The sequence below is a fragment of the Tinamus guttatus genome, unplaced genomic scaffold (genome assembly GCF_059628265.1).
Source record: "Tinamus guttatus ecotype Peru unplaced genomic scaffold, ASM5962826v1 Tinamus_guttatus_pri_ptg000287l, whole genome shotgun sequence".
NCBI classification, from domain to species: Eukaryota; Metazoa; Chordata; class Aves; order Tinamiformes; family Tinamidae; genus Tinamus; species Tinamus guttatus.
Window position 1 is genome coordinate 1,655,378 of NW_028288821.1, and position 144,179 is coordinate 1,799,556.

The window sequence follows — 144,179 nt, forward strand, 5'->3', positions numbered from 1 at the left end:
AGTGTTGTGTTTCCTCATGCTACCTCTTCTATCTCACCAGTTCTTCCATTTCATTCTATGACTGCACAGTCTTCAGGACAGGGGCCATCCTTTGTGCTGGAGTCTGATCCATAACAAGAGCCGGCAGTGCTAAGGAAATGCAGATAATAAACATAAGTATGGGACTGAGATGCCAAGAAAAACCTAGGTATTGCGAGGCTGATGGTAACGAAGTGCGGTTTGGGAGCATGGCCGTAGTTATCATAACACCAACTTGTGTTTCTACCATCCTAGAGAGCAGAGGGGCAAAGCTAATTGGAGATGGGGAACTTGCATGTTTAAATCAAGCCCATTGGTCAAGTTAAAGAGGATTTATATTCATCTATTAGCAACATTTTTCACTGATTGATAGTTGCTGATGTGAAAGATAAAAAAGACAATGAAGTGTTAAATGTTTCATATATATTTGTAAGTATGCCTATATGTATCTGTTCATGTGCATGTTTTATTTTCCTTTTACTTTGAAAAGATAAGGTACATCAGTGATTCTGTTGCTGTTGTCACACTGTGCCACTTAACTTACACACTTTGCTTCCTGTTATTGTGCTTTCTGTTTGCTAACTCGCTGTTTATTTTTGTCTGCTAAATAAAGACTGCCAGATTTAATTAAGCTGTACTTTAAGTCCTCTTTAACCTATTTCTATCTAGCTTTTCCCTTGATTAGCTTAATCATTTCTTTATGAAGTGGCATGTTACCAAATAAAAAGCACCTATAGCACCCTAAAAAACACCTTCCCCCGGATGCTTGATTCACAATAGCAATAAGGTGAGTTATATAAGAGGCTTGTTGTATTTCTGGATCCTGTGAATCCCAAGGGCTGGAAATAGTGATTGTATTTTGGGAACCATTTTCAGAAACACTGGCTGAATGTGTGTACTTGTTATTGTGAAATCAGGCAGAAGCTTGCTTTCAGAAACCAAGGTTTTGCATGCACAGTAATGTCACCAAAAGCTGGCAAATGACAACTGAAGCATATAAGCAGATATGTCTTGTGCATATATATATAAACACATACATGCACACACACATTCATATACATAAATATATCAGTGGCTAGTAGACAGACTTCAAAAATATCTCCCATTAGATGATGATTCTTTGTCTTCAAAGATAGAGAAAATTAGTATCAGGCTGATTTCACATTCAAGTTAAGAAATAAATATTCCTCCATGCAAATATTAGAAGCAGTTAGCATGTTTTATCTGAGAAGTAGCTGCATTTCAGAGGAAGGCAAACTCGTTCTTACATATATCATATCTAATTTGCATAGTAAGTAAAGCTTTTAAGAGCACTGGAATGAATTTGGATGAAAGGAACAAACAAATGGAAGTTGGTAATATCCACGGAATTACCAGAACTATTAGTGGAATTAATTTTAGCGCCATCAGAACAATGCCCTAAATTAAGAGAAATAGAAGGAAATCCTCTTAAATTAAATGGCACACAAAGGAATAAGCTTCCAATCAGCTGAAATGTAGTGACCTGTTAAATGTGTAAATATAGCTCATAAAACAGAAAAATTCTTTAGACTGATACCTGTTAAGTGCTTTGCTTTTGGTCTGGGCCCCAGTGAAGTTCTTTGAAGGGCTGATGCTTCCTTTAAATCACAACAGACTTCCAGTGACAGGGGCAGCTGAGGCTGCAGCAGTGAAATTGATAAAGTTAAATACTTGATATAGTTTAAAGTTAAAAGAAACAGACAACATTTTGCCTTCAAACAGTGCAAAAGACTTCTGTTAGATGGGAACTCTTCCCTCCTTCCCCCTTCTCTATTCCTAGCAAAGTCCACCCGTGTACAACTCAGAGCGCACTAGCCTCTGAATCACGTATAAAACTTGGCGGTGGGAGAGGTTTTGAGCGAGGTGCTCGGACCTGGTGAGCACGGCGGCGAGCGGCGAGCGCAGCAAAGCACTTCTACCCTCAAGCACAGAAATGACTGAAATCTTCCAAACTTTCAGCCTGGACAAGCGTCACCTTCACTCTGCAGGAACATTCAGTGTATCCCTGTCTGGCTGGAGCACTAAAGAGCAGAAAAGAAGGCCATATAATGAGCAGTGTCAGGGAATTCGATACTGTGAGTGACGTGGTGGGCCCCAAGTGCGATGCTGACGCTTTTAGATGGTGCTTTAAGGCCTTAGATAATCTGCTGTGACTGCTGCGAGGACAATGAGGCCTTTTTTGTCAGCTCCCATGGGACCAAGAAGCGTTCCCATGGCAGTGAAAGAGCCACGCCGCCGTCGATCAGTTAGGCAGGGTCGTCATGTTACTCCAGTGAGTTGGAGAAAATCATTTTATTATGAAGGAGAATTTCTTCAGTTCATCTAATGAGTGAAACAAAACCCCTCTGAGCTCTGCAAAATCACTGAGACAAGTGGGTTTTCAGAAGCCTGGAATATCACCTCAGATGCTGATATAGGTTTCTTCAGGCAATTAGCAAAGCTTCAAACAGCCACCTAAAAGAAATAATGGCTTTTATTGGAGTTAACACAGCCATTTCTTCCATGAAGCTTCTTCTGAATAATTCTTGCTGGAAAAATTGTACATGGTTTCTTTTCATTTATATTTTAATGCAATTTATTATACAACAGCGACCTCCATTCAGGGTTCAGAAGATCAGAGTACTTACAGTAATCTTCACAGCACTTTGTATCTCCAGCTACAGCTTACATTCACAGCATGAAAAGAATAAGAAGTTAATGTAGCAAATCAGAAAGTCTCTGTGTGGCACTGTTAATCTCAGTGTTGAGTTATTATTTATTAGTAGCATTATGGTACTGTCTGGAGACCAGGGCCTCATTGTGTTGGGCACTGCACAAAATACACAAAGAAGATGCTCACTCTCTAGCATAGTTTACAGTTTGAGGGTACGGACAAGAGATACTGCAGCTATCATTACTGCTACAGCCAGAAGCAAAACTCCCGTCATGCTTATTGTGAATGCTGACACCAGGAATAAAATTACCTACTGACAGAGAATTAAAATGAAAACATTATTCTGGGATCAGAGCTCAAGGTGCAAGAAGATGAAAAGAGCTTCCTTGTCTGATTTCATGCAAGGCCAAGCACGATTGCAGATGGTGTCTTGCTACACTCTTGGGTACATTAGCCATCCATAAGAGCCTCAAGAGGTGTCAGGCGCCCGAGCTCTAAAGCAGCCGATTCTGGGGATGTCTGCGGGCTACAACTGTGGGTAAAATGAAGAAGCGGTCACAAATCCCCAAGAGTTAGAGAGCGCCTGAGAAGAGCTCACCCAGGGATAACAGCTCCACACACCGCTTCGCGCTCTAGCTTTTGGCACCACAGCTGGAAACACAGACGTGTTCTGGTTTACACACCGCTAACCATTCCAGGATGCAATAACGTTTTGTGATACATCTTGTAAATAATGTGTGGTGCCTCTATACCAAATGCAGTATTTGTTATGCAAGTCGCTTTTATCCAGTTTTGTCTGAAAAACGAGCCTGATGCAGTCACTTTGCGATTGCTTCGGTGTGCCCTCTGAACCAGCCTGGGCTGCTGGTTAATTGCCCCAAATTCAAGAGACAGTAGGGGGCTGAAGCCAATTAAGTGTCATAGAGTAGACAGCCAGGGAGAGGGAGGAGCACTTTGCAAATACTCCTAAGTTTGTGTCTTACAGCCTGGGATTCCCGTCGCCCCAGCTTTACTGGCATGGCAGGCCATAGGTTTCCATCATGTCATGCAGGAAAGACTATGTGAAGAAAATAAAGGAAATGTATGTGGGAGGATAATAGAAAAGTAAGCAAACTTCATTTAAAACACACAGCTACAAGGTACAAATCTGTAAGTTAAAGTCAGTTCCACTGTTGAAGGAACAAAGGGTCAAGTGACACATTAAGGCAGAACTGAGAAGTGGGGAGGCAGATACCCCCTCAGAGCCTCACGTAGCTGAATGGGACAAATGCACCCTGTGAGTGGATGCAAATAATTACAAAATCAGCTTGCCCACATAAATTGTGAGACATCAACAAAACCCAGTTTTCCAGATAGGTTCAGAGTCTGCCTGGAAATGCACTGGTATAAAAACTAATTTCCCTTTTCAGCAGGGGATTGGGTTCTCAGTCACTCAAGCAGCAAAACTCAGCCTGTTGTAGTCAAGCATTTACAAGTATTTAGTTTAAATTTTTCTTTAGGTACTCAGTCACCCGCTGTAGAGCACAGGAACTGCTGCTTTTGGTCTGAACAGGCCAGCTGTAGGCGGATCTGCTTTGTACTGTGTGAGCCGCGAGTGCTGCAGGAGAGCGCCATGGTACCAGGACCTCCTAGGATTGGGCGAAGTCATGGCACTAATATTAATACTTGGCACTTTTACAGTCCTAGCTGCTCAAAGGACCTTTCAAGTATGAGGTATCCCTCAAAATATCTTTGTGGAAGCAGGGCTACCCCAATTTTATGGGTAGGTAAACTGAGGCAACGGACTTGGCTTAGAACCTGTTAGCCTTTGGGTTTGCAAAAGGTCTGTCCTGCATAGAGGGGTCCTAGAGGCTGTAAATGAAGTTCTAGCCCTAAAATCTGTCGCAAGGGCAGCCATGCTCTTTCTTTCCCTCCCTCCTTTCAGAGTCAGGCCCAGAACTGTCATATTCACATGATTCCTGCTCCAACAGTCTGACCAAAGCCAGCCTGGAATTAGCGTGAGGTAAAACTCCTTCCTGATACTCCGAGCAGCATCAAGCCCAAGCCCCAGTGCAGGAACTTGTGTGCCGAGCCTGTATCCAGGCCATTCCCTGCTGAGTAGGAATGCGCATTCCCTGCTGTGGACAGGCACTTCCTGCTTCCTCCAGAGATGGATCAGAACACGATCTTGCCCCTTTCTCCTGGTCTTTTCCCACTAGGTCCTGTTCGCTCTCCTAGCAGGCTAGATACTTGCTGCATTAGTGTGTTGGACCATGGGCTATTACTACATTATTCCAACCACAGATAGTCAGCCAAAAACCTTAGCAGAGCAAGGATCTGCAGGGGCAGAGCAAAAGCAGCGAGACTCCGCCTGCTTTGCAGGACAGCCCAGGTGACACTTTCATAGCGTTTGTTGACAGGAATATTGGCCAAGCAGAATGAAACTTCACATTTTCATTTTGAGCCCGCACCCTTCCGGAGGGCGAGGTGTGATGTGCCTCAGGAAGCGGGAAATAAGGCCCTGAATAACGCGAAACGCTCGCGCAGAGGTGGGTGAGCCGGCTGGCTCGTCCTGCTCCCTGCCTACCTGCCAGGCCGCACGATCTCCCCGGGCCGGGCTGAGCCGACCGGCTCCTGAGGTTGGAAAACTGAGACACAGAGGGGACTGACTCATGTTCACATTCTGTCCACAACAGCCCACACAGAAACAACCTGCTTATCCTCCTGATCCTCTAGAACAGAGCCCAAACTTGTGCAGGGCTTCCAAAGGAAACACAAACCACTGGCTGCAGGACGTGGCTACCCGCTCTGCTTGACTACACTTGAAAAAAATCCTACTGGTGCCTCCCTGCCCCATTAGGTGCTTAGATATCTTTAGGATTTTCATCTTTAGCCTTTTGTGCCTCGTAGACCCCCGCTGTTAAACGGACATCATAATCTTCCCAAAAGGGCACAAGAGAATAAACATATTTATTAAAGAATGTGGGACTGAAACAGTGGGTTAATGGGAGCCACTTAGATAAATAATGTAGTCAGCTAATAGGTGAAAGAGAATAATAATTTACAGGCTGAGAAGAGGAACGGAACACGGGTCCTGATCTCAGAGTTAATTCTGTTTCCGCACGGCCATATAAAGCAGGGAGAGCCCACGAGGAGCAGTGTGTAAACCTGAAACCAAGCTTGTTTCTGCAGCTGGATGGAGTCAAGCACAGCACTGCACTAGCACAGAGAAAAATAGATTTCACAGTTTCATAGCTCGGGGCTGATTTTCCCTCGGGGAGTGAAAATAGGGCATCTCACCACCTCCTGCCACTGCTCCGGTCCTGCGCACCCCAGCCACGCACCAAACGCGGCGAAATGCCAGGGCACGTAACCAAGCGGGGGCAAAACTCATACCCCATGGGGCCTCGAATGGGGATTAGCAACACCGGAACATTTAAAATGCAACATCCTTTTTGATACAAGCCCAACTTTGAGCTTAAAATGGCATTTTTTTCTCCACCAAATTGTTCAAATTGCAGCATCATAAAGCTCAATAAGGACTTCAGATAAGGGATGCACAAATCCCGGGAGCTTCTGCCTGGTTTCTGGCTCCAGCACATGTGAAAGGGCAGCCTAGAGCTCTGTGGCTCAGCAAAGGGCCCTTTGAGCTGGTGGGACAAGATGTTGCTGTAGCAGTGGGTTATCTTAACTGACACACAGCTGTGCTGCAGTACCCGCCACTGTCATGCCAGCCTCAAGAAGAAGGAAAAAAATATATCTGTGTCTACTTCCCGAGCAGAGGAAGGCCAAGAAACGGGGCTCCATGTGCCCACCATGCGCATGGGCTCAGCTCAGCACCAGGGCCAGGCCTTGCCAGGCGAACGGCTGCCGTGGGCAGCACAGGGACAAGAGCCAAGTCCCAGACCTGCCGCCTAACGGGAGATGGATTGAGAGGTGTTTAAAACAGTGTATTTGTTCCTAGCTGTGCCACAAAAACCATCAAGTGAGCGGGAAGGGAGCAAAGAAAATGGCTTTGATTAAATGGAGCTCTTTGGATTGAGCTGGGCTTCTTTAATGAGATGCCTTTCCCCAGTTTTATTGAGGATTGGACTCATGAGGCCTCTTGACCAGAAGGAGTCTTAAGCTTTCAGTAACTCCTGCAGCTACCAACAAGTACTTGTGTTTTAGTTTGCCCAGGAGAGACACTTACTGGTATTTAAAACACACCGCTCTCCTCCAGAAGTCTCTTTTTACATTTTCTTATCTGTATATCAAGGAACAGAAGTTGAAACAGGCATCAAATTGATATTGAGCACCAAAACCTGAGCTTGGCCTGGGCAGATGTGCCAGGCGTCCCGTGGGAGAGCAAACCAGCCACCACAGGGCCACGCGCGGCAGGAGGTGACGCGGGGCTGGCCTGTCGTCCCCAGGCCTTCCCTCGTCCTCGTCGCCATCAGCCCCCGGGCACATCTTGGCGCCCACATCCCCGCACGGAGCTGCCCGTGCCCGAGGCGCAGGTGCCAGCTCTGCCGGCGGGCGCTCGCGCCGGCTCTCGGGCAGGTGTAAATCAGGGCTTATTCTGCCGCAGTCAGTGGAATAGCGCCTGATTTACAACATCCTACATAAGAGGAGAACTTGACCTTACTCTTCAACATCGGCGCAGCTTCCTTTGTTGAAAGCTTCTTAAGCAAGACATGTAATCAATCCCAGAGAGCCGCAGAGCGGCAGCGCGCGGGCTTGGGGCTGCCTAAGTCGAGGCTCAGCTTCCTGGGGAAATTGCCTGATGCAGCCTCCCCTGACATCTATTCCTAGGAGCTCACTGGATTTTCTTTCTTTTTACAGGAATGAGTGCTTCTCTGTTTTCGCTTCATGCAATATGGACAGATTAATAGCATACACAAAAAGGATTTTTTTCCGGAGTGACTGCAGAGGTCTGAAGTCTTTCTTACCTATGGCACTAACCTTTCAGACAGACAAGCTCTTAGTGAGCTCAGGTCTTTGGAAAGTCTGGCCTTTATGGGCATTTGGTGTTATTTTAGAACCAGAGAGGAAAAACCTTACTGGCTTGCCTCTGTTTTCATGGCCGTAATTACAAGGGCAGCCTGGTGATGTAACCTGTTTGGGAAATAAATGATAGCTTTCAACTGCAAGTGCTCACAGATACTTCATCCCTTGTAGCTATTTTAGAAATCTTAATACGTTTTCCTCCACAGCACCAACTGCTGCTCTTATTTACGCTGTGTAAACCCTGTGCTGCACAACTGCCTGCAGCAGAGGGGCCCCGTGTTTGCGCTGGCCAGCGCGGCACCAACGCTGCCTCATGGCGTGGGGCTCCGTACGCCTTGTGGCCTGACCTGCTGGTCCAGTAAATGCAAGGGGTGACCTGTGCTGACATATTTAGCCCTAATTCTCGCCCTAGCTGGAACTATTTACCTTGGTGAGGAGGGGACCACAAAAGCAAGAGTAGCATCAGCCCTCTGGCATCTTCACGCTTTAAATAGAAGAACACGGAAAAACATGGTAGGTACAGAACAAGGTGCTTTTTGCAGAATAAAACGATTTGTTGTGATCAGTGTATTAGCTGACCCGAACGCAGTGCTGGTACTGGAGGAGCTGCACTGCTGTGTGGCGACGTTGCACCTCTGTCCCTACATGTCTCCCTGCACCGGTTGTGGGCACAACCCTCCTGTGCGCTGACGTGAGGGGGAAGAGCTCAGCCCTGGGGCTGGACCCTGAGCAGGGCCTTTGCCATCGGTCTTGCGTGGAAACCCCCGCAGGGAAGTGCTTCAGAGCCAGGAGTCGTAAGCACGGCCAGAGACACCACGGTGACAATGATCCTTAGCCCTTTTCCCCTTCCAAGGGCTCTACAGGCTCTGCATGACACCCCTCTGAGGTGAAATCATATTATTGCTTCCACTTAAGGCAGAAGAGGAGGAGGTATGGAGAGGTGGAAAGATCTACCAGCTCAACAGCCAGACAAAAGAAGTAAAAACAGGTGCCCACACCATCTATGGGTGAGATGACCCCTTTTTCATGAATTCTGTGGGAAAGTGCTGGCTATTGAAGACATTCCCCCACAGTGTTTGGAGCTGAAACCCCACAGAACCAAAAGGTTGAGAGTTTCTTTGACAAAAAGAGAAAGAAAACACAGAATGAAAACAGAATGGTCATATTATGTTTATGAATGAGTGAAACGCATGCGTGTCGCAGCCTTCACAGCTTCCACGGCCAGCTGAGCTCAGCGCGATCCTCGGTGCAGCCTTCGTGCCCCTCGCCGCCAGCCGGGGAGAGCAGCCCGACTCCGGCTGGGACAGAGGTGACGTCTCCTGTCCGCTCGGGCACCCACAGCACCCGCTGGGCTAGATCCTGGCTACCCCTGTCCCCTCACAGGGTGTTTTCTGCTATCTAGCTCGGGGGAAAAAGGCTCTAGAGAGAAAGAACTTATTCCATGATGGAGGCAAACTCACCACATCTCTCCCTGTCCAGCAGGGAGCCATCTGGGCACTGTTGTCCCAGGGGCATTTTCTCCAGTTTGCCATGGCCACAGTGCTCCTTGCAAAGATGCCCACATTGAAGGACAACACCAGACACCTGCACGAGTCTCCTAGAAAAGGAAGGATTCTTTCCAGCTCTGCTTAAATTCTTGCCAGCCCTCCCTCTACCTCCTGATGCAGAGCAGGTGCCAGCTCTCCCATCACACCATTCCCAGGTTGAATGAGTTAAGCAGCTGCTTCCACAGTCCTCACAATTGCTAAATGAGTGGATGTGGCACCGCAAAATGACCTGAACAGCCCCTCTTCTCTTCCTCACACAGGGCAACGCTTTACTTTCTATTGTGTCATATCCATCTATATAGATATTTACATTTGGAAATAGGAAGTTGTCAAAAAGTAACTTGGAAACGTTGATTGTTGCATTTCTGAACAATTGTCACCTATATGCAGAAGCAGAGATGAATTTGCTTATGTTCATCTATAATTATGCTAGCAAAAAGGACCTAAAAAACTCTGTCCTAAATTTTTCCTCTAGCCCTTTTCTTCCAGAAATAGCATACACATTTGTACATGTTATTAGATTGACGCTGTAGCATCCTGGACAAATCAAATTATTTCAAATAGGTGCAGGTACAAAATGTCATAGCTCTGAAATGAACACATAAAATATATTCAATTTTCCCCTGGCAGTTTATTATGGTATGAAGAAAAAAACATTCTGTGCTTGAAGCCGACATTATATTACAAATGTATTGCGAAGTATGACGTGACTATTAAAATATGATTACACAAAGTATGAACATTTTAAGAAGTTTACAGTACAGTGAATCTTTTATAAACAGACTCTTAAATATACATAGGACAATAGTAGCTGACAGAAAAACATCAAAAATTAACTATTAATGTTTATAGACTTTTCCCCTGAAAAAAAGTCTCACATTAAAACAGAAATTATGAAAAGCCTTAAAACCAGGAACAAATCACCTGTACACTACAAATTTACATGGCAGAGGTGTGCACACCAGGACTACCCTTCCGCTGGGGGATGCAGTCGCCGGGAGGCCTCGGCAGTGCCCGAGCGGTGTTTCCTCCTTGGGGTACCCCGTTTCCCGCAGTGCACGGCCCTGGCGGTGCAATGCACACACACACACACGCGTACGTGGCACGAGCTGTAACATCAGGAGCAAATCCCGCTGCAGGACGGTCCGCCCGACGTTCTGGAGTGCGTCGGGACCAGAACTTGCCTGCGGTCCTGCAAACGGGGCTCTGCGCAGACCCCCGAGTGCGACGGCCCTGGCGGGACCCACCAACCACAAGCAGTTTGCAAGACTGAGGCTGTGAGGCAAAAAAACAGCGTTTTCTTATTGAACATATTTTTAATGCAACTCCTCAGTTTTTCCTCTTGATATCGGAGAACAGAAGGACACATCTGATTTCTGCTTAGTCTGGCTGCAATGACACCTCTAGCTCATGTGTTAAGTTATGTCAAAAACATAAGTATTTTATGCTGTAATACACAGTATTACTGAAACTAACAATATTATTTGCATATTTATAACAAGGTTTAATGAAATCCCTATAATAAAACCAAAAGTTATGCTATAGATTTATTTACAAACAGTCCAGCAAAGAAGTATAAATACTTCCATATTTAAGTCTTAGGAAAACATAATTTACAAAATATTCAAATATATACAGTCATCTGAAAAACTGCCAATATTAAACTTTGATGCAGGCAAAGAATTGGCTGAGTCCATTCATTCTGTATTGAAAGAAGTGGCCGATTTCATGGTTGTCTCTTACTTCTAAAAGTCAAACTTGTGTTATTTACGACGAGACCCCTTCTCTCCGCTAAACATGCCCGGAGCTCTGAGCGTGCTGTCCCAAAATGTCGTCTATCATCGTCAAATTGTTCAACCACTCCTCATCGTTGCTGCTGCCGCTCTTCATGAGGGAGTCGAGGAAGTCGGCGTCGCTGCAGCTGCCGGGCACGACGGAGGCGCCGTGCTGGGGCGCGAAGTCGTAGGGCGGCAGCTCGGCGGCGGCGGCGCCCATGCGGCCGAACGGCTCGGGCGGCTGCCCCGCCGCAGGGTAGCTCGGCGGGCCGAGCCCCGGCGCGGGATTGAGCTGGTTGAAACCGGACACCCCTTGCGGCACGGGTTTCATAACGTTCATCGCTGGCAACGGTCCTCTGGTTAAATTGTGTCTCAAGTTCTGATTACTCATTGAGCTCAAGGCCTGGCCGGACTGCGCCATGCTCAGTTTTTGCATCTGTCTGACCTGCACGCTGGGAGCAATCTGGTTAGGTGGCACTACGGCCTGTTGGGAAAACTGTTGACCTGATGCATTCGGTCTCACGTTCTGTTTAGAGAAGACAGTGCTACTGGAGAACTGCTGCATGTTGGCATCCATTTGGCTCTGACTTGGCATCCTTGGCACTGCGGTTGGTGTCCACATCTGGGCAGATGAATTGGGGTAGACGCTGGGGATTCTTGGCATACTCGGCTGTCTCAAGTGCTGCTGAGTGGCGGAGTGGTTTGCTAGGGAAGCCGAGTTAAAGCCTGCCATGGCCATTCCTGGCCGCGCAGCAGAGTGGCTGTGTGCTGTTTGGCATCCAGAGTTCATGCCCAGCGAGTTCTGGCTTGGCCGCAGCGGGATGTTGAAGTCAGAATTAGGCGGAAAAATGCCCTGCTGCTTGCCGGGGTTGTGCGGGATCATCACCATGGTCCCGCTGCTCTGGCTGGCCGCGGCGGGGGCGATGGCCGGGCCCAGGGTGCTCTGGAGCAGCGCCGGGCTGGGGGGCAGCATGCGGTGGTTGGCAGGAGGAGCGGGCATCGGCTGGCTGCACTCGCTGGGCAGGGGCTGCTGCACGGCTGCACAGAGACACGCGTTAGCCACGGCGCCAGCGCTCGCCCCGCAAACACGGCAGCTCCTTCACGGGCTGCGCTTCCTTACTGAGCCCCCTCGCTACACGGGCCTCTCCTCTGTGTGCTTTGTAGCACACAGAGTGCTAGGGAAACAGATGAATCCCACATTATGTGATAAAATGTGGGATACTTTATTTCAGGGAAGGGAATCATTAAGACCCCTGTATTTAATCAGACCCTAGACCCTGGCTCCATGAGGCTTTTAATAACACACCAGTTACCTTCTTACCTTGAAACTGGTTCATCTGCTGAGCCACAAACAAACTCCTCTGCTCAGATGTTACTCCCAGCATGTTTTGTCTCTGCTTTTCCTGGAAGACAAGAGGAGTAATAGTCAAGTTGCAGCCTCTCGACAAACAAGAATAGCAGCAGACACTTGAAGTGCAGCCACTGTCAGCACTAACAGCCTCTCCAGCGCTCGTACACATGTACACACCCCTCTGCAGAGCCTCTGCCCAGGCATGAACAGCATCTGTGGCAGCATTTCAAGGGCCCACAGGGGAGGAACAGGATGCTGGTGGTGGCTGCTACCCTGTCTGGAGGATGGCTCTGCTCCCATGGATCACCTTTAGTGCTGTGGGACCCTTAAAATCAAAGCATGGCATCGCTGGTGTTCTCCAAGCGACCTGGTTTTTATTTTCCACTACTTAATCCTAGAACCTGCCCATTGCTCTCTCCTCGTTGCTGTGGGCAGCAGCTGTGACCGGAGCAACTCTCCATGTACAGAGCAAGCTGAGGCCTGGCCAAACTGCCGCTGTGGCAGAGCGGTCCAAGCGGCTCCAGGTCGGCTGGTGACAAAGGGGCAGAGCTGCTTCTGGAAGGGAGTCTCATCGAAGGGCAGGACAGCGCTCGGCGAGGAGGTTTCCTGAGCTCCTGCTCATCTCCCCTCGCCTGTGGCTGGGCAGAGCAGCACTTGGCCACTGCAGCTGCCATCGGGTGTGAGAGACCGGCCTAACCACGGCCTGGGCTGACTCAGCCCAGCAACTCCCGGGTCCCTCCTTAGCGTTTGCTGACTGCTCGTTCCCCATTCCGGTCAGTCCCGTCCTTGCCTGCCGGGCAGGCAGCGCGGAGCCGCGGGGAGCTCGGCCCCCCATACCTGCATCAGCTGCCGCTTCATTATTTGCTGCTTCAGTAGATGGTTCCTCATCGTGTAGCCGTTCACCGTGGCTGGTGGCGGCACAGAGCCTCCGCCTGGGATGGAGCCCGGCTCCTGAAGCCTGGCAACGATTCCAGGATTTTGATCCTGCCAAGAAAGATGAAGAAAGAAAATTAATCTCATCAAGGAGATAACAACAGAAGCCTTTATCCTTTCCGCTGATGCTCTCTCTCCAGTCTTTGGCTGTCCCATGCCAAAACATCCTGTGGATTCGTCCTGGTCCCCGTGCCATGGGGAGGACAGCGAGGGGCACAGGACTGCTCGGAATTTGGAGGATCAGCACAAGAAGAAAAGAGAGATGTAAAAGGTTAATTCAGAATTCTCCGTGACCTGCCCAAGGCTACGGGACTGATTCACTGCGATTAATGGAGTCACATGGCTGCCTGGCTGGCAGAAGGATGTGAGTAAAGCGTCACGTTTCCCACCAGTTCCCCAACTGTTACACTGAAAGACATAAGGAAAGAAAAGTTGCAGCAGGGCAGGATTTGGCTACTGGGCATAAAGAAGAAGCCCACAGTAAAAGCAAACAGCCATGAGAGGCAGAAAAGGAGAAAAGGACGAGTCAGGCCAGAGACCTGGGCTGAAATGGGAAATTTGTGGGTTCCCTGATCTGACAAACGAGGAGAAAAGTGGCTGTGAAAGGAGAGGGGAGCAGTGAAAATGCAGGGCCAGATCATGGCCTGGCATAAATCAGTGACCAAATGGGCTTGATCCCTGGCTAGTGAAAACCAGCATCCCTCTAAGGGGCCAGTAAAAGATCAGTGTGGATTTTCTTTAGCTGAGGACTTGCCTCAGAAGACACAAAGTTGTGGGGAGGAGAGAGAGAGAAAACAAGCAAACAAACACACAAACACAAAATACCCAAAGAAGTGCCATGAAGACACAACCCAAATGAAAAAAAAAGAATTAAAAAAATACACTGAAGTCAAACACCTTAGGAACTGGCGAGCAATCAGGGAAATGCAAGAGAAAAACGAGAAAAGAAGTCAAGGCCTCAAAGAGAACAAGGAGGGAAGGGATCCTGTAAGTGCCATAGCCAGGCACAGCAGCACCAGAGTATTCCCCTCTCTCCATTTTCACATCCAGCCTCTCCATTATTTATGATGTTTTGTTACTATTGGCAGGGAGAAGTATGTATGTTATAGCCAGCATCCCTAGCTAGGCCGTGCTTCCTTTGTTTGCGCAATGGAAGCCACATCCTTTGTTTGCGAATCAATGTTATCAGGAGATAAGCAAAACGAAAATGGTTGTCGCCTTTTGACATCTGACAATTAGGACCATGCTCGGATGGAGCAAACAAGATACGAGCCACGTTTCGGAGTGGCCAGAAGAAAGCACTGGAAGGCATTTGTCAAAAGGCAGCCCTCGCGGGCCAGGGGCTCCTTTCCACAACAGCTTCATCATGAGGAATCACCCAACTCCTTCCAAGATATTCTTTATAAGAGCGATTACCAAGAAGGTCACTGAAATTACTCATTTTTATGGTGCCTCCCTTTGTTGCAGCACTTGGGTCTATTATGCAAAAGCACAATTGATGAAATGTAAATGCCTGCTGGATAATTTACTAAAAGACACAAACCTGCAGCTCATCACTGCTCTCATTATCATTCCTATTCATGGGCAGTCTCATAAGACCAGCCTTTATTGCCGGTGCTTTGCTTACAATTCTGCTGGACACCTCTCCTCCTCCCCCTTCCCTCCTCCCCGTTTTACGCCCTCTCTCCCACCAAAAAAAGGCAGAGGGGAGGAAAAGACAAATATGATTTACTACCGATGTAAATATGAAAGTTCACGTAACGCTGGCATCCTGCTTTCATGTCAGAGAGTATTCTGCAGCCATAGTTAAGCTTTGAATAATGCAGATTGCCTCTAGGGGAATACTTGAAAGTGCAGGGATTCGGTTTGTGTACTCTACACATGAAAGACACTGCAATGTTCATACCACCCAAATCCCTGCCATCTATCCAATTTCCTCCCAACTTGTCTTGTTGCGTGCAGAGGGGCTGTGCTTACTGAAGCAAATGAGTTTAGTGCAAGGACAATCATTCTGATGTCTAGCTCAGGGCTATTGCATTAACAAGTCATAACATTAAAGTCTCTTTTCCTAATCATGTCCACCTCATTCTCATTTCTCCTAAGCACTATCAAGAAAATAATGTTGATTTTTCCATATTATTAATGGTAAAAGCAGTGTAAATCACATTACTAATTGCAGTTTTTGTGCTGTGGCAATACAACAGCTTAATTATATGGGGTTTTCTGCAGGCACCCTATAGCAATAATGACAATCAGCAAAGTTCATTTGCAAATAGGCAGATTGGGTTGCTGAGTTTTTGAGAGCAAAGTTGTATAACACTTAATTAGCCAGTAAAGAAACAATCTATAGATATAATTTTTGCTTTTGGGGAAATTAGGACAAAAATAGCATAGACAGGAAGACAAGGAATGAATGCAATATCTTTCCTTTTACAGTTCATATTTAGGTTAAGCCAAAAAAAAAAGAAAAAAAAAAAAAGGGAAAAGGAAAAAGTTCTCTCTTTTCACCACTAGTGGGAACTACTGTATTCCCTTACAGTAACAAACAGGCATGTAAACATCACGACTAAGAATAGCTCGCATGTAGTCTAAAGGACACTGCTATCCGTACCAAAGGTTAATGAACTTTAAACATTTTTCCTTTTCATCACTTCTCCAGAAAAACCATTTTCCTTCCCATACTAAGGCCAAACCAAACAAGGTCGAGTCTCAACTTGTCCGTAGCTTGGACCAGCCCACATTATAATTCAGGAAGGCGGCAGCGTCCAAGCCAGGGAGCGCGGAGGGGCTCTGCACCCCAAAGGCTTGGGGACCTCCGCTCGCTGCAGGGCGCACGTCCCCAGGGGACTCCCATCCACCAGCTTTTAAAGATACTGGTTTGCACGCACGTATCTCTTATTTTTTGTTCTTTCTGTCTCTGTCACTCACAGCAGAGCACGCAGGGCTGGCTGGGGCCTGGCGTACGTGTGTTGCCAGGCCAAGTGCCGCCCGGCGCTCGGGCTCCGGCAGCATTCCCAGCGCTTTCCAGTTTGGCAGCGTCTCCGTGAAGTGGCTTTGGCGGCGGCGGCGGCGCTGGTTCGATCCTGCGGCCTCCTGGAGGAGGCGGGAGCAAAGGCCGAGCCCGGAGGCTCGTGGCGGTTCGTGTTTGTGCCCCTGCCCGGCCACTGCAGCGGGGCGGGAGCCGGCGCGCGAGCGGAGCCGGCCCTTCCCGAGAGCCGGGCGCGCGGCGCGCTGGGACTCTGCAAAGGCGGCTGCAAGTTACTGCGGCCGACTGCAGCAAGAGGGGTCCCATCCGGGCACACACTTGGCCCCAGGCGGGCGAACGGCGCTACCGGGACCCACCGCATGCAGCTGTGCACCCGCAGCCTCTAAAAATGCACTGGGGATCCACAAGCAACGCAGCCTCACGAGCCTTGTCCATGAGAGACACAAGTGCAGTAAATAAGCACGGAGATGAATGTCCCGCCGCAGCGCCGTTGATAAACTCCAGTCCAGTCCTTCGTTATATATCCAGTAATCGCTTTGTGGCTTCACTTAAGCGAGAATGAAGAAATTTATGGCCCCTAATTCCTCTGAATCCTCATTAACAAACAGTCCAAAAAGAATTTAAAAGCAAGACTTCACGAGGATCAGAGCTTTAATCACTCTTTGGCAAATATGTAAAGATCCCTCTAATCTTTAATAAAGAGCAGTCATTGTTTTTTAGGGCTATGTGAAAACACTAAACTCATTTATCATTATTAAACTTTCCCATCTGCTCTTACAGTGTAACTCTGAAGAATATCACATAAAGAAATGTACATGTTAAATTATATTGACTTAAGCCCAGAGCTATTGGCGATCTACAATTTATTTCAGCGAGGGCACGAAGGGGACTGCAGGCTGCTAGACAGAGTCATTTGTCCACTGTTGAAAAGACAGTTATCTGCACCAAAATGGCTCTTGGAAAGGCACATTTGCTTTATAAGAAATAAGCTGCCAGGTGAGACCATTCAGCATTATGTTACAGACCCAGACAATAAAACTAAGCCATGAATTTCAATAGTTAACAGATGGACTAATTAGAGACTGAATTCTTTGTGGTTCTACCAGATAACCAGGTCACAGCAAGGTTACTGGGAGAGAGCCACTCAGCTCTGCACATTTCAGCAGATATTTGCAGAGTAGGTGAAAAACTCTACTTCCTAAATGAAAGCATTAACAGCCGTGGAAGAACGGAAATGCATCTAATTAAAAATGCATACAGTAGCTGCATTTAAAAAGTTTCTTCCATTTCAAAAGGCATTACGGATTTGACAAATACTCCCTCTGCTTTAAATGGGGAATCCAGCTGAATCCAGTCATTATGTATCTTAAAACAGAAGGATTACAGAAATATACCACAGCACCACGGCAGAAAAGGAAAAGGCAAAAGGTGGCTCCATGTAGAAAATACGAGGAGGGAACAGACTGGTTTTGGCCACTGGATTTTTTGGAAGCAAAGACAGCAAACCCTGAAGCATTTGACAAGGCACCACAGAGCAAGATGGAAACGCTTGTGGTTCATGGCTGCCCGGCCGCGCGCCTTGCGACTCTTCACGGGGCTGCTGCGTTTGCAGCCCTTAGCTCTGAAGTCCGTGACCAAGGGTCCTAGGCACAACCATGCAGGAAACACTACGGGTTGAACAATGTAAACACTAGGGCTACTGCAGCGGGCACACGCAGGGAATCGCAGAGTTTGTAGGAGGTTTGGACCCATAAAGAAGCCACCTGTGGCCTTGCTGTGTCTAACACCTTGCGCGGCTCCGCAGCAGACCTGGATGCCACCTTTACAACAGGGATCACTGTCTCCGCTGTGGTAATCCATGTAGGCAATAAAATTCTGCATGTTTGGCCAAGGCAGGCAAACCAAGCCAACCAAACCCAGGTTCATGAATGATCACAGCACCCGACCCAAGAGCGGGATGTCTGCAGCATGGCACGATCGCTGCAGCTCAGCCGTTACGTATCTTCCTCGCCTTTAGCAAAACTCTTCATTTGTTCCTTTGGAAGATTTCTTCATTTTTCTCGTTTCTGCTCTGCTCTCACTTCAGAGATGCTCTTCAAGATAAAATTGATCCTTTTGGTTCAAAACTGCAGCAGAGCATTTTGTCGTTTGCTTGTTTGTTTTAACACAACATATGAACATTGATAAAACAAACTGTGCAGCTCAGTGGATCTTTTTCTTGCCCATCTTTCACCCATTTACTTGATATATAACCGTGTGAAATACTACCAGACTCAGGTTTCTAAGCTTATCTTGGGGGCTGTCAGTCAGAAAAGGGCTTTGTTTGAAGGCTGTAAGTGATCCATGGCTATACAGTTTTGTTTAAAAAAAAATAAAAAAAGTTCTTTTAAGTTTTGCTTTCTCTCTTCATACAGCATGGGCATAAATAGCTTCCCTCAAAGGCAGTTCCTTGGTAAAAGCAATGACAAGTTCACTGCGCCTTGACAGCAATCCTATCAGGAACTCCTCCAGTCCAGCAAAGCAGCTGAAATACTAATTTCCCTATAGCTGCTGTACTATATTTCCTATATACCGCACATTGTTCAAAACAAGACCCCGTCAAACTACACGAAGTGCTTTTAATGCACATGGGAAGCTCATTTTGGAGCGGTGAGGAACCCAAGGCAAAACCCTGCTGCAGGAGAGCTGGGGTGTCCCCAGCCGGGGGCTCGTGGGAGGCATGTTCAGGTCTCCAGCAGCACCAACCCTCTGCCTTCCCCTAGCTCACGGTTGGCCCTGCTGGGCCACCTGCAAGCACAGCCCTGGGGAACATCTCTACTCCAGCACCATGCATGGACAGGGACCCTCCAGCAGGACCTGGGACCCAGCCAGGCAGCCTGAAGAACATACAAGGCTCTGCCCAGTCCCTAACTGTGGCAAAACTCAAAGGCCGTGACTCAAAGCCATCCTGACTGTTCTTGGCAGGACCACTCGTTAAAATAAAATGTATCAGTTGTTCTTCTTACGTGTATAGATCTGCAGAAGCAGAGTTGGTATTGGGTGAAAGACTATATTCCATATAGTCAAGATCCAAATTGAATCCTCTACAAAGAACAAAATATTTATATTTGGTTTGTTCAGCTGTCATGATTCTCCAACCCTTGACACCGCCCCCTCGTTCTCATGGAGGGCAGCTTGCCTATAAATTTAATGAGATAATCTAAAACTGCATTTATCTCACCCAGTTTCAGCTCATAGTCCTTCTCCCTGTCTCTACAAGGTTGCACTAGCTGTGATGACAAACTACAACATCTCACATCTATAAAGTAGTTTGACTGAAGTAATCCTCGTGTTATATCAAGGCACGCTCTCTAAGAGAAGTGTCGATGAGATTCAGGAGGAGAAGGGTTAGCTCAGCACCCAAGAGAAGCTGCTGGGAAGAACTGCCCTGGCTGGATGCTGAATTTGTGGATCATAAAGAGAGAGAAGATTTGATCGGAAAATAGTGAAGATTTCCTTCTAACAAAGTGAAAGTCAGCAAATTTGCAGCTAATGAGATTTGCTGAACTGCAGCAAAGTGGGCTGGATCACAGGAGCCTGTGGATCAAGGGATTTTTTTAAAGTTAATGTTTCCCTGAATTTCTTTTTCCTCTTTATGCAAAGGTTCAATTTGCAGAGGCAGATGCCCAACCCTGGTTAACTTTCAACAGGAGTTAGCTGCCTAAGTGCTTCTGAGAGCCCCTCTGCATGAAAACCTGACCACATGCAAACCCTGCACGTATGTGCTCCCGATCTCACGTAAGGGCGCAAACAAAGCGCACGCCGGCACCAAGTATCACATCACTTTTTCAGTCTCACCCTTCTCACGGGTTTACTCTTTCCTGACAGATGCAACTACCCAAACACCTAAAATGGCTGTATCACATCATCTACCCACCCAGATGCCCCAAATCGCCACAAGTTAACAAAACAATATCTAGTGAGAAATAGTAAGCTAAAATAAGGGACAGAAAGTAAGCTGTGATCAGATAGTTCTCATGATTAGGTTTTTAAAACCAAGATACTGACATGTTAAAAAAAGAAAAATACATTAAGCTGACCTTGAGTATGGGAGACAAGGAGGAATTCTTTTTTTTTTAAAATGGAAATTATTATTAAAACATCCGAAGCTGAACTGCAGTAACCAAGTCAGTCCAATCTCCCCTTAAAAATTCCTTTTCTCCCCTTCCATTCAGATTGTATTTACAAACTGTAGATGTCTCATTTTTTTCTTGTGTCATTTCATTATTACAGAGTTGAGATCACTAGCCATCTGCAGCTTCATTTCATCAAGCTCTGATTTGTCCTTGGAGCAAGGTCATCCGGGACAAGAACATAAAATGCTGCTTTCCTCAACTGACAGTTCTTTATGCCTTCCTGTAAATATTCCTCACTAATTTTAAATCATTTTACCACTTCATACTCCCCCCTTGCACTCACCGAAAAGGCTGGTATACAAGCACATTAATAAGGATCTTGTCATTTAACTGCGGCATGACATATTAGAAGCAATTAATGGTGTTTATTTGCTGATAACGTAGGCATTTCAAACTCCAGCTCAAGAATCCCTGGTAGCTTCATGTGACTTTTGGACATTAGCTATGGGTCAGAAGTTGGGACCCCCCCATTCAGCATTAGCATACGCTTGGAGCGACTCGGTTTTCCATCGAGCAGAAAAAAAAACTGCAGTCACTGCACAAAAATTACCAGCTGCTATATACCCTATGGTGGGTGAGCGATAATAAAACATCACTAGGTGTATGCGGGTTCATTCGTTGAAATCAATAGCCCGATAAGGAGTGATTTGCAGATGCTCTGCACAAAGTTCCAGGCTAAAAATATATATAAGAAGATCACGGAATTTTTACTCAAATCAAATTTAACTTGCCATAAACTCTCAGAGACCTTCTCTGAAGGAGAGACTGAAGCTCTGGATTGCAGGGAAGAACAAAACAACACAAATAAAAACCATGATAAATTAATATGAGCCCTCGTTAGTGCAGCCACGTACGCTCCAGGTGCTGGTCTCTGACCCAAGGTGCGTGTCTTTCTGCACCTGGAGGGCTCCCTGCCGGCTTGTGCAGCGGGCTCTGCTGGACACAGCCACCCCGCACACAAATTCTGGTGCTACAGCTTTTACCAGGGTGCCTCTAGCAGACCCAGCAGCCCCACATCCAAAGGTGCGCGCGTCGCAGAGGTCTCGCGCAAGGGCAGCACTAGGTGCACAAGGCTCCCAGGATTTTCCTGGCAGGATCAAATGGACCGTTTGACACTCAGCGGTGGGCTAGATCAGGGGTCTGTGAGCATGTCATTTGTTGGAGGGTCAGAAAATGTGATCGTTAAAGGAGACCTCGCAAGCCACCCCTAAAGGAGATGATCTTGAAAGGTGGGTTAGTTTCATGACTACTGCTCTTAGTCACAGGCTAAAAGGGGCCTTATGGACCTCGAAGACCACGTTCAGCTCCAGTACCATCGAACATAGCTTCTTCGTGTCGCTGTGGACAAGTCACTCCATCTCTCATTTTCCTCTGAAAGAATTAAAGTTTCTCCCCGAGTAGGAGGACGAGGGTCACTTTTCCAGGGAGCCTTCTCAGAGTTTTTTTAAACATGCCTCCAGACTATGACCTCAAAGACCTGCAGTTGAAATGCACTTAGTGCCTCCAGCCACGGAGAGGTAGAAGGGGCTTTTTCCGGTTCACTCCACATGAGTCTTTGCCCTGTCCTCTCCACAGCTCGTCTCTGGCCCCGGGTCCGGCCGCAGCTGGTTGCTTCTCAGAACAGCTCCGACCTCCACCAAGTTGTAATGGTCCCCTGGGGCCTCTGCCCTGCTGCCCAGCTCAGTGGAGCGCAGCGCGTCCTGGCCAGGCCCCACGCTCCCGTGACTCACCCCGCGCGTGCCAGCAAATGAAGCAGCTGCAACAACTGCGGACAGGGCCCCACCTGGAGCGTCCCCAGTGCCTGTCCGGGAAGAGGGCTGCGTGCAGGACAAGTCAGCCCTGTTGCTTTGGCTTGTAAGGAAAAGGAGATGGGCTTGGCTTGAGAGAGGTAAAGGTCAGAAACCTACTATTTTCCTAAACGTCCTGCCCAATGTCTTATTGGGAGATCTTATATAGCTACAAGAACAGCCCTACTTCACTCCTCATCCTCTCCCACATCTCCAGCCTCTGCCTCCTTCCTTCACCAGTCCTTCTGGTGTCAAGGCAGGAGATACTTCTGATCCATAATTTATCCAAGAAAAAAAATAATCCAAGTGCCACCAAATACAGTCTTAAACCAACACTTCACTGAAGTTTTGTGGGATTTTGATGCCTGTATAACTTAAGAGAAGTCTAGGACACACATGCCTTTGAGCATTTGGCCCACTGCTCTTTTGCTGTGAGGAGAGAGGGAAGTAAGTAAGAGAAACAAGAGGGCTGGAGCCAGCCCACGCGGGTTCCCCATGGGCGTTCGCGCGCGCTCCTTCCGCGGAGACGCTGCGTGTCAATAGTTAACTTCCCTTTGTTCCCATCCAAATGATTAAGGTTAGAAGCTTGCCTGGTGACATCACCATAGTTTAAACATGCTGGATATGGTCCAGGGAGCCAAAGTTATTGCTGACCCCGTGGTTACTGATCCGCTCTGCAAGTAGCTGATGTCTGCTCTCACTTTATGAATTATTTAATGGGTTAAAGATTGGTTAGATCTTCTTTATGCAACGTACAGCTATACAGTGGACAGGAGGACATAAACATGCATTAACAAGGTTAAAGTCATATACTGTAACTACACTGTCTGTTTGCAGCTTGCAGCTTTATTGACTTAATCACGCCGGCGCTGCAGCCAACAAATCATTAAATCCATTCCATTCTTTTGCTGGTTACCAACCACAAGAAGGGAGGCAGGCAAACACGAAGGCAATCTCGAGAGGGGGTGGGGAGCAGCGGCGGGGTGCGGGGCCGCGAGAACAGCAGGAGCACTATGGAGCGCCCGCCTGGCCTGTCACCGCGAGCACAAAGACGCCAAATCTGCCTTCACGGACCAAGCGGTTTCATGGTTTAAAGTGACACACTCATTTGTTCCTGTTTTGCAATGATTATAGAAAAGGAGGAGGAGGGTGGGTGGGGGAAAGGAATTAGGAGGGACTGGCGCGCGGCTGCGTGCCGTGGCGCCGCGCGCTCTCCACACGCAGCCGTGAGGAGAGCGGCGCAGCCGTGTGGAGGCAGCGCGCGGCTCTCGTGGGCGCCAACGCGAGGGCGGCGGCGCTGAGAGCCGCGTGGCCGCTGCACCCGCGGGCTCGGCGGCCGCTCTGCGCTCCCCGCTCGTCTGCAGCCAAGCGCGGGCACAGTTAAGAGTTCAGCAGAAAAGAAAGCAGACGTGGAGCACTGAAACCAGCCCTGCGATTGCCTCCGTGAGCCGCTCCGACCATTGCAGGGAGGAGAAGTCCCTGCTTTCAGATTGAAGCAACAACTCCCATCCCTCTAACTTTCAGACACGCGCTTTAATTTTTGACGTGGTACTTACTGCAAAGCTTTCGTGCTCATGTTTAGTGCCCCAAACAGAAGTGCCCCGCTCGTCCACAATGCTGAAACGCAGGTGATGCTCTGAAGTCAGCAGATGGGCCAAAAGGCTCTTTCTAAGTGGCTAATCTGAGACACTCAGGTTTGAAAATGGAGCTGTCAACTGATTAATTTCCCATAAGATCCTTATTTGTCACTGCTGCCTTCCTTATTCTTTTCTTGATGGAAATTGTCTTCTCTGGTGCCATAAAATGCAAGCGTCTTGCTCTGAGCTGGGAGAACCTCATACCCCAACACTGCTCCTCTGCGCTCCAAGCAGGCTACAGAGAAAGAATTCAGCATGAATTCTCAGACATCTTCAGAGAGCTGAGTGCTTCGCTTTTTTTAGAGATGCTAGACACATCCTATTTGTGAACTTTCTTCCACTGAGATGATGTGAAGTAAATTCATTTTTCTGGGAACGACTCAGATGCATGAGAAGATGATCTTGGCCCTTTTCTATTTAACATAGGAAGAAGGAGTGGCCAAAGAGCTCCCTTCACCTTCTAGGCACAAGCTGGTTAGAGCTCCCTATAAGGATAACTCAGATTTTGGCATCCTACTAGTGCAGAAGTTTGGCAGATGTATTTGCACCTTGTCCTGAGACATAGCATTGCAGATGTTTCTGAGCACAGTCATTACTTGGCTTTACAGTTGTTTTCTTTAGACCCAAACAAGCCTTCTTACAGTCTGAGTTGCAACCTTGCCTGCTTTTGTTTACCAGTCTCCAGATCCCTATCAACCAGAGATGTCTACTGGCTCCACATATCACAAATAAACATCTCATTACTCCATCCAGGAGTCAACTGGCTGAATTTCCTCTTGGAAACAGCAGCCCAAGAGGAACCCATCGCCCACCCTGTTGCCCATGGTACTTAGGGTGGACATGGGCCACGGCAGTGAACAGCCATCAAAGATCCTTCTTTTCAGTCACAACACTTGAAAAATAGGATAGAAAGGAAATCATTTTCCAAGGCAAAAGAAGCCAACTATTCAGGTACATCCTGGCTGCATGGCCACAAACCAGTGGCTCTGAGCTGTCGTGCACTAGTGGGACAGGTACGTATGGTGCTCCCGGGGCAGGTGCCTCTTCCAAGCTCACGTGTGATCGCTGGTGCGAGCCTGGTGGGATGGACGTGTATCTTCTCACTGACCTGGGACACCAAGGGAAGGAGAACCCTGAGGTTCCGCCACCCCGGTCATTGCCCCACAAGCTGCTTCAAAGAGCAGCGACACTGTGTTAAATTGTAGGCACACCCGGCCAGGAGTAACACACCGAACAAGCTATTTATAATCCCCTATTCCAGGGTCTTAAAATAGCACTGCTTTTCTTTTTACATTTTTAGGTAGATTCATGCTTGTGTATTTAAGGCTTGGCAATGAGCGCATCCCTGCCAGGCTTGGAAACGAGAGAAAGTGCTCCCCCTCCTCCTGCTGAAAGGAGGGCTGAATTCCTCTCTCCCTTTCTCCTTGGCGGATGTGATGCGGACTCCCAAGCCTATTTCCACCTATTTTTTAACCTAGGACAGATTCTTCCAAATATACAAGCAAGAGATGTGCAGCACCCACGCGCAAACACTCGAATGAAGCAGAGTGGAAGAGGAGGGGAAGAGGAGGAGAGGTGGAAGGGAAGATCCCAGAACACCATATGTGGCCTCACATGCACCACTTTTACACACAGACACCGCAGTCTCTGAAGAAGATAATGTTCCCTACAAGAAAGAAATACCTGTTGTTTGCATTAAAAAAAAAAAAAAGGCCTTCATACAGACGTAATGAAGCAAACTACGGCTGTGCTCTTGACGCGAGGACTCCCTGGCCTCGGCCCAGGTTTGGCTGCTTGTTCCCCGCTCCCTGGTGCCAGGTGCCTCCACTGGCATTTCTCAACCACTGGAGCACCCATGTGCTCTTTGAAAAACAATTATAAAATATTCAGGGCAAGAGCAAAATTCTTTGCACAGCCAAAGCTCCAACAGGCAGCCTGAGTGTCAAATGGCAAATTGTTAAGTGTTTTGTTTAGCTGCAGAGTTATTTATAACCTGGAACTTGTTATTAACATAGGACAAAACAGAACCTACTGTTACCCATAATTAAAAGCACTATTATGGGTCTGCAAAAGCTCAGGAATGGCCCCAGCCAGACCACCCCTCCTCTTGCAGAGGAGCCTGGCATGGGAAGAGGCTCCATCCTAATGTCCTGCAGCCAAGAGCTCTAAAGGGATCCATCCCAACACGTGAAAGCAGGAGTGTCTTTACCACAATTTCTGCCCTTAGCCTGCCCCTCTCAGCACTGCCCCTCTTGCCCTGGCACAAAGTAGGGGTGTTTTGGGGTAAGGTCCTACAGGAGTGTGATCCCAGCTTTCCATATTAGCACCTCCTTTCTCACAAAGGGGCACGCAGAGAGGGCACATCCTGGATTTGGCCTGGAGTTGCATAACCCTCCTTGTTAAATTCAGGATTAACAGGTTATATTTTCATTTGTGAGATTCTTATCTGCCCTGAGAAAGGTTTCCGATTTCACCAGCACTAATCAGGCTGCCACAATGGATTTCCGGTCTCAGAAACGAGGCTCGAGAGCCTCTGTAGCTCGTGGAGCCGGTTTTAATTCAAATCTAACTGGCAGAGCTATTGTAGGCTGCGTGTTGAACAGATTAAAAAAATTGTCACTTATATGCTTCTCTGCCTCCCTTCTAAATCCACTCCATACAGCCACAAATCCCTCTGATCACCAAAGCCGCTGGGAGCTGCTCACCTCTCCAGGAACAGTATCCTCCATCTCCTCGGTGGCCACGAGCAATGAGCCCCGTTATGGGTTTGTGATTAAAAGAAACACACCAAAAACCTACAGCAGTGCCCACCTCAAGCTTTGATTTCTAATGTTATAGATATCATAAAAAATAAGCATCAAATATGTCTCATAGAAGCAGATTAGCAAACCATGACAGCCCGGGCTCCCCAACAGCATGGGACTGCACACGCCGCCGTCCCCTGTCGTTTCACCGGGGCATTTCACATTTTAATGCTCTCACCAAGACACGACACCCCAGCAGAGCAGATGCAGTTGGCCTAGGAGGATAGTCAAGAACAAAACTGCTGATGCCATAATTATAACTGGGAGGCCAAACAGACTCTGGAGAGAGAATATCGTTGTGGACAGAGAGGGGAAAGGCCCATTGACAACTGGCTTTACCAGATGAGTAAATTAGACCTGGGTTATAGCCTTGTTCTCCTGCTGCCTCCGCCCCCAAGGACTGTGTGAGTCAGTGGATCTGGAGGAAAAATATACACTAAATTCTACAAGTGCAGGAATTAAAGAGACATCCACAGAGCTTGCCTCTGGCCCTGGATACCAGCTGCAGAACTGGGTTAGCTTGACATTGCTGCTGGAGGTGAGCGGGCGCGGGAGGCCGGCGCTGGCCGAGCCTCCCCGGAGCAAGGCCGCGCTGCGGGAGGCAGGTGAGCCGAGAGCCGCGGCGGCCCCATCACTAGGGCGGCGAGGCAGAGCTTCAAATCCAGGAGTGGCAGCAATTAAAAAAAAACATAAAACTTGTTTTTTTTTTGCACCAACAAGCAGTTCAGACTGTTCTGGCTTATGAGATACACACGAGTCTGCCAGCGCTGTCTGTGCACTGGAGACCCCAGGGAGATCTCTAAGGTCCGGAAGAGCTTTTTTGTTAACGCTCAGGTCAAGAACATTTTGGTGCCAATGATCTTATATAGGCAGAAACAACATGGGATTAAACCAAATGAACATTGCCACTGCCGGGCTGGGAGACCTGTGTAGATGGGTTTCCAAGGAGGAAAACCCCGAATGTCCTGTAACGAGAGGGACTTTGCCTCCTACCCCCAGTGGCAGCCCTGCCACAGCCGTGTCCGGCTGGGAGGGACCCATCCCGGCAGCTCCTGGAGGGAGGGGACGGTGGCCCTCGGTGTCCCTTTTGTCCTGAGAAGAGCAGGCAGCAGCTTCTCAGCCCTCTGCTGCCTTCCCCAGTCAGGGGCCGGAGCGGAGCTGGAGTGGACGGCACCCGGCCGGCTGCCCCGCTCGGCACCGGGAATCAATTAGTGTCTGGTCATTATTGCGGTAACTGTATCTCTCCAAGCAAGATTTCACAGCGAGATAGAACAGGATGTTTGCTGCTCGTTGCCTTCCCCTTGTTCCCAGCACAAGCTACTGTTAGGAACATCCTGGCGCGCTGCAAGGCTGCACTATCGCAGGCCCGGTGCCCCCCTGCCCGCGGGGGCCGGCAGGGCCGTGTCGCATCCCGGGCGGCTCCCCAGGCCCCGCTAGCCCAGGCCCCTGTGGACGGTCAAAGCATTTCCACGCTCCAAAGGCAAGGGATTGCTTTAATCCTCTATTTTTGCCAAATGCACCACTTTACAATCCAGGGCAGAGGACTCCTCCTAGCATGTCTAAGGTGGCACTTGTTCTGATATTGCTTCAGAAGATGGCAAAGGACATCACAGAGAGTGCCCAGTTTTAGCCTGCATCATATTAAAACACTTCTTTGTAGAAGATGCAATGTGAATACACCTATGTAAACTATAGCAAGTAATTTCACATATTATATCGTGGCAACCTGGAATGGAGAAGCACACAACTCTCAAGTCCCTTTCGGGTCTCACTGCACACAGCAACTCTGATAAAGTCCACAGTTCATTCTAAAATTAAAATTATAGACATATGTATGCCACCTACACAGGAAAAAGCTCAGCCTCTGAACTGAGTGTGAAAAGGATTTCTCTGTTTCCCTCCTCCCTGCCAGTAGTTTTCCATAATAATAATAATAAATCTTATTAAATTGCCATATTTTATTTAAAAATAAAAAAAATCAATACCAATAATGTTGAGGACTTAGACAAAGTCCCTAACTAGGGAAAACACTGATATATCTGGTAAAACATTTCTCAGGAAAGATTTACTCACATTTCAGGGCATCACACAGTCTATGGTGATGTTATCAGTATTTCTCTGTTATTCTGACCTTAAGTACTCATAAGCCATTAAAACATAATATTTTCTGATAATAGAATGCCATTCACATTTCAGGAACAGTAATTCACTTTAATGAGATAAGAACCTATACATCAAATGAATCTATCTCTGTTTGAGAAATACTTAGCACACTTTTGGGAACTGTATAATCACAAATAATCACATCAAGGGTCCAACGCTCTCTTCCTGGAGAACTCAGAACTCCCAGTTACATCGACAGGAATTTGAGATGTGCAAGGATTGCACAAGCAGATGCTAATCTGCAGCCAGCTACATGGGTACGGACAGACTGCATTTTTGCTTTAAGCAAACAAGAACCAACAAGACCTTTAATGACAGAAAACAGCGCAAGTTTCTAACTGCACATATAAAAAGGCATTAAACCCCACTGTATTCCTTAACTGAGTCATTACGCCGTAAATAAGACCTTTACAAGAAACTCAACATTGTTTACAAATTTCCCCCGTATGTTTTTTCTTTAATTCCTTCCATCCCACTCTCAACACATGCACGAACCTAAGTGCCACACGAGATCGAAACCTGCTGCTTAAATTTGGAAAGGCTCAATCCTCTCGGCTCGCTTTGGGCCCCTCCGAGCAATTGATTTTGCACTTTTTCTGCAGTCGAATAACCCTTGAAGCCCAAATCTGAGCGCTCCCGCGCACCGGCCCCCGGCCTGGCCAAGGACGAGAAATGCAGCAGGAATAGCCTAATTCCAGCTCTAAATGAGCTCAGCAGGGAAGCTAAACAGCCAAGTCAATTGCCAGAATCTGCACTTTTCAACCTCGTTCTGCTCCTTTGATCAGGATGAATTTTGAGCTGCAGCGATTAATGGACTAATAGAGGAAGTCACAGGACATCTCTTGGGAGAAGAGGGGGAAAGAAAAAAGTATCTCAGCCTTGTTTTGCATTTATCCTGCTAAACAGTGCCTTTCCACACAGAAAACTAAAACACCACTGCAGAAAACATGCTGATTTAGCTGAAAAAGCAGAGATGTAGAAAATAAAAAAATAATGGATGTAAGCTCCTCCATTCATTCTTTAAGCACCCTCTTTGAAGAAATGGTAAAAGAAAACAGACTATCCAAATACAAGCGCCTCGTTAAACTACCCCGCACCCAGCAGAGTAGCAACATATACTTGGTAATGCCAGAAAGCAAAGGAAATATTAAACACATTTATTACGCACAGAGAAGCTTCCCCAAAACCTGCAGTCTTTAAGTACTCTTAGAAAGTGGTTTGTTCATGGCAGGGACACTTCTCTTGACCCAAGATGGTATGTCCTAATCTTTTGGGAAGGGGAAGAAGTGCATTAACATTAGCAAACTGCAGTTGTTAAAGAAAAAAAGTTTGCAGAAAAATAATTTGTTAAGATTTTTTTTGGCTCATTTGCTTTTGTCACTGCTGTGCCCGAGAGAGGAGGTGGCTGCTTTCCTGCTTGCAAGGGGCAGTTTTACCTCTGCCGTCCACTACTGTACAAGCCAAACCCCTAAGGACTGCAAATAATCAGGGGTGATTAAAATAAAACTCACTCAAAGTTTGGATTATTTACAAAATGCTGGTACAGACACCCAGGAAAAAAAACATCGAAGCCGAAAATCACTGAAATGTGAACTACAGCTACAACACAAACAGGGCACGAAAGCTTCCAGCTCTTCCTTTTATCTATTTTCTTTTTTAATTTAGTTTTATTATTATTTTTTTAGATCTAGTATGCCGTTGCCAGTGATTACTCTGCCCTTTGCTGCTTCGTTTTCCTCCACCTCTGGTCTTTCTTGAGCACACAAAGACATACATATGTGATTCACTTGGCTCTGCCAAACAATCCCTCAGCAGTCCTGGAATGACCTCCTGCTGTGTAAATTTAGGTGTGCGCCTTTGAATCTTTACAAGATCAAGCCTTTAATGAAATGCCTTAGAATATCTTCATACTATTTTACCCACATTGCAGGGCTTCCCCTCCTTATTTGGGTCTCTCTGCATTTCCATAACGGGGAAAAAAATAGCTCATCACAGCTTGTCCATATCCTGCGTTCAGATCTGCATCTGTCTGACACTGATTTAAGGTATCTCATTTTCATTACTGGCTCTTACTACTCTGAGAAATGTTAAACCATTATGCTGGTCATACAGCAAATATTATTTATACTGAAATAATACATATGTGAAATAATATCTTCTTCTTTCAAAAAGCCCACAAGCACAGGGTTAAATTGTAAAATAGGATGACTTTTTGTTAACAGTCAGTAGAGATTTTAAGAATTACATCCCGATATGATAATATTTCTCCTTAAATATGCTATGAAAAATTTAACCTAAAAATGTCCGTGTAATAGAGTGATTAGCCTTCAAAGGGCCAAGAGGAGCTGCTCCATTCTGGCTGTGAGTTTCTATCAATTATTAGTGTCATCTGCTTGAAATAGTCCAAAGTGCTTGGAACAGAAATATTGCAAAGCCAAACCCAGCAGACTGACAGGCTTCCTAAATGGACGGCGTTTCTGAAGACGGCTCATAATAGTGTTTGGCTTTGAAGCCTTAATGTTAACAGCTTTGATGGGACTGCTTCTAATTTGTATTTAAGACCCATTACCTCTTCCTCTAAGCAATCTTCGAGAAAAATCATTTGTTCTAGGGGGATATTTGCCACACAGAGCAGATCTGTAATGGCTGTTAATTCACACCATTTTGCGCTCCTGTATTAATCAGCAAACTGTGAATCATCCCAGTGTTTCCCGGCTCACAGATGTACGAGGGCAGCAGCGAGGCCAGTTTGGTTTCTCTCCCCATTCAGACACGGGGACAATATCAGTTCCTGTTTACAGCCACTTCTTTGTTTTCCCCCACCCACACGCTGAAATTTCTCCAAAATGCCCAGAGAAAAAGAGACTGAGTTCATTTTACCAGGAAAGTTATTTCTAGGTATTGCATCTGAGACAAAACATGTTTGTACTTTTATTTTGTGTGCTGCATTTGCTGCAGGGAGGAGCTGGAAGAGCTCCCCACTCCTCCGATCTGCTGCCCGGCGCCACTCACATGATTTAACAGCATCTCAGGCCCTGATTTATTTATTTTCTTGCTTTTTAGTCCATTCTTTAAATTAGTATTTGGTTCCACAGGCATTTCTGCCTTGCAAAATACACATGCAATTTGAGACCGCTACAAGACAATCCTGGGAGGAAGCCCTGAAATTCAAGGGGACAAATCACACTGCCGAAAATATCACGTCAAAAATATTAAAATTAATTATTAATTTGGGCATCACATTTAAGATAGCAAGAAGGGCACAGCTTTAAGGAGGTGAGCATGTGTTTCCTGAAAGCCAGGCTGCTTTTAGCTTAAAATGAGCTCCCAAAACTGCCATTACATAGAAATATCCAGCAGATACACAGACAACACGCGCATCTTCTGCAAATGTGGCCAAACCTGGAACTAAGATGTCCCCATATTAATGGGAATTAACAGCACAGAGGAAACAAAAGTAGGGTCATGGAGAGCATTTCCTCGTCGCTATTCATCAGCTTGCTATATTATGAATGTACCTTGTCTATATAAGAATTATGGGTCTCCTGCAAGTGAGGATGCAAGTAGTCTGTCTTACTCATCACTAACCGCTATCCACATTCTTATTTTTCAGCATGATACACAGCAGGATGGTGCATCCAGGAGCTTCACTATGATGCCCACCAGTCGCAGTGAGAAGGCCCCATGTCTTTTCCCTTTAAGAGTGTAATTTCCAGGTGATTTAAAACTTAATTGCATTTAATGCAACAGTCAAGAGTTGCAATGCAACAGTTTTGCTCAACTGCTTACACATTAAAGCTTTCTGCATTTTTTTTTGTTTTTGTTTTGTTTTGTGGCAATAAAGCAAAGCGAAAAATAAGGAAGGAAGAAAATCTGTAGCTGGGGCCTGATTCAGCCAATATTTAGCCCAAGAGCAACTGGTGAGCACTGCCGCCAGCCTGAGCGCAAAGGGGCCACCTTGGCTGGCAGGAGCAGGGTCTACACGTCTGGCTGGTGCCACTCGGTGTCAGAATGTGGTTTCACATCAAATTCATCAGATACTTTTTAGCACGATCATATCACGTTCCCTGAGCATTTGAGAGACCAGGTCCTCCCGACCCCCTGCCGCAGAACAAAAGGAAACAACTGCCTGTTGCCTAAAGCAACATGGAAAGACCGACTGAAAACCACAAATGCAATATATTTTTTTTTTAGAATTGATGCAGAACCTCTGCCAGGACCGGGGACACTGGTGACACTGCACTGAGATTCGGCCCGTGTGACGGGTGTGGGGAAACTCGTTGTCCTAAACGTCCAAAAACACAAACTGAAGAGCTGCGGCGCTTAACACATGGCCGTGGGCCCAGCTACAACAGGGAAACGCTTTGAAACACCCGCAATTTCACCCAAGAAGTGCATGTACACAATTTAAAAAACCTAACAGAAGGCAGGAACAGAATAAGTAGATCAGGTGTGACCTCATTTTAGTATCTTCACTGCGGCACTGCTGTAAATACTGCATCTCCATTGGCATGTTGAGGCCAAACATCCCATCTCTTTACACAAGTTTACCCCTTACTTTCTAAGACGTCTCCTGTGGGATTTAGGCGAGGGGGATAAGGCAGGAGTCTCGTGCTCGCATGCGGTGCCTACCAAAACACCAGCCGGGTTGCAATTGCACAAATAAATATAAATGCAGAAATGACCATTCAAGAAGATGTTTCTACATCTGTGGAGAGGTCAAACTCCAGGCTCAGCCTTATTGCTCTCTGTAATCCAGATTCATCACCAGCTTCCTTTATTCACCCATTCAAAGGCACTTAATTAGCTGAAGGGCTTGTTGCTTTGCCTTCAAAAGCTCTCCACTCCCTCAAAGGCTTTGCTGGGGTATTGTGCTACCACTGCCCTTTGAAATCAAATCTGTTTTTCTTCTCCACGGCATTAGTGAAAGAAGAAAAAGTAATATTTCAAAAAATGAGAAGGTGGCGGGGGGAGGGAAAGGAAGAGGGGAAGAGAAAGAGAGAAAGAAAGAGAAAAAAGAAAGAGAGAGAAAGAGAGAAAGAAAGAGAAAAAAGAAAGAGAAAAAAGAAAGAGAAAGAAAGAAAAAAGGAAAGAAGGAAAAACCAAGCAGAACTTCTTTCTAAGTGGTTTTAAAGATAAGTTTGACACTTAAAGGAAAAGCAGGGAGGGGACAGGATAGAAACTACAGCTGAAATCTAGCCAGCACTCGTCTCGTTAATACAGAATACCATAGCTATTTTACATGTTAGGAAGATTCCTTGTGACATCTCGGAAATCCCAGATAAAACTTCCCTTTTGCCCCGCACGCCCGCAGAGGCTGCAGGCTGAGCTCCCCGGCGGCCGCTCGCAGGCGGAAACACCGCCGAATCACAAGCGCATCCCGGCGCTCACACCGTGCAGGCTTTCCAGGGGCAGGAACGGCTGCCCTCAGCACAGGACGCCAAGGAATCAGCCTGTGGTATTAGCATTTCTACGTTTAAATTTTAAAAAGCTGTATTTTGTATTGCATTTTATTTATTTAACCTTTAACATCAAAGCTCTGGGTTGGTTTGCTCTCTATAATAGTGCATTTCATCTTCAGTTTTGTTTCTATATTTAGAGAGCTCGTGCTCAGAAGCAAGATTTTTAGTTTAATTTTTTTTTCCTTGTATATTTAATCTACCTCAGGGGCATTGGTGTTTCTCTGCAACCTATAATTTACCCTGCCAACTCAGATACTGTAGTTCTGCTTTTACCACAGTCAAGTCCTCTTCTAAATTTTTTTTTTTAGTCTTCCCCATGCTCTTCACTATCTCTAAAGCAGTCCACACACAGCAAATACAGCTATTAGTACTGCAGATTACATTGTTGTTCTCTCCGTTCCTGTTGCTACCTTTTTTTCCTCTCCCATCACATTTGGAGCTGAAGCAAATGAACCCTACCCCGGCAATCCCGTGCAACTATCCGGATGCCGGCAGGAATGCGGTGAGCTCCAAGAATAGCTCGTTTGGTTGCTACAGAGCAACTGGAGCTCAGAAATGCCTGGTGCGACACACCCCAGCAAAGGCCATTTATCATTTATGCCCCCCCAACACAAGCTGTTAAGTTTTGTTTGTTTTTTAAACATTTTCCACACGTAGCAGTGGGCACCGCTGCCCTCCTCACCAGGGCTCTGAAAACTTAACTCAGACAAACTTGGGCTTGGAAAACCAAGAGCTACTCCCCCAAACAGCTCCCCTTACACCAACCTGAATTCACCTACAAAGGTCAGGGCTCACTCCTCTGCCTTTGAGGGAGCCCTATTTTCCATTCACAGAGACCCATTTCTCTTCTTACATGGGCAGGAAGAAGCGAGCGGCTCTGGCGAGTGCCAGGCTGTTGTATCAGCAGAGCTGAGGGGAGAAGGGGGCCCAATATTTCCAACATGCCACAAGAGAAGATCTGCAAGTACAAACGGATAAGACATGATAATCAGGGGGATGCCCAGCTACTCAGCCTGCCTGGGCAAATGCAGCTTTTCCTGCATCCAGAGGCTGCCAACAGCAAGTGGCTGAGTGTTAAGCCCAGTCAACGCCATGGGATGATAGTGGAGACTGTCTTTGACTGTTCTTGGGCATTTAACACCATCCTTGTGTTGTGGATTTATGAGTCCAGACCTTTGAGTGTAATTTCACCCAGCAAGCATCAGTACTACAAGAGTAAAATGAAAACCTGAACATATTCACAAGAGCAATGTTAGCGCTACCGGGCTTTACAATATCACGCAATGCAAACTGTCAGTGCTGAAATCAATATCTGTCAATGCTCAGCAATAAAGACATAGTGCTTCAGATGTGAAAAGATTAGATGTTATCAAATTTACCAAATGCCTAAGCAATATGGGATCAGGGGTGAAGACTGATTAAGCTTAAGAGATATATCATGAAACGAAAAAATCATACAGCTGGGAGGCACTAGCAGTAGCCCAGCTTTTGGAATGTATAGTCTTTGCTTTAATACGCATTAAAACAACAGCAAAAAAGCTCACTCTTTGGGTCTATGTCACAGCCGCTGCTCTCTTCCCCATGTTGCTCTGCCTGCTACAAGGATCAAATTTCATGGTTTATTGTTCTCCCTCCAACTGGCCACCATCCACATTCTTCTTTGGCACAAAGCTGCACCTCTTGCTCAAAAGAAGAGAGCACTATGCCTTCTTTTTATAAATTTTAGTCACATTTACAAACGCACACAGAGTATGGAGATGACTTTTAAACACTAAACAACATTCCAGGGAATGCTGTTATTTTTCTTTCAGCATATTTCTGCGATTGAGGTTAAAAATGAGAATTTTCCACCAGACAGTTACTAATTTTTAAAGATGCAGAGGTTGTCTCTCTCCTGTCTTCTGAATCTTTAGCTTTCTGCCTTCTAATGAAACAACTGATCCATGTTTGAAAAGCCTTGTTCATCACCAGCTTCAGTACAGAGCTGCCACTGAGACTCTAAGAAGGTCAAATTCAGCTCTCAGATACATGCTGGAAATCAGAAAAAAAAAGAAAAAAAGAAAAACCACCCTCCACTTAAGCCACTTCTTTACAATGGAGTAAAATCGACACAAACCAAGTATGGTCCAAAATCTCAGTATCCATTTTCGGGCCAAGTAAGAAACTATTGCAGACAAACAGCAGATCACAGGGTAGATTCAAGGAAACACAGTAAATATCCCAGTACTAGAACAGAAGCCCAGTAATTATAATATTTTCTCCATGTAATTTTCTTTTATTTCAACACTCAGGGCCTATTTTTTTCTTATTGCAATCTGCAATAAAGTTATCAAAACCCAACAAAATGTTCTACTACTGAAAATCTACCATCTTTCCTAGGCAGCTTAACAGACTGTAAAACTGAAGCACTGTCATTTGGTGTATAATTAATGTAATAAGTCTTACCTTGTAAAATCAGGGAGGCAGCGCATGCTTACCTAACTAGTCTGAAAACGCAAACTGCTGATCACTTGTAACCACCTTAACTGTCCTTGATCTTTACTGCTAGTCCCCAAATCATAACAATTCTCTGGCGGTGAGAATCCACTAAAAGTGCAGCCCAGGCAGGGCATTTGGGAAGTTGCTTGAAAAGGGGCTCTTTTGGCCAATTAAAGACACTCACCACAGGAATTTTTCTTCTGGTTCTTCTTGGCTAATCAGCAGTGTAGGGGTTCAGAGGTGCAAGGCAAAAATGCAGCGAGGGGAAAGCAGGGCACAGGAAACCTCAGGAATCCGCTGGGGATGCAGCAACTCCACACACCCAGCGGGGGAGCCACAGAAAAAAAAAATATGCTCAAAGGTTATGGACACACGATCAAAAGCGATCGTGTTACTGCAGTTCAACAACTTCCCAGCCGCGGCTGGAGCTGCAGTAGGAGCCCAGGAGCGCGTTCTCCAGCCCGCTGCCTGCAGAGCAGCACCTCAAGCTGCAGTACCCACTAGCTTTTGGATCCCAAGGTGGCGAAACCCTCTACTCTGTGTTTAGGCAGGGTCCTCCTGAACACAAGCAGGGTCCTCACATATCTAAAGGAACTCACCTTCTTCAGGCCTTTCTAGAATTAGGGGCTTTTTACTGATAACTCTTTGAAGTGAGCACTACATGCAATGTTGATACACGTTGTATCTTTGGGTGAGCAAATGGAATAAGCTACTGGCCCTTCCCAGCAACTGCTCCTGAGCAGCTGTATGAAGCAAGGGGGAAGACAGTGGGCACAAGCTGGAAAACTGTGAGCTGATCCCAAAATGCCACAGTGGACACACACCTCATTAAGTCACCACTAAAGACCTGACATCTAGTATCCAGCCCCTTCTTTCTCATTGCTCTACTCAGAAAAGACTCCACTGAGTCACTCACACTGAAGAAATCCAACCTTGTAAGATGGGACGAATTAGCAGTGAAGAGGAGCAATGAAAGCCAGGATCTGGACCGTGTCCCCAGCTCTGGAGCAGCTCCCAGTAGGGCTTCAGAGCTCACCCCCTTCTGCTGGGTGAGAAGTCTTCCCATTGCCAGTGCTTTTGCGTTTACCATCTCCTTTGGTATCACAGATCAACAAAGGGTGGGGAATGGCCCTCAGCCAAAGCAGGGCATTGCTCCTGGCAAATGCTCCTAACAGGTATTTCAAGTCTGCCTTTTTGATATTCAGGAGCTGCACTGCTTGACCTGCTGTCCGTGAAGGAGTCATATTTTAACTTTGCTTCTCAACCCACCTGGTCTTTGCTAGCCACCTAGCACGGATGAATTGGGTCAAAGACATTATGAAAAAGAATTTATTTTTTAATGCTACAAAAAAGATGATGCAAAACCCATTGTAGGAACATCTCCACTCCTCACAATATGAGCTACATAAGAACATCACCTATATATTTGGAAAAACATATATTTCAGTGGTATGAAATGTGCGCTGCTTAATGTACTGTACTTTTTGCCTAGCAGCATGATGTTGCTTGCTTCTAGAGAAGAGAAAATCCATGAATTACAGCACATTTCAACTGAAGATATACATAAAATAACTTCTGAGAACTCCAGGATAATCTTAGTGCCTTACCCTGCATACACTGTGTTCACCCCAGAAGTTTAGAGGTGTCACATTTGAAATACGAAGGAAAGTAAAAATCAGAAAATGAATAACTCAGTGTTTTCACATAAGCCTTATAACATAAAGAAGTGTTCTCACCTGTCTGTTTTGAGATGACAGAGCAGCGGGCTGCATGTGTCTCTGCACCCGATGCGGCTGCATCAGTTGTCGAAACTGCTGCTGGAGGAACTGGCTGTTGTTGGTCTGCTGGGACTGTGGCGTGGCTGGAGATTGCTGCTGTTGCTGGAGATAGTGAATGAGAGACGGCTGCCCTTGTCCTGCTGTCATGGGCGACATCTTTTGAGTGGATGACTCTGAGGCAAAGTGAGACAGTGGTTTGGTGTTATTGAAAGAGAACTGGTCTTGGCTAACAGGGCTCTCATTCACCAGACCTGGCTGTAAGCTACTGGATGGCTGTTGCATAATTATGTTCATATTTTTGGACTGGTTTGGAGTCATTGATTTAAAAAGCGAGCTCTGCATACTTGTGGGGTTGCTGGCGGGGGTGATGTTAGACATTAATGTACCTTGAGGACTGAAAGGCTGCTGGTGCAGAGCTGGGCTTGACAGCTTTTCAGGCCTGTAAGGCGGAGAAGGTCCAGTGTTTGTCGAGGCCATGGTGGCAGCCAGGTTGTTCTGTGGACTTTTGATGCTGTTGGACGTCAGGGTGGGCAGCATGGCGCTCTGCGGGCTGAAAGGCTGCTGGTTCAGAGCCGGGCTGGAGAGCTTCTCTGACCCATAGGGAGGAGAGGGTCCACTGGACGGGGTGCTGCTGGAAGCCATGCTCGAGAGCAGGGTGTTTTGAGGACTCTGAATATTGTTTCCTGGCAAATTATTAGAGGTCATACCGGACACCATGACATTCTGGGGACTGAATGGTTGGTGGTGTGGGGATGATCCTGCCCTGTAAGGAGGTGAGAGACCAGGAGGAGACATAGTTGGCCAGCTGGGAGCCTGAACTTGTTGCTTGGTCGTAGATACCTGCTTGCTGGCTGCGAGCTGCTTCAGCTGCTGCGCGTGCCAGTTGGAGCCAGGCATGTTGGGCAGCGGAACTGGAAGCATAGGGGGAGGCTGGCTCTTCCCCTGGGCTGCTGTAGAGATGGGCGACGCGGCAGGTTTGCTCGAGGGAGGAACTTGGAAGCTGGCTCCAGCAGACGACGGTCTCATCTGAGGAGATCCTCCGCTGGCGGGGTTGCAGCCTGGTGAAAAGTCTTTGTTAGCAACATGGTTCTCCAAATGGGAAGTCTGCGGAGAGGACTTTGGAGTGGTACTGATGCTCGGTTGAGAATGACTCAGCCCCAGTGGCTCTTCAGCCTTGCTGCCCAAAATCTTCTCCAGATCCAGGTCATTGGGAGAAGGATCAGGCATTTTCGTCAGCTCTTCCAATAGATCTTGCAGTTCTTGGTCCACAGTTTGCAAGTTGTTTCCTTTCTCGTCATAGTGGACAATGTTGTTATTCTGTCCTGCTATTGAGCCCTTCTGGTTTATTTCTGTGTTGGGTGGAACGGGGAAAGGAGAAGCGATGCCGCTGCCGTTCAGGTGATTGCTCTCCAGGAGCACCGAGTGACCCGCTACTCCCAGGGAGGACGCGCTGTGGCTGGCGGAGAACGGGGAGTTCTGCATTTCCGGACACGCCACATTGGGATTGCTGCCTTGGCCCATGGAGAGAGTCACGTCGTCAAGACAGAGTCTTTTACTGTCACTGGGGAAAACGACATCAGGCACACCACTGGAGGCAGGAGAGCTATCATCTTCCAGTTTTCTTTTAATGGATCCCTGTAACTGGAAAAAATGAAAAAAGGAAGAAGAAAGGCTCTGTTATTGACCTTATTCCAGCATGCTCTGAAGCTCCATACTTTAACACTGAGACGGAGATACTGAAAATTAAATCACACAATTAAAAATCCAATCATGTGAGACAAATTCAATCAGGATTTAAGTGGGTGCAACTTCACTGAAATCAGAAGAGTTATAGTCACACAAAGGCTAAATCTGACATGTTGGTCTTAAAACAGATGTTAAAGCTATAAAATATTGTCTGTAATGTGAACTGTAATAGAAGTTTTTTAAATAGTTTCTGGTACCATTTCAATTACGACATTATACTCCCTGCATAACAAACATGCCAACGTTTTTATGGTAACATTTTTTAGGTCTAAACAATGGCACATTTGAATGAAATCACAGATTGAATTTAGTGACCTTTTGTCAGTAACTCAGATTAAATTCAGACCTGAGAAAACTAAATTGTTTTACATTCTTTATAGGCAGCGCATCTGAAATAACTGGCATACTTTCTAAACAAACCAAACTAAAAAAAAAAAAAAAAACCTCAAGTATCTAGGCAGTTTTTCAACTTTCAAGCTTCCTAATTACCGATATTTCAGATTTTACAAAACAGTTAACAACAGCAAAAAAACCCTAAATTTTATATAAAAAACTTAAATTTTAATAAATTTATGGCAGTATGGCCTTCATTCTGTTGAGGAACTGCAATTCATTCATAAAAACTGAAATCTTAATGTCACTATCATGGTCATCGAGTTTGCAGAACTGTAAATCTTGGGAGAAAACCTTCCTTACACGATGCATGTAAGGAGAGTGAAACTGAAAACAATGTCTCTAACATTAATTCAGTGCGGTGCGGCAATCCCTCCTAAATATAATTATCTGTGGCTTCATTCTTAACATCCACGACCTGTATGTCGTAGGATTAATCAGATATTAGCACTGCTGCTTCAACTTAAGAGAATTAGAATTATGTTCTTGTTTATCAGTCGAGGGAGGCGGCATTCAGGAAAGTATCTAATCGGCAATGGGAAACCCAGAGCAGGTCACTACTGCTCTTACAGTAAAGCCTCTCCCAACCCCAGCCTACAATTAGAAGCGCCACTAACCATCTAGGGCCATGATAAATATTCACATCCAATAGCAGTCCCTACCATCCTACTGCCTAATCCCCGTGTAACCCTGTGAACGCGGCGGCTGCGGGGGCAGGAGTTACACGGAATATTACACGCTCTCAGTTGTGCCTAAGAGTCACTGCTGTCAATGGCCAGCGGCTTCTGTGCTCGCAGGGAACATGTGCAAGCAGTGCAAGTGGATGCACATCACGGGGCGTGCGGAAGCTGCGGGGCATGGGGCAGGAACGCGTCGAGCAGACCATACTAGTGTCTAGTTTACCTAGATATTTGGAGGAGAGTGAAAGGACACTGGAGGACAGTGAGAGGACACGCTATGTTAATTCTTCCTGATGATCAGGGTGCTGGTGGATGGAAAAGCAGGTCTGTGCACTACAGACCTGTGCATCAGGTTTGGGAAGGAATTTACCTACCCTCCATCAACAGATACAGAAGTTTTGAATGGTACTGATGGCAAAGGGACCTTTTTACATGGCTATTTTCCATGTCTCCTTAGAGAAATCCGTGCTTCTATGACCTCCCAGCTGCATTGCTTTGACATGGGCTGTGCTTGAAAACCACTTGCAGGTCCCAGCTGGTGCAGAACAGGGACACCGGCTTCCAGTGAAACGCTCAGCGGTGCCTGACAGCTCAGCTGCCTGCTCGTCCGCCCCTCCTTGGTCAGCAGTGCTACGCGTGCTCTCAGTCTTTGCTCTGCGAGACACTGCCTTGGCACCACAGCCAGAGACAGCTAAAGCATCAGTGATCGGATTATTCCTTGGGGTTGATGGAGCCAACATTTGTTTAGCTTTAGGAAATGGAACAAGGCCTAAATCTTTTCCCAAGTGTTGGTCTAATGATGGATGAATTTATTTTCCCTCATTTTCTTTGATAAAAATAAGGCAGAGTTGCATGTTTCAACAGATGATGTGCTGTGTAGGCTGAAACATGTTGGTAGGGCACAGCTACTTATATTTAAACTCAGACATGTACTGAGAATCCTAACAGGAGCTTCACAATCCAAAATAAACACAGGCTGATCCCAAGTTGCACCCTGGGAAACATGGGGCAGGAACTGGTGCAGGATCTCCTGCTCCTGGCCAGCTGACATGCTGGCATGCGTGTCCTTGCCAGTGCTTCTCCTGCCACAGCACATTCCTATGCTCTGAGTTACTGGGGAGAAATTTCGGCTTTTTGAACACTTAGAAAACATTTTCTAACTGTTGAACTGGGGAGTGAATGTGATAGGAAAACAAACTCCACTACTCCAGACTATTACATATAAAAAGATAGAATAAAGCCATAGCTTTTGAGAGGTTTGGTTGTTCCCAAACTTGAATGGGATTTTTAAAATAGGATGCTGTTGGCTAGCCCTCCCGAGAAGCCTGGTGGGAAGAGGTACAGTGAAATTAGTTGGTTTTATATTCCCTTGGAAAGTAAGACTTCTATTTCTCTGGTGAATATTTGCACAGGGGAACCATTATACTCAGAACAACTTTCCTCAGTGTAGACAGGTAGAACTCAATAAAATTCAACTGTGTTGCATTTGCTTAAGATAGATGTGACTTGAGCACAGTATTTGAGAGAGAAAGATAACATGTTTAAAATGGACTAAACAAATCACAGAAAAGTTTTGGTTGGAAGGGTCATCTGGGGATCATTAGTCTTCTGCTCCAAGCACATCACAAATGAAAAAAAAAGAAAAAAAAAGACAGTATTTTACCAGGCACTTAAGTATGAATTGCCAGCCAAGTCCAGAATTCTCTCCTTGGGCAGGGGAAGTAGCTAAAAGGTTTGCTTAAATATTCCACATGCAAACACACGTGGCTGCTACTCTCCTGCAGCACACTGTGCGGTTGCTATCTCTGCCAGGAGCCTGCTACACTTTCCTCCCCAAGTCCCCAAGTCCCCTTCAAATGCTCTCCATTAACATGCTACAGTGGCAGTGTGACAAGTGCAGGGGAGAGACACGCTGCTCCCGATTGCAGAGACTGAGCTCAGAGACTTGCAGCAAGAGCTGCAGCAGATCACCGTGGATGTGTGAGGACTTTTAGGACCAGAAGCCTCTGATCTAACTAACTGGAGAATCTGCCTGTTGCAGATCCTCATCATTCTCCCAGCTACTCTCACACACCTTGAGACCCTCGCCTTAAAGCCTATGTACCGTGGACCTCCTAGGAAGGACCTGACTTACTCTAACTTTTTCTCATTTTTCTTGAAAGGACTTCTGCTGTTTGACAGTATCAACAGAAATGAGGACAGCACCAAAACATGCTCTTCCCTTTCTCAGTGTATTGGGCAGCTCTTTTTTAAATCAAACATCTGAGAAGCGAATATAAACATTTTCATAAACACGAAAGCACATGCAGTCAAGCTGGCTGGGGACTGTACATGGTAACAGTGTGAAAGCTTCACTCATACACGCCAGCAAGGCCTAAGCAGACAAGCAAGGAATGGGCTCTTGTGACCTTGTCAAAATTGATTAAAATACATTAGCATGCACATGCTAACTTCGTTCAGGAATACCTAGGAAACAAAGGTGGGTCCTCCAATTTGGGGAATATCGGATTGCAAGGTCCCCATTACCTCAGGTCTGCTTTTAAAAGTGAGACTGACACGATCCCAGCACTACCACCACCTCAAAATGAAAAGGCCGTGGTTCTGGGAAAGGCCCCAGTTACAAATGAGTAGCACTGCTAGCTCATAATGGTAGTGTAACAAGAATAAATAATAACTGTTTACACTGTTCCTTCCAAGGAAGCTGTACAGCTGTGGTTGCAAACATCTAATTTGTCACACACTACCTCTTAGCTCCACGTGTGGGCAGAGCTCTCTGAGGGCTTTCTGCTGCCTAAGGAATAAAAGGCAGATGCGGCAAACTCAGCGAGACCGAGACCTGGCTCTCTACATTTACCCACCCTGTGGAACTTGGGGCATCAGACACTTTTCCTGTGCTGGACTGGTTACGCTAGATTTCAGCAACCCACTGAAGGAGCCGCCTTGCCTGGCCGTCACTCAGCTTCCTTTCTCTCTGTAACACATAAGCTGTCCTCAGCCCCTGTCCCCGCTCTCCACGCAAGCCCGCCTGCCCCACGGCCCAGCTGCCAGCCCCCGTCAATCCTCCAGCCGTCACTTGGCCTGCACGATATCCGGAAGGGAACAGGCACCCGGGGAAGCCCCACCTGCCCCGGCTGCGCTGCCGCAGCGCTCGCCCGGCCTCTAGCAACCAGCCAGCTCTACAGCACTGGCAGGAGGTTCCTATCTAGGTCAGCGCAGCAGCGAGCGGGACGACAAGGGCTAGGCGAGATAGCGCTGCGCCTCTGCTGTGTGCCAGGGACTCAAGCCCGACCTACAGCAAGCACAGGGCGCTGACTGCCATGTCCAGCCAGCCCGCCCGCCCCACCGGCTGCCATCGCAGAAGCTGGGCGGCAGTGCTGATTCCCGCACCCGTGCAGCCTCCTCAAGCAAGGCGCGGCCTCCTGAGGCGCTGCCATTTTAAGACCGCCTGCGTAGGGACCACACCACGCTCTCCCTTAGCATCGAGGTCAAAGTAATCGCTGGGGACTCTCTTACCTAACAGCATGAGGCATAGCAAGCCATGACTGGGATGTCCCTGCTTTACCGGGGACACCCTTGCAACCCTCTGTGCTGGCTTTGTCTGTTTGCTTTGCTAAAGAAAAGCTGACCATAAAAGAAGATGGAGAAGGTGGGTCGAGTTCAGAGTTCCCCCACAGACACTGGGATTTGCTGGCAGATTCACACAAGTTTTCCACAGCAAGACACCGGCACCTTCAAAATCTGGGGACACCAGGTCTGCCACAGGCTGTTAAGATTCAGCATATCCAAATAGTCCTGAAAGGGAGTGTGCTCAGCCTGGGGTGGAAGGGCACTTGAGCCTAGGAGGAGGTAAGCTCCACTTCAACACATCGACTTGTGAATTTTAGCACCCCACTGAGACTCCACAGCAGACTGGGACTCCAACTCTCCTTTTATTTCCAAGATAAATTGCAAATTGTTTTTTCCTCCCTACAAAGAATAAAATCGGAGTCTAAGGTTTGCTCAATGGAGTTGACCAGAGAATGTATCACTCTCTGTCTGCCTCTTTCAAACGCGAGACACTGCCAAAACTAGAAGTATGTGTTTGCCAGAGGCAAACTGTTTGCAGCATTCAGCCATCAAGACTTCAGTCTCTTGTGGCTTCAACAAGCTTCAACGAGAGCTATCTGCCCATCAGCCCAAAATGGTTCTATCTGTTCTGACAAAAACAGTCATGTAACGAGAAAATGAACCTGGCAATTTTCCATCTAAAACAAGAAAACTTCAGAAATTTCTCTCCTGTGCCCTAAATACACAATTTGGAAGGATTTGTGCTCCGTAGTTGCTTATTAATTCACAATCTAGCTAGAATTTAATGACCTACTAATCTTTTAGGACAGTTCACAGGGAAAAAGAAAAAAAAAGTGACAATTCCACCCTGAGTTTGAAGGCTGGAAAGTGGATCTGATCTAAGGTTACCTTTTTAAAAGGCAGCAACTACTTGCAGCCCTGCTTGAACTCTCATATGTACTGTTTTCAGTAGCGGGCTGGCTTGCATGTGAGCAGCAAAACCCAAAATGTTCATGGGCAAAGATCCCATTTAACTCAACTCCCAGAACCTGTTGCTGCATTAAGAATACATATTTAATGACATATTTAGCACATCTGCAATGTTTCATTCTTACTGGCCAGCTGCAATTTGGTAAAAGAAGCTCATATCCTGTGTCTGAATTCAAGAAAAAAAATACTTTCTCCTGACCACTGAGTGGCCAAAACAGTCCCCGACCACCACGAACAAAAAGTGTATGTTTAATCATACTCATCATATCTCAGAGTGTATACACACAAAGCTACACAAAGTACTTAAGAGGGCTTAAGAAATGAAAACTACCACTCACTCTGTCTCTACCGGATTAGGAGTAAGCTAAAAGGAAATATTTCCTATTCCTTTTGGCAGCCCTTTCTGATGTCAAGTGACTTCAGCATGGGCCAAGATAAAGTTGTCATCTCATATTGTCAGAAAATGGTCACAATACGATCCTAAGCTTTCAGAGATGTGTCTCCCTTTGTTCAAACATAATATCTCAGTTTCTCAATTAGAGAGTAGCAGAAAGAACTCTTCTTTGGGAACTGTTGTGTGTTTGTAGGCTGGGAAGATGGCAGATCCGTTCATAGTGAGGCGTGGTGGGGCTGAAAAGATTATGAATAGGGAAAATTCACAGGGGTGGATTTCCTTCTATTCATTGTGCTCATGGAAATATGCAATTGGAGTGGAGGATGTAGGAAGAGGAACTGGGGATGTAAATAGTTATTTCAACCATGAAAGAACATTGGTTATTAGCTAGCTTGAACATATTATGTGGATTCTTTTTATGTAGAACTACAGCTTCTTCCCAATTTATTATTTGCAGTGGAAATACAAAATCTGCCATCTTCTAAAACAACCATATATTAACATAGATTGAAAATTGCTACTTAAGCTATACACATGTAAAATAACTCCTAAATACGGCTGCTCTATTTGTAGAGTTCAATCTATATCAGCAGAGCAAACACTGTTCGCTCAGCAGGAGCATGCTGTGATCCCTTGGCCTGTTACTGTCACCACTCATTGCGATCCTCTCAAGTTACTCTCTCATAAGTCAGCTTGTGTCTTAGAAATAAATCAAAACTGTGTTAAAAGAGCATGCCAGAAAATAAAGGTGCATTTTCCCTTACCAGGGAATATTACTACCTTTATTAAGTTGTGATTCTAAAAACACAACAACTAATAGCATTATTTTAAGAGCTAAGGATCTATTCTCTTCTTCTTTGCCACTTTATTTTGTATAGTTTGCCTGCTTTCCCAAGCAACCTTTGAGAGTAATCCTGGCTGAAAATACTTAGAACTGCATGGTGTAGCGGATAAGGACAAACATTCAAACACTATAACTAGACAAACCCAGAAAGATGTGATCTTATAATAACCCTAAACCACAGAAACTAAGAGGAAATTCAGCCCCACAAAAGTGTTCTATTTTAGCTTTTTATAAATTTTAATCACAAATTAAAAGAAATACTACAATTATTGTTTTCCCATATTGATTTATGTGAATGCAGTTAAGCTCATAATGGCAAAAGCACAGCTCAACTAACATTCTGCCCTGAACTGAATCACCTTACAGGCCACAAAGGGGCAAGTCAGTGAGCAAGGTTCTTCTGATTACTCTTCTGTAAAATTAGGGGCAACATCACCAACGTCAATGTGAAAATGCCAAGGTAGAATCAGTTCCAAGGAGAAAAAAAACAAAACAAAACAAGAATATATCTATTTCTCCAGCTAGTTCCTCCAGAACTAGCAGCTAATTTTGCTACTTTTCAGCTCAGAATTACCAATCTCATTTTAAAGGTACCAACAGAGATCTTGTCCTATCAAAACAAATGATCAGAACCATCCTATCTTGTCTTTCTTCAGTAATTCATCTGCTTCCTGCATTAATGGCTTTGTTAAATTGGATTTTTTTCCAGGGGAAAAACTGCAGTTGACAAATGGATCTGGAGGAACAGGACTAGTCTATGCTCCTGTGTTGGACTGCTAGCAGAAGATGTCTGTACAGATGCCTCTTAATTAGTCATCTGCAGACTTAGAGCAATCACGTCATGCATATTGTGCGCTGTAACTTCCACGTTCCATCTAATGACAAGTGTTATTAACTAGACAGCTGAAGACAGGAGAAGTTTTCTGCCTTTTCTGTGTTTTGAGCTGTAGCACAGGAGCATTTCTTTCATAATCTGCTGTAAATCAAGATCAATCTTAGACTCAATGCCTTTCCATCACTATTACCTCATCTTACCTCAGTTTTAATACCAGCAGTATTGTTTTATATCTTTTTTTATAGTCCATTAATTTCAAAGTCCTGTGGAACACTTTGCAATAATTTTGTAGACTACATTAATTTCTCACGGCGATAGCTAGGATAGTGAATTGCAGATACTCTCAACTGAGCAAGAAGTGATGTTTCTGCTGCTTAAGTCTACTGGGATTTTAAAGATACTTTTCTTGCTTCTTTTCTAGCCCCTAACATTGGCTTAGTCATGCGATTACCACAAGTCAACAGGATCTAAGTATGAATTCCTGAATTATAAAGTAGTATTTCTGCTGAACATGGCATTATTTTTTAAAATCCTGGAAGATTTACTCCTGCAGTTTTACCAGACTACAGGCTCCCTTTAGTCAAAAGCCATGGTGGGGGAGTTAACAGCCTGGAGGCAAAGCCTTCAATTAGGTCAACCCTGGGGCAAAAAAAGTTCTCTAAGTTTTCAGAACAGTAAGAAACAATGGGATTTCAGACTGAGAAAAAAACAAGGCATTTTTGTATCCACAGCTGAAATACTTCTACTTATTTGTAGAGTAACAGCTCTAACTTTACCTGTGTGTCTGTTCTCAAGTGCTAGTGCTGGGTGGCACTGGACAGTGGGCTGTTACATGGCCTCATACTGTGTTTCTCTACTAAAAATAATGCACTACTGGCCCCAGAGCACAATGCTAGACTAAGCAAGGAACAAAATATTTAAAAGAGCAGTTGGGAATTTCTGCTAAGTGGTATCAGAAACTGGAGCACATCTCTAAGCAAGGTGGTACACGTGAGCAAGTTAGGGAAATGGTCTGAACTGCTCCTCTCTCCTGCCCATTTATGCAATTCCTTTGTCAGCCCTTTGGAGTTTCTGTTGTGTTTCCACATATGATCCAGTAAATAGCACATTAATTATACAGAACCATAAAATCAAGCCTCAATTAAATTAAAAAGGTCATGGATCTAGTGAATCTCTCATGGTATGTGGTTGTAAAAGGAAGCCTGTCTAAAGCCAGAAGGAGGAATATTTTGTAGAGCAAAAGACTCTAGGAGTGAATATTTAATTTGTCTCTGACTACTTCCTTTTATCCTCTGCTTTCATCTTTCCCTCCCCAGCAGCTCCACTATTCTCAGTGTGCATTAGTTGGAATAGCAAGATGGTTCATTGGCAATGTGTTATTTGTAGGCTTCCTTCCTGGACCGCTGAGAAGGCTGTGAGAAGGAGCTCTGGCTCCTCCAACTCGCACCCTTTGAAAGGTGCCTGTTATTCATACTACTACCCCGGGACTTAAAGGGCTTCTGAGAAACAGTAACACCAAATAAATAAATAAATAAAACCAAACACATACCATCACGCCATCCCTGAATCCTTCCCCCTTTATAAGGTGGTTGAAATCTTGGCCTCAGTGGAATAAATATCTTAGGACACTGACCTGAGTGGCGATGGGATTTCACTCTTTACTCTTTTTACCACAACTGACTGAAGGAGTGAATTAAAAATGTGCAGGACTTGGAGAAATCTTCTCCATCAGAAGAGGCAATGGTTAAGTTAGTCTTTAACCACAGTTTTTCAACTTGTTATAGATACCGGTTCCCCTCTGTCCTAGATGCAATGCTAATCACCCATTCATCTCCGCAAATTGACAACATAAATGCTGACTTGTGCAAACAATGTTAGAGAAAATGGTGTTCTTGCTGCAGAAGTGAATTACAGAGCCTTTCAAGCTTTCTACACTTCTCAATTTTATGTAAACCCTAATTTCTAAGCCTTTGTTCTGCCTTTAAAGGTCACACACTTGAAAGCTATGAAGCATAGCACGCGTTCCCACTGATATGAAAACACTGTTTACTAAATCACACATATAAATGTAAAAGAAGAAATTGTTTGCAACCCACTGTGCTAATAAAAGATGATTTATCAGACAACATGTTTCGAAGCATCAACATGTGGAATATAAAATCTGACCTTAATCACACAAAGTGATCTTTTTTTCTGTTTTGAAGTAAAGTCTCCGCACTGCCATCCAATCACACTAACTTCTGATGACGCCCTGTTTGACTGATTAAACTCTTAATCTTGCCAGTGCTTTACTTCAAGAATACAAGTGGTCTTTTTAGATTTGAGCATATGATTGCACATTTGCAATATCAGGATTTCATTTGCATATTCAAATTGCAAAACTGCATCGCCCCTTTGTCTGTGCAAAGGCAGCTCTAAGCACTCCAAATGCTAAACAAGAACCAACGAGTTGGGCAGTATTTTTAGCATATCTCTGGTGCACTTCTATCTTTAGCCACTATGTTCAGCAATGATCCCAGCAGGACACTGCGTAGCTAACACAGCTTCGTCTCTTTACCACGTTCAATTTTCCTCCCAAAACACAGTGAAAGGGAAGTAGGTTACAGAACAGGCCAATTCTGGACCAGTTGAAGTCTCCAAGCACAGTCGTGAGCAGGACACAAGTGAACCAAAGAATTAAACTGGGAATCTGCAGCAGGGAATGACCATGCAAGAGGGATGGAGCTGCCATGACCTCTTCCAAGGAAAACACAACCCTGTGCCCCGAGTCTGCACTAGGCTGAAAAACCAAGGACAGGGAAGGATTCCTGCACGTGGTTTCATAGCAGGAGGTACCCATGGGTTCATGGCAAATCTCTGGTCACCGCTTCACCCTGAAAGAGAAGTTAATGATCGAACATGCCAAATCATCCCAATTTCTAAATCCAGCCACATCTTGTTTTGACAAAGAGGCATCTTAAACCAGCGAGCCATTTTATTACATTCATGCTCATGTAACAAAAATATGTGTTTGCTCTTGAGCGCCAAGTATCATCCTGGAGGGCTACCAAGCACCGTCGCTGCCGGGGAGCCAGGCTGCAGTTATCTGTCACAACACCCGAGGTGGCAGGAACGCGGAGCAGGAAACACAGCCCTTGCACTGTCCTGCATCTTGCAGAGCTCCAGGAGGGAGATGCTCTGCAGGGGAAAAGGAGCCTGAAACTCTGCACTGCCGCTGATTTGTCTCCTGGCAGCCTGCTGAGCGGCTCCTGCATCCCTTGGAGGTAGTTTTGGAAAGGGCTGAAGCATCACTGGTCGCAAGACCCAACCATGACAACTGGGCAAGACAGAGTGTGTAGGAAATGCTCCAGTGTCAGCGGGATGAGGTATTTCAGAACTACAGGTTTACTATGAAGAGACAAAAAACTCATTATGGGAATGGCTGTATTAATCAGATGATTCATCTTTGAACTTTGAACAGACTTGGATCTGACAGGGCTGGAGCAGCACAAGGAGACAACAGCCTCTGATGCCTTGACTTACAAGAGACCTTATGGGATCCTGCATGTTCTGCTAATAGTGAAGGAAAGAGAACTATGTAGAGGGACTCTTTTTTTGACTATATGTGCCTTAACTGAGGTTTGCAGATGAGCATAGCAGAACTATGCCCCAATTTAATTTCAAGGGAACCTGATAACTTGAAATCCCTTAGGAAACTTTAGGCCTCTTGAACGTTTCCCAACTGACACCTTTCTCTCCCTACACTCTGCCATAACATTCTTTGCATGATGTTGGGGCTTCTCAAATAAATTGCTTTCATTAGCGTCCTCTGCCCTACTGCAGGCAGGGGTAGCGGGTTGCACGTTTGGCCTTACTCAGAAGCAATGATACTACAGGAAGATGCACTGCATCCCTCTGGACAGCAGCAGGAAACTAACTCTGCAGTTTCTCCTATGGACGTGACATGGGACGTTGAGCAAATGCATTGCTGAAAGGGCAGAACATCTAAGCTGTATGTGCCTAGTTTAGGATGAAAAAAAAGCTGCTGTTGTCTTTTAGTTATGACATTTCAATTTGCCCACAAGAATTACACTGCTTCCACTGAAAGCTTTCAAGCCCAAGAACATGCTTTTCCCCAGTGGTGGGAAGGCAAAACACTAATACACTTTTTCTGTATTAATTTATCACAGCTGCCACCAAATCTGCTGCTTTGTCAAGAAAACAGCCTTTCCTCCCTACCAGAGAGACAGGTGTGTGTGCGGGGGAGTGCAGGGCTCCTCGGAGAAGGGGCCGCAGGAACGGCCCTGCCATGGGAGCGGCCGATGCCGAGTCGCAGCCAGGCCGGCCTCGTGCTGGCGCTCGCGACAAACTGTAAACACGCAGGAACTACTACATGTCCTGCAATGCAGAAGTGAAGGCCAGGACCTCTGCGTTTTTCTGAATGACGCGGAGGACCGTCCTCTTTCAGTTACGGTTAGATGCTGTAGCGAGGATAGCGCTGCTCTATCAGAGACGTCTGTCAGCTCAGAGAGCAGCACGAAACGTTAGTGGGAACGGGGCTGCCAGGTCCTGCTCTGCACAGGGGGACGCTCAGGACACCCTGCTCCTTCAGACCACCTCACTGCACTGCTCCCAGCTGCCTGCCCCGGCTGGCACCCCTCACCTCCATCCCCAGCACTGTGCAAAGCTCCTGCCAGCTTCGCTTGGGTACGGACAGCAGTTCCCACAGGCGTCGCAGGCTTCGGGATCTATTTCATAAGTATCCCAAGCCCCGAGCAGGGAGCCGGCTCCTCCTTGCAGCTGCGAAGTCTGCACGGACTTTTCGGCAGAGCGGCTCTCGTCACCGAGAGCGCCCGTCGCCGGCACACGCTCCGGCCGGCCGCAGGTCCTGCCCGGCACCATTTCCTCCAGCCGCTGCGGTTACGCTGGGGGCCCCTAAACACGGCCTGCTTGCTGCCCAGCCTGCTCACGGGCACTGCCAAGAAATTAGAGGCGGCCTCCCCCGCCGCAGCCACTAGATTTGCCAGACTTGAGATAGGAAGACAGAAATTAGGCAGGAAATGTCAACCTTGCACCAAGAAATTAGAGGCGGCCTCCCCTGCCGCAGCCACTAGATTTGCCAGACTTGAGATAGGAAGACAGAAATTAGGCAGGAAATGTCAACCTTGCATAACACCACAATTTTTACCCTTCCTATGTGTGAGAAGCCTACCAAGGCCTGACCTTCCGCTTTTGAGCACAGCCTTCCTTACGCAAATATTTGAGTCAGACCTGGGGTCAAGTACAAATTAAAAGCCAAACACATTGCCTTTTTTTTTAATGAAGAAGGCTGGCACCCTCTTTTATACATATTTGTACTTAACCTTGAAATAAACAGCACATCTTCAAATGCCCTAACTTTGTAAGAGCCTCAAATAAACTCAGCCCATATTGAGCTCCTTCTGGTACCACTGCAGACACTAAAGAGTGTTCTTGGAGCTCTATATAGACATGATAGGTGCTGATGCACAAAAATGTTGTACAATGATTAAGCACATGAGTTAGGAGGCATTGCTGTTACGTTTCTCCCTCCACTCTTTTACAGATATCTTAATTTTGCTCCCATTCAAAAATCCAAGGGGAAAAGCAGTGAAGACCTAGTTCACCTTGCTTCTTTGCACAACCTTTTGGACAACAGATGTAAAATAGCACTTGTCTCACCTGGGAGCATTTTATGTTCACTTTATCTAGGTATAAATGATCACACAGGAATGAGGAAGTGGAATACAACATGTATTTCTCTAATCAAATTTACTCTTTTCCTCTTAAAAACCTTAAGCTGAAACACACTTTTCCTTATTCACTTCCATTATACAAGATCTGGGAAAGATAAATGTAAAATGTATCTTTTAAAGGTAAAATGCACCATAGTCCACTTGTACACCACCAATAAAAACTCTTTCTAGATTACTGCTCTTTTTTTTAAAAAAAAATCATTGTCTTACATTTTGTATTTGCTATTCACTGCCAAGAGAAATATGGCTTATTCCGTCAGTAGGAACCTACAGGTTCTCTCTGATCAGCCGCTATCTTCACCAGGATGTTTATACTGCCGAGCATTTCTGAAAAAGTCAAGCCTGGGCTATATTTGGTTACAGGCAGTTAAGAATTAACTTGCAATCCCACCCCCAGGTTGAAGCGCCGTGCATCACACTGCCTAACTGCGGGCGAAAAACCCAGCAGGGAAAACGCGGCAACGCTGGCGGGGACCTCCTGTTTGAGGAAGCGTCTTCCCCCCGCCGCTCGCCGTGGCTTCCTTCCCAGGGCGCTTCTTTCTCTCTGCTAGAGAAACCTGCTTTGCAGGAACAAAGTCTGAGGCGTCACAACGAGTAACTCCCTCAAAACAAAGCTCCGAGCTCCCGTACGATAAACTATTTCTGAGGGGGGACATGCAGCTGCACTGTGGGGAAGGGCGTGGGCCGTGAGGAGGCCACCGGCCTGTCAGGCGGTGGTGATGGCGAGGACCCCAAAGCTCCCCAAACGCTGTGCAGACAACACAGCTCTCCGCAGGACCCGAGCGGGAGCGGATCCGCCTGCCTGTGCGCTCCCGGGAGAGGCGAGGGACACGTGGAGAAGCATCTCCCTTGTCCGGGGCCTGCCAGGGCCCAGTGACGTCCGGGGTGTCCCGGCCTCCCATCACCACGGTGGGTCTCACACCGGGAGCTGCCAGCGAGTCCTGGCTGCTCGTGTTGTTACAGCAAAACAGGGCACTGGAGTTCATGAGTGCCTCTAACATTGCCATGCTTTGGGTCTTACTGCCACTTTTGGGGGTCTCTCGTCACCACATTTTAGTTTTAGGTGTATGAAAAAGATCTAACAGTCGTCTAAGCTCTCGGATTGAAAAAACGGGGAGGAAAGGAGCATTAACTTTTGTGTTTAAGTCCATTTCCTTTGCTTGCTACCAGTTTGCGCTCGACTCTAATGGTAATCCATGGACATGCAGGAATTTTTGCTGCTTCTTAAATATGTGCTAGTGTTTATTGCCACATGAAAAGCGTCAGCAGCCTTCGCCAGCACGCAGCACGTTCCTGGCTACCGCCGCACAGCACCATCGAGCCGCTCAGTGCTCAACACAAACCGGGTCCACGAGCAGGCTGGACCCCCAGCCCGGCGGCCACGTGAGCGCAGGGAACAATTGCAGGAAGAACCGCTATCTTCCCAAGCTGAAAAAAAACTAGTCACTGCAAGGAGGGAACGCAACCCCTGACGCGCCTCCGCCTCCCTCTGCAAAGCATTTTCAGCTTTCCCGTGGCTCCTCTGTCCAATTTCCTGGTAGATATTTCAAGGAGCAAGACTTGCCTTTTTCCATGCTCCTCTGCCCAGACATACCTTGGCACCCCTTTGCCACCGTGCAAAGCCAGACACGGGTCCCATCAGGACTCAGTGCTCCTCTTCCTCCTGTATCACACGCATTTCTGGTCGGGTACCTAAGTGCTTGTCTGTGATATATATATTTACATATATTTAATAAAATTAGGACTTTAGTACTTTTTTTTTTCGTATTCCATATTCAGAATATTCTCTGTTAGATACTTGGACTACGGAAATAAGCGAAAACTTGACTACTGATTTCAGTAGATATTTCTCTGCCTATCTACTCCCAGCGTCAGCTCTTTTGAGAAGGAAAGGAGCCTTACAGTCTTTATCATGATAGCAGTGCTTATTTTCTCCTTCCTCATACCTGTGTGTATATAAAGATTTCGAGATTCTATTGTTTCTGCACTCACCGTATTTGACCTATTTCAAAATCCATGTGCGCTACAAATAATTGCACTACATGGAAAAGAAAGCGTGTTTCTAACAAAACATTTATAATTCCAAAGCTTTAGACAACAATCAAGATAAACCTAGCATCAACTGCAGCGCGAGCTGTGCTGCGCGTTTCAAAGGGGGCCCTAAAGGTGCAATTTGCATTTAATGTTTCTGCTGTTAGCTCAAGCTTCACATGAGACAAAAAAAAACTCTCATTAGACAGGTGGGATAAACTGAACTAAAGTCTGGGGCACCCCTGTGCAGGGCTGGAAGACCCATGATACTCAGTGTGATACTGGATCCTGTGATGAAGATTTAATGCCTGTATTTTTATTTTTTTAGAAAGGACCAATACTCGCATTCAGATACGAGCATCAAGCAATTCTTCAAAACACCAAATTCAGGTCCAACTCTTCTGCCTTCCGTCCTAGGATGACTGTTCTGCAGCCAAAGCACCGGGCTACAGAAATGGGCTGTTCTGAGGTGGTTAAAAACCAGGCAATCCAGTTATCGATCTGATAGCCCTCAACGTCCACACTCAGCAAAATTTTAAAAATGAAAAATATTGACAAGATCAGACAAATACATAATGAGGGAGCTATTAAAATGCAAACTGCCTGGCTCGCGGTGCGGCGGTGTCCGGTGCGGGATCCCGCGCAGGGCTTCCAGGAACGGCGCAGGCTGCGGGGAAGGACCCCAGGGCTGCACGGGCGCTCGGCATGGGGCCGGCTGCAGCGGGAAGCCACTTGGTACGGGCTAGCGAAACGTGGCATAAAAATCCACGAGAGGCACTGTAGTAGCCTTTATTCGGAAAGGAATTCCCAAGAAAGGATGCGATGGAAATCCTCTCTGTCCAACCGGCCCCCAAGAGACAGCCCGTACTCTGATCTGGTTAGGGAAGTCCTGGCTGAGAGAGGAGAGAGGGTTTCATTGGCTTGCGATGTAATTCCCTCCATTCTTTTCTCTCCCCACAACTTTTTCTCTTTGCTTAAACAAGTTTATAATCCCGTGGACAGCCTAACACATACTTATTATTTCACTTTGCAGACAGATTCTTACAGCGCAATTCTGAGGGCTGCGTCTGTGTCTGCATGTCTGCAATAGAGCAAGTGAAATAAATACCATTCCCAGCTGTGGGTTGGCTGACCTAAGCCCCTGCTAGGAGAACACACTGACGGATATAATTTTGTGCAATACATTTCAATCAGGCTAATATTGCTGAAACAATCTCTAAAAGCTATGCCAATAAAGATGGTGACGCCCAATTAACAGGCAAACACGAAGAAGGAGGTTAAATGCTAATTTTACACTGGCATTTAGCCTAAGAACTTCATTATGCCATCTTCTATTTTAAACTGCAGCAATGGCACCTCGCACCGCGCTGCCATCCATCCTTAGTCACTGTTACTTGAATCACAGCAATTCCCCACAGCAGCAGACGGGGCTGCAGCCCCATGGGGCTGAGAATCTGCCCCAAACCAAGGCAAGAGATGAGCAGTGCCCCAAAGGGCTTGCGATGGCTCCCGACTCGGCCCCACCGAGAGCTGTCGGGAGTATCAGAGGGGGGCCTCATGCGGAGCATCCCCTCAATTCTAGACCATGCATGGGGTGAACGTCCTGCACGCTGCCCTGTCGAAAGGGAGCCCTGCTTTTGTGGTGCCCGAAATAACACAAAGCCAGCGCTGAGCCCCCAGCAGATGGTCACAGTTGCTCAGGACTTTTTTTGAGCGCGCCGAGATCGCGAGGCGAGGAGGACTCGCGAGCGATACGGGCGCTATCGAGCGCCGGCTATTTTGGGTGCCTGCTCAGGCCGAGGGGAATTAGGCTGCCAAAAGGTGGCTCGGCTGCTGCCGAGCAGCGCGGATACAGAGCCAGTTCTTCATCTCATATTTCAAATAAATAAACTCTGGAATAGATGGAGCTTAACGCACACACGTAAGAGCAAAGGTACAGAAACAAATTGGAAAATACTACAGCACACTCAAAGCTCCAGCCAAGGCTGGGGTAAAGCTGTATTGAATTTTCAGAGAAATTAGAAGCCTCGTTAACTGTGGATAGATGCACAACTGCTAGAAATTTAAACTTCCTCTTTTCTCCAGATCACAACAGTCATTACAAATCATGCAGATGAACGAATGCTGAAAAGGCACTTGGAGCTCTGCAATTTTTCTGCGGCGAGTCCAATAATAAACGGGGGGGAGAGGGGTGGCAGCCCTGATAATCTTTATATCAAAAACACATTTTCTGCAAAGTGGTGCACTATTGTTCATATGTAAAGTACATTGTGGTGCTAGTAGGGAACTAACTGTCCTGCATTTTATAGCCATTTTAATACAGATTCCCTCTGATCATGAGTCAGAAAAAAAGATTTCGCAGATCCTTTTTTCTTCTTTTTTCTTTAAATAAATGCTCAAGGTACACAACGTGGCTGGATTAGGTTATACCACGGTAGACAGCAGTAATGCAGAAAAATGCAGTATTGGAGGGATATTCCTGCTGTGCAATATCACACGTAAATTGTTAATGCAAGTTAAGGAATAAAAGCAGAGCAAAGCTTTGCTGGTGCAGCTGGGGTCAGGGCATCGTCCCTCTGCTCCGTGGGACAGAGGCGTCGAAGGACCCGGCCGAGCATCGTGGTCATCACTGAAAGCTTCTTGACAAGCCACATTTTTCCATTCTCTCACTCCAAAGCAACCGTCACTGTTTTAAGCGTGAGGTCCTTTCGTAGAGCTCAATGCGTTTGGAGAGATGCGAGCAGCCTTGACCAAGTGCAGGGAACCCTCGTCCACCGCTTATCGGTTGATTTGGCTTCACACCAACAGGGACACGTGGCTACAGAGGGCCGGCGCAGTGGGAAAAGGAGCTGCCATGGCACAGTGTGTGTTAATTCACTGGGATAACAGCTCGGGATGAACCCAGGCCATGGGACGGAGGTGCAGGCTGGGCACTCTCAGATGATGCTGAAACAACACGGGGCAGGTGGAAAAAAAAAAAAAAAAAAACCCACACAGCAAATCTCCTCAAAACCAAATGCGGGACAATCTCTATCACAGTATCGTCGTTCACCAGAATAAAATGTCCGCTTTCAAGCAAAAATCCCCTCTACCGTAGCAGGGAGAAAAGAAACACTTTAAAGTCAAAAATTCCAGCCTCACCGCACTTACTGTAACTGCCCCTTATGAGAAGGGGCGGCCGGTTATGTGAAATGACAGCCGCTCGCCGCCCCGCTCCCGCTTCTGCGAACAGGAAGGAAGGCGGCGCGCGTCTCTCCCGAGCCGCTTCCGCTCGCTCCGCATGCCGGAGGCGACGAGAGCCGCCCCACGGCACCCGCGCAGCGCCGGCCGCAGCCGCTCCGAGCGGGATGAGGCGTCGGGAGCCCTCGGAGCCCCGTGAGGAGCCACCTCAAATGGGGCGACCCCTGCCCAAGCCGACGCTTCATCCCAACTCCTCGCTTTCCAGGGTCCTTCCAGGCTGCTTAGCAGATGAGGCTGGAAACACCAGACCTTTCCGGAGTCACCTGCCATAGGAATAGCACTTTTCGGGGTGCGCAGCCCCTGTGAACCTGTCACATTTCTTACGTTGCACAAACAGGGCGGTCAGCGAGTGCCCAGGCGCGCGTGGGGCCTGCCCTGGCCACACGGTCCTTGCGGCACAAAACCGCATGGATAAAGCAACTCGCCTATTCAGCAGTTTTCTTTTTATGAGCTCCTTCATCCTCACAGACTGCCCCCCTCCCTGGGCTCCACTGGAAAACTTCAGGAAAAGCAGGAAAGGCCAAGGGCGCCAGAGCCAAGGCCTGGCTCGGCACAGCAGGAGGGCAGGGGGACATGTGGTGCAGAGCAGGGACACAACACATGGACGAACGCAGCACCGGAGCTCAGACATGGGCGCCTGCTGCTCCCCCGGCTTCACCGCAGGTTTGCGGACCGGCCGAGGAAGGAGGGGACGGCAGCTCCCGGCCTTCCCTCCGCAGCGAGGAAGGAGGGGACGGCGGCTCCTGGCCTTCCCTCCACAGTGAGGAAGGAGGGGATGGTGGCTCCCGGCCTTCCCTCCACCACGAGGAAGGAGGGGACGGCGGCTCCTGGCCTTCCCTCCGCAGCGAGGAAGGAGGGGACGGCGGCTCCTGGCCTTCCCTCCAGAGCGAGGAAGGAGGGGACGGCAGCTCCCGGCCTTCCCTCCAGAGCGAGGAAGGAGGGGACGGCGGCTCCCGGCCTTCCCTCCACCACGAGGAAGGAGGGGACGGCGGCTCCCAGCCTTCCCTCCACAGCAAGGAAGGAGGGGACGGTGGCTCCCGGCCTCCTGCCGGGCTCCCTGGCCAGCGCTGCCGGGTAACTGCAGCCTCCAGCGCGGCAGCTGCGCGGGGGCAGCTTCCTCACAAAGTTTTCTCTGAGCACTGCCAACGGGAATCTTAACCCCTTCCAGGGATGTTCTCTTCTCGGGTTGCCCCTTGCAAAAGGGCTTTTTTACAGGGTTTTCATTATTAAGTGGAGACACTTTTTGGATGTATGAACGAATTCACCAGCTCGTTTCCCACTGGGGCTGGAGCTGTGTTCAGAGACCGACATCCAGGTGTTCCTGGACTGGCCAGGCTGTGGGTCATCAGCTCAGAGACCACATATCGCTTAGGCCCACCAGGCCCCCTTTTTGTTAATGAATTAAACTAAAATTCAGTGTTGTCTGTTTTCACTTTGGTCGTTTTTCCCTTCAGTCCCTGTTGATCTAACTTAGCACTCACATCTTAGCACACACGTCCAAGGCCTCGGAAGGACACGCATCTTCCCCCACGCACAGCATGTGCTGGGGATGCAGACTGTCCAGTGCTGGGGAGAGGAGGATTCTCTGCAGAGCCGCGTTCCCGAGCGGCCTGGCTGGACCACGTGGCTGGTGCTCCATAGCATCTCCCTGGACTGGCACAAGAACAGCAGTTTTTCTTCACTGCTTGGTGTCAAGGATGGGGAGAGAAAGCGAACTACCTGAATGGTCTAGGAGGATCTAATGGGCAGGATTTATTAGTTTTAATATTAAAATACTAAAACCTATCCTGATCATAAACTCAGTGGCTTCAAGTCACTGGAGGAAGAGATGTGAATTCTTAAAAAATGTGATTTTGTAGTTTAGAAAGCCTGAGTAAGTAGTAATATTAAAATCATCATTCAAAGCAATCCCATCTCCAGCATACAAACCTTTTCGCACGTAAAGACAAATCCTACTCTCTCACTGCCTGCATGCCAAACCCGACAGAGGAATGAGGCTGCTGAGAGCCTCCCACGATGCCAAGGGTTTGCACCTCTCCTCCGGGTCATCCCTGTGCCTGGCCTGCCGTGCACAACTTCCAGGGCTCGAGTGGAATTTGGTGGTAGGGAAGGTCTTGAACAGGACCTTGCGCTGGAGAGAATATCGCACTTATTTTAAGGTGCTTTGGCTCCAAACTCAGGAAACCATCCAGCCATCTATTTAACACTCCAGCTGCACAAAAAATCTGCATTAGGTTAGGCAAGTACGTAAACTGAAGCTGTTTCCATATCGCAAGTCTAAGAATGGCCTGTAAGCTTGCATTTAAATTGGGTCCTAATGGAGGTAAGGAGAGTTTTTACACAGCCTGCCTGAAACACAACACACCAGCTGACAAATCAGTGCAACTACCACGGACAGACAAGCCCCACATTCTCCCAGACTTAACTGCTGTCCTGAATACAAAACCTTTCCCTTTCAGAATTGTTAAATCTCAGCTCTGCCACACAGTAGTTACCCTCAAATAGGTTAAAGGCAAAGCACAATATACACAAACTCTATGAACAGTGTGTCGCTCTCTATAGGCACTTTGAACAAAAAAAATGTAAATGAACTGGAGCATAATCTGTTCAGAATTTGAAAAATTACCAGTCTTTCTTTGCATGAAGAAATATCTTTCTTTGCAAGAAACAAAAGCAGGCGTAAGTAATTACAGTGATAAGCTAAAAATTGTTCGATTCTAAAAACAGAGTGTCAAAGCAAGGGAAAAAAAATCCCAGTGAGAGCTGAAAACAAGGTCTCCTAATCCTCCACCGAAGGGTTGTAAACGTGCAAGCTCAATGGCTCACCACCCCTTTCGAGTAAATAGAGGTTTAAAACGTCCTTTCTGCAGCGTGGCTGCATTCCTCGCAGCGTGACCCCGGCGTGCCATTCCTGCCGGCGGCTCTGCCGCGGCGCCGCTGACCTTTCCCCAGCGCCCGCGCGGGCACCTCCGGCCGCGCCGCCGCCAGCCGGCTTTCCCCGGGGCCCTGCCTGCCGGCAGCACCTAGCAGACCTATCCTGCCTCCATTCCCTCTCCAAGCACAGTGAATTCGCTCTCGGTTGCACCAGCTGGTTTTACGTTTTGCAGAGATCTCTGCTGCGCGCACGCTGACGTCCGCAAGCAGAATCCCAGCTCCCAAAGCTCCCCTATGCACAGGGGCCAAGAGAGGAATTACAGGCGAAAACGCAAAGTCTTACGCAAGACTGGCACAAGCAACAACTTTCAAGGTCTTATCTTAAAGCACGTTGCTAAACAGAAAAATTAACACAGCCATCCCCCAGTGCCTGGAATACAGAAAGAAATGAAGACAGGGCAGAAAACAGTGAAGTTTTCATGGAAATCTTCAGAAAACTTCAGCTCTGTAAAACCTGTTATATTGTTTTACTAGATGAAAAAGAATCTATTGCCATGTTTATATAAACATGATTTAAGAAAGCTATGCACACTTTTTAAAAAGAGATATTTTCACTCAAATTGACCCATATTCCTAAAGGTTTCACAATATGTTGAACCAATATGCGCTACAGTGTGTTTTAATGAAATACAGAAAAGAGAAAAATCATTCCCTGCAGTGTTTGCAGCAAACATACCGAAGCATTGATCTAGATATGAGAAGTCAAGAATGAAAATTATTAGGGACCAAGCATAAGCAGAAATGAAACTAATTAGTCCATAGAGTCTTTTTTCAAACTGAGTGAACACAAAGGAAAGCAGAGGTACAAGTACTGAAAAGGAACTTGGATTATTAAAAGCGAAAGGATAACAGTTTAAAGAGGCTATTCCCATGACATCTAAAATGCTTTGCAGAGATAAAGAGTTTTTCCTCTCTCTGTATATACATAGACAGAAACGCTTTATCTATATGTACATGGTAAACTTATATATATTTTTATATATACATATAAAATCTAAGTAACAATTGAAGTGGTTCTTAAGATAGCAGATTGTCAGCTCCAGATAGCTAAATTTCAAAACCCAGTGCCCACACCTGCTAAAATCTGTTGAAAATAATACATTCCACCTACTCCAGGATACTGATTTATTATTTGTCTCTCTAGCATTTACAAAAAAGGCAGCATTGCTTCAGCCGTGTGTTGAATAGTTCTATGAAATCCATAATGCAAATTGCCATCAAGCAGGAGTGCAGCATGACAGCCTTTTCTATAGCATTGTTTTTCGATCACTGTAACTTGAAAGCCTGCGCGCTGTGCGTGTCAAGGACCCGCTAATGACAGAGATTAGCTCTTTAAAGAAGAGCTGGCAGCAAAATTTTAGTAAAAATGATTAAGCGATTAACCTGGTCACAACAGAACTGATGCTACTTGTATTATTATCTGCACAACAGAGAGTGGAAACATAAGTAACAGCTCTGTATTATTATTATTTTTTTAGTATAAGCATACTAAATATATAAGCATGGCTCAAATGGCAATATGTAACTGAGGAGGACACTGACCGATTAATTCAATACTCAGCTCAGACCTAGGCAGACCAGCTCTATCGAGCTCTTCGGCCCTTCCTGGGGGACACGGGCTCCGAAAGGACACGGTGCCACGGGCAGGCGTCAAAGACACAACCGGGGCCCTGGCAAGGCGACCACATCGCGTCTCCCCCGGGGAGCGTGCTGGGATGAAGGGGCTGCCCCTCTTCCTCTTCTTCCTCCCCGAGTTCCCCAAAGCTCCCGAGATCCCACTCGCCAAGTATGGGATGCATGGGAATATTTGTGCTGTGCTGTTTGGGCATTTTTAAAAATCTAGATAGAACGACATGAAAGTGCTTCTTAAGAAGAAAATACAACTGTGAAACTGAAGAAGCACCGTAAGTAGGGAGATGATAAATAGGCTCCTAATTTCTTACCTTTGATGGTATTCAGTACTATTTTAAATATTCTCAAAAGAATCGCAAACATACAGAAGGTCATATATAAAATCCCTGATGAAGCAATTTAATGCTAAATTAAAGCTGAAACTAGGTAAGCCCAGCGCTTGGGATCTTGGGTATTTTTAAGGACTAGAATAGAATCGGCGCTACCCAAGAACACAGTGCGTTCTTCACATTTGTAAATATTTATTTCCTAAATTAAATTCCGAGTAGGTTTAGCTGGTTCTTACAGCTTTGCAGGAAACAATTTAATTTCCAAACCAATTGTATATTGATAGCTGGCAACAATGGTTTTACTTTATAAAAAGAGAATGGAAAAATAGTGTGCATTTCTGAAATGCTGCCAGAAAATTTCCTTTGAGAACACATTCAGTGAAAAGTATACAAACAGGCATTAAACACAAATGTAATTTAATAAACATCCACTCAGCTATATGGTGTGATAAATAGGTAATAAGAATGTAACACAGGCATTTAGCTCGCAGCTTCCAAAGAAGCTGGAAGCTAAAACAATAATACTTTCATTAGCCTCTCCTGCCTGGCATCAAGAGCCAATTTCCACCTATTAATATGGATTTCTATTACCTGCCTTGTGAATACTGTTAACCCATTTATCAAGTAAGAAGCTGTAGTTCTGTCACTTATTACAAGCAGAAGGGGAGCAGAAGGATTGCTAAACCGTGTAACGTTAGAGCATCAGATTAAATCATTTGACCTAGAAGATAAAAACATTCCACTTACACTTAAAATGAAAAAACAAAACAAAATAACCTTATCACATTACAGCTAATAAGACCTCTTGCAGGATCAAATCTTTCCTTGCTGCGTCAGAAGTGAAAAAAAAATCCCTGTCTTCAGACTGACTGCGAACTCGGTGCATGTGTAATTGAACATGCCTCATTGGGTCTCTCGCTATGTCAATAGTGGGCAGGAGGAGGGTGATTTAAGTTAAACGACTCAAGTCTCACTGGCTGTTCGCCCCTTTCTGTGTCCTCCAAGCAAAGCATCATTTAACAACCCAGCCTCGGCCACGCGTGAGCAGCGCGGAATTCAGTTTATTACCGAGACCGCAGAATTCAGTTTATTATCGAGACCGCGGCGGTGCCCAAGGCGGGCGCTGCCTGGGGACGGGCCCCGAGCTGCTCCGCGTTGAAACGAGGAGCTGCTCCGCATTCAAACGGGGAGCCGCTCCGCATTGAAACTGGGAGCGGAACCCACGGAGCGGAGAGCGCTCCCGTGCCCGCTGACCGTGGCGCGAGCCACGATGGATGGAGGCACCGTGGCTGCCGCAGGGGTGATGGGCACACATCCATTCATCACATTTGTTGCTAAACACACTACATTCCCATCTCCCCACAATACAGACTTTTCCCCCCCTTTTTTTTTTCTCTCTCTTGTTTTCCAGATGGGTTCTCAGCAGTAGCCACATCCAAAGGATAACAGATACATCTGGGAATTCAGGCACAGCTCCTCAGTGGCCTCCCTGCTCCACCCTTCACCTTCCTGCCAGGGTACTAACACCACAAAGATCCCGCTGTTCACACCGGATCAGATCAGGAAAGTTTGACGTGCTCCTGGGATAAAGAACCTATTCCCTGTCATGTCTGCTTCCATGCCCATGATAAAAGCTCCACTATATCCCCCTCATCCGCCTTCTCCAGAGTGGTGACCTAGAAGTACTTTTATTCTTCCCACTCTACACACCTCAGCTACAGATGCCAAAAATACCCATGATCTCAGTCCACGAGGCAGAGTGAGGATGGGGCAAAGCAGCAGAATGTGAGCAAAGTTTCTAACCTGCTAGTACTTAAATTCTTCTGCTCTCCATTCAATGGAGACATTTAAGATATGTGAATTCTTCAGCTGCGATGTCCCCACTTTCCTTGTCTGATCACCCACTACTGTAAACCAGAAAACTTAATGCACCTGAGTTCAGTAGATGGTTTACCTCACTTACCCGTCTAGTTCTGTTTCAATTTGATTTGTAAAACTATCGGGGACTCCCAGTGTGTTTCTTCTGATAAGCAATCTCTGCACTTTCCATCCCCGACAGCTCCCAAAATGCCCTGTCCCACGCACAACCCAGAGGAGCCCGAGACACACACACTGAGGACAGAGCTTTGCGCCCTCTCTTCCCTGAAATCTAGCAGTAATCAGTAAGTTGTAGAGTTACTCAGAAGTCACGGAATAAACAAGGCTGATCATTATGCTCCTTAATTAAATTATTACCATAAATAATGCTCAGAGGGGACCTACGGGCTGACCAACACTGCGTTCTTTAGGAAGGCCTGGACAGATGCTTTGTAAAACACATTCGGAATTCCTTTCATACTCCTGGGCAGTCATTTTGCCCTTGCCACAAAGCTGCAAGGTTACCCATACCCATTTCTTTCTCACTGGTTCCTTAATCCTCTTCTGTTCCTGTTGTAGCTCAGCACAAGTACACTTCTATAAACCATGTATTCACGAGTCTCTATCAATATGTATGCAAGGAAGAAATGTATTTCTGCTGAAGAGGAACCAGAATTTGGGGTCAGATGTTTTGTATTTTAGCCAGAACTGATAAGACATATTAGGAATTCATAGGACTTTTATCATTTTCAACAGCAAGAGGATTAGACCCTATGCTGACAAGAGCAAGAACGTCCATTGTTGGAAGAAATATGCACCACACACTGAACGACAGTAAAGCACCTGAAAGATGTAACATACTGTCCGTTAAAACCACTCTAAGGACTTTCAAATTCAGCCCAGGGATGGCTTGCCAAGCCAGGGCTTCATTTGTCTGGCAGAGCCCCAATTACAGCGAGTTCTGTGCTCACGCTCAAACCCGCAGCGGTGCAGAGGGAAGCCGTGTTTTAACCACGGCCTCCAGCGACGGTGGGGATTCAGACTATGGATAATAAACTAATGCTAAGGCCATAGGACAGAATGAAGCATTAAAAGCCTTTATTTGGATTGAAAAATTTTATCCAGGAAGCTTACAATCCTCCATGAAAAGACTCAAGTCTCGATATTGAAAAGCAGTGTTTTTATTTCAAGTTCAAGGAACAGTAAAGGTATTGGTGTAATAACAATAGCCTGCCCCTGTCTGAGGAGCCCCAAAGCAAAAAGCCTCTCTCCCTCAAATATTCCAACCACTGCAAACATGTTGCAACCTCCAAGCCTTTTTACACTGAACTTTTAAAATCCTTGACTTTTAACAAGGTCATGCATCATTTGATTTTAATTACAGATTTTTTTTTATCCTTTAATTTTGACTAAAAATGATGTGATTTACAAAGCAAACAAGCCAGTTAAACAAAGCTAATTAAATTCACCAGAGACAGCCTTGCTTTTCCCCTTGGTGAGTGTTTATTTCAGCTCCCAGTGCTCTGATAGCTCCTGACAGCTTGCTGGGACACGAGGAAGAAGTAGGTCAGGGTAAGCCGGAATCGGCGGCGGAGGATCCCATTAGACGGGCTCGTGGGGTAATGCGGCGATCGAGGAAGTGTGTGATGCAGTGACAGCGCTGGAGACGCGCAGCAAACAGCCCCAGGACACCCTCCAGCAGCAGCAGCACCGCGTTCATCCTGCCGGGGTTGTAACGACCCCGTGGAGAGCCCGGCCGGCCCGCGGTTTCTGCTACGGGAGGTGACGAGCAAGCCCAGCGACACACACGAGGGTGAACAGCAACAGGGCTGGTTCCTCCCAGCCTGCTTTTAAAATAGTGCCCCGGTGATCCCGGTGGAGGTGCCTGCCCCCGCATGGGGAAATACCCGACCGCAGCAGTGGGAAAAGCTGCTGAGATCTGACGGGGGCCAAGCTGGGAAGGGAGGACAAATTCCCCCTAGCCCAGTGCCACCCAGGGACAGCGCAGGCCACGGCCCAACCGGCCCTGCGAGCCCCAGGCAGGCACTGCCAAAAGAGACAGCAGCAGAGCCAGGGAAGAGAAGCAAAAACGGCCAAATAAAAACCCATCAATTTATAATGCCATATACTTTAAGTGCCTCCCATTATATTGAATTTTTTTTTTAACAAAAAGTGTTTTTTTATCCTATATGCACATCTAGCTGCATATGCATATCCCATATGCACATTTAGTGCAACTCTCCCTCCGGAAGAAAAAGGATCGGAGCCGCTTCCCAAGTGTCTGGGCAGTAAGGGCAGAAAAGGCAGCCCATGAGCAGGACAGCGTAATACGCAGTGGGCAGTGAGCGGAGCAGCAGAGCTCTAACTCTGCCGTTCCCATGACCGCTGCTCGCGCTGTTACAAGCTCAAAGTGGATGCGGCGGCAGCCGACAGCGCCGTCCAAACACCAAACATTTCAATTACGAGTCAAGGCTCTGCCTTGCGCAGAGCGCCACAGATATTCCCCTCAACTCAAAGCTGCGCAGCTTACATTAAAAAGGGGAGCGAGAGCCTGCGCTATCTTAGAAAATAGGTAAGCTTGACAGGAACAATCTAAATTGCCATGGGCATAAACAAACACAAATGGAGAAGGTTGTTTTATTTTGTTCGGAGCTCAATGTGTTCACTCGCCTTCAAGAAGTCTCCAGCAACCACTTCACTTTAAGTGCACGAGCTCCTCAGTGCTCAGAATTGCTGAAGTCGGTACTGATAAAAGGGCCTGCACTATTTCAGGAGTTTGGTTTTTGTCACCCTGGTTTATTCCGCGCCGGCGCGCGGCGCTCGGCACCCTCCTGCTCCGTGCGTCTGCTCGCGGGCTCTCTGCGACACGATTCCTCTCCCGCGCTGGCAGCGCTTCCTGCCCTTCGGGGGGTCACGCACTGACGCGGTCACTTGCATCCACCCATTTTATGGCACGACCCATCCCTTTCCTGCAATTTTTACCTAAGCAGACAGCCCTGCTGCGTCCGCTGCGTTTTTGTCCAAGTGAGGTCTGCTCGCCCAACCCTGAGCGCCTCTCTGCAATCCCTACCCCAGTGAATGGCCAAACCCAGTCACAATGTAAAGAAAACATGCATTGAGATAACAAGCATTAAAAATAAAAGACGACGACGACGAGAAGGATCAGAGCACCATTGAAATCCTGCAAGGATGGAAGGAAGCTTTTAACAGCACTAAAATATAAAATTGATTTGTACACATATTTGATAAAAATCAATACAATTAGCAAGTAACTGAATACTAGAAAGGGAAATTGATTGCTCGAGGGCCCCGAGGACTCAGGGCAATCAGTCCATTCTTCTAGCTCCTCCACTCTTAATAAAAATTTACTTTTTCATAATCCTGCCTGAACTCTTTGGCCATTAATAATGCTGCTAAATAGCTTTTCTTTTAGCACTATTATTGCAGACCTGCTTGAATTACATTTAGAGGCAGCCTAGAGTGGCCATGTGCTGGCCATTTTGCTATCTGCAGTGCAAACCTCCGAGCAACAGCATAAAAGAACACTGGCTAATGAACGGGAGCACAGGAACACTTGAGAAGAGCTTATAAAATTAAGTACCAAAGTTTAAATAAACGGATTGCCACAGAATTGATTTGCTACATCAATTCGGACGGCTTTTGCTGATACATCATTCCTTTCTCAAAGGAGAGGAGCCACCATTTCGAAACAACTAATTAAACGTTTTGAACCGTGGCCTTACAGCGAGAGCTCCCTGCCTTCCTGCCCCGCCGCGCGACTCCGCACCGCCGCGCACAGGGTGTTACTGCACCTGAAACGGGAGATGGAGGCAGAGTCAAATCTAGACTAAATGAAGTGGCTTCTTCAGCTGCCATCCCCGGGCAGGCTCCAGCTCCAGGCAAGGGCGATCTGGTGTTTCGGCGTCGCGTGGGCTGGCAGGGCCGTGCAGGGGCTGCTCAGCAGGGCAGGCTCTGCTGCCCCGCGAGGCTCTCCCGGACTCCCGGTGCACGTGAGTCGAGAGCCGCTCGCACAAAGCTGCACGGGAGGCTCCTCCTCCACAGCTCAGATGCCTCCTCAGATAAGGACTTTCTCAGATGTTGAGCTTTTTGTCCACTGACTCATCTTGATAGGAAGCTCTCTCAAATCAAAAGCTCCCTCTGGGCCCTCAGCAGCCGCCCTAGAGCCTTGCGGCTCAGGGTGACCCAGCCTCTGCTGCTAACCCAGGGCCTGATTCAGCACTAGCGTTAGCACATGCTTAGCCTGAGCTCTATGGATAGCCCTGGCCAAGTCTCAGCTGAGCGAAGGATTCTTCTGTCATGGTTCGACCACTTGCACATTTGAAATTCAAGAATCTCATTTATGCACATTCCAGGTCATCTCCAGAGGAACAGCTCCAGGAGTCATTGGGTTGAATGAAACCACTCGTGCACATTATCACAGCAGAAAATCTTTCACTTTTCAGGAATCTCTACATATGCATATGCCTCCAACGGTATAGTTGGACCAGCGATTGCACTGAGCTACTGTACCAGCCTAAGAAAAGGTCTATGGCTGCTCTGAAACTCCACCAGGAATCTGTGGTGCTACAGAGGTGAAGTCAGCAAAATGCCTCTGTAAATGTCACAGGTGCCACTGCAGTCATCTGCTCAGGTGACTCACTAAATTCTATACAGTTTCCTTACTCAAAAGCCTCCCTCCCTGCTTCTTCTTACAAAGAAGAGACCTTAGCCCGGACAAAGAAATGGAAACCAGAAATCACATGGTTCTGGAATTGGCCTTCTTTGCAACCACAAGTGAATTACTTTAATCTCTCTGCCTTAGTTTCCCCACCTTCATTAGTAAAATAGAGACAGTGAAATTTATTTCACCTAACTCATACATCTTCTATGAGATGAAATGCTTGTTCAGTGTAAAGTACTTGGGAGATGAAAGGCATCAAGTAAATATTATTTATAGTCACCACACCCACCAACAGGATCTCCAGGATAGGCTGTGGGTCTGTGTTTAAGAGTCTTTGTGTAGCTCAGGAACTACACTTTCCTGCACTAGCCAAATTAATGCTAATGAAGAATTCCCACGTTAATCAGTCTTCCAGCCTTCAGGAGATCGGGAGAAGGATGACAGTCCCATTTCAAAAGACAGCACAGTGTCGCAGCAGGAACTGCACCAAACTGAGGGAAGGCCATTTACAACATGGTCATGGAGGAAACTCTGAGAGTTCATCCATGTACACCATTTACACTTGTAAATCAGCTCCTATTCAGTAACGAAGTGCAGTGACTCATTTTTGTCTACACGTGAAAAAGGCTCTCAAAGAGAACCAAATAATCTTTCTCTTTCCTTTCTGCCTTTATGTACACTGAATTACATCCCCTTCCTTTGGAGGAGCCACAATGCTTCAGAGCCAGCTGTAAAACAGGACACGACCGTCTCTTTAGGTTCACAGAATCTAAGGCCAGCGTTAGACCCCAAATTTCTGCTAAGGAGATTTAAGAAGATGTTTCATTAGCAGTTCCCTTGTTTTTGGAGCCAGCTGCATGGCGCATGGAGGCACACGCAGGCCCCATGCACGGCCCCATAGCGCCCACGTAGGGCTGGCATCTGCTCCGGACACTTCTGCTGCTCCAAGTGGGTCGCGGGCCACATTATTCGCTCCCTGTTTTAAGCAAGTTTTCTCAGCTCAGCTTTGCTCATGAACCCATAGCCATCCTGGGGGCAGGATGGTGGGTGGAAGCTGCCTTCCCTGTATCTGCACTTATGGAGCCGGGACAGCCGTGCCGACAAACCTTGACTTTTGGCCCAGCGCGCGCCGGCTCGACGCCAGCCAGGCCGTACTGCAGCCACGCGCCGGGAAGCTGCTGGCTGCTGCGTGCTTTGGTCGGCTGCTCTGGAGCTGGGCGATCCAAGCACGGAGCCTGCCCAGAGAAAAAGCCTCCTAAAAATAAAGCAAACCCAGAAGAGGCCAAGTCCTACAGCAAAGCAATGACAACACAAGTAGGAAAGCAAGAGTGCAAAAAGCAAACAAGAGGCACAAACCTAAAGAAATACCACGGAGATGCAGAACTGTGCCTGGGAATGCCTTGGGATGCAGGGGGAATTTGTGTATGGACAAGCAACGTGCTTGAAATTATGAAATATTAGACACAGAGCGCTCACTCTGTGGTTCACCATCGCTGCCATTCTTAGATATAATGTTAAAGTTAAGGGCTTACATAAGGCTCCCCGTAATTAATTCACACCTTAGCTTCGTAAAGTAACAACATCCCAAATCAGATCCATGCAGCATGGAGTGTGGGGGGTATCCCGTGCTGAAGCACCCGATGCTGCGTCCTGCTGTAGCTCACAACATTTCCATGCCCCCTTCCTTAGGGTGTCTCCAGACTCCACGCAGCACATGGGAGCTTCAGAAACTATTCACAGCGGCTACCTGGGATTTCAAACCATCTCCCTGGAGCTCCGTACCTGGCCAGGTATTTGGGGAGGAGGGTGAGGGGAGAGAAGAGCTATCGAGAGAGAGAAAAAAGTTTGTAGAAAACGTGTATAGACAGAAGGAACTTAAGGAAATGAAGGTTAACACTGCCTAAGCCAAGCTTTACCCAGGTATAAACCACATATGTTAAAGCGACAGAGAAGGAAGGCAGGATGCAGTAAATGGTTCAGCCTGCGACACGCAAGATTTTCATAATTTATAAGCAACAGAAGACATGCACTTCTCCTTCAAACCGCTGAGAGCCCCCTCAGCAGCCAATTAATGGCGCTGTGTACAGCGAACACACTCACACTAATTGACTGGTCCAGTAGCCATGGCTGCCCCCAAGCCTTTCTGGAAGACGCGTTTCTGCAGCAGCGCCGCGCGGAAATGCTTCACGTTTATTAACTTGTTTGCTTCTGATTGCTGGATTGGTTCCCCATTCCCAAGGCGCTTAAGATTTATTCTTTTAGTTTAACACTACAAAGTAATCAAATCGCTCCATTACAGCTGACAGACTTCGGGAGCCCTGGAGGGGAGGGGGGAGAGGCAGCAGGAAAGAAGTCCACGTTTTCCTCCCGCATGTTTCACGCTTGCCTTCAGCTTGAGATTCTCCACATCTCTATATCTCCAACTCGAAACCACACTGAACTTCTAACTGACATGAGAAGTTATTTGAGGATGCAGGACTTTCACTTGAAATTAAGGCTGATCTACCTTCTGGGATCAGGGACCAAGATTCACTTCTGATGAAGCCCGAAAAGCTCTCACACGCTCTCTTTCTGCTTCCAGTCAAACACGAGTGCTGCTGCAATCGAGAAAACCTCCTTCCGACACGCTGTAAAGTTCAAACCAACCAACCCATGAATAAGAACAGGGCATGAGACAGAGGATTTCACACAGCCCTCTGTGCCCTTCCATCCATCCAATAGGTCTGACCAGGAAGAAAAAGGAGATGCCTCAGAGAGTTGGGAATAGCACAGAAATCCTTTGCTTGGATTTTGACAGTGACCCCTCAGTCCAGCTGATGCAATGAAACACTACAAAACGCTCAGCACATAACTCTTGGTGTGGACAACAAAAATATATTTTTTCTTAATTTACGGAAAATCCAACAACTTTGTCCTGTGTTACCAAAGCAAAATTTAGCAAACAAATAGTGCTTGCATGGCCCTGTGCATTCAAAAATAATTTGAACAACCCACCCCTTAAGTATGAAAAGGACCCTTCATTAGAAAAAAAAAAAAAAAAAGGCAATGTATTTCAATGCGTTTTATTTTAGACTGTATCTACACTGTCAGGCTAAAGCTTAAGGATATTCCAACAAGCTTTTGAGTAGAGAAAAACAGCAAAACAAATCTTCACACAGCCTGTGATCAAATAATCTTACAGGATATAGACTTACTGCACCAGCAATGTCAGGCAGTTCAGTGCAGTGGCATCAAAACTAGATATTTACTGCTTGATAGTGAGTAACCCTTTGAAAAGGGAGGAACAAAAATTCCTTTTTAATGAGTCACCATTTGGCAGCCAGAGATCAAAACCTTTTGCCTGAATTTCTGACTGCAGTATTGTATATACTTGGTTTCTTTTTCTTTTTTCTTCACTCTTTTCTTCGTGATTTTGTTTAAACCAACACAGTTAATTAAGAAAATAAGTAAGTTAAAAGAACAGGAAAAGTGAAGTCTTTAAAAGAACCTGATAATGAGCGCAATCTGCTGTGTTAGTGAAATCCTGAATTCACAAATGATTGCTTTTATAAATTTGAAATTGTGAAAAGCCCCAAAAGATTAAAAGTAACTAGCCAGAACAAAAGAAATCATACTGAGCATCCATTCTGATTACCTTGTCAGGTCAGTGTTTGCTAATTATTCTTAAACTAATGCAAGTGTATCTTGTGTCTGAGTGAACTGCATAGGACAAATGTCCTTGTACAAGATTCCTTTGTTTACTTTTGCCCAAAACTTGACCAATGAATATCTGTGACAGAGAATGAAACATGCCTGAAAGTAGGTGCTGTTTCTCTCTTTAAAAATCTTCTATTTCATCCTACTTCAAATTCTAGAGTTTTAGCAAAAAGGAAGATACTATGATCTAATGTCCAAGAAAAAAAAAATGCTTTAGATAAGAGCATTACAGCCAAAACATAGAAATGAAACTGTCATTCATATTTAGGGCCTTAGAATAAGATACAGCTGGCTTCATTAGGAATATAATTTTCGACCATATGACAAGACTCCAAAGACCTCAGTTAGTAATAAGCACTTTTGCTTTACAAACTATTTAACTAGTTAACCTTCACACCAAACATCCTTACTGTAAAGCACCATTACTCCTGTTTTATGATGCATAAGAAAGAAGCTGGGAACTATTTACTCCAAAAATCGCCTCCACCTCTGGAGGCCTGGGGAGCTGCAGCTCTTCAGATCCCATGAAAAAAAACCTGACAGTTTGGAATTAGAGCAGGCAATATTCAGGCCTGGCTCCTGCCTTAGGAAACGTAAAATTGTTACATGAAAATTCACTTCCACTCGATATCAGAACGGGGCCCTACAGCTTGCTTCACGCCAGCTCTCCAACAGCCACGACACGTAACTCCCCATCAGCAGTCTCCTACCTTGCTGTCAATCCATTGAACCACCCCGTCCCTTGCAGCATTTGATCTTTGTTTATATTCAGTTTACTTCTAGGTTAGAAGTTAAGTAGGGTAAATAATTACAATAACTGGTAGCAGTTCAGGAATTCAGAGAAATAACATGATCCACCTACTGTAAAGAGAATCAATCACCCATCTCTTTCCATTAGTCTTTTTGGCAATCCCGTGTCACTGTTGTCACAAGTCCAGATAACGATGCCACATTAATTCACCTTCAGAGAAAGAGGCTACAAGATGCGACTCTGTAACCGTGTCCTGTCTGACCTTGGGGAATCTTTGGGGAAGGCTTCCCATCAGCTGCAGTTACAGCTTTTACTGATAGAGGACTACTGACTCGGATCCACGCTGTGTAATTTGAATGCATGACCCAAAAACAAACAACTGATCTTTTGTTTCCACTAGAAATAAAACAGCAACACATAGCCAACAGTTTTGCAGACCCAGCCCTATGTGAGAAATTACATTTTCAAAGTAATTTCAAAAAGCCTGAGCAGAGGCGATGGGCCAGAGTGGAACGAGGAGAGCTACCCGATCATGTAACAGCAACTCTTTTAATTACATTAACCAAAACTGGAGGGAGGCTGCATTTCCCAATCAAAACCCTCCCAGTTCAAATGAGAAAAATCTTCATTGTAAATACTACAAAGTACAGAATTCAAGAAGAAGAAACTAGTAATCTGATTCATCATGAAACCAGGCTCCCTTCCTTCAATACTATAAACTATTCTCTGTGCAAAGCGAAATACTGTATTTCTGATGTCAGCATGAGCAGACAGAAGAGGACATATGGCCTTTTGTATTGCTCCCAAGATGCCGTATGTTAAAAAGAAAAAAAAAATCAGAAATCCTTATCCAGGCTGGAAGACGCCCAAGCCCTTTTAAAAGCTTGTTTATTGCAATTTGGAAGACCTTAAAAATAAAAACAGTACAACAAACTACTCATAGACACCTAATCCTAGCCCCAGATGGTAGATAGGTATCAAGCAGGAGCCATGCATTTTTGGGAGGAAATTTTTGCTGAAATGATCCTTTGAGTACTTGTCTGTAACAAGGTATCACTCCTACTACTGCGGCTACAACTAACAAGTTAACAGCACTATTTACACTAGTACTCTTGTATCATTAGAAACAACAAGATTATGTACTTTAATTCTAATGCCAGCATAATTATTTTAACACCAAGGGTGTCAGATCTGACTCTATACCCTCTAAATTAATTTCAGAGTAGTGGCTAAATAAAATGACATACTTCTTTGTGCTTTTGTTATAACACGCTCATGTGCAGCAAACTGTGAAGAAAATGTAGTAATTAGAGGTTAAATTAATCCCTGGCAGCCAGGCAGCTTAGCGAGGCCGAGCCCTCTTCAGAGGGCCCGCATGGCGCTCGCGGCCCCGCGGAGCCGGTGCGGGGCGGCCCGGCTGCCGAGGCGACGCCATCCGAGCCCGGGGACCGGCGCGGCGGAGGCCACAGAGCCGCGGCCACCATGGACGAGGGGTGCCTGGTTGGGAATGGCGGCCGGTCAACCCACGGATGTCAACATAAGCGCACGGCGCTGTGTTTCACACCCTCCTGGTTTTAATGCAAGCCATTGATTTTGTTGTCCTCGGCAGTGTGTTCGGAAAGAATAGCTGGGCTTGACTGAACTTCCCAACCTTCTTCAAGTCCTGAAACTTCTACATATTTGTGAAGGAGAAATGGTGCAAATGAAGGGTACAGCCATCAGATTTTGATGGTGTCCACTAAGGATTTCCTTTGTGCTCATGTGGGCCTGACCCACATACACCCAGCATGGCAAAAGGAGGCAGCTTTTAAGAGCAAACAACATGACCTGCTACCAGAAGGGCAGTGACCCAAGTCCATCCCCAAAGCACTGGGGGAGCCGCGTGGGGACCGCGCAGCCTCTGTCCTGCTCCACACGCTGCCACCCAAGGAGGAAGGTGCGAGGAACCAGCTCCCTCAGGGCAGCGCCGATGCCGCACCACACACCACCCAACGCGGGGAAACACCATGGGCACCAACATGGCCCTGGCGGGCAACGCGCCGAGCCCCCACAGGCAGCTGCCCCAAAGTCACCAGGTGAAAATCCCCCAAAAATGAGAGACAGAGAGAAAAAAAAACCCTACACAAAACCCACATTACAATTAAGGCAAAAGCGAGACACAGGGCTCGCTGAGATTGCAGATCTGTGTGGGAGTGTGCGAACAGCGCTGGTATTTCTGTACTACCCAGATCATCAATTATTAACAAATTAGGACATGCCTGATGGGGGCCTTATGTAACACTTCTTTATCGATAACTCTGCCAAGTGCTGCGCAGGGGGCGGGCAGCGGATCCCGGCCAGGCACAACCTGCCGGCTCCTACAGCCGGGCCTCGTTGAGGAACGACGTCCCGGCACGGCGCCCGCTGCCGCGGACCCAGGACCCCCACAACCTTCTATACCCAGGCTCCCGCTGCCCTTAACCCCGGGATCAAGTCGGATCCTCGTCTCCTACGGGATGAGAAAGGCCCCTGCCACCCCCACAGCAAACACCTCTGGTTCGGCCCGGTGCCCAACGGAGCAGAGACTACGGAAAGCGCAGCTGCAGCTCTGCGTGGAGCGTCAGGAAAAACAGGGATTTTCCTCCTGCAGGAAAGGCATTGCTTGGTAACACTTTTTTTTTTCCTCATAAAAATCCCCAACTTATTCCCCATGAGGCAGCTTCCCAAGAGGAATAACGACTCTACATTGCTCACGTAAGTTTGCCAGTTATCCCCTCTCCGATAGCATCGTTCTGCTCCGGCTGCCACTCTGAGATGGACCTTCCTTAGGAACAGGGCCAATGGTCCGGTCTGTAGCAAACCATGACGAAAAACATCCCGCAGAGGAAGGGGGTGTAAAGGGAAGCCTTTAAGTGACAACGGCTTCAATTTTCTGTGCAAAGTGTTGGCAGTAACAGCAACATGGGAAGAGCAGCATGATGCAAGCACTGGCTCCTTTGCAAAGTTTCCCCTGAGCTGCTGGCAGCTCTGCAAGGGGGCATAAAAAGTCAAAAGTGTATTATTTGCCACTGCCTATTTTGTAGTTTTTTTCTTTTTTCTTTAAACAAACAACATTGTGAGTTTTTGCTATTTTAACTTAAAAAGAGCAATACTGCAGTGCACTCCAGAATCCTGCACCCTCAGAAAGCACACTAACGAGGGCACTGTTAGATGCCTAAACAGTTTCTCCACATATTTTTAAAGCATTAGCCTTTTTGAGCGCACCCTTGTTACGGGCTAAACAAAACAAAACTCCTTATGACTGCATAACACTATCTGATAGATTTGGCATTTCACAGCCATGTTCGAAAGCTCCCTTGCAAAATTACTGGCAAGGAAGGAAGTTCTGCATAATTTTAGCACTCAACATCTGAAAAAATTAGAGCAGTCCCAACTGTTCTTTGAGATGTATAAAAGAACAGTTGAAAAACTTACAGTTGACTGGTGCTACCTAGGTTACCCGTCAATGGCATTGAAACTGGTATATTATTAAGAGAGGTGTATGACGGGAATTGGTTTATTGTGCTGATCCATAGTAACCAGCTTCTGTTCGTCCATCATTTATCTCTCTCACCAGCGACATATGGGTTTGTCTATTCACACTCTCAGCACTCTATCTGCTCCAACAAACAGTCGGCCTTTTCTGCTTGGATAAGGAGATTTTTTAGTTACATCCATTATGTGCATATCAACATTTATGGCAGGAAGATAATTGCCAAAGAGCTCAGGGGGATAAAAGCTCCCTCTTTATAACACAAACCCCCTTAAAAAAAATCAATATTGATATAAAACAGTCCAGTGCAAAGTCTTGGTGTGTCTTGTTGCCTTCATTTTTTTTTTCCACATAGCAAGTCAAACTGGAACGTCAGGTAGAAAGCTTTGTAACGAGTTACACTACTGCTCTTCCCAAGGGGGGAAGGGGTGGACGATATTAGCTCTTCCTTACAGCAGTGAGTGGCAAACACGTGCGATGGAGAGAGGAGGGTTCCTTGGAGAAGGGCTAGTATCATTTAAAATGATTTAGCCATCCTGATGTGGAGACCATACCAATTACTAATGAATTGTAACTTACAGTCACCTTCCCCTAAACGCTGGAAACTGCTGACAACTGAACAGGGCAGCGTAGGGGAACCATGAAGACTTGTAGATTTGGCCTTTTTTTCTCTTTTTTGTTTTTTTTCCACATTTAAAAGGCCTCAGACAACCTTCTACTATTCCATCCCCAGGTATAGATAAATCCATTTGTCACAGCTTTTGCATGATTTACTTCACTTTCCCATGGTTACATACTCAGAAAAGTTATTTTAAGGCAACTTTCATCAGAGCAGCAAGCAGCACAGCGCACTTATCGATGAAGCTGCACGGCACGCAGCCTGCGGGACGGCTCAGGGCTTTGCCTTGCTGCTGCCCTGGCCTTTCTGTCACCTCCGCTGCCACCCGGTCCCACAGCCGCATCCGGGCACGTGAGTGACCCGCTCTGCCGGTCTGTCCCCCTGGGACGGGAGATCCTCCGGCCAGGCTCACTAAGCACCGCACCGCCGTGCCCGAATGCCCGTGGGATCCATGAGCGCTACCGAGCTGCAGAACAAGCATCGAGGCTGGTAAAAAAATAAAAACAAATAACTGACACCCACACAGATGGATAAAACACTTCTGCCTGTGTAAGAAGAAGTCATACAAAATAATAAAGAAATAACTGTTGCCGGTAATTCCCAGCCTTCCCAATCAGGTAACAACCATGCTGGCTGTGAAAAAAAAAAATCAAGACGACTTTGCAGCTTCAAGCTACTTAGTTAAAAGGGTCTAAGAGAGAGGGCCTTTCAATATTTGCCTTTCTGATTCCTAAGTAACCTGGAAAAATTAAAAATAGAGCCTAAAGTCCCAAGGTGAAGGAAGAAAAAAAAAAAGCATAAAATAAGGAGCTAACCCCGGTCTGAGCTGCTCGACTGTGAGCAGCACGTAGCAGCTCGCGCACTTGGCTCGCCGCGCTTTACCTGCCGCACAGTGCCGGGTATTTGTTTTTTATCCCCGAGCAACAGACTATTTCCTGGTTGAGTTTAAAAACTCGGTGACGCTCCAGCCTCAGCCCACACATGTGTGTCACTGTCAACGTCAGTGGCAGGAAAACATTAGAAGTCGCCCCGCGCGGGCGCTTCCTAACATGGAATTTCCTTGTTCCGCGCTCCCTGCGCCGCCGCCCCCTGCGCTGAGCGCATCTTTCCCAAACGCCTTTTCCCAACGCAGGGATGCACTGGGGGGGAGAGGGAGGCGCCGCGTGACCCGATCCCCCCAAGCGCGGGCTCCGCGCGCTCCCGCGGGCGCGCAGGGCTGCGCTGGCACCATCTGGCCGCGCTCGGCAGGAGGGGCGCGGGCCGGGCCGCATTAGCGGGGATTACGCGGCTCAGAGGGAAAACGCGACCATTACATAAGCGGCGGGAGAGCCCCCCCGCCACCGCGCCCCGGCGGGCGGAAGCGGGAGGCGGCGCGGGGGCTGCGCGGCCGCGGGGGAGCGCGGTGCCCCCCTCCCCTCCCCTCCGCTCCGCCCCGCGGGGCGGCCCCGGGCGGGCGCGGAGCGGGGCCGCCCCTCGCGGCGCCGCGGGGAGATGCGCGGCGGCGGCTCCGCGGCTCCCGCGGCCCTCGCGCGGAAAACAAAAGCGGCCCTTTAACGTATTGTTCCGGGATGGGGGGGTGCGGGGGCGGCCGCGAGGGAAGCGCAGCCCGGTTGCCCCCGCCGGGCCGCGGCTCCGCGGGAGCTGCGCGCTCCGCCCGGCGCCGCCGAGCGCCGCTCCCAACCGCAGGACGCGCAGCCAAAGCCCTGGGAGCCGTGAGTCAGCGCGCGTTCTGTGAGCGATGCGCGGAGGGGCTCGCGGGGAGCCGCGCACGGCCCCGCGCCCGGGGCGCGCAGCGCAGCGCAACCCGCCGCCTTCCCGCTCCGCTCAGGAATAACCTGCGCGGCTCCGCGGAGCCTTTTGTTCCGAAGCGGCTCCGTAACGCGCGCTCGGCGCTCCCCGAATAGCCCGGCAAGCGGCTGCCAGCAGCAGTGCCAGGAGTTATTAAAAAAGAGACGGGGTGGGGGGGTGTCAGCCCAGCCCCGTCCCCACGCGTGCGCCCCGCGGAGGCGCCCCCGGCAGCGGCTCCTCCTCCGCGGACCGGCTCCGCACCGGGCGCACGGCGAGCAGCAGCGGGGCAGTGAGAGTGTCCAACACCCCCGGAACGCCCCTCGCCGCCGCCGCGGGACGCTCCGCGGAGCACCTTGCTCAGCACCATTTTAAACCCACCGATCCCCCCCTCCTCTGCCCGCACTGCCACTGGCTGTGGCTACCACGGCGGGTCAAACCTTCACCCCAAGTTTTGGGGGCTCCTTCCCCCGGCCCTGCAGGACGGGACTGCCCGCGGCGGGCACTTTCCGAGGGGCTCCGCAAACTTCGCGGCGCCGGCTCGGAGCGGCCGCCGGGCTCCGGCCCCGCCGCCTCTTCGGCTCCTTTCAAACAACTCCTACTTTTCCGGTGCGTATCGATTTCAAATGCTACTTACTGGAATATGCGGCTCCATGCGTGGTGCTTCTACCCGCTGGGAAACCAGCAGCATCTTGGACTGGGGATCAAGCGGCTTTTAGATCCACTTTGGCTGTTCTGGGCGAGCAGGAGCCTCCGAGAGGGTTTGCTCCTTTTAGGTTCCAGACAAGTTCATCCTGGCGTTGCAGTTTGCTAATGATTCACTGTCTGTCTCAATCTGCTCACTACATTTCCATCAACCCACAGCTTCCTCACTTAGAAGGTGGAGTTTGTGGGGTTTAAGTTACTGATAGGCATACCTAAGTGCTGTGTCACTCAAAGAGGAGGAGACACCCGCGCACACACAGACACACACACACACACCCGCACACAGCACCAACCGCTCGGGGCTTAAAGGGGAAGCAGCAGCACTTTCTTCTGCTCTTCGGGAACTGGAAATCTCACAGATCCAAGGATTTCTTTTTCCCTCTGTGCAGGAAGGCGAGGATCATGCAGTCTGCGGGCAGTACCATAACATGCAAAGAGCCTGGCACACACAGAGCTGCCTTTGTGTTGCTTCAGTTTAGTTCAATACAGAAGTAGCGTAGCTCACAAAAATACCAGCAATTAATGGATTTTTTTTTTCCACATCCGAGTGTACAAATGACTGAAAAGACAGCCCAAGGCATGAAGTGCAAAGCCCTGGGTCGATCCCGGTTCTTTCTGCCGTTGCGACGGGCTGTGTGACGCTGCTCGCGCCCACCGAGGGGTTAAGCTCACCTCGCACAGGTGAAGCCAGGTTAGCGAGAAGGAAACAGGAGACTGGATTCGTCTTCTCCCTTTGTGCTATGGGCATGTATTTATGAAGCGAGATACAAACCCAAACAGAGAGCGGCCATAGAGCCACACACTTCTATAGGACTGTAAATGTGCCCGTACCAACTGGCAATCTCTGACTATTAATTTTGACAGGCCATCAGTGGAAAGCTGAGCCCCACTTGGAGCTCCTGGGCTGCCGCAAGGGCTGGGAGCTGCCAGCTGCAGGCGGTTAGGGCAGCATGCTGGGTCCACAAATAACTGTTGGTATAATCTCATTTCATTACCCCCCTAAATCAATATGATTGTCACGCCTGTGCTGAGATCTTGGAGATGAGAGACCCTGTCCCAATTCCCGACCTAATGGATACATGGAATACACAGCACTGATTCTAATAAAATGTGCAGGTTGTTATCTTTCCTACTCTAAATAGAGTATCCTATGGTAATATTAGTAAATAATGCTGTATAAAATTGACTATAAAAAATAAAGACATTTGAATAAAACCTGATTTCTGTGGCTAAACAGATACAAGTGGAGCAAGAATCAGGCCAAACTTCCCTGAGTTCACCACATCGCAGTTGTCGCCAGCTTGCATCTAAACACATGTAACCTTGCTGCATTTCCCTGGGGGTTTCGTTGTTTCCCTCAGGAGAACTTTTCCCTTTAGCACATTTGTACTCTGAAACTCGGAGACCAAAACCAGCCTTACGCATTTCGTAACAGCCCCATGTTCATAAATATCAGTAATATCAGTGCATAAATGAAGTTCTTTTTCACCTTTGCTTAAACCTCCAGTTTTACACCTGCCTTTGCTGAGCAGTTCTAGTGTTAGGAATAATCAGGTAGACGTGCACGCCCTGGATTTGGCGGGCTCCGGGGACAGGCCTCCTGAAACATGCAGGCGCTTCCAGGGTATCAGCATCTGATGTCTCGGCTTGCCAGGCTGCCCACGTGAGATGGAGATCCCTGCTGAAGGTCCCAAGGCTCAAAAAGAGCACTGGGAATCAGCATGGGATCTGAAATAGCCCCCGTGCTGAGCAGGCTCCTTGGGGACATGTGTCTCTGGATCAGCAGTCAACCCTGCAGGCAGCGTCTGAGGATGGGGCTGCCACCTCCTGCCTGAGCTGTCTGGCTCAAAGCTGGAGTCGGGGAGAGGAGAAGTTGGAACTATAGCTATATAAAATAAATAAATAAAGCGACGCACTGAACTGTATCCTTTTCCAAACAACCACACAGAGGCAATCCCTGGCCTGGACTCCATAGTTTAAGTGGCATCCTTATAGCTAGTGTTGGACTGTAAAACAGCAATATGACGCTAAGTGCCACCATTATGCTGACCAAGTGAATGGGTCACATACCTAGGGACTGTCCTGAAGAGCTCAGTGAGCAAGAGAGTTGTCATTGCCAAGGGCTAGAGAAAAGACTCGCATCCTTCAGGTTGGCATGAACTAAGCACACTAGGCACTGCGCGTCGAGTAACCGTAACCGTAATGCTAGGGCTGCGGTCCAGGAGAGCCACCGCGAGCCCCGGCTCCCCTCTGGCTGGCCCTGAAGGCAGTGACAGAGAAAGTCCTAGCGGGCAACTGAAAGGAAGCGGCACCTGAGCGGCATGGAGTCACCAAAGGGCTCACAAATATCTCAGTGGCCAGATGGAGGGAAAGCACATGATGCTTGGTACTTCCATGCTTTTGACAGAAGCAAACCATGGAGATCATTACCATGGGTGGTCATGTTGGAGTAAATGGGCTGAAAAGGGATTCAAAACACTCATGGAGGGCAGATTCATCAGTGGCTCTTCCACAGGAAAGCCTGGGTGCAACCAACACAGAGCTGGCAGGAGTACAAAGCACGGCCAGGGTGTCTAGTAGAGGCCCCAGTCGGATACAGATATTGGCTGAGATGAACCTTTGATGTGACCAGTGAGTATTGCATTTCCTCTCCTAAATCAGAGCAGTGACCCACCTAATCCAATACCACCTCGCCTCTGATAACAGGCAGCAGGTGATGCTCCAGAAGATAAGCAGCAACCTTTACTGAACAGCTGCAAGATAAATTTCACTCAGCGCTACAAGTCTGGAGTTCGGAAGTTTCTCCCCAAGCCCGGACAATTGGCACTTGGCGGATGCTCAGAGCCTCGAGGACTCCTACCCCGTGTCTTTCATCCACAGGGTATTTTAATGTACTGGTGATGAGATTTCTAATGCATATAAATTTTAAGTCCATTTCTGAAACCCATTATACCATTAGCATCACTAACATATTTTTGTTGAATAAAAAAAGCATCTCCTTCTGAATGTGTTTAATTGGGTGTCCTTTTTTTTTTTCTCTACAACACTATATGGGAAATATCTGAAAAAATAGATAAATCAAATCAATAATTTTAATTTCCTCAGTAATGCTTGATGCATTAAGTAATTTTATAAGTCATGTAAAAAAGTGCATATAATTGTTAATGTATTGATTCTGATTTTTTAAAGAAACATTACTTTCAGAAAAATAGGAAGCTTCAAGGAAAAAGCTCTCATTTGTGCGCAGTTAAAGGGTTTCAGAATGGCCTTCATTGATTTGGACATGAAATAAGAAGACCGTTGATCAAGTCAGCTCTTCCTTCAGTAGGTCATTATTTACAGGAATGTCCACGGCAGAGTGGCACAGGTAAAATCATCAAAGGAGGGACTGACGTGTGAACATTTCAGTGGGTGCAGGAACTGATTTAAGGACTTACATTAATCAAAGCGAATGCCAATCTTGTCTCCTCTGTAGAAAAACAGTCACAGATCTAACCAGGATCTCTGTGCTTAGGAGTTAAAAGAGATAATGACACTAATAGTAATTTCTTCATATTTCCATAAAAAGGTGCATAGCATAAAGCGAGTTGCTTCTTGTGAAGTACAGGTTAAGTTCAGGTTGTTAATGACTGCTTGGCTGACAAATGCTCGTTCCAAATGGATCTGCTTTGAACTTTTATTTTAAATACCAAAATTGATTATTTGCATAGCTCAGAAATACACTTAAGCCCATGCTTAACAGCAGGTATGACTCTCAGAAACTGAAGGGACTCGAGTGCTTAGGTAAGCACACAGACACATCTGCAGCATCAGCACTGCTGGGATCACCTCTCGCTCGCTTTACAAGGCGAAATCCCAGCTCCACTGAGATCCCAAACTCGAGAGTGCGCCTCCAAATCTTGGTGAAAAAACAAAATTCTGTTACTTCATCGAGACATTTCAGTTTTGCTTGAGTGAAATCTGACCCACAAGATTCAGCAACACTTCACCTCTCTTTAGCCCTACTTGCTGTCAGGCCATGCAGAGCTGGAGGGAGCGCTGAGTGCAGATCACCAGCAGGACTGTGCTCAGGAAGCAGTGCTGAAAGAACATCAAATCCCTTATGTATTTTCTTCAAAGCCAAAATATTCTACAGAAAGGCTGAATTATGATTAATGGATTTACCTGTCTTTGTAGGGGACTTTCTTCCAACTCAATTCTAATCTTGCCACTAATAAGATTTTCTATTAAAACTGCAGAAGAGGATACAAGTGAGCAGTAGCATCACATTTAATAGCCGTGTTGTTAGCAACAACAAAACACTGAAAATGCTTGCTAGCTAATGGTATTTTTCCAGGCCTGACTTGTGCCCCAAACACCTTCTCTCCTGCTTTATGACATGCAGTTCCCACGCGCTCGCCCGCTGGCCTGGGCTACGTAGGGCTCTTTGGCTGGGGGAGCAGGATGGCGGCGTTGTGACCACTCCGTATTTCACCAAGGAAGATCAAAGTCATGATAGAAGTCATGCCCAGCTGGAAATACACAGGCAAATGCACCCGTGCTCGCCATGCCTGCCTCTGCCCAGGAGCTCCTGGTGATACATTCCCACACTGGTCGGTTGCTGCAGAGCTACATCCACCACGCGGGCAGCCGAGCAGCTTCCAGCCCATGGAAGGGGTCTCGGAGCCGGAGCAAACAGCTGCCGTCTGCCACGTTTCCGACCGGCAACAGCCCTGTGCAATGGGATACTCCATGGATCCCGCACGTAGCAGGCCTCCAGTAAGGCACCACTCAAACGTAATGATGTAGAAAAGACTTAGGGATAATTCTAGCTCCCCTGTTTTCTCACTGCTAGATTCCACACTTCCTGCAGTGACCAGGGTTGTACGAGTCTTAATTCAACTCCTATAGAAGGCAAAGGAAACACAACAGATTTTGGCCTATACCTGATGCAAGGGATTTCCAACTTGCTTAAAGCATCTAGAATCTGCAGTAATTGTTCTACATTTATTTGTTTTTATAAGACAGGATTACATCATTTTCCTTCCTTCAGGAAAAGTCTTCTTTTTCCTTCTTATTTTCCTATCCTAGCAGTCTTCTTTTCACTAGAGCTGACATTACTTTTTAAAGCATTCTCTGTTTCATGAATGTCAAACTATTCTTTTCCATGCCAGATTCATGGCAAAGTTACATATTCTTCAGCTCAAAACAATTTACATGAATATTCATAAACTACCTGATGGCAGAATTGGCCCTGAGATGTAAAACTATAAAACCCACAGAAACAAATGTTACCCATTTCCCTTTGTCAGAGATCTCTTGGATTAAGCATGGAAATGATACTTCATGCAGTTGCCAAGAAAACGCAGAACCAATGCACGAAACATTGTATGTTCTGTTTATTAAAGGAGAGTATCTGTAGTGACACAGATAGTCAGCCAGGCTAAGATCTTGCCAATGTCAGTTTGTGATTTACTAGAAATTATTGATTTCAAATCTTGGTTTCCCAGGGCTACTGCACATATCCTGTCAAATAAATATGCATCCATTTGCTAGAGGCTGCAGCCTTGTATAGAAAAGTGTGTCATCTCTACTAGTGTCAGATTTCTTGAGCCAAACACCAAAGCTCTGCATCCCTCCAGTGCAGCGATGTATCCCAGCCTCCAAGTTAAAGTTACATCTGCCTGCCCAGTACAGCATCAGCACAACTTGCACAACGATGGCCTCCTTCCACAGTCTGACACTCTGGTGTTGCAATTAATAAGAAACCATGGCCCTGAGAAACTGCATTTCCCCCGCAGAGGAAAAAACTCAGAAGATTTCACAGAGCATCTTCAAACTGTGTGACAGTTACAGCCTCAGACTTCTGGGACTTCTCCTGTAGCCCAAGGAACAGCTTGGAATTTAACTACTTTTAGGTACAGATCTGTCATGAGCAAGTTATGCAACATGCAAGTGCAAAAGGATAGCAGGGATAGTAACTTGCTGTTCATCAAGGCCAGGAGTGTGTTTGAATCGCTAGCGCTTGTGTGTAATTTTATAGATTTGTGTTCTCCTTTCTGTGCACTCGGAGCTGCTGGGAGTTTGGGCACACGTGTCCTCCTGGCCTCTGCCAGCCCGGTCCCCGCTGCTGCCTGCCTGGGCTCCTGCTCCTGGCGCTTGCCCAGCTCCTGAGCAGCATTTTCCCTTTGCTTGTTTGCTGCACCGTGTCCCCCACACAGACCTGCAGCATCTGGCACACGGCCTGAGGGTCCCTGTTTTGGGCCATTACGGGCCAGTCCTTGGTGGCCCATGGGCAGCCCAGGGCAGCGGTGGGACGTGCGGAAGGGAAGGTGTGGATGATCCTGCTGCGCGCTCTCCTCCGCACATCCTGGGCTCAGTGCTCAGAGCATCTTTTCGCGTTTGTTCCTTTCCTCCAAAAAGGAAATCTCTGTTTTACCATCACTTTCTCAAGTAACTTGCATTTCAAAATGAATTCTGTTTACTACAGTACAAAACCTTCAGGGCTGACAGTAGCGGCAAAAGCAACTGAATTAACAGGCTTTGCGTTTTCTTTTGTGTCTCGTCACTTTCCTCTCACGTGTCTCTTCAGTGCAGAAGAAATCAACCTGGGGAACAGCCCAGAAGGACCCAGCTCACGGGGGAGCGCAGAGACCCTCTCCTCCCTCCTGCCCGTGGCTTCACAGACCGCCTGGACTCTCACTTGGGTGGAGGAGGGACCAGCCTCAGGGCTGCCCTGCAGAGCGGGGCGAGATCTCCGCTTCCGCCCGCGCCAGTGGAGCAGGAGAGGAGGCATCTCCCGTGCCGGAGAGGGCATCACTTCTCACGGGCACTTGTTGCCTCTGCAGCAGCACCAGCTGAGCTTGCATATTAAATTGAGAAAAGCTGACTTTTTCCATGGAGGGGACGGATAAAACGGGTAGTTGCTAACCAGAGGGCAGGCTTCCTGGCTGCAGCAGCCTGGTTTACACTGCCGGGGATCAGACCTGCCTGCCTGCTGCTTGGAAATGAACCTCCAAATTCCTTTTGAGCGCTCTGGCCTTTCCTAAATTATCTGGAAACATTTTATTCCCAGATTACAACGAACTCTTGCTCTTGCAGGAAAAATGAAGAGAGCGTGCAAGAGAAAAGGACACACTGCAACTTCCCAAGCCACTTGAGCGTTAATAGCGGTGCCCTCCTGAATCAATGCAGAGGGGCTGCCAGCAACAATAAGTGTTAACTGCTGCAGTGAAGGGGCTATTTAACCTGGCCACTAAAAGTTATTTCTGCCACAGCAATTTGAACAAAACATTTAGCAATTAAATTAATTCAAGCATATCCTCTCTTTTCATGGGAAAAAAGCGGGAGAAATCCAAGCGGAGAATGAATGGCATCTAGATTAAAGAGGAAAAGAGAAAAATGTGCACGGAAAGAGAAAAATAATGGTTTTCTAAAATGTATTAGTATTACATTCTGTGGCAGCACCATATGCTAGTTTCCTAGATGCTGGTAATCCTGACGTATTTTTATCTTGGCTAGTACCAAAGAGGGAGCTCTGTGAGGCCAAGTTCTTCCCACATATCTCTGCTGAATGCCGTCTACCTTCCCTCTGTGTTGCGAAGCTGATCTAATAGGCAGCCCCGCAACTGCTTCGGATCACTCCTTTTATTTTCCATCTGTATCCAACTCTAGCATTTAAATATCATAACACTTCATGTCTTGAGTCTTTAGTCAAGCCTTTTTCAAAGCTTGGAAATTTTGCGCTTAAAATCACAAGTCGCTACCACTTCAATTTAGGGATCAGAACCACTAATTAGATGCAGCAGCAGACTATAAATTGCTCACGTTCCAGACAGAGGGGAACAACAAAAAGCCATTCTGTTAGCAGTGGTGTATTAACATATATGTAGGACCTCATTCTTCTCTGAGTTAAACAAATATTCCTTAATCAGTTCTTAGTAATCACTTTTCAAGATGGTGATATTGTTCCCTTATTGCTTGGGGAGCAGTTGCTACAACTATTTTAGACAGAGGAAAAAAATTATCACTAATTAAGGTTGTGCAACTGGATAAATTTGAAATATCTATAGCACAGGTGACCCTAACCCTAACCCACTAGCCAACTTGTTTTATTCTCTTTCCTGTACACAGCAGTCGTGCCTCTCTTACTGCTGCGCAGCCCTCTGGACACCCACTGCAGATCCTAACATGCTTCTGGTGCAGTGATCTTGAAGCCTTTGGGGAGACGGCGGTCGTAGAACAAAAGCAACCACGTTCAAAATTCACCAGCAACCTGCACTGTTGAAAGGGCCTTTTCTTGGATGGCTCTATAAATGTTTATCAAGGTTCCTGTAAGGGTTATGGAAAAGTATTTTCAAGACAGCTGAATCGAAGTCAACAGCAATGAAATCTCATGGCATGGAGACGAAAGCCATTTTCGCAGTTGGGGCTCATCTGTGATACAGAGACGATGCCAGCTATGCTGTGATACAAACACTGTGGGTACAAGTTCTAGCTATCGCCTTTCTTTGTGTAAAGCTCTGTCTTTAAATACCACCGTTTGCCTTTTTAGTGCTAAAATAATTAGTCCCTGTTTGACAGCCATTCTGAGTCCAACTTGGCCAAGTGATCCTCCAGCTCTTCCACCTGAAGCCCACATGGCTTGAAGTAAGGCCTGATATGTCCCATGAGTGCCAAGAGAGCCAAACAGCAATTTACCTGCGTGTTTTCGGTGCAGGGAAAATATGAGATTTGCCTTTGTTGGTCAGGGATCCTGGGCTCAGAAATCAGGTGTCCAATTCACACTATGCTCATCACCGTGGTATGTGACTCCCCATGACCACGTCGCCTCTTGGTAACTTTTAGCCACTCTGAAGATAGGTGTGGTAGCATCCCAGAGCAACTCCGGGAACCAGGAATACACGTTTGGGAGGCATCTTTGATAATTGGCAGGGCTTGGCAGCAGACCTGCCGCGGGCAGAGGGGAAGCCCCGTCACGCTGGGGGTGGTGAAAGCGAGCTCCGTAGTGCAGGGGAACCTGGAGTTCCTGGGAAGTCTCCAGGAAGAGGCCGCATCAGCCGAGCTTCCACGGAGCCGCCTCGCGAAGCGACCAGAGGGAATTCATTCCTCAAGTGAGCATCTGAGCAAAGGGTGGTGCTGCCAATGGGGCTGTGCTGAAGGAGGACACGAGGGGCTACAGGAAGGTCTTTGGTGAGATCTGAGCCTACAGCTGTTTACAGAAAGCTAATTGGTAGCCCAAAAAGCACCTGGAAGACATTTTGGGTGCTAGAAAACTGTACTGAACTTACTTCTCCGTGCCACCATTTCTGGCGAGTGCCGAGTTACTGCGTTCTGCTGATGGGGAGACTTGGGCAAACGATGATCCGGCTCCTCAACTATTCAATTACCCCTAATGAAGAAGGAACTGGGAAACAACCCTTAAACACCTTAAACAGAACGGCAGTATAAACAGACAAAACGACTCTCTAGAGAAATCCCCAGACGCTTGCCAAGGTTGGCTTTGGAGCCAACTGTGATACAAATGCATAAAATATTAGTTGCTTAATGGTTGCGAAGTGTTGCTCTTTAAAGGTTACTGTCTTTCTGTCCAGACAGGGCTGCAGCTGGATGATGAATGAAGCGATCCACGTATCTGGGAGTTTTTCAAGCACCTGCAGCTCCTGTTGGTGTCAACAGGAATTTGGAGTTTTTAGGATTGGCCGGGTAGAGCCTGACTTAAGAACTGGCAGGGCTAGCAGCCCTTCAGCTCTGGCCCAGGGCGCGCGTTCCCTTGAGGTTGGGTATTTGCAGCGAGACGCCCGATATCTATACCACAGAGCCAGGTACAGCATGCAGCGAGGATGTCTGGGCACAGAGAGGGCAGTGCTATGTCCGCTGCTGCTGATTTCACTCTATGGTTCGGATCATGTTTGATCAGGGCCTGCTCGTGCTGGAGAGGGACGTCCCGCCGAGGCGTGAGCCCCGCGCCTGCCTGTGGCGGCCGCGCAGGCCTTCATGCACCTGCACGTCCAAAGGCCTCCCGGCTTGTTTAACGTGGCCGTGCGTTCAGTCTTGCACCCCGGCGAAGCTCAGACGGGCTCGGGAGCACCGGCACAGCTGCCCAGCCAGCAGGGAAAGGGCCCAAAGGAGGGAGGGAAAGGGAAAGAGGGGTGGCCCAAAAGTGGCCGCGATGGCTGGATGCAGCAGTGTTGAGGGGCCTGGCCGCACTGCGAGGCTCTGGCACCCAAGCAGGCTGGACACCTGAGTGGGAACTTGCCCTGGCTGTTCCCAAGCAACCGCCTCAGAGCCGCAGTTCAGGAGGGTGCTGAGCTCCCCAAACTCCTGTATCTGCCCCCAAAAGCAGCCGCTTGTCGGCACAGCAGAACCAGGTGAGATTGCAGGCCACCTGCTTTCAACCTGCTTTCCTAAACTGCACAAGTATTAAATATTTAGGTGACCATATGCAAATCACTTAAACGCAGTTTCCCAGCAGCACCCGGACACAGCCACTCCGCACCGCCAGCCTCTTCATACGCTCCCATCAGCTATTTATCTCAAACCTGCAAAGGATTTAATTAATGGCTAATTGTCGGCTACCTTTTTTCACCAAGAGTGTTTGTGCAGGGGATAGGCGGGGGGGGGAAGCAGCCGTAGTTTGGAGACTGGTAAACACAGAAGAAAACACAGTTTGTGACTGTACCAAAGAAAACCCCCGGGCCGCTCGGCTCCGTCCAGCCCCCTCCACAGCAGCAACCCCATCCCTCCATGAATAAACAGCCCTTTCTTTGGGTGCGGACGCAGCGAGCGCTGTAGAGACCAGGGCCCCCGAGCGCCTTTTCTTGGTGTCAGGGCGAATTTGCTGGGGGAAGTGGCTGACGGGGCGCAGGGAGCCGGCTGAGCTCATGCTGCAGGCATCCTCCGGCCGGGGGGAGGGGGCTCGCCGCCAGCTTTCGGCCGCCTCTCCCGCTGCATTTACACACACACAAATCATGTTATCATAGTGAAAATATGTAAGAATTCCAGGAAGCAGAGGAAGTTTGTGTGTTGACCTTAATTTTTTTTTCCAGAGGAAGATCACTCCAAAAGTTAAGAGGACGGTTGATGCTAGCTAAACTCATTTGCAGATATTTTAATTCTCGTTGCAACATTTTCTTTCTCTGTGCTTTTTCCTTTCAGTACTAATGCTGTTTATATTTCATCCTGCATGGGTAGTTTGCCTGAGGAGGCAAAATGACTTGGTGAACAGCTCTGGGATCCATCTGGACACTACATGGGTTGTTAGGGGAGGCCCGAGCGCGCCCGAGTGCCTATTTTCCATGGCAGTACTATAAAACTGGGTGAGACTTTATGGACAGGAGGGAAGGAAAGGGTGGATGAAAGAGTGAGCTAGAACATTAGGCTTCTGCACCTCTGCCTTACAACGCTGGGCTTGGACTCTTAAAAACATTAATTAACCTGCCTCTAAACCCAACTGCATTTCTAGAAACAAACTCAGCTCTAAAGCTGTGAGTATCTCCGTGAAGACCACAGGCCCTTAAAGTTGACCACACACCCCAAAGCTCGGTCAGCGGCACCGGCAGGTTGAGGATCTTGCGAGGTGACAGTGGTCGGTGCAGCCGCCGGCCCAGGCACAGCGTCTGTCGCAGCCCACGCCACCGGCCTCGGCTTGGCTTCCCTGGCCACTCTCACGACGTTTTCTTCCACCCGCTCAAAAAGAGCCACTCCAGCACATCTAGCATACCCACGTATCGACACGGAGCCAGGGAAAGAGCAGCCGAATCCTTAAGCACCTGTTTGAATTTGGTCTCTCCCTTAATCCCACATACCATGAATATGGCCCCACATAGACTTATCCTTGTGGAACAGCAAGTGAAAGCCCCCATGCCTTCCCCACGCAGTACGTCTCCGACTCAGACACCGCCGGCCCTGCCGCCCCGGCCGGGAGCACAGGCCGTGCCCGGCGCTCCCCCGCCGCGCGCTACGTCCTGCAGAACCAGTCGGCCATAAAGTATGTTAGAGCCAGCGTGGGTTTAGACAGGCGAGCGCTAATCCTGGACAAATCTCAGAACTCTTATGCGAAGCTATCAGATTATTGAGGATTTTTGCAAAAGTAGTCTATTTCTCACACCTTTTTTTGTTGCCAACAGAAGCTTTGAGCCTGATTTGATTTCAAATGAGCAAGCCTGTTCTTCTAGCCACGAGGCAGCCTCTGATGAACATCAGGGACAGCCATCCCCACCCCGGCGCTCTGCCGAGCCCGTGAGGCTGTCGAGACGGAACCGCCTGAGCAGCCTCCAGTGTCGCAGGCCCACGGAAATCAGAGGAGCTGCGACAGCATCACAGGAGCATCCATCAGCACAAGACTCGTCCCACAGAATTTATTTCTCTATTCCCTTCTTCAGACTTTCCATATCCATTTGCTTCCCCTTTGAAGTCTTCTCCATTTTCAGTCTACATTGATATCCTGGACTTTTGGAGGTATTATTTTATAAGGCTTAGAATAAGGTGAAAGTTTATGGCTAGCAGTTGATAGAACAACATAGCTATTTTTCATGAAAAAAAAAAGTCTACTTAAATTTCTAGGGTGTAATTGTCAGTTGGCATAAATTGGCTTGGCTTCATTTAAACTAATGCAGCTGTGCTTAGTTACAGTTGTTGGGGAGCTGCAGTCAGAAGCAGGATTAGTGGTATCAGTCTTTTGGCAAGGGAAGATATACACAGGTAACAATCTAAATACATGTACTTGGATGTGAGAACTGAGAAAATACTAAGACTGATGAAAAATATCTTTTTCTATTAGAAAAGCATGTTTTTAATGGCCTGCAGAAATGTTCACAGAATTAGCGACTTTTGAAATATATTTCTCAGTAAAGACATGACTGAATCGAACAATGTGTGTAGCCAGGGCAATAGTTATATAGTAAGGCCCCAGTGCAGCAGAGTGCTCGAGCACACCTTCAACTTCGAGTGTATGAGCGGCTTCCTTGAAGTCCTTAGTAATTAGGTGTTTTGCTGAATCAGGACCTGAATTTATTTGGGGCAGGAGGACTTTAATATCTTCCAAGGAATTATACTTATTAAAGGGGACAGTCTATAAATTAGGGTTTAAGTTAAAATCAATTTCTAGATAATACATATCCCTAAAAGACAGATTGTTAGTTTGTACGAGCTTTGTAACAAAACTTTAATTAAACCCTTTTTAAATAAAACCTGTCGTACATTATACTGCTAATTGACTTGACCTGGTACAAAGAGGACTCTGCCAGCTAGAAGAGACTAAAGGAGATTATTCTGTCTGGTGCTGCAGTGATTGTGTGTTAATAAAATTTATTTCTGCAGTCTTGCCCAACTCCCTATTGTGTATTCAAGAAATGTGTGGGCTTGAAGCCAGTCATCACAAAGTAAAAAGTAATAAAACCTTAAAAGCTTGACTTTTTCTACCCCATATTCTACTGCTCCACCATAGCAGAAGCTACATGGCATATTCTGCTTATATGCATAACTCAGCTAGGGTTAGACTTCTCTCTCTGATTGTTTTTCCCAGAAAATTATGCAAAACCCTGAACTTTATTACGGTGAACACAACAAGAGCAGGACCATTACAGGATCCAAAAAGCTCTATGATGAAATATTCTAGGTGTGGTGATCACATTTTATTGCCATAATACTGATTATGTACAATAAATAACATATCCAGCAATTAGAAGAACAATCTTAATTCCTCTGGCCTAGACCTTTTTCACACAAAATCCATTTCAATGGGCCAAATTCTTCTTTTACCTCATGAAGGCAAATCTGGAATAACCTCATGCCAATTGGAATCACTTTGGACTGACATTTTCTGTAGTCGGCAACAAAACATGACCCACTGACTTCACTGGAGCTGCTCCTGCTACATGCTGGGTGTAATGGCAAAGAGTAACTGCAAGAACCTATGCAAGAAATACAGGGAATAAACAGGAGAAGCTGGAAGTTTTAATACGTGATCAAAATTCTGCATTAATTAGCATGAGACTTGGGCTAATTCACATGACTAGAATATTAATACATATGACATAGTTTGGTCAGGGAGAAAAAGGATAAAACTGTCTGGAGATATGTTTTCTGTACCCTGTAAAAGAGAAGGATCAGTTGAAAATTGCTAGATAATAATAAAAGGGGGAATGAACACAGGCACTGTCACGATGGGGGGTGGGTCTAAAACCACAGAGAACAGATGGACGGAGCTACTTCTTTTGGAGGGCAATAAGCTGAATCGTATGCTACGCTGGGCTTGAAGATCATGGAGGGATATGGCAGGGAGGGAAATGGAGATACCCACAGGGAAAGGGTATTGCAAGACAAAAGCTCAATGCTAACATTTCTTTGCGTCCAGTCTAGAGAAGCAACTGGAGGGAAAGTTCCTCGGATTTGGCTTTAAGAGTCAGGGAGAAGCAGGTTTAGAAGTATGAAAATAGAAGGCAATTTCGGTGGTAGTTAATCACGGGATGAGAAAACTCAGAACTCCCAGAGGGGAAAAGGAACAACAAAATACAAACAGTGCACTTGAAGAAAGGCTGCTTAAATAAACTCAGAGAACTGCTAAGTAATATCGCATGGGCAACACACTCAGAGGCACATGTGCAAATTACTCCAAGCAGCAGAATCACAAGAAGTGCTGTAAGAAACCACCTTGGCTAAATCATGAACTTATCACTGATCTCAAATACCAGGAGTGAGTAGAAAATTGAACCTAGGGCACATTATCGTAGATGAGCATGAAAGAATAGGGAGCGTATTTAGGACCCAAATCAGGTTAAGTGAGAACATGGACCACATCTGGCAAGGAACATAATGGATAACAAGAAAATACTACGAAGCATATTTCTAGAATAAGAGAAAGATGGGGAAAAAGCGTTGGTCTGCTATTGAACAGAGAGAGAAAGTTATTGACAGGGAATGCTGAAGAGGTTGAGTGCTTAAAGCTTTTTTTGCTGCAATCTTTACTAAAAAGGTCAATTGAGATCAGGCAGGAAACAGCACCAATGACAAAGCAGTAGAAATGCAAGTGAAAACAGGGGAAGAACAGATTAAATAGTACTTAGATAAATTAGATCTTTCAAATTGGCTGCGTCAGATAGATACAATTCATCCTAAGGAATCTACTGGACTGTTTGAAGCAGTCTCAGAGCTCAGAGAGTTGTTATCGTTGAGAGCTCATGGAGGACAGGTGAATAACCTGAAGATAGAAGAATGACAGACAGTGCCTATCCTTTAAGGGAGGGAAAAATAAAAAGGGGGAATTAAATGAGCATAAAATTAAGGAGCAGTGAATGAAGGTCAATTTTTGGAAAAATACTGAAACAATCAAATTATTTGTAACCACTCAGGAAATAACAAGGAGATGAGTAACAGCTAGCCTGGATTTGTCAAAAACACAGATTTGCTAAATCAGTTTCATTTCTTTCAGAGGGAACAGAGGAGAAACAGTAGGCAAATCTTGATTTTATTAAAGCTTTCCAGTATTGTCCTCCTCATGAACATTACCATAAGCAAGCTAGAAAAACATGGTCTACCTGAACTTGCAAAATGCTCTCTTGTTGTTGAGGGCATTTCTGCAGGCATCTGCCCTGGATTTGCTTCTATGAAATATTTTTATTACAATCCCTTCTTTTTTTTTTAATGGAACAAAGAGATTTTTGCCTATACTCAGTAAAGCTGAGAAGGGCTACATAGAAGACAGGAGACTATCCCAAGGACTTGTTTAGAATACAGTGCAATTTCGACAGCTGGAGCTGTGTATCATTTGGGGCAGCTATTTTCAGCTTTTAGAAAAGATACGGACCAACTGAAAAAGATCTAGTGAGGGCTGTAGGCATAGTTAGAGCTCTAGGAAACAGAAATTTCAAGGAGAAAGAAGGTTCTTACACAGACTATGGAAGAAAAAAAGAAACACTACATATATACTACATGTACATACACATATAGAGATGGATACAAAGAGGAAAAGAATAAACAGTTCTTCTATCCACTACGGAAAATTATTGGGCTAAACAGTAGCACAGGAAATTTAGGTTAAACATTAGAAAACACCTGCTAATAATACAGCTGTTAAGCACTGGAATAGACTGCCCGAGGAGGTTGTAGAGTGCCTACCTCCTTGGAGGTTTTCAAGAGTGTGTATGACATACACTTATCAGAAATTATGCATGTAAAGTTGATCCTCCATGGAGGTAGGGGGATGGACTTGGATGACCTCTCAAAATCTATTTCACTTATGTAGGACTTCTTTTCAAACAGAATAGAGAGAAAATTCAGCACAGTGAAATGGAAGCCTGTGTGTTCACATAGTGTTTCCTAAGTCAAGCAATTCTCATCCCAGCCTCCCCACAGTGCCAGTTAAAACAGTGTGTTTAAGCAGGTGCTTTACCTCAAGCCTAACGGCAATCCCTCACGCACTGCACTTATGTACTTGAACATACGCTTAGATGCTTGAGCTGGGGACTAAACTGGCAGCCTTTCCTACTGCTGGTTGCAGCACAACCACGCACACTTTCACCATTTCCTCGTTTGGGGTAACTTTGGAAGGTCAGTAAGTGGCTTTCTTCGATGCATAGTCCTGCTGTGCATTTCCAGAGGATGTTTAACTGGTAGCAGCATACCCCATGCACTGACTGAGACGTAATTTAAGAGGGCAATGAAAGGTGCATGGTACCTTCTATCACTAAACCCCAGAAACCCTAAACTCCAAGTTACCCCACAGGCTCACTGATTGTGTTCTGCCCACTATGTCACCTGCCCTGGCTACATGGCCTATAGGTAACGCACAATGTGCAGACATTGCATTATTGGCCACTAGCCAAGAATTTATCCCTGCCACAAATCCATTTAAACCTAGATCTAGCCATTTTTAGAATGCATTGAAAGATATATTTTTAATAGAGAAAAAAAAGAAGTGTCTCTAGAATCCTGACCAATTTAAGTGCACACTCTCCAAGATATTTATATTCCTACCACCCACTGAAGTCACAGACTAAGCTTACTCCATCTCTGTCCTCAGAAGCTGCGGGGTTGCAGAAAGCCATAGTTCCCCATAAAGCAAGAAAGTTAATGTATCTGAATTTATACCAAGTAAGCGGACATCACTATCATAATCATAGAATCACAGAATCATAATGGTTGGAAAAGACCTTCAGGATCATCGAGTTCAACCATAAATAATCATGTCTGGGGAGATCACAAGCAAAGATTGTCTGCTAGCAAATGAAGAAAAGAAACTGCAGAAATTCTTACGTTTCCCTCCTATACAAGCACCTACATTCTTCTCAGGATGGCAGTCTCGAAGGAGATGCATATTGTTATGCAATGCATTACATTCAAATAACAACATTTAGTTACATGTTAATAAAACATTGCATTAAGAATGTGTCATGTTAACCTATTTAACTACAAATCCTTCCTCTGTTCTATTTTAACCTGGCCTGGATTTACGCTGTAAGGAGGATGCATTAAACATTTGTTGTTTTAATCAATTATTTTCCTAGTATATCTGGCCAAATTGCCCAAACTTGTAGCAGTAAAGAAAAACCACAACACATGTGCACACACACGGACACACAGCACATGAACAATGAGTGCCGGAGCCGCTGGCAGGATGCGTCTGCTCTTGATTTCGCAGTGCCACCCAGCCCTCGCTGTGCTACAGTGGGGTTTTTCCATGTTATTTTGCATCTCGGTGCCAGCAGCGATTGTGGTGATTGATAGACTTAGCTGGTGCTGCAGGACTCAAAACAACAGCACTGGCAGAAGCAGCTCGGGGAAATACGGAGAGAGCTGGCTGGGTTAATCCAAGGAGAGAAGAAACAACGCTGGTGATCTGCCAGCTCTGAGGATCCTACAATAAATTAAGAATAACTGTCCTCATTGTTTCCCAGTGAAAGATGCGAGCGGAGTCTGGCAGAAGCACTTTAAGCGTTTGGCGCTTCAGCCCTGAGGCCGGAGAACAAAACCCCTCTCCGTAATGCCGAGCTCCTCCTCGCACACCTACCTCCCAGCTTCAGAAGGGCTCGCAAAGCGCTTCCCGCCTCTGGGGAAAAGGGGCTGTCCACCTGCCCCCCTGCCGTGGTGACGGACTGTTATTCACCCATAGGCACTTCGGAAATGGGAGAAGTGCTGCTCACACGCTGCCCCTCCGCGAGCAGCGGCTCCTTCAGCGGGTTTCTTCCTCTCTCTCGAGGGCCCTGCCCTGAGGAGAAGCCCCTTGGAGGACGCTCCTCTCACAGCTCACAGCTCTGGGCACAAGGCAGCAGCAACGTGTCGCCATGTTCCTCCCAGAAGGGCTGTCTGCTGCCCAGAGCCACCTAAAGGCTTCGCATTGTCAAAAGAACACAGGGACTGGAGGCCCTTGGAGCTTTTCAACTTTGTCACCATTTCCCTCCCTCTCTCTCCTCTGTCACCTTCGGCCTCCTTCCCCCCACCCTGCTCTCCCTGCTGCAGCCTCTTCATTAAACAGTCTCGTGTGGACACAGGTCCCATTTCATCCATCCAACTGCCCTCGCTCCCTGAGGAAGACGGCAGCCCCGGCAACCTCTTCTCCTGCTCAGCTGCCAGTAGCGGCTTCTTGCCTGTTTTCCCAGTGGTAACGTGGGCTTCCCTTGTTGGCTGCATCACCAAGATAAGTGACTGCCTGGATAGACAAAGGACTTGCTAAAAGACGTGCCCGGTTTCCCATCCTGGGGACAGCGGCTGCTTCTGTCAGCAACTCTTTTCCTAGCACAAGTTGTTCTCCAGCATGCACCATAAAACAGAGCACATTTATGGTTGCTGGCATCCTAACAGGGTTACTGGGCAGCTTTTGTCAAGGCAGACTTAACAACTTGCATATAGATGGGCCCAACCATGAGCCTGGCTACAAACAATGGCAGATTTACTACTGCATGTATTTGCACCAAGATTTGGTCTAGTGTGTCTTTGTATGAACAAAACAGGAACAGAAAATAATTATTTGTTTGCCAATGCAATGAATGTAGGAGAGAAGCACAAAGTTTTATTCATCTGCAAGCTCAGCAGATGTCAATGGATGAATGGTCTGACTTCAGACTCATTTTGGGGCTAATGAAGACTTAATACAGCTAGCAACACCAAGAGATAATTCTGATTTTGAACAAAAAGTGATTCCATATCATCCTATCTCCTGTCACAATCAAACATTAGTAACTCTATGAATTTTGTTGGTGGTGTTTTGTTAAAACAGCTTCTACATGATAGTCAGTATTTGCATGTCTGCTATAGCGAACCCTACCACCACTGAAAGTCTAGCACAAAGGACTGTGTTATTCTTTCGCATCTTTTTTTTTCTGTATAGCTTTTGAGGGAGCTGTAATTGAAAAGAAGTAACAGGGAAGCTGAACAAGAGACACAATACTGCAGGGACCAGCCCTGAAACGTGAGGTGACATACTTTATATGCTGAAATCCTAAAACTCCGGCTTTGTACTTCTGAAAAATGTAACATGAAGAGCAAAAAAAAACAAACCAAACCAAAACAAAACAACTTTGTTGCCCGATCAAGAAATAAACTCACTTTTTCTAACTTCATGTTTATAATCTGATGGTCTTCTATGAAGGCCTAATTTTAAGAGGTGAAAGAGAGGCCAGTACAACAGAGACATGAGAATACCAAGATTTTGAGAAGCAGGGACTTACAGCACTTTCCAGAGGCTGCTAGAAAGTCAACCAGGATGGAGCATCCGATCTGCATCGGCTGGCTCTGCTCGCTCCGCATGTTTTCGGAGTGCTGCAGAACAGCAAACAGCACTTTCCATATTTAAGTTACAAGCTTGGTACTTACAGAATTGCCAGAGGTTTACTATGGTGCAGCGATTGATATGCCAAACTTAAAACTTTGTCCTGTTTCTACAAGTATCAACAACGAGAACCTCTCAAAGGGCCTAATCTAAAGCTACTGAAGCCATTTAAAAGCCATTAAAGTCAGTGGAAATCTTTACATCTAGCTGTGGCACTCTTGGATCCTCCAAGTTACTTTTGTGCATACCTCATACTTAAATGAGTAATCTCATTGACAAAGCAGAGCTTATCTTGACCATGAAAAAATAGCTGAGTTTAATACGAGTTTATCCGAGCCTGGTCAGGCTAAGCACAAACTCAAGCCTCTTCCCACCCAGGACACCTCAAATGGGACCATCCTTCTCCTTAAAGTTTTCTGTGCCCATGAATGCTTCTGATTATGTTTGTAATCATATTTGTGATCAAGACTTAAAATGGTATGGTCCAGAAGTGGGTTTATTCAGAATAAACTAGATCATAAGCATAAGAATCATGGAATAACAAACACAAGAATACTGCAGCTATTTCTGGCTGCACTGAGCAATGTTTCTTCCAGTGCACACCCCAAAAAGACTTTAAGTTTATGTTGCTTTTAATGATAGAGAATTGAACAAAGCATAATTTGGAAACAGTTTTGAATACTCCTGCCAAACGCTGAATAAAACATCATTTACCTCCTAAGTGAACATTTTTCTGGCAGTTTTGCATGAATTAAACATTTTGGTCATTTAAAGGAAAAATGTAAGAAATCTGGAGTGTTCTTAAAATAGCTCATCAGTATACTTGAAATATCTTTTCTGATTTCAGGAAACTCCCCCTATGCATGTAACTGGCTAGGAAAACCATGGCTCTTCCACACTAATTTCACTGCAAGCTTATGAAAATAATATAATGAGGCAAAGCACTCAGCAATGCCAGAGCATGGGGACCACAATGCTGTAATAGATGATATCAAGATGATGGCAAAATAATGTCACTGCAGTCACTGGAGACTACATTACTATGTCAAGATGATGGCAAAATGATTTTGATGCAAGTCTATTGAAACCTCTGTTAAAATATCCAGATGATTGCAACATATCAGAGAAATTCCCCCGAGGAAGCGACTGATAAATTTGTGTTAAAGTATTTCAGCTGCACCACTTTGTAAACTGTGTTACATTGGCCAGATCCTGGCTTACTGACACTAGCTCAGCCTGACCCCCCGACATCAGCTGAGGCTCCAAACTGGAGGATTTGTCTTATGTAAACGCTCGGATTTCTTTAGTTCTGATGATCTTCTCGAGCGTTTGGGGATGTGTAGCTCACTTTATCATCCGCATGTGCACAGCCATAGTGTAAGATTGCTGTGTGAAGATTGCTGTGGGGCTGGGAAAACAAGCTGACTTGCACAAGCATGGCCTTGCCTGAGGCTCAGCAGTTTGGAGCCACAGAGAGGCAGAGGGTTGCTCCAAAAGTGGGCAATTGAGCAGCTCGCGCCCTGCAGAACGTGAAACGTGTCAAAGGTACTAGAAGAAAAAGGAAATCTTGGCTTCTGCCCCTCCTACATGAGTTAGAGAGTGAATCAGCAGAGGGATGCGATCTTGGATACTCTCGTTCTCTCTTCATTAGGGGAGCTCTTCAGCAGATATGAGAAACTGCTCCTGAAAGTCACAGCTGAGCTCGCGAGCATTAATATGTGCAAGATCCTCATGGATGCAAACACATGTTTACCTCCGGAGATTAGAGTGAAGAAACATATCGATCACATGTGATAAGGTTCCCTCTAGCTCCCGGGGAACAAAACCTGCCGAATACCAGCTACCACCGCTCCCTGCTCTTGCTGGTGCCGGTAGTGCCTTGGTTTTCCAGGCTGCACGCCCAGCAGGAACTGTGCGTACGGAGTGCCTGCAGGACTGAGCCCTCGGAAGATTGGTAGGGCAATTAGCGCAGAAGCAGCAACATTGCTGTTATCAGAACGAACATGAAGCTGCAAGAGCTGCTTCAATAGGAGTAGTCAGAGCTGCTCTAATTACACGTTCCTCGCATGGGCTGGCAAGCACGATGGTTTTCGAATCTGGGTTATTCAGGCTTCTGAGGTTACAAACGCGGCTCTGCCAGCTCCACCCACTAAGTAAAAGGTTGTACGCGGCCGGCTGGCTGCTCTGCACAGCCTCGCCACAACTGTAGGCAACTTAAAGGTAAAATAATGCTGTGAGAGGATAACTGGTCGCGTTTAGAGAAGTCCTTGCCAGCCGTTTCGCTTCTCCTACGTGTGCATCTCAGTGGTGAAAACTGTTTTCTGTCATTTTCTAGAAGTTCCCCCCCTTCTGCTTTCTAATCCTGCTGCTCTGACCCACTTGCTCCTCACCTCCAGCTGACAGCGCTGGGCTCACCACTGACTTCAGCTGCGCCCTGGATCTGGGGCTCAGCTATTGTGAACAGATGGAGCTCGAGGTTCCTACAAATCCCATCTGCTCCCACAGCAGCCAGCATTAGCACTCCTTGAGGAAGGAGCCTCGGTCCCCCCAGAAATCCCAGTCATCTTTCTGCTTCACGCTGTCACTTGCAAGGGCAGAGGGAAGAGCAGGGCACCGCGGATTGTGCCTGTCGGCAGCACGCCGTGTATCGCGGATCGGACAAGCCTGATTCTCCAAGCAAACACGAGCCGGGTCCCCCGGGCCTGGCTCCGAGCGCACACACGGACGTGTGGCTGCTTCTGCCGGAAAGCAGCCCACCTTGGTGTGGTGTAAACGCAGCTAGAGAAGGGAACATTTCACTGACAAGGGAGCACTAGAGGATGAAGAAAACGTGTAGTTTGGCACAGCAGTGATACCTGGGGCTTGGCTTTCACAGACTGTGTCTCAGCAGCCTGGTACAGAGGAAAATTCCCATTTCAGATTCCTGCCTTAGCTGCGTTCCCAGCCCATCCCGAACAAGCCGTGGCTGCTCTCCCTTCTCCGTGCGGAGACCCGGCTGCCTGGGCAGCAGGGTTCGGCAGCGCTCAGGACCCCAGTTTACACAATGGGGAGGCTGGGGCCTGTCAGGAGCACTAGCAAAGCACCCAGCCGAGATGCAGTCCCACGCAGGCACCTATAAACCCTGTGTCAGGCCTCGTTCTGCACGAGCAGCACAAAGGGACAGATACTTCGCTCTAAGTGACCAGAAACAAACTCCCTTAGCAAGAGGATAAATCCCTGTGGAAGCGATTTTGTGCCTTCTCAAGCCCATTAAAGATACTAACTGGGAACAAAGGTGCATTTGGGATGCTCTGCTCCAATAATTCCCCATTTCATAAAAGCACCATTATTCCAGTAGTGTAAACTGGAGAGATCTCACAATGATTTTTAAGTCATCTGGGGGCACAGCTGGTATGTAGCGATCAACATATAGGAGGGTATAATTGCATCTTTGATATCTTTTCCATTGTCCAGTGCTGAGCAAAATTGTGCTGCTAGGGAGAATCTGGTAAGAATATAGATTTTTTTTTGTTTTATTTCTCATTTAAGGTGAAATTCTGCTGTCAGTTTCCCCGCCTGAATACAGAGTAATGTTACTGAATTCAGTGTCACTGGCTATTAGAATTAAATGATTTGGCATGCCTTACTCAAAGATGCAGATCGCTGGTTGAAATATGGCTTTCTACTGCAGTCACCCTGAAACTCAGTGGCACCAGGCAATTATAACAATATGAACACTTCTTTTAGCATGAAACTAGCTGAAGCAGCTTCCTTTATTTTTTTAATGTCACTAATACAAATCAATAGTTTTCCATCTCCTGCCATTCCTAGATTTGAACCATGAATTTGAACTGTGCATCTCCTCTCTAACCATTATGCAACCTCTTGACAGAAACCCATTATAAACCTTTCAATTTATTCTGCAGCACAGCTCTACTAGGGATATTTCCATCTACACATACACACACACACACACACACACATCGCATGCACTTTTCTTCCTTGAAGCCTCCCTATTGTACCACAGTTACATATTGAACTCACTTTAGCCTCTAGCCAAGGAAAATACAGACAAAAGGATTTTTCTTAAACATATTTCCATTTTAACTGCAGACTTCAGTATTTCCAGTGGGAGGCTCAGAAAGATCTGTCAACAGAAGAGGGAGTTGATTTTAAGTTTTAATGCGATACGGGAGACTTGTTATAGATCGTGTTTCTGCTGCGGATGCTGATCTGGTTTGGGGAGAGAGCACTGAGCTGCACTCCGCGGCTGCCCAGGACGCGGCACCCTGCAAGCCACCCTGCTCCTGCTCCTTCCACGCACTCCTGCATTTGCCCCCGAGCGTTTCCTCTCCAAACATCAGTCCTGCAGCACGGAAGCAGCGGCCTGACAGGTACTTGCTCTCTCTCTCTCATGGCACGTGGGCTGGAGATGACAGATTTCACTGCTGCCCTGTCTGGAATTGCACCTGCTTCCCTGCCATCCCACCTGCAGCTCTGCTGGTCTGCAAGCAGGTGATTCCCACCGAGGCAAGACCCTGCCCCAGGTCAGCCATAGATCATGCTAAGTGATTTCCTAATACACAGAAACAAGCTGGGGAATGTCTCCCAAAATCACATTCTGCGCAGCTTCCACTCACAGCTCCTGCTCACACTGGTTATTGGCTGATTAGTAGCATCAGGTCAACTTTTCATCCGCACAGTAACTCTGGAAAACTTTCAACCAGGATGCTAGGGCAGGAGCTTAAGAGGGTGAAAACTAATGAACAAAAATGCTGCTGCAAGTTTAAAAGCAAAAAGCGACTCAACACCAGCACTCAGCAGCTGAGAAGAGGCTGCCAGGCGCTGGCATCACCTCCATGCACGGTGGGACCTGCCCCTCAGGGTGCTCCCTGCGCCCACGGTCCTGGAGTGAACGGACCCGGAGTGGTTGATTATGGAAAAGTCTGCCCTGAAGCGAAGCGTTTCCTTAAGTCTCGTCAGTCAGTACTTACATACGCTGTGAATCATAAGTATTTAATTCTCTTAAGATTTTTATCCTAGTTAATATCAGTGTAGATAAGCTCATGACCTGTTTCTGAGCATTTAATTGTCCTGTCTTCAATAATACTAAGGTGTCAGTAATATTTTGCTCCACTCTTTTTTTCCAACCCATGTATAAAGAAAAAACATGTTTTTAAGAATAAAGCCTGAGCAACTTCTCTCACTGCTGAGATTTTGTGCAAGCGAGACATGGCACTGCAGTCGGATGGAGCAGAGGCTCCTACTCCTCTGACTGCAAACGACTTGCCAGAAAAACTCCTTTGATCAATTTACAGCTCTGTTTTTCCACATCTTGCATGGCTTTTGGGTTGTGTTATGATGAAGAAGGGTGTCTGAGAATTCCCTGATGCACCTTTTGTCTTACATTCGTTATTTTTGATATCTCTATTCTGTCAGATCTAATTTGCCCATTTCCTAAAAGCAGTCGAAAATCATCAGTTTCTCCTCTGATGCTTCCATGTGTTTTTAAAGAAAGAGGAAGCTCCGCTTTCAAGCAAAGAGCAGCACTGCTCACCATAGTCCCTGTTGCTCAATAGTTCAGCTATAGTTACACTTCCAGCCAATTTGTCCATGTTAGTTAGGACACAGTCAAAAATAGCCTTCCTCATGTGCGCTCTGGAGCTAGTTATTTCAACCATGATTACTGAAGAGCTTGAGAACTCGTTTCTATCCCACCTGACTAGTTTATAAAAGGGAAGCCAGACTCACCAGTTACTACCGTTTCATTTAGTTTCGTTGCCTCTTTGATCTCCCTCAATATTTTCATGGCAACATTATGCTGAGTCAACAAAATAAATATAATTTTGGTAACTGCATTCTCACTTGCTTGGGATTTTTCTCTAGTGTGCTTATTATGTAGTTCAGTCCACACAAAAGCATATTCTGTACAAAGGCTCTTGGCTACAGCACAAGGCGCAGTGCCCATGAGCTAACCTGTCCTTCACATCGGGTTTGGCACTGTGGCTCGTCACCTCGTTGTATTGCAGAGCCGTGTCCAAAGAGGAAACGGGGCTGGGCATGCAGGGACACGGAGCTGCAGAGGACGGGGAGGATGAGGCATCGCGTTGCAGGCACAAACATTGCCAAGAAGCGAAACCTGAATTCTGGTATGAATGTGACTGACAACACTAAGCTGACGAGAGCGTCCTGTGACTATCGAAAGGCAAAATCCTGGTTCTACCAAGCTGAAGCTTTAGCAGCTTCCAAATGCCTGAGTAAACACAGGCAGAGATGACTCCTCCCACACTTAATAATAGTCAGCGGGTATCTTCTCTCCTGAAAAACCTGCCTCTTCAGTGTTTATAAAACATTACATGGTGTCAGAAGTTATCTGGAGGCAAAGGAGGAGCAATTACTTCCAAGTCTGCTGGATTTATGAGGGAGATCTACAGAAAAATGATGTCAGTTTAGCACCATTTTGAATTATGCAGCCATGGGGGCTAAGGAGAAACCACCCGAGGGCAGGCGGGACGATGCCAGGGAGCTCGGCAGCTGCACACCTACCTAGCGTATTTGGAAGGGAGAAGATAAAAAGGATTTGACATGGGGACAGGTGCTAAATAAACATCTTAGAGTGATTAGAAAGCACAGCCAGACAAATTTACATAGAAATCTCAAAGCTGGGAGAAATGAGCCTCAGAACTGATGGAGGCTCTGCACATTCCGCCATACCAAAGACTCGGAGAGAAGTAGGCACAAAAAAAGCGATCAGTCACATGGACATTAACTTAAGTGATTTTCCATCCCCTGAGAGCTGAAAGGCAGTGCCAGAGCAGCAAAGACACAAGGTTTGCAGTCGCCTGCTGGCTTTGCAGCAGCAGCGTGGGGCACTGGTGGGGCAGAGGGTTCATGCCAAAGGCCCCGGGCTGCCTCCAAACGCCCCAACATCTTCCTGACCACGGACCTAAGCCCATGGGGTCCTCAATGCCACCAGCCAAAGCCCAGCAGCAAAGGCCTGCAGAAGGGCACCTGGCGAGGACTCCGCTCCAGCCTGTCAGCCACACGCTAAGCGACTCAAGACGAGTTTATGATCCCAAGGTATTAATGAAGATGTTTTAAGGAAAGAACATTGAGATAATCTGACCTGTGATCACAGTGGAAGAAATCACTGTGGCAGAAAAGGTGCACACACGAAAATGAGGAAGGGACTGATGACCAGGGTCTGGTTCAGGACCCGATTCCCTGCTTGATAAAATCTAGATTTCATCATTTCCCTCAGAAAGTGTCTAATTTTAAATTGCCTCGTCTGTTCCAGATTGAGTCAATATTCTGGTTTGTATTCCAACAAACCCACAAAACCAGAAATAAAGTGAAAGAGCTTACACTTCTAAGTACTTCCAGGCCTGGGGAAAAAGAAAGAAAGAAAAATAAAAGAGTGAGAGTTTTCTACGACAGTTCACAGTTCAAACCAGTGTCTTATACAACTGCTGTACTTCAAACGCACACGAAACTGAAAACATGTTGAGGAGAAACGGCGTGCTCGGCTCCAGAGAGAAACGAAAGCGAGGGCCGCTCCTCCCCGCCCCGCACGGCCATGAGGCGGCTCCCGGCAGACAGGGCCCCGCGCGCCAGCCGCAGCCACGCGCAGGACGGCCGGGCGCGTAGACCGCTCTGCCTCGCCACAAACCCCTTGAACCCAACAAATCGAGGCCGCTCAAGGTAAGGCGGTGTGAATGAAACCGCCCGAGGTAGAAGTAAGGACGAGGCACCGAGAAAGCCTGGGTTGCAACAGCTCAGCGTAGGCGACACAAACCGCAGCCCTGCGTCACGTAACTCGGCAGATATGTGGTTGAACAAACCGGGTTGAACAATTCCCCAGAATCCTAGCAGCTTGTCCCAGCAGCACTTTGCCAATCATTAGGGATTTGCTGATGGCCGGCATTCCCCCTGTTCCTGCTGGGCACGGAGCATTTCACACTCATTCTGCGCAAAACGGGTCCACGCTCGGATCCTGGATCCCACAAACACATTCTGCGGCTTTGCCAAAGCATGGATAAAACTGTTGTGCTTTTGTCCTTTTGTAAGAGGTGTGATATCGGATAATTTTTACAAAGCTTCTGATTGTGGAGGCAGAGGTTTAGTTTTCATACTTTTACTGAAGCTGTGTTTTTAGCATTATTGTCTGAACCAAAAAAAACCCAAAACACCCACAACAATATCACAGAGAGACACCCAAGCCTCAGAAACAAAAAGACAACCCAGTGATGACAACAAATAGTATTATTAAAAATTACTATTAAAAAAGTCAAATTGCAATCCAGCTATCTTTATATATATATATATATATATAAAATTGTCAGAGTGTTAAAAAATAAAGTAAAAATAAAGCAGAACAAACAAAAAAATGCAGCCTGCTACGCTGGTGCCCCATGCCCTTGTTGGCCGAACCCACTTACATGGACACCAATTTAAGAGCCTTACTGAACAAAGCCATCAAATGTGCCACTGGTCCATGACACCCTTTGGATGGCTTGCTCCCATTGCATCCTCCCCTTCCAGCTTCAGCAACATTTATTTAGCTAGCACTTTCTTCACTGCTGGCAGAAGCCTCTTATCAAATCCTGCAGGCCAGGGAAGCAGATACCTGCAAACAATCAGTCCTCCCCAAACTAACCGCCCTGCTAGAATTATTTCTTTGTGTTTCTGAGAGGTCCTTTGGCGACCGAGAGCTCCGAGCGCTGCACAGCGCCAGCCCTTGAAACGCATGTTCTTGTATGTCTTGAAAAATGAATAGTTTGAACCCTGCCAGGTGGGTTTTTGCTCTTCCCCTTGATCTTTTATTTCATTCTCTCAAACTTCAAGATAAGCCCCCAAACTAAAAGTTCTGAGATCAACAGGAGTTTTGACTAAATCAGAGCTGTAAGATTTGGCCCATAACTTCTAAAACTATTCTTGCAGCCTGAGGAAACTCACCAGTCAAGTCTTCCAATCACAAAGAGCTGCCCACACTCACTGTTGATAGGTGCCCCATATAAACTTTACAATGTATATTCAATATCTCTTCCACCTATAGAAGCCCTTTTCATACATTAGATTTTTATTTGATGGCAGCCAAGGAAACAAGCTCTGCAGAATTTCTGAAACATCCAGGGAGATAAAAAAAAAAAAAAATCAGACGGTGCTCAAGCTAGTTAATTAAAACATCTCAGAATCTTTCACCTGCAGTGTCAAGCTGTTTTGTTAAGTGAAGAATTGAGAGACTAACTGAACAGGTGCTGCTGCAAGCACAGATCGCCACAGAACAAGCACTTTGCAGAAGCCCATCAGAAGTAGTCAGACTACAGGATCTAATAGAGAGGGCAGCGTATGCTCATCGCTTCTCATTAGCCGATGGCCAAATCTTTAGTTAAGGAGAAATCTCATTGAAATCAATGGGGATTTTCCCAGGCTCAGATTGCAGGATTGGGACACGCTGTGCCATTATAACAGATATTACAAAGACCAGACTGCTTATATTGTGGCTTTTGGTGGCAGCATCTCATCTGAAGCCCACTGAATTTAATAGAATGCTTCCCATTGATTTCACTGAAGACTGGATCAGGACAAGAGTCACCACGTGGCTGGTCCAGGATCAAACAGCAGAAAGACACGTCCTGCAAGTGGTTTAACAAGTTACAGACTTTTCTTGCTTTTTTCAGAAAGAACAATAAGAAAAAGTATTTATTCAAGGAACTATCAGATGCTAGTATAGAGTGGAAAAACTAGCCTGTAACTAGCTAGGATAGTGTGAAAGGACTCGTGTCATATTTCTGAACATCATTTATTTGTTTTTATATGGAAAAGACTTGCATTAGAAAGAGCTAGATGCAAATATTTGTGCATGGGAATAGTGCCAGGCAAGTCAGTGGCGTTCAATCCAGGCATGCAGGTGTACAAAACACTATGGACAGTAGTTGCAATACTTGCTACCCAAGACCTGCTCTCCAGGGATGTCGCTTGCAACTTGGCATTTCTGGAAGCCCCCTTGAAATCACTGCAGAAATGCATAGGCAAAAATATTTGCCTTAGCAATCTGCAGGACAGAAGCCTTAGTCTGTATGATCCTTGGGGCAGAGGACATCATTTATGTATATTTATGCAGTGCACATGTGAGCAGTCTCCAAACCTACCTGTGACTACCAGTAACAGCATAAAAATCAAGCAACATGTTCATTATCTCAAGGCTAATGAATAGATAATTTAAATAGTCATACATTATACTCTTATCCAGATACATTTAGAGGAGAGAAATTGGAAAACATTTAAAAAACTTTTCTCAGAAAATGCGTATATTAGGAAAAGATTATCTCTCAATAAAACCTGTACTGGTAGAGCATCATGCCACCTCCAATTTACACTAACAAAGGTGATAACCAAGATTAAACAGTTTACCATGTTGAAACTTATTTTTCCCAGTGAACCAGCCCCCTTTCATACATGCATCTTTTTTGGAACATCTGTGCTACCTGTTGGCACAACAGTACACAAGTAGGTGTTTTTCATGTTACCCCAGAAGATTATGGGGAGAAAGAAGAGATACCAAGAAAGAAAATGAAACAGAAAAAATAGATAGCTTCTTTCTCAATTTATCTGTGTTTTGGGTTATTTTGTGTGTAATTTTAAAAATATATATCTATTCTCCACTATACTGTTTGATAGAGTTAAAAGTATCAAACATAGATACAGTTACAACTTATAAACCTTGCCCTATATCATACAGTTTTTTTGGGGTGTTTTTTGCTTAAAAATAACATGAAAAGACGCTCAATTCTACCTCAAAACATATTCTTTGTTTGCAAATGCACTATCGTTTTATCTGCATTCGCTTCCTAGACTCCCTGATATGCGCTGCTGCCAGCTATCATCACTCTCAAACGGGTACACCAGTCAAGACACAGCTTTGCAGATGAACTCCTTTATTTTTCAGAGGCAGTCTGTCCTCCTGAGTTGTTTTGCCCAGTTCTTAGATGTTCTTTTAGAGATGAAAGAAGAGCCTTCTCCAAAAGTCATTTCCTTTCTTTTCCATCTCAGTTCCTTCCTGACTAATTGGTAGGAGAGGGCTCAGCTGGGGAAGGATATTGAACTGGAGTCAGTAACTTGAGAGTCTATTATTTTACTTCCCTGTGCCTCCATTTCCCCATTTACGCCATGGTAATACAACACTGAAACACCTTCTAGGCTTAGTTCATTAAGGTCTGTTAGGTATGTGGAAGTATTTTTGTGAAAGGTGCTAGAGGCATGAATGTTATTCTTGGTATCACTGTCATCTTAGGAGAACTCTCTTCACGCAAGCTTTTCTTTCCCCTCCTGAAAAGACCACGAATGAATGTAACTGTCCCCCAGACGCATTTTTTTTCCTCTGGGGACCAAACCCCTGCACCGAAATGTCTAAGCAGCATCATCTCACACAGAAGGACCAAAGCTGTTAGATGGATGAGGAACAACAGTGGTTTCAAGGCTCTGTAGACACACAACCAGAACAAAGAGCCCACCAGTAAGGATGACATGTGCATGCATAATATGTTCACACTCCTTTATTTTATCTCGATTTATTTCGATTACTTCGGGGAAAGGGCTGCCCGTCTCAATCGGTAACAGCCACTGTCTGCGAACACAAAGCTCTGCCTTACTGGTGAACAGCAATGGAGCAACCTCTTAAAAAAAATATCACTGAAGAGGACAAAAAAAAAAGCATATGCTAAGGTATGATTGACAGCTGCCATAATGGACTGTCATGTCAAAAGAAATGCCTTGCTAATTCTCTTACATAATGAGCTAGATGCTAGGCGCTCCTTGTGAGTTTGATTGTGCAGCCTTCCATCAATCTTACCGACATTTTGGCATCTAAAATACAGCAAAACCACTTAACAAGGGCTCTTTAAACAGGCAAGAGGAGGGATGTCTCTGTGTATTAAATGTGATGTGAAGGTTGCTATGGTAAATGTGAGCACACGAATGTAGCAGTGCAGAACTCCACGCTGGTGGCTAGACTCGAGGCTGGCCGTGCCTCCGGTCCCCAATGCAAACTCGGGCTGCGCGACTGAGCGCGGCAAGAATCTGGTTTTCTTGCCACTTTTGGGGGACGGGGAGGGAAACGTGCCTTAGCCCAATTCTCACTTTTTTTTTGCATGCAGATCCCTGGGGTCTTGCTGAGGAATCTCTGAAATGGATTGTGGTGTGCTCTCTCTGAAAACTGCAAAAATGGGTCTCCATCCCCCAGGCGCCTTCAGCAACTAAGAGTGGAAATATATATACACTGCTCTCCCCACTCTTTGCCTGGTTGTCACAGTTACATAATGCTGCCAGTTGTAATCACAGCTGAATGGCGTTGTTAGGCAACTCGGTAAGCTTTATTTATTGAATTGAAAATTGCCATAGAGGTGTTGATTATCTGCCCCAGAGTCATGATGATTATAGCTTTAACTATTGGCACTTCCTTTATTACCAGTGCTCTGACTTCCCATTTTGCTTGCTAAATTTATAATCCACAGAGCCCCTTCAGCTGTGAACTGCTCCCTCCCAAGCAATTGCAGATTAATTGCCAGCTCCACCCTGGGGCCCTGTAGTGGAGGGGGATTGAACTGCACATCAGAGAGGGAAACTTAGCGTATAAACGTTTACCAGGATTTACTGTTCTCTAGGTTATTTCATGTTTTCCTTTTAGAATAAGTTCCACCGGAAACCTAGTGGTTCCCCTGCTCCACAGTGACATTTCTTAGATCTATTTTGTTCCTGTTTTGTTGTTACTACTCATGATCACAAAGGCACTGAAAAGACTAATGCACTATAAGCTCACTGACTACATCCCCCATGTCCCAGCCGCTCAGCAGCACATAGAAACCACCATCACTATGCCCACTATTTTGTCCAGAGACTTCACAGCTCTTCCTTCAGGGCTGTTATTGCTTCTGCTTGTTCCATTTCCCCAGTTCTTCCTATTTCTTCTTACTCACATGTATGAATTTTAAACATCAGTACAGTCCATTCTTCCTACATCTCCCTTCTCCTTTTGGTTAGGATTTTGCAACATTCCCACCTACGCAGTCATTCTTCGCATACATGATTCCATTGCCCTCACTTTGCCAAGTAATTTGAACTCTCTGGCTCAGAAGTCCTGCTCTGAGCACAAATGCTGCACAGTCCTCACTGCTCAGGAGGAGCCTCCCATTCGGAATCATCACATTCATTTTCAGTCTCCCAAGCACTTCCCTCTCTCTAGTATTGGGTTATGACTTCAAGAACTCCTGTGTGATCATAACCCTGCACTAGAGCCTTCCCTCGTCTCAGCAGCACTGAGTTTTTTGTTTAAACACATTTAATAAAACATTTAGCTTCCCCGCTACCTGGAAACATTTCCCAAAGATACCCCAGCGACTCCAGAAGTTAAACACTTTCTAGGTATGCCAGCTATTTAGTAATAAGAACACCAAACCTGCCTCACCCTGCCAAGTTCCACAGTAGTCACAGTAAATTCCAGCCCATAGAGAGACATTCTTACACCTGGAACATCATTCCCCATCTCAAACAGTATTTTTCAGTGCTGTATTTGTTACACAAAGGTTCCTCACTCACCCCATGCTCTTCATCTTTCCTCTTTGCTGTTTCAGGCTTCTCCAGGGGTCTGGATCACTTCCAGCCCTCAAGCTCTCTCACTTAATCAACCTTTCTGTCACCATTGCTCCTCTGCAGCCTATTCCCAAACAGCAGCACCCTGTGGACCCCAGGACTTTGCCTCCCTGGAGGACCCTCCCCTGCTCCATATTTGCCCCAGCTGCTGCTAAAGTAATCCCCTGAATATTCAGTTAGTAGAATTACACCAGGGTAGTTGGTTGAGTCAATTTAAAAGTTTGTGGCTCGACCCTGTGAGCATATGAGGCAGTGGCAAACAGCAAGTATTTCTGAAAGTATGACCAGAAGTGGTAAAGTTGTCCTTTTTTTTTTTTTTAACAGAAATCTTTTCCTACTCTATCAGCAAATTTTTGTCCTCTTTAGTAACAAATTAATCCTCTGGGATCCTGAATCCTGCTCCAGAAATCTTGCCCATCCTACTCATACAGTTCAGTGTGGGTGAGATACTTGCACAGGCCCTGGGCGTGGGGGTTGCCATGTGTCTAGGACCCCGCTCAGCTCCTGACCCTGTCACGGGCTTTCTCTGCAATCCCGGACACCTTGCTTTACTCCTGCATGATTCAACTTCCTAGCTGTAAAATAAGGAGAAGAGTAATTATCCATCTGGAATGATTAATGTGCATACTCACGGGGCTGGAAGGGGAAAGAGCTATAGATAGGTAAGTAGAAAGATGAAGAGGTCTTTTGCTCTGATGGGTCTGAGGACGGATTTTTCTTTTTTTCTCACCTTCCCTTCTTAGGAGAACTTGAAAGTGAGAGAAAGATCATGCTCTGTCAGAAGGCCAGATTGTCGCAGAGAGTGCAATTCTCCATTTTTGGCTAAAGTCTCTCTCGTTTCAGTTATTGCTCAGGATTTTTTTTTTTTTAGTTGTATATGTATTCTATTTACAGCGTTGTTATCTTGAATCCAAAAACATTTCCACTCTTGACTATTCAGCTGTCTTTGTATTTAAGAACTCCAAACTTAAGCAGTTAATGACTTGCAACATGACAATCAATATATTTTTACATGTAAATTTGCTCTGTGGGGCTTTCTAAATTGTTTCCATGAGGGGCAATCTCTTAACAGAAAGAAAGTTTTATCGTAATCTTTCCTTGCATTAGCATCTAAAACCATCTCTCTGCCTTCATGCAATCTTGTGGTTTCTTCTATGACACTAGAGATCAATGGGAACAGGTGATTTTTTTTTTCTTTTTTTCATTTTCTTGTTTTATTTTTCTTTTTCTCAGTAAGAGAAAAAAATCCCATCATAGAATGGGAAGAGAAGCTGGTGACAATCATCTGATCAGCCAACATCCCCTACATCAGATGCTTTCCACCTGGGAACATCTGCCTTAAAAGATACCACCTGTTAACAAAAAGAGTCAAATATTGAATGGAGTGTTTAAAAGTTCACAACAATCAGTTCTTGTAAAGTAACTACTTTCTAGGTTTAAGGTGAATACAACATTCGAAAGCTGGCACATCTGCTTCTGTGCTTGGTAAGACAGTATGTACAGCCACAAGCACATTATAACATTTGATATTTTTAATCAAATCCCATTTTAAGGTGGGATGTGTTTCACTCCGCTAAAGGTCATTTTAGTTACTGTAGCATTAAGGGTTTTCAATAAAACATTTTAAATGCCAGTTATATAACTGCTTTTAAAACATTTAACAGCCACATTGGTTGCATGACCTAAGACAAAGGATATTTTCTCAGCACTTTGATATATTGTGCCTAGATTATCCTTTTGGGAACGCTCGGTTCCATAATGGCCTCAGGTCATCCTATAATATGTGCTGTAGGATTTTTTTTCCACCAAAACAATAATTGCTAATGAAGCCTATGGTGACGGAAGTTCAGTGACATGGCGAAGGATGGAGATTGGAGTCAGCAATAGCAGCAGAGACTGGCCAGTGCGAGAAGTTCATCCAGCACTATTCAAGGACAAGAAGGTGTAGCAATAAGGAATGAACACACACTGGTCTGGGTCTTACTGCTGCACTGTAATTTAAAGTAAAATAACTCCGGTTAGGAGAAGTTCTTCCCTCCCTTGCGTTCAAGAATATTACACCACTAAAATACGATCTACAATAGGATATAACATCATCTGTAATTTCAGGCCTTCATACCCAGATGCACCTGGACTCTAACTGGACGTGTACAAAGTTGTACCACTCCAAACCTCTTCCTTAATCTTGGGGCAAGGGGGTACTTTGAGATGAATGGTCTCCATACAGTTTAAAAGAGACTCAGGCCAGATCTCATTTTTCAGGAGTAGATGAAGCTATTTCTAATTAGGTGCTTATGGAAGAATCTCACTGGGGCGCTGCTTTCGGCAGCAGTGTCTCTCCTGCCAGCACTCGCAAATTCCGGATCTCATTCCAAGACCCCTCAACATTTTTGACTCGGAAGAGAGATTCCACATGGCAGATTCTCCACGTGCCAGTCAATGCGATAGACTCCGCTCTGTTTCTCTCAGTTGGTTTCACTTTTCTATTAAGATTTGGCTTCTTATGGTTAAACCAGCTACTGACGTGTGATCTTGGACTGTGGAGCACGCTTGGGTTCGTCGGTGGTTCTAACCAAGCTTGCAGCTCTGTCTCCTCAAACTAAAACAAGTGGCTTTCATAGGGCAAACTACTGCCAAAGGCAAAAAATATATTTAAAAAGCAAGCTCTCAAAAGCCTGTTATTGTTTTCACAAAAAGGAACCCTTTGTACAAAACCTGAAATGTCTTTTCTCCTTGTTTGAGCAGGGGGTTGGACTAGATGATCTTGTGAGGACCTGTCCAACCTGAATTATGCTAAGAAAATTTGTGTACTTCTTCAAAGGCAACATAAGCAATAGATACAATCAAAATCCTTTTTTCACAGCCCCTGGGAGTCATCTTTTTCCCAGCGATTTCAGGTTGTAATGGAATTAAAAAGTTGCTGTGTTTCAGAATATCTTCCACAGCCAATTTTATCACGAGCCAATGAAATAAATGTTTCCAAAGTGAACAGCTGGCATCTCTTTTCATAAAAGATTCCCTTTTAGAACAGTATTTCCAAACAATATTACAGTGGCTCCATTCACACAGCTATAGTTAAGACTGTGTCAATACTTCTCTTATAAACCTTGTTTTTCAAGGGTTTATAACTTTACAACTGGGCCGTAATTAGCTGGGATTTGAGTTACAGCATAAGAGTTCAGTCTGTGCGCACATTTTTGCTAATATTAATAAAATCAGTTTTAAATCACAGAAAAGTAAACACAGTACTTTACATGCATAAAAAGGATTCTTCAACTTTAAAGAGCTTTGATTTAAAAAATGAAATTTGGCAAGTGATTAGAGCATAATATGATCTTGATCCTTTTTGTCCTTTTAAAAGAAGTAGACAAAAAATCACTTTGGAAGCTCAGTCTGACAAACATAAGGAAATTCAAATTTAAAGTTGACAGTTTCTCCTTAATTTATGTTGTTTTCAAGAAAAGGCACAATAGTCTCATTAAAATGCACAGAATCAACCAAAGCTCACATTCTGTGGCTTTTCTCAGTTCTCCCTTTAGTCTTGCTGCCACATAAGCATACTTTCTAATATTTGCTATCTTTTTGTTTGAGTATTTTATGACAGTAACAATTTGCATCCTGCCTGTGGTTTTACGGTCACTTCAGTCTTGGTTAGCTCAGCTTTCTGCATTCCTCCCTCCCAATGCCACCCTTAATTACAATGCAAAATGAACATCTCCTGCTTCCCATCCAGTCACACCAGACCGTAGCTCACGGCTTCAGCATGAGCTCTCGGTCCTGCTCATGCAGCGCTCCCGACTTCTTCAGGATTTCATGTGAAGGAGAAGCACATTTGGTTCAATAGCTGTATATCTTAATCGCAAAGTCTACTGATATCCCAAAGGAGCTTTCTAAATATTCTAATGAATTCCCATGAAATGAGGCCAAGTAATTGCTGTCCTTACACAGAAACTAATTTGTTCGTAAAAACTTGCCCTTTATATCATAAATTAAAGTATTCTGAAAAAAACACATACAAGTAAAATGAGAAAATGAAAAAGATATGCAAAAGTTCGTCACAAAAAGTAGATTTTTCTAGGTATAAACTGTAATAAGAATAAATATGCCAACACAGAAAGCCAATAGTGCAACAAAGCCCCAGGATGGCTGTGTTCCAGCAGTTATATTCCTTCACCTTACCCCTCCTCAGCCCTCCTCCCCTGTGGTTTTGCTTTGGACTTCAGCCTCCTCCTCTCTCCTGTTGCACTTTCCACGTCAGTCCCATGTACAATCTGCAGCCTCCCTTTCCCTCACCCTGGAGGGCCTCGATTTGCCCCTCTGACACGTCACCGTGACCGTACCGGGCTCAGTCCCTTCCCTGCAGAGCTGGTGCTCCTGCGTGGAAGTGCTGGGAGCTCCTTTCCAAGCTGGGCTAAAGAATCACTCAGCTGAGCTGGCACCGCGTGCGGCAGACTCACCTGAGCCAGCACCGCTGCAGGGAACTGTCGATGGATGTTGTTAAAACCTTTACCAACACCACGAAAATAACAGTTCAAGGACAACTATGACCTCCTCGGTGCCACTGGTTGTTTTTAACTGATTCTGTTGCAATTTCCATCCTTCTGAAGGATGAGATCGTGGATACACATTATCATAGGCCCAAACAACAACCAGATCTCAAGTCTAAGAGACATCTAGCTTTAGCTCAATATCATGCTGAACGATTTCTTCTGTCTCCCCTCTCTTCTGCCTGCCACTCAGCTGAGCTGGGATCCTACTGAAGACTATATGATCTTAAAAGACCAAGAAAAGAATAGGAGTAGACCTGAAACCCCTTTCAGGCACACATGGCGGGTATGACCCAGAGTCTTGTTCACACACAGTCAGAACGGAACGCCTGGTTAATAATCAGGGGTGACAGGGAAAGAAGCCTATTTTATTTTAACATATTATCTCCCATTGTGCTAAGCAGGCCAAAAGGAACCGGTCTCACCTCGGCGTCACAACACCATGAAGCAAACACAAAGCACCTCGAGTGTGCAGGACACCCCCAGAGCTCTCCTTGCTGCCCTCGCCGACGGATCCGGACGGTACCTGCAGCCTGGGACGACTGCATCCCACCCAGGCCGGGGTAACTACCTGTGTTACACAGCCAGAGCCTTCCTGAATGCTCTGGCCATCACCCTGCGCACAAACATGAAGTTAAAACTGTTTCTTCAGATTCCAAGGGGATCAATAACTCGCCGGAGACAGATGGGTTTTTCTCTTCCTACACTGGCAAAACGAGCCAGTGTCTGGAGTTCTGTCCCTACGTAGTCACTCCGCCCAGAACAACCACAGGAGGAACCGGCACAGGGTGGGCACCTGCTCTCCTCCTTGACCAACCTCGTCTCTTACCACCTGATGTCTGACATACAGGGAGCTTGACGCTGCTATTGCAAGCTGCTCTTAAAACCAGACCGCCAAGCTCAAGCAAGACAGGCATATGCTTGGTCTTTTTTGTAGCTTTTTTCATTTTTACTTGTAGCTGAATCCTCTAGGTCAATTGTATCTGCAGGGGTGGGAGAGGAATTTAATTGCTTTTACTTCCTACCTTCATCTCAGGGTGACCAGTCCATTAATAATGCACAGGAAGCAGCAAAGAAATGCATGGTAGATTAGGGATTAATTGATATTTGGAAAGATTTCAATCCACATTTGAAGGAAAAGGTTACACACTGTGGTCCAGTTTTAGCTACTATTTGCATTTTATTATTTTATAGTTTCCTACTGCCCTGCTTTTTCTCTTTTCAGATACATTTTCCCTCTTTTTTTGGCCAAACACTCTTTTACAAAAATTTCCATGTTTGTTTCCTGCTAGAGATGTTTGTTACCTTTCTGAAACATGCCACCCCTACATCAAATGCATACATACCATTTTCTATGTTTTCCACTAAATGCTTTTACCTGCATTGACACCACCCACAGTTTCTTTATGAGCAATTTCACTTTTCAAAATGTTATTGATTTCTGTGCTTGAAAGTTCCAAGATTAATAGCTGTAGAGACAAAAAATCCCTCAATCCTTTCACTCATCAGGTGCTACAAGCTCACTTCAGGGCTTGCTGATGTGCTTTAACATATCACTTTTATTAAGAAACTTGAGCTAGATACTCCTCAAATCAGCAAGGCGCTAAACACAGGAAACAGGGAATTGCAAAGATGTCAGGGCAGGAAGGTCTGATCTAGTTGTTCTGAAAAAGATTAGCCTGAAATCTTGACTTGGCTGGCCTAGATTGCCCCATGGAGATGGCAGTGACTTTAGTAACTTCTTCAGCAATTTTAAAGGGTGCAGTTATATAAACTCATAAAAACTGAGTCTTCTGCTAGCAGAACTTGAATCTGGCTGTCATGAACAAGAGACTATGCAAGAAGAACAGTAGATCCAGTATAGGAAAGAAGGTATTTGAATTGAAGAGTAATGGAGTTTTCCAAGCAGCTAAAGCTGGACAATCTGGAAGAGTTTCAGGGCTGCTAAGAGTTCACCACAGAGTAACACTGACTACTGTAAAATCTGAGTGGCCACCTCAGTTTAATATTAAAATATCAAAGGAGAGTTAGACCTGCATTTCGCATGTGGCAACATGAAGTCTTTGCAATAGAGATCAGAGCAGAACTTCCCGAGTTCTTTTATAAAACCCTGCCACTCTGGAAGCAGAGCTGCACTAGTTACAGAAACGTGCCCAGCTCCAGAGTCATGGAAATGCAAGAGGCAGCGCGAGCAGCTGCCCCGGAGGAATCTTTGCTCACCTCCCCACACCACAGCGCTGCAGCCACTCCAAACACCATCTTCTGCTACTTGAGATATCTCAGGTGAGGCCAGAATTTTACTCAGATACCCATTGCCTAATGGGTAAGAATGGTAAATTGCATAGCCCATTTTACAGTATTAAGTTAAATATATATGCTATTTATTAAGTTAAATTCATATACTATTTGCATCTATTGTTAAGACCTATTTTCAAAGCCCCTTAATATTTTTCATGCATAGAGGTATTAGGGGAATTTTATTACTTCTGGTTTTATTGACCATATATTTGGTTAAGGTTGTATGAGTTTTATTTCTTAATCTGGGAGACTTTAAAAACATTATTTGCTGATTTATCTGTTTTGTCTGATTATATAAATGAAGAACTGTAAACTATAGTAGTGTCACAAATGGGTAGTTATCCTTTATTTTAATTAAATTGGGATCTACAAAACATTTTATACAGTGGCTCTCTATCTAGGCCTGCTTGGCCTACTTTCTGCAGGAACCTAAAGGTTCAGCTGAGATCTTCACTTGCACAACGCCACCAGAAGAGCACAGTGCCCAACCCACAGGCCAGCATCTGCTGCACCATGCAAGCTGCATTTGTACCTCTGCCAGAAGAAACCCAAGCCCAACATCGCAAGTGTTTGTGTGAAGCCTCTATTGCTTTTACACGAACCTCCTCTTCTTCCCTCCACTCTACTTTCCACCACTTAGAGGCTCTATAGCTCCCTGTGGTTGCAGCTACCACTGAAACACTTGAGGAAACGAGGCTGCATGAAACTTCGGTTTCTATTTTATTTTCCGCTCGGCCCCTGTGGGAACCCTAGAGACACGTATGGGTCTCTGGACCTAGTGAGTTTTCTGTTGAAGATGAGTGACTGAGAATCACAAAATTGAGTGGAATTTGGGGAATCACCATAGCACACAGCAGTACGAGTTCTTTCAAACAGGGGGATCGATGAGTCTCGAACAGCATTAACTTCCCTTTGAAGCAATTCCCACCTATGTGGTTATGGCTGTGCCCAGTTCTTAGCTGTGCCCAACACATCTCGGATTCTGCTGCAGGAAGTGAGGCTTCTTGTAATTACCAATCAAATAAAAATCACTTTCCATCACAGCTTATTTTCCGTTTTAGTTGGCAACAATGTCACCGCTCTCCGAACCAGCTACTTATTGCCGTGGAGACCAACAGGTTCCCTGGATTTTGCTAGGCTGCACCACTGCTCTGAGTCCCTCTCCTTCTTCCAGCCACGCTGCTCATTTCATGACCATTTTGACATTGCCCAGGAAATCCTTAAGCCGACATCTGGAAAGTGGCAGTGAGACAAAGCCAGTAACAGAGCCCTATCTCTGTCTCTGAACATCCATATGGAGTTTGGAAGAAATTTTTAATATAGTATTTCAGTCTAGCTTCATTTACTATGGACATGGATAGCCTAGCACCACACTATCTCCCAACAAAGCCTTCTGCTCATAACGCAATGTGGTCTTCTTGAAATATTGCAAATGTTGCAAATAGAGCATAAATGAAGTGGAGGTAAGTAAGATCACACAGGGATAAACTGAGAGGGGATGGTAAAGCCAGGATGCAGCGAGAACCCAAACTCACACGGAGCCAGCGCGGTCCGTGCGAGTGGATCATGTTAGCGCCAGCGAACGGCTGCAACCGGCAACGAGCAGCAAAGGGAAGTGGAACGAAGACGCTGCATGAACTGGGTTATGGAACAAACAGCAACAATAACAAAGTAGCCCGAATGCCCTTTCCTTCCTAATCATAATGTTTTAGTACAACAGAATAAAAAGGGATATAAAAAGGTAATGCGTATTTTCTTCAAGGATTTGTTGAAAATACAATATGGTATCTTTGTAATTTACTGGTAATATGTACACAATGTAAAAGATCAGAAGCAGACAGTACTATCACTATATTTAGAGATAATGGTGCTTTTCTTTCATAGGCTTGATATAAACTTTGATTACATAGCATTTCTTTAATTTGCTGCTATTCAAGAAAACCCTTAGAGCACTGCAGCGAGCAATGCCTCTCTTTTACATTTGCATTTTTTAATTTGCATTTTTTAATTTCCCAGACTACAGCTCCACACCTACACAGGCTTTCCCTGTGGGAGGGAAGAGAATATTTTTCAGTATGAATGATACTGTTTCTCTTCTCAAATAGCTGTAGTTATTAATTCCAGAGATTTACAAAAATCACTTTGCTACTGCATCGCTTAAGTGTGGAGGTTTTTTCTAACTAACATCAGACACCAATCTACTGCTCCGCTGGCTCCCATTTTAAATAGTCCAGCAGAGGCTGCGGTGCCCGGATGCCGGGCTGTCCTGGGCTGCCCGCGGCTCATTCCTGGCCACCCAGTTCAAGTGGACTTTGGTGCCTTTGAAGGAAGAGCTGCTGTGCCCGAAGCCTGCCAGGCTCCTGCAGTACCTTAAGGACAAGGATCTAGACCTGCACCAGGACACGGGCACGTGGTGGAGTCCAACGTTTCGAGGCCTGAATGCCAGTGAATTAGAAGGGATAAAAATGTCTAATGCAGCTGGTTTTCTCTAGTGCCACTGAAAGGGCCTATGGCACCCAAAGCACCTAGTGGGCAGGCCCATTTTTGAGACATGTGAGACCTAAATTCCATTCCAGGTGCCAAATCTGGCAAAGTGAGATTTAAATGTGATTTTCCCATCTCTTAGAAGACACCAAATCAAGAGGCAAAAAGAAATAGTCTCTCCTTGTGCTTTGGATGGGAAGGGTTGAGCGATTTGGAGTTCAGGAGCGCAGGAGGCTGTTCAGAGAGGTGGCACCCGGGCGGGCAGGCTCCTCCCAGGGTCCCAAGCCCTGAGCTCCTGCTGTGCCCAGCTCCCTCTGAGGCTCTGCCCTTCACAGCCCAGGGTTTGAATTTGTGGCACAACATAAAAAAGGAAGGCAACAAGCAGAATCAGAGCTAGAAAAGAGATGGTGACAGCAGGGCAATGAGTGTGCTCAGGAATTGTAGCCAAACACTAATGCCTGCCTGTGCAGGGAGAGGCTGCTCCAGAGCAAGTCCGTCCAGGGGCTGAGGCAAAAAAATCCCGAATTTTTAACTTTCTATGGCCTTGCAAAATAAAATTAACAAACACGGCAGGTCTTCCCAAGACTGAACATTTGCTCACATAAGAGAGAGGGGGAAAAAAAAAAGATCTGGAAGACTTTATAGAACAGCACCACTTCATGACACCTGCCATAACAATGTTTTATTTGTCAGTCTTTTCTCATCCTATGTCTCTTGAAGCTTGACTAGGTTACTGCATCAAAAGGAAGGAGTAATAGTATCATTTCAGATAAAAGAAAAAAGAGAGGTATGTTGTACACAATCTGCCCATCATCTCACTTCACAGTTACATTAACCAAACAGGCAACGCATCTAAGAAAAAACACAGCCATATAACATGGCAAACATGTAAACTAGAGCTTCTTTTCAGGTGTGAGATAGGAATGCTTGATGCTCATGACACCTATATTTCAAAGTGTGTTATTCAGTTTAATTAACATAACTTACTTTATGCACATCAATACACTAAGGCAGGGAAAGAATAAATTAGAAAGTACAAAGTTAAGTAGACACTCAGGATTTGGCAGAGCCACAAGAAACCCAGAACCCCTGGTTTCTAAAATAAAGGAAAAAAAATCTATTCCAATGCAACTGCTTCTTTCCCCTTTCTTAAAGTATGTGTTTCAGACAGCACGTTCTATTTGCACAGCACTGAGCACTTTGTCAGCTCTGCAAGAACTGAACCGAGTAAATAATACCAACTATAATCCCAGCCCTGTGTCCTAAAGCTCTAAATCTACTGATCTTCTATACTTTCAAATTTAACTGACTTTCAGAATGTGTGAAAGCTTGTGTTAAGCTGCACTATTTCAGTAGTACTAATTAATATGTAATAATAATAATAATCATGACTAATAATGCTACTCTAATAAGGATTTAATCTTACAGATCATTTTTATGAAAGCACTTTGATAATAATGATCATTTATTCTTACAGTGCATTTTTCATGCTAGCAACTTCAAGCACCACGATGATTAATAAAGCTAAAGAAATTGAGAGATACATAAAATAACAAGCTTAAGAGAGTGCCAATGTGCTGATCTTATTAAATAAACATTATCGAAAAATAGAGCTGTAAAGGAGATTCCCTTAGGGGGAGGGGAAGAAACAATCAAAAAAAATAAACAAAAGAAAACCTTGAGGCTATGTCAGCAGGACTGAATTGACCTGTGTATCAGTGTCATTCTATTGTCACTCTAGCAAATAAAATAAAATAATAAATAGCACTTAGTGAGCCGAGGACTAGGATGTCATTTTTTATAAATAGGTGCATTGGCATTAACCTAAAGCAGGTGTGCAGCTGACCCTACATTTTCAAAGGGTTGCACAGGCATAAGCAAATACCTAATAAGTCTTGTCCACGATGACTTTCATGCAGAGCAGAAGAATGTTACATACTGTCAATGCTCACGTAGTCTGGCGATGGTTGATCTATGTATCTGAGCTACTTAGCTGGATTAGGCATACTGAGAACTATTAGGGGCTTTTCTGTCTGCAGTGCCTAGGATTTAAGCTCGGTGGAGATGCCTCTTGTCTTCCTCCTCTCATCTTCCCACTCCCGCAGGCTAAACCAAAGGCTCTTTGGTATGACCCAAGTTAGCCGTCCACTGATACCCACAGAAGGCCGATAGAAAGAGTTCACCTGGTTCAAAAAAATCCCCCCCAGCAGGGATGCATTTATCCCACAAAGCACTACCTAGAAAGCACTTTGGCAAGACAGCTTAGCTAGGAAATTACCAGGGCTGACACAGTTCTGAGCAGCAGGAGGACACGTCTGCCAGCACGGTGCACGTCATTAGGGGAGGCTGGTGAGGGGCCCAGGCGCCAGCGCTTCTCACACACACGGCTCCGCTCGCGAAGCCTTTACTGATTTGACCTTCCTGGCAAAGGCTTGGTGGCCCAGACCAACCCTAACAGCTACATCCCTCTGCTGGGACTAATGGAGGAAGATCTCACTAGGGGATGAGCAGCTCTCTACTTAAAAGAATCCCTTGACCTTGTTTGTATCGTGCACATATCGCTTCAGCTGAGTGGTTTTACTGTGACATCAGATAGAATAGAAATAAAAGATACACAACAGAGAAGTCCCTACACTGAGCTTTACTGCGACACTAGATATACATATGGCAATCCCTGACAGGGACTTGCTCATACGCTCCACATGAGCGCTAGGAAAGCAGATCATGCAGTGCCAGGTTTTGCGAGGAATAACATGGAGGTATCCAAACCCGAAGTCTGAAAAAGATGGAGAACAATTAGTCTTTGGAAAAAGGGTTGAAAGAACTTCTCACTGGAGAATTTTGCAGCTCCTTTTCCTCCACTATTTCTCTTCAGAACTATATTTACTTAGGAAATTTGAGAAATGATTGTGTAGAGAAAACTATAAAAAAAAAAAACAAAAAATAAGTTCAACTAAACACAAGCTTTCTGATAAAGCAGAAGCCAGCCCATGGACAAGGAGAATACACACACAGGTGTTAAGAAATAGCTGTTATGTTTTGACTCTACAGTATATAACACTGTCTGAGGTTCATGGAAGGACTGAGCGCAACCAACTCTCTCTTTGTGAAGGGGACATACAATATTTCAGTGCAAATAAATATCAAGGGTAACCCCTAGCAGCAGAAATCAAATCTGAATAGGAAGAGATCTTAGCAGATCTAATAGAGGCTTGCTATACTCATGGCCGATCCTTCTCTAAACTAATTTGTGAACAAAGAGAACAAAGGGCTGGATGTTTCTCTGGGGACATTCATATTTTCTAACTCAGGAGTAAATTATGTTGAATGAGAATACAAAGTCATAAAATATAATCAGCCTATTAGCTAGGCAAGAATTGTGGGGAAGATACAGCGTTCAACAATGAACTGCTCGGGTCACATGTGCTAAGCATGGACAATAGGAATCAGAGGGAATATTTGGCACACAGTGATTTCCTTCCCTGGGCCTCCTACAATTTGCAGAACTCTGCAGAATTTCCCGGGGCAGAGGTCAGCTTTCCCTCTTGGTGAAACACACTTGGATTTCAATGCTAACTGCTACAAAATAAGGGTAGTTACAAAATGCCGATCTGCAAAACCGTTTATAAACTTTGTAGCTTTCTATTTGGGGGAGTTGAGTTTAAGACTTCTGGTGGCTGCAGGCATCTGCCTCGCCTGAGATTTCTCCATGGTGCTAGCAGATGAAGTGGGAACTGGATTCCAGGGAAAACAGAACCCAGAGGAGAAGCATAAACATACACATTTTCTTTGCCTATAGATGTTTCCGTTACTCTTCGGATTGTCAGAAAAATCTTGAAACAATCACATGAGCAGCAATGAAAGTAACTAAGAGTTTTGTTATGGATTTCCAGTGGGATCAAGACAGAGCACGGCTGGAGGAGGTAGGTTACCAGCAAGCCTGTCTGCTAGCTGGACCCAGTTGATGTTACCTGATGCGACCTTCTGAGACTTGTGTTCCCTTTCTTTTTGTCCATGCTTCACCAATACACAACCATCTACCCCTCCTTGGACAAGGTTCTCCTGCTTTGTCTGACAACATGATCTCTCTCCTCAGTTCCTCTTCATTTCAATACATACCAGAATATCCTCTGAAGTAAAATGGACATTATCAGAAGCACATTTGCTGCATGCTTGGGCTAGGAGATCAAAGTCCCAGGTTTGAAAAGGAAGCTTTTTTCCTTGAAAGAATTTTAGGCTAGAGGGTGTAGCTTTCACAGAGCACATCACATTTGAACAAAGCAAATTCCAAAAGAAGGAACAAGAAGTGCACACATGTCAGTGGGACAGTCAGCATTCAACATGTGATATATGTATGTGGCAAGTTACGAGAAGTTTATTAGTTTAGGGACGGAAGGCTTTAGAACAGTAGAATTTAGGCATGGGATCATTCAGACCATGAAGAATAAGAGATGTTGGAAAGATCTGGAGAACATGGAAAGATTAAAAAATTTCCGTCGGCAGAGCATTTAGGACAATAACTCGCCCACAAGGAAGCCAGGTGGGAGAGAATCAGATTGTTAATACAAGCCTTGTTTAGTCAACTTGGAAAAAAATACAGCAATGGACCAAACGACAGTCACAACCTGTGCAATGGTAGCACCTAAATGGTGAGCAGATCCTCTCTCAGTCACAACAGGTCTCTCGAAGGGAAGCGCCAGTTCTGAGCTAACTCATGGACTGCAGATTGGGCTCCTGCAGGGAGGAACCAAAGGTGGCGAGTGGCCGAGTGCGGAGCCATGTCCCGACACAGGCAGTGTCCTTCAGGGAACGGCACGGGCCACCTGGGACAAAGCAAAGCTCAGCCACGAGCTGCCGGAGACTGGGAGAGCAGCCAGCGGCCTCCCGTCTTGGATCCGGCCATGTGGTTAATGGCACGGTTGATTTTGATCAATTTTATTTGCATGATGCAGGTACTATTAACCAGGAAATCAATCACAGGACATAAAATATCATTTTGTTTGTTCTTAAGGTCTCCATTCTTCCTTGTCTGTAAGGTTCAAAAGAATATTTTGCTCATGAAAGTCAACAAAGCATACTTGAAAGCACTAAGGAGTGAACTGTTTGTTTGTCCTCAGGGCAGGTGCTCTGTAGATTATCACAGGCAGCTTTGTTACTTGGAATTACAAAGTCTTCAACCTTGACCTGTAAGGACAACTCTTTCCTGTCCCCTCCCTCTCCCCAAAAATGGGAAAAAAAGGGAACAGAGAAATGCTTCTTTATTCAATGCTGATGCTTTGTCTTGCCTTCGCTGTACAGACACACACACACTGAAGTTTCCTGTACTTGGCTGTTACTCAGTAGTCTGGGACTGAAATTGTATGGTAGGAAATTAGAAGCATAGACTCTCTTGGGGGATTCAGCAGTGTTAATTGCATGACTTAGAAATACTCAGGGGAAACTTTCCAGGTGACACATAAGGAATTAGACACACATATATCTCACTTTAATATGAAGGGAACCAGAGCGCTCATCTCCCTGTGCAATCAGCTGACAACTTTCCCCTTACCTTGAATGATGGCTCACAGGTGGAGCTATCTTGTTCCATTAAGGATTTTTAGAAAAACGTATATAACAGCAGGAGCCTGCAAAGGGCTCTCCCCCAGACAAACACCATAAAAATCCTGAATCCTAGAGTTATTTCAAAAGAATAACTGTCTTCAAGACATAAAATCTTTTCTAGACACCAGTGTTTGGGAAAAAATGGCACAGTGAATTACTGCCCCAGTCATCTGCCCTCATAGGAATGCAGAAAAAAAGAAAAGCACAAGAAGGGAGGTGCAAATCTAACTTTTGAAACTCCCTGATCCTGACTTAGTTGCTAGACAGTCCTCAAGTTCAAGCCCAAAGTCCATTAGAAACCATGGGAATATCATCTGGGAGAAGAATTAACAGGAGGTTCCAGAGCCCCTTGCCTCCTCAGCCTGGGGAATGCCTCATTCAACTCTTTGCATAACTTCAGCATGGACATTTTGACCACCTCCTCAGAGAACATACTGCACTCCAGGCTATTCCTAACTTACCGTTTCCAAAACGCTTGCTTAAAAGAGCCCCCGACTATCACTTAGCTAGTGAAAGTTTCTGCTCCTCTATGTTCTGCTGCAGATATTTGAAGCCTTAAACATCCATTAATCTCAGGAGATGATCTGTAAACTTCAAACAGGATCCAGTGATCTCCTTGAAAGTATGTTCTTGGGCCTATACAGACATTGCCTTCAAACCCCTCTCTAACTCTGTCTGAGGGATAAAACAAAGATATATCACAGATGTTCCTGTAGTTGTTCAGCTTGACACGAATATCATTTAGCTTTGATATTCATAGACATTTGGCATCAAGTTTCTTCGTGTCAAAATTGGACGAGTGGCAATTTAGAATTGAAGAGCAGCCAGTTTCCTAAAAATGCTGAAAGGGGGTTAATTATCAATACACGGGGCCACCATGTCTACACAGACTGTTCAGATAGAAAACTGCTTTGTTCCTATTTATGACACACCACGAGAGACAAAAATATCTGCCTGCTTCTCTGGCAGGCTCAGGATGGTGGATGGATACGTTTCTGCTGCCCACCAGCGCATAGGAGCACGGAGTACTGGGACTGATCCTGATCACAGCAGGTCACAGCTGCAGGAATCAGCACACGGATGTAGAAACGATCTAGGGCTAGAAGCAATCTGCTCTGTATCTTCTTCTAAAATAAGGCTTCTACTAAGCCTTAGATTTATAAATGAGTTAAAGGTAGTTGGAATCACTATTCCTACAAGGAGTGGAGTTAGACATTTTATGCTTGTAAATTCTTTTGATAAACTCTGTGTTTTGTCCCAGTTGTAACAAAAAAGCTCTGTTCACACTTTGGCTAATCCATGTCCTTCTCCAGGAAGGATGATACTGCATAATCAAGGGGGTAGCTAGGCACCTAGGTGCTCAACATTCAAATCCACGTATTGCAAGGGAAAAAGAGAGAAACTGTGTCAAGAAAGCCTTCGTCATCCTTACCCTGTAACTTAAGATCACAGGCCCCAAGTGTGTTACTTTTGAATTCTTGCAGGGTTACAGGCCTCTAAAATAAATCAGTTCTGCCAATTGTGAAACACCCTGGAGCATATATTGGAAACACTTCACTACCTTTTAAAGTGACAGATTAAAATCTCTAGTAACAAAGTTTTGCTCCTTTCCTTCAGCCATCCTTAAGCAATTGCATTCCCACTAGCAGGGGAAGATTTGGGCATTTTTCTGAAAACCCTCCAGCAAGGCACACTGGCCAGTTCCAGCCTGATCCTGACCTTACTCATAGAGCAAAAATGAGTGGTAAATCTCCTGAATCAGAGTTACTTTGGTGCATGTCCAAAGTTAGGCTCCTCCTGCAAAGTTGAACACTTTTAGGCTCAGAAATCCCAAGAAGTTTGCCACGCAGATAATTTCTGCTGGAGGAGACATCAGGGAGCACCCCCTACAGCACCTCAGCCCCAGAGCCGCGTCCCGCTGCGCGGCTCCCGCGCGGAGCCTCGTCCCCGTGCGAGCAGCGCGCCGGGGCAGCAGCTCGCGGCACCGGGACCGGCCCGCCGAGCCCCTCGCAGGCCTCGCCAACCTCCCGAGACCCTCCTGCACCTTTTGGAGCCCTGATCCTGCCCAACACTGCAAACGCCACGTGGCCAGGATGGACACGATTGCGAGACACCTTGTGTTGTACTTGAATATCACAAAAAATAAGAGGCAGTGGCCTCTGCTCTGACCACATTATTCATTTTCATATTTAATTCATAAAAAACTTCCCCTAATATCCATCCAGTTTCCAGCCGCTTGCAATATATAGCCCAGAGTCTTACCATCCTCCTGCAAAATTCTGGTCAAGCTTGGCACTTCAATAAAGCCTAATTTTAAAGACAAAGTTCAAAGGCCAGGCTCTATACTGTTCTCAATGCCTGAGGAGCTTATAAACAAGTTTAAAGCCTCAAACAACAGCTTTGAGGAAGCATATGAATGTCTTATGCTTCAACCATCTTTGCGAAAGGGCCAGATTCTGATCCCTGTATAACACCAATGTAAATCAGAAGCAATCTCCTTGAAGTCAGTAGAGATGGGATTCCAGGCTCATAAGCCTTTGCACATTGAATTTAACTATCTGTCATGCCCACGAGGTTACAGTGCAGACCTAAAGGAAGGTATGGTATAAGATCAATGTTAAGGAAAGAGTTTCATTTAAAAGACCATCTTTTCCCATCAGACATGATAGGAGATTTATTATTCCAATATTATTGTTGAAACTAGAAGAGAGAGAAAAATAAACAGGAACATATATTTTCATTTTATGACTGTGAACAACATTTCATACTGTAAACATATCTTGGTCTATAACATTTACCCAGTAAAAAAAATAATTTCAATACAGTCCTTATTGCTAGTTCGGCAGAGCCTCCCTAGAACATTGTGTTAATGATTAATATGAAGTCAGTGGAATTCCACAGTTGCTGAGAGTCTTGTGCCCAAGAATGAACTGCATTGCTAAATCAGCAAAGACAGTTGTCAAGGTAACCTCTATGTAATCTATTTAACTGGCTCCCAAAACACCAATCAAGGTCAGATAACGCACTCAAGCACCATATGAACACACTCATACGGCATAAAGCTTTGTATCAAGACAGCAGGGAGGAAAAAACCTCATTAGGAAGTAGGGGGAAAAAAATAAATTCAGTTTTGAGAAGTGTTAATTGGGATTGCAGTTAGCTTTGTGGGGAAAGTATGCAGCTCTTCTGAATATGTTTTATCTGTGGAAGAAGTAATTTCTCTCCAGTTCAGTATGAATGGAAATATTCTTCTACCAGTGTTCTTAAAAAGAAAAAAGAAAAAATAAAAACAGCCACTGGTAAATTATTCATTTATTGTTTTATTAATGCCTAGACTGGTATCTACACTCTGATATACAGCTCTTGTTTTGTTGTGCAATAGCTTTCTCTGGTACTTAACAACAAGCAAAATGTCAGCAGCAGCATCTCAAGGCTGGCACTGTCGTGCTCCCCAGGCAAGCACCGCTCCACAGGTCCCGCTCCCTGCTCGGCCTCCCCTCTCACGGGGACCTGCCAAGCTCCAGAGCAGTTTTGGAAGGAATAATGATCTACTTGGATTTACAGTCCGACAGGAAGTTTGAAGTTGCATTGCGAGTATTATTTACCTTCTCTGCATGCACATCTCTACAGCCACAACAAGGCCTGGCAAGAGTCACTCGGGTCTGAACTGATTTTCATTGCAACAATTGCTGTGCATACAAATCAACAGCCTTTCCTTGATATTTAGCGCTTTGCTCGTCTTGGAAGCAAAGAAGAGTAAGCATTATGAGAATCAAAAAGGTTGGCTGCTGCCCCTGGAGCTTCTGTACCTTTGTCCTCTGCTGCAAAGCTTCAGCACTCCCGAACTTGGTATAGTCTCTGCTCCTCAATGAATCTCAGCAAATATCCCTGTGCCTCTTACAGCAAAGCACATACCAGGGGAGCGATTTCCTTCCTTCACTTACACAATGCCAGCATCAGAAAGCTGCGCTAAATCAGGACACTGCTCCTGTTCCACAAAGATGCCAAAAGGTCCTGCCGTAGAAATGGAGGGCTAAAAATAACAGAGACAAAACTGCAAAAGGCAATCACACTAAAGACCATGTCAGCTTCAGCATGGTCAGACAATATTTTAGGCCCATGCTATCTGTTGACAAAAAAAAATCAGAATTCTGTTTTAAATGCAAAATGGCAGCATATATGATACTTTGAAAGAAAAAACAGGCTCAGCTCTCGCCCTGGCACTGAGCTTCGCTAGCAACTCTGTCCGAAGCTGCAGATATTGAGCACTTCTGAGCATTGCCTCCACACTAACATGGAGCGTGCGTCCATCTGGGATCACCACAGGGTCCAGGGGCAATCAGTGCCATACGGGTCTAGGGAAGGAGGAGACAACTGCACACTCTGGTCATGGCCAGCGCGGGCCGTGGGACGGTGCCACAGGCTGCTGCCCGTCCTGCTGCTGCCAGAGCTGCTCACGCAAGATCCAGGAGCTGGAGAGCAGGCAGGCTAAGGGACTTGCTCGAGGCCACACCAGATGCTGTGGCAGAACAGGAGAAGGCTGCGGAGGACTCCCAAAATCCACCCCACAGCAGCAGTGGCCTCCTCCTCACAAGAGCCCCAAGCAGCACCCACCAACTTCAGGTTTCTTGAGAGGGAAGAGCCCTGGGTGCTTGTTGGGTGTTAGCAGGAAAGGAAGGAGCTTTGTGTATCTTTAAGGTCCAGAGGCTGTGGCTGCTTTCAACAAGAAATTAGCAGCTTGTTTCTGGGTTTTGACATGCCAGACGCTGAGGAGAGGGCTGATGGCTAATGAAGCTCCCAGACAATTACAGCAACTCTCCCATGATGAGCTGAAACCCACCGTGTGTCACTGGGTTCCAGCATGGTGAAAACTGCACCAGCTGCAGTGCCTCCTCTTGGACCTCTACAGACACCACCTGACAGTGCAGAGGAGAGGGAAGAGCATGGAAACCAGAGGAACCCTCATTTCTAAGGGAAATTATGCCAGAAGATGCTGTATACAGTCAATCAATATAACTGTGCCTCATCCCAGCAAATTACAATAATCTATTTTTTAATATTTTTTAAAAAAATATTGAATAGTATTTCTTTAACAGTTTTTCCTTGCCTTTCTCAGATATTAGAATATTTAAAAAGGTGGGTTCTGATTTTTATTCATACACCTTGTAAAATTCACCTTTAAAAATAAAGCATAAAGGCTTGGTTTACTTATTCCTAAAGCAAATCAAATACAACAAACTAGTTAAGAATTGCACGAGTTTGACTTTTGTCTCTCTCCCCTGCACTGATGCATGGGCACTTCAGATGTGCTCTTCGGGCTGCATGCAAAAACTCTGAAATGTGGAGAAGAGATCCTGACAACCCTGGCCTCTGCACATGGCATCAGCATTGACGCTGTGGATTCTTGTGTCTCCGGTGGAGCACAGACTAATCCATGCACTAAGAGAGGATTTACAAGATGCACTGTAACAGCTCCTAAGATAGCTGCTACTGTCTCTGTGTTGCTATTGTGTTTGCAAGATTAGTATTAATTACCTAATAAGACACACATCTGTTTTGTGAGCCTGTAATAAGTCCTTACTTAATATTAGGCAAATAACATGCAAATGAAAGACTTACCCTATAAGCAACAAAGTATTTAATTGTTTGTATGTATTTTAAGGGGCTGTAATAGATCTTTCTTTGTAATAATATATTATGGGTGTATATTTGTATCTCTATAAATAGCAATTCTATAAAGGAGATAACAGATACAGATATTCAAGGTTAAATAAACAATGCAGAGGTGACAGGAACTAACAATTGCCAGGATACTCAAAACTTCCATGCCTTTGATTTACGCTAGTTTTCCTTAACATAAAGCACGGTGACTCCCCCTCCTGCCCCAGCTTTATGGTCCCTACCTCTTCCCGGATTGGTGTCACCACATTGTCTGAACACTTTCCTCAACTAAAGAAGGGGGAAAAAAATGACTAGAAAGAACAACACTCATGGAGAGAAGGGTCATTTCACCAAAGCCCACAGAGCAGCCCTGATTTTTACCACCTGCGAACCTAACTTAGAAATGCTGGCCCTGCCAGCAGGAGCCCAGTAACCACAACCACCTACAGCAAACACCCTGCGGGCAGCAAAGAAGCTGCTTTTCTTCCTACCATTTACCCTGTTCCCCACCTGCAGGGCAGGGAGAGGAGGGGTGTCCCGGCGGCGCGACACGCTGCACCCCGCGCTCCTCTATCGCAGCGCGATTCTTTGGGGTCGTATAGAAACACGACAGCTAGTTACACAAATCCATCTTCATTTTCCAAAGCAAAAAATAAAACATGGCAAATCAGGGAAACGTCCAGATAAGAGCACTCTATCTCTTGATACTTCCATGACTGAGTTTTCCTTCAAGAATAACAGATGGCTTAAGCACACCAGGTACGCTGTGCACGAGTCAGCGACAAAAAAGGGTTGCACCATTGTTTTTATAACATAAATCTCCCCCAAACCCACCCCTGTAAACAGTAATAAGAACATGCAGGGCTTTTTAATTGAGCATTAAACTCAGAAGTCCCATTACAGTCACAGTATAGTATCCAGCTAACATATCCTTTGGGTTTTTTTTTCCTTTGTCCCACCCACAGAGATGTTACAAATTGGATTTAAATTAAATTTCATTCTAAACACATATATTCAATCATAACAAAACAGTGACAAATTAGCTTATTCCATTTAAACTCACTCTATGCTCAGGCTGAGTACCTCCTGCTCCAGCCCAGGGCCTATTTCCCAAAGGTCAGGTATTTAAAGAACTGACGCACAACTGTGTGTGCAGCTATTAGCTGGGGAATTGGTTTGATTATTACATGAAATATCAGATTGAACTGCACCGTGTGTGTTTTAAAGTGTGAATACAGAAACAGTTTGTTTTTATTACTGCATGAATAAAGGGGCATAAGCAGATGGGTACAATCACGGAGCAGCGTGTATGTAGGTACAGCTGTTTTAGAAATGTCTATATTTATTTTTTTTCCTCTCTCAGATATGTTCTGATATAAGAAGAGGCCTGCCTGGTAACAACCACATTTACCCGAGTCTATTACAGATCCCCTAAACACCACTCCCCCTTAGCTACCTTTACTGAACATGCAGAAAAAGTGATTTTGCTCCTTTAGGTTTTTCTCCCCCATCAGGGCTGGGCCCTTGCTAGTTTTAGCATTTAAAAGAATCCAGAGTGGGTTGGCAGGGGAGAACAGAGTGAATCTGACACCATTCCTGAGAGCACTCAGAATTTCCAAATCCATCACTCTCGGTGCACGTGTGTGTGTAGAGGAGCAACAGGCAATAAAAAAAGACACGAAGTGTTACCATAGCTAAACATCAGCTGTGGCTAGATCAAACACTTAGGAAACGGAGCATATTGAAACTGTTATTTGTAAAGAAAAAAATCCCATCATTTCAAAATTTTACTGGAATGTGCCTAGAAGATAAACTTTCTTGATTTGCCCTAAAATTTGCTAGCAGTAAACAAACCCACTTCCTTTTACAGGTTTATGCAGTCTCTGTGCAGCACAGAGACTTCAGAGATAATTCAGGACTCATCCCTCTAACAACTTTCCAGGACAAAGAGGGACATGTTGTCCCCACTTAGGGATGTCTTATCTATCTCTTGGCCTAGGGTACTTAATCACAACTGCTAACAAATAGGAAAAAAAAAAAAAAAAACCTAATTGTTTTGCAGCTTTAAATCCCCTCCCAGCATGCACACTCATTCCTCTGTATACTCCCCAAATCTGAACAGACCTTCTCTCCCCAACTAGGGCCAACTCCCACCCCACCGAACCCGTTTGCACCATGCAGCCCCACACACCTCTGCTTTCCCCTTCCTGCTATGGGCTGGGCAGCCAGGACATTTCTGGCACCTTGATGGGAACATGGCACCCACTTTCGAGGGGAAGAATGGGGAGGGAGGAAAAAAATCACTAATTGGATTAGTTAATTTAAAACAATATTTGCCTGTGAACCTGGTGACTGTAAAACTGATTTATTAGTGAGCAGCTTTGTGGGTGATAAAGGGGCAGTTACAGCCACGTGTGATATTTTAGCTTTCAAACCTCACATTCTAATTTTACCTCTGGATTTAACCCTGCGAGATACCCAGTTGCCAGGAACCTCAGTGAGAAGGGCTCAGCCCTTGCTCACATTGGCTGTAGTGCAACGTTTCGCTCTTGGGGTCAAAACATTAAGTCACAGCCACCAGGATCAGTTGGTCTTCACCACCTCGTCTACACTGCACAAATGTGCAAAGACGGTGGGGAAGTCAGAAGTGCTGAGGATGCACTATGCGGTATTTGCTTTGACTAATCAAAAGCTTTAGCATTCAACAGTCACCTGAAACCCAAGGCCAGAGTCCCAGCTCTGCCTGTGCAGCTCTGGCAGGTGCAGCTGGCTGGTGTCACTGAGAACTCAGCCCCCAGACTCCTCGCTGAGCTCTGTTATGGGCAGAACAAACCTGCGGACCAGGACTCTGCGGTATCAGAGAGCACAGTGTGGTCCCCGCTTGCCAAAGGACACGTCAGCAATAAACTTCCCTTTTCCAGACCGAGGAAAGCAAGACGAGCTCAGGTCACTTCCTCACCAGTAACAGTGCTCACAGCCCAGCTCCTGAACCTCAGGACATGCTCCCTGCTCTATGCGAATCCTGCTGAGGAGCATCAGCAGCCCCACTGGCTGTACCAAAAATGCTACCATGTTATTGAACTCTATAAATCAAACAACCGGAGGAACGCACGTGGCCATAAACTAACAGAAGAATTAGACCTACAGAGCACATGCATCGACTAGACCCACACATCACATTGCCCAGGGGTTGAATACAGACAAGAGGACAATTTATTCAGGTTGCCTGTGGCTGACAGGTAAGAGGCACTCCTCTGCATGGAGGCTTGTGGTCCCTGAAGGAAACACCCTGCCTGGCTGCTGGGATCCCCAAAAGAAAGGTGAAGAATGCCTGGAAGGAAGAACCACGAGGGAAGGCAGACATGGAGTAAGGACATTGCAGTGGGCAAGAAATTACGGCTGGAGATGAATGGGAGAGATGTCTGAGGAGTAAAGGGGTATGGGAAGAGCCTGTGCGGAAGGAAGGGATTTGCGTGGAGAAGCTGATCCCAACATGGGTTCACAGCCCCTGTGTGAGGCCACCTGTACTGGAGGTACATAAGGGGACTCTGTCTGATCGAGGATATCAAGCTCAGACCTGTGGTGAGGAATTTGTGCAAACAGTATGTTGGGTTTTTTGTTTGTTTGTTTTTAAACGGGGAGTGTGAGCTCCAGCAGGCACCTGAGGACAAGAGCCTGTGCTACACCCTCAGGGTAAAGAGTCTGGTAATCTGTTGTTAGGAGAAATCACCTTCCAGAAACTAGCAACTATTGCAAAAAGTACGAACACCTCCCACCCGGATGTCCCCGCGGCTGTGGAGCACAACGCGCGCGCGGTGCCGAGCGGCCCCGCGGCTCCCCCGGCCAGCGCGGCGGGTGCCAAGGCTCCCGGAGGGGGAACACGCACTTCGCCGCGCGGCGCTGCCAGCTGCGCGTCACCTCCCGGCACCGCGGGCAGGGCGCAATCCCGCAGAGCGGCGCTGACGCACGCGACCCTTCTTCGAAGCCCTGCAACCGCACAGGCAGGCGCAGGGCACGAGTGCCAGGGCGCAGGGCAAATCCCGGCCTCTTCCTGCGGAGGCCGGAGCCCTGCAGCTCCGAGCCAAACGACACGAGAGGGAGCAGAACGGTAAGAGTTAAAAATTACTGCCAGGAAAAGCCTCATTTTCAGATGTACTTTCTTAAGATTACTTAAGTATTCCTGCCCCAACGAGGTAAATGAGATTATTCATATAAGTAAAAACTACTTACATGAGCTATGGTTTGCAAGACAGCTTAATACTTAGAGACAGATTTCTGCAGCAAGTTCTTACAAAGCACTCAAGACCGTTCAACTCCAGTTTTTATTCTCCGAATCAGAGCAAACAGTCACTGCTGTCCCAAACTGCAACCAGAGAGGGGAGAGGTACGCACACAGGGGAAGGAAAACTAATAATAAAAGAATCCTAAAATGCTGCTGATTTATTTAAACATTAGTTTCCTATTTTATATCTTATATTCACTTTTCACTTTCTGCTTTCAGCACATGATTACAAATAGAAAAGGAGACCTTTCAAATAAGCCCTAGGAGTTGCTCAGACACAGAGGTATGTCTGATTACAGAACAGCTCCCTGTGCTAATGATAAACCCCTTTCCTGTTTGTCACAGCCACAAAACCATCCTGCTTTTGGGAAGGATAAGGTCCTTTATGATGTTGATAAAACACTCCTTTTGGAAACACATAGGGCACCATCAATCAACAACATTTGTCTCTGGCTTCTTTTGTTGACATCCCAATATTACAACAGCAAATCATAATCCCAGCAAAGCAAATGGGTTCCAGAGAGAAGCAGCTATAAATTGGGCCTGTCTCAATCAAATGAGCTCTGTCGTGAAGCTCTGCTAAGCACTTGGGCTTTACTTTCCCACAGCACATTGGGATCAAACGGATGCCAGCAGGCTGGAGGAAGACCCAGTGTGAGCAACCTGGGAGCCCAATTCCTCTGGTCCTCCAGGTAATCGCCAGGATTGGGGCAGATCACCCCAATGATCGCTGCCACATCCTGCTTTGCTTCAGTTCCTACTGATGCTGGTTTACTTCAGCACTTTTGCAAACTGAGGAGAAAAAGCATGCAAGAGCAAAGCTGAGGCTTGGCGGCAGCAGCCATCCCTCCTGGCTTTAATGAGCATTATGGGCCCGTCCACCCCAAACGGCTGCTCCGGACGAGGCAGAGCCTGTTATGTAAAACTGCTGAGCTGCACCATGGAAAACAGCACTACTGCTATGGCTTGAAGCAGGCTGGAGGTGAGCAGGCATCTGAATGAACAAAACCCCAAGTTTCCCTGGCACTGGAAGGGCCAAGCAGGTAGGAGCCTGCCCTCGAGAACCAGAGTCACTGCGACGCTGCCCGAGGTCCTGCTGCTACCATGTCTGCGTGCACCCACTCACTCCTCTTTTTATTCTTATTAGTAACTTGAACACCATAAACTAGCTCAAATATCCATAAATAGCTCAAATAATATTTTATGATAAGAAAGCACTATCATTACAATTATTCTCCTTCAGCACCCCAGAGCCGCTGTGCGGGCCACTCATCGAGGTGCAGTTCACCTGGATTACACCTATATCAGGCAGAGGGAACCAGCTGGGGCACACGAGCACGGAGCTGCTACTCCAGCAACTACAAAAGAAATCTGTCAATACAGGCAGAGCAATAAGACCTCAATACTGAGAAAATGAACCCAAGACACGACTTCGCTCAGGCCCATAGCAGCCTGTGGCTATGCAAGAGGTCCAGCTGCCCCTCCAGACAGAATCTAGGTCTAGGACATAATGATAAAAGGGAGCCAAGCAATTAAAAAAATGAGTTAATGTTGTTAACACTGACATGCTATCTAGATACTCTGATGGCAACACGACATCTCTGCACAGTTCTGCAGCTCAGTGTATAGGCACTTACATCTCCCACAGAAACATTTGTTCAACTTTCATATCAATATGAGTATACAGAGCTGGTCTATTCAAAATCCATACTCCAAAGAACATTCTTATTATCAACAATTCCAAATGAAGTGAAAACACTCCTGTGGACTGCTGAGCTGTACTTTTGACATGCAGAACAGGATCTGAACGCAGTTACCTTATGACTCTCAAGTTTTCACACTATTTACAACAGTTCTCCCAACTGTACAGGTGTCAGAAATACAGTAAACTTTTGTGCTGAAAAAGTAACTTTGACAGGTCTAACTTACTGAGACTGATTCATGTGACAGCATAAACAAATCATTCTTGTCAAAGTCTATATTGAAAGTGGGGTAAATGGATTGTGGAGTCAAGTGCACTAGCAATTTCAGGGAGTTCTGTGACTTCATTTGTAAAACTACTGCGAAGAGGAGAAAGACCCATCTCAGCCAGCTCCCCTTCGTGCACTAGTCGGAGCAGCAGAGGAATATGTTGTTTAAGAGCACGCTGCTATTACCAGCATTTTCCCCGAGCAATCCTGTTACTGTGTGTTCAGGGAAGTAACATGAGAAATCCCCTGAGATCTTTTGTACAAATATACAGTAGAGATCAACAAGAAATCCTTGGAGTGAACAAAACATTCTGTTTTCTTACTTTTGCTCTAGGAGCAGAACATTTTGACTGATTAAAACACCAGCATAACATTCAGTTTCCTATTGGAACTGATTTCTATGTTTAGAGGGAAACTATAGAAGCAACATCATGATAATGGCGCTTCTCAACATAGATTCCCATTATGTAATCTCTGCAGTCATTGTTTTCTACTGCTACAGGGGATATGGCAAGTTTCTGGGAATAAGCTTTAACTGACAGGGGCTTAGCTCCTTATCTAAGAATAAAAAAATAAGGGGGGGGGAGGTGTAAAGTTTGTGGAGATAAGCAGAAGCAAAGCTTGTGTGTAATGCATCCAGCGGGGCTAACGATCCTCAGAGCAGGGAAAGTGAAGCCAATAAGTTATGCGAGACAGGCACTTACTGAGGTCTTCTGGGGTCATGTTTACTAATCTCTCCCTCACTGGCAGGCAGCTCTGAGGAGACAAAGCCTGAAAACCACCCCGAACGCCAACCCCGACTTGCACCAAACAATTCCTTCACACTTTATATAAAAACCATGAATGTTAAATACAGACTGCATTTAACCAAAGGGCAAATCTTAATAACCCAAACTATGAGTAAACCACCAAGAGAGTAAGTGGGTCTTCCAGGAATGGTTTTGTCCTTTTTTTCAAGGAAGGGATTTAATAACACTCCCCTGCTTTCTCTCATCACTTGCATTGGTACAGCCCTTTGGTTTAAGTTCCAGATGACCCCTCTCCTTCTCTTTCTTTTCTTTTCCTCTCATATGCAGGGGGTATAAAAATCTTTTGTTCATATTTCCAAGGGAAAAAAAAAACACTTAGTATCTTACAAATATTCACCTTTTGTGTTCATGCTTAGGCTCCATAAGGTCAACATAAAATAGGGAAACAGAGCATTAAATTTCTAAAATCAATAGCATGTACATAAATTGACATTCATTACTTTACAGCGATTTCCAGTTTCTCCTTGATTGATTAAAGCCAGGGGTTGAAAATAAGTGCTTTTCCCCTGCCTGGAGAAATTCCCAATTGTCCATGCTGTGAACCTTCCATTATGAGACATGAGACAGCGGTAGCAGGACATGGTTCATTTCACACTGCCACAAAATAGACTTGTCATTCCGCAATCGAAAGTAAGGAACCTGATGGAAGAGCAATGTGTCAAAAACTTGTCAAAAGAGGCTTGTGCTTAATGACAACTGAGAACAAGGAAACCATATCTTGAGGTTTACACAGGGCAGCTTTCACATTCAGACAGTAGAACACAAAATTACCCTGTTAATTTGCTATGTGTTTGAATGATATTGAATAGCAATTCATATTTTTGACCTAATTAATTTTGATTCCACATTAATTTATGGAAGATAAACATTTATAGTACAATTAAATTAGTTAATTTATAAAAGCACAGGAGCAAAACACACTTAAATTAATGCTAAGAATGGGTTTTCCCTGCACTAAAAATAATGTTGGGTAAACTAACGCTGCATAAAATGCTTTGTTATTAAGGGTGTTGTACACTAACATGATAAATCTATCTTTTGTATGAAAGAAGTTAGAGCCTAAGAAACGACAGTGTCAAGTTTTGTGATAAAACAGAGCTGAAAATTATATGAGCAGATAATTTGGCCCTTCACACTAAAGATATTCCTACTTATGATATTTTACTAAAGAAAAATATACATTTGGGGAATGCTTTATATATTGGTGATGCTTTTTAAATGAGGGCAGGGATCTAATTTCTTAACCTAATTCTAGAAAGACTATTGCAAAAGGTGTGGATTAGAACATGATTGAGATGGATGTTTTTGTTATTTACAGAAGCACATGCATGCACATATGGTGAGTTTATTTGGAATATTTTTTTCATGGATGTACTGATTCATGACAGGCAAAGCTTCAAAGATTCATGAATTCCTAAGAAATCAAAGTTTAGCTAATTACATCTGAAGCTCTCTAATAATTCAGAACAGAAATATTACTAAAAGACTTAATAATTTACTGCCTGTTCTGGTATAAACTGAAGAGAGTGGAAAAGCTTTTTTGCCTCCTCAGATTGCATTTCGGTATTTCTTATGCTGCCTGAGCACTGGCAAACTCCTCAAAAATCTTAGACCCTCAGAAAGGCTCGAGTTCACTTCCTCAGTAAGCAGAGTTCAGGCCAAATCATTT

The 144,179-nt window shown here is 45.9% G+C and overlaps 1 protein-coding gene across 1 annotated transcript; it reads right to left on the reverse strand.

Moving 5' to 3' along the window:
• Nucleotides 1-10,987: 10,987 nt before the first annotated feature.
• On the reverse strand, nt 10,988-81,635 carry MAMLD1 (mastermind like domain containing 1). The gene is made up of 5 exons (XM_088527447.1): nt 81,421-81,635; nt 38,495-40,177; nt 13,171-13,317; nt 12,304-12,385; nt 10,988-12,020 (listed from the first exon to the last, which is right to left on the reverse strand). The coding sequence occupies exons 1-5, from the start codon at nt 81,472-81,474 to the stop codon at nt 10,999-11,001; spliced, it is 2,988 nt and encodes a 995-aa protein (XP_088383573.1). The 5' UTR covers nt 81,475-81,635; the 3' UTR covers nt 10,988-10,998.
• Nucleotides 81,636-144,179: the final 62,544 nt, after the last annotated feature.

What these genes read in the sequence shown, in the direction of transcription:
- MAMLD1 (XM_088527447.1), bottom strand. Translation starts at nt 81,474, where the DNA reads ATGCTGCTGGTTTCCCAGCGGGTAGAAGCACCACGCATGGAGCCGCAT. An exon ending in TGAAGCGGCAGCTGATGCAG is followed by an intron (nt 12,386 to 13,170) that starts GTATGGGGGGCC and finishes CTTGTCTTCCAG; the next exon opens with GAAAAGCAGAGACAAAACAT. An exon ending in GCAGATGAACCAGTTTCAAG is followed by an intron (nt 12,021 to 12,303) that starts GTAAGAAGGTAA and finishes GTCTCTGTGCAG; the next exon opens with CCGTGCAGCAGCCCCTGCCC.